This window comes from Phragmites australis, chromosome 6 (assembly GCF_958298935.1).
Source record: "Phragmites australis chromosome 6, lpPhrAust1.1, whole genome shotgun sequence".
NCBI classification, from domain to species: Eukaryota; Viridiplantae; Streptophyta; class Magnoliopsida; order Poales; family Poaceae; genus Phragmites; species Phragmites australis.
In genome coordinates this window covers 1,495,560-1,608,379 of record NC_084926.1, presented here as the reverse complement: position 1 = coordinate 1,608,379, position 112,820 = coordinate 1,495,560, and the positions used below count along the sequence as shown (strand labels likewise).

At 48.0% G+C, this 112,820-nt stretch overlaps 7 protein-coding genes and 1 non-coding gene across 11 annotated transcripts; 3 read left to right on the top strand and 5 right to left on the bottom strand.

The window, feature by feature from the left end:
* The first annotated feature begins 3,308 nt into the window (after positions 1-3,308).
* Positions 3,309-7,875, top strand: LOC133920977 (GCN5-related N-acetyltransferase 4, chloroplastic-like). Its single transcript, XM_062365652.1, has 3 exons — positions 3,309-3,522; positions 4,045-4,438; positions 7,359-7,875. The coding sequence occupies exons 1-3, from the start codon at positions 3,390-3,392 to the stop codon at positions 7,636-7,638; spliced, it is 807 nt and encodes a 268-aa protein (XP_062221636.1). The 5' UTR covers positions 3,309-3,389; the 3' UTR covers positions 7,639-7,875.
* Positions 7,876-25,075: 17,200 nt separating this feature from the next.
* Positions 25,076-30,675, top strand: LOC133920976 (GATA transcription factor 8-like). 4 transcript variants are annotated; one of them, XM_062365650.1, is made up of 3 exons: positions 25,076-25,389; positions 27,827-28,188; positions 29,006-30,675. In XM_062365650.1, exons 2-3 carry the CDS (start codon positions 27,847-27,849, stop codon positions 29,915-29,917), a joined length of 1,254 nt encoding a protein of 417 aa, XP_062221634.1. In that variant the 5' UTR covers positions 25,076-25,389; positions 27,827-27,846; the 3' UTR covers positions 29,918-30,675. The 4 variants fall into 4 exon arrangements, with proteins under 4 accessions (XP_062221634.1, XP_062221633.1, XP_062221632.1 ...); XM_062365649.1 differs by having other exon boundaries at positions 27,823-28,188; XM_062365648.1 differs by having other exon boundaries at positions 25,076-25,714; positions 27,823-28,188.
* A 1,374-nt stretch (positions 30,676-32,049) lies between these two features.
* LOC133923335 (small nucleolar RNA Z247) lies at positions 32,050-32,188 on the top strand. Its single transcript, XR_009910592.1, has one exon. It is a non-coding gene; the product is annotated as a small nucleolar RNA Z247 (small nucleolar RNA).
* Positions 32,189-46,817: 14,629 nt separating this feature from the next.
* On the bottom strand, positions 46,818-51,082 carry LOC133920329 (uncharacterized). The gene is made up of 2 exons (XM_062364938.1): positions 48,289-51,082; positions 46,818-48,199 (listed from the first exon to the last, which is right to left on the bottom strand). Exons 1-2 carry the CDS (start codon positions 50,027-50,029, stop codon positions 47,181-47,183), a joined length of 2,760 nt encoding a protein of 919 aa, XP_062220922.1. The 5' UTR covers positions 50,030-51,082; the 3' UTR covers positions 46,818-47,180.
* Positions 51,083-54,001: 2,919 nt separating this feature from the next.
* LOC133920975 (clathrin interactor EPSIN 2-like) lies at positions 54,002-59,818 on the bottom strand. Its single transcript, XM_062365647.1, has 14 exons — positions 59,566-59,818; positions 59,054-59,145; positions 58,889-58,940; positions 58,651-58,730; positions 58,479-58,557; positions 58,256-58,339; positions 57,987-58,132; positions 57,551-57,898; positions 57,341-57,382; positions 57,155-57,253; positions 56,899-57,083; positions 56,517-56,716; positions 54,886-55,858; positions 54,002-54,799 (listed from the first exon to the last, which is right to left on the bottom strand). The coding sequence occupies exons 2-14, from the start codon at positions 59,086-59,088 to the stop codon at positions 54,342-54,344; spliced, it is 2,781 nt and encodes a 926-aa protein (XP_062221631.1). The 5' UTR covers positions 59,089-59,145; positions 59,566-59,818; the 3' UTR covers positions 54,002-54,341.
* A 1,935-nt stretch (positions 59,819-61,753) lies between these two features.
* On the bottom strand, positions 61,754-62,618 carry LOC133920974 (uncharacterized). The gene is made up of 3 exons (XM_062365646.1): positions 62,288-62,618; positions 62,124-62,160; positions 61,754-62,025 (listed from the first exon to the last, which is right to left on the bottom strand). Exons 1-3 carry the CDS (start codon positions 62,616-62,618, stop codon positions 61,836-61,838), a joined length of 558 nt encoding a protein of 185 aa, XP_062221630.1. The 3' UTR covers positions 61,754-61,835.
* On the bottom strand, positions 62,390-67,126 carry LOC133920973 (E3 ubiquitin-protein ligase WAV3-like). The gene is made up of 2 exons (XM_062365644.1): positions 66,218-67,126; positions 62,390-64,691 (listed from the first exon to the last, which is right to left on the bottom strand). Exons 1-2 carry the CDS (start codon positions 66,518-66,520, stop codon positions 62,793-62,795), a joined length of 2,202 nt encoding a protein of 733 aa, XP_062221628.1. The 5' UTR covers positions 66,521-67,126; the 3' UTR covers positions 62,390-62,792.
* Positions 67,127-82,004: 14,878 nt separating this feature from the next.
* On the bottom strand, positions 82,005-83,359 carry LOC133920972 (phosphoenolpyruvate carboxylase kinase 2-like). The gene is made up of 2 exons (XM_062365643.1): positions 82,469-83,359; positions 82,005-82,327 (listed from the first exon to the last, which is right to left on the bottom strand). Exons 1-2 carry the CDS (start codon positions 83,274-83,276, stop codon positions 82,284-82,286), a joined length of 852 nt encoding a protein of 283 aa, XP_062221627.1. The 5' UTR covers positions 83,277-83,359; the 3' UTR covers positions 82,005-82,283.
* Between the last annotated feature and the right edge of the window lie 29,461 nt (positions 83,360-112,820).

The window sequence follows — 112,820 nt, the reverse complement described above, 5'->3', positions numbered from 1 at the left end:
ATTAGGGGGACTAGGGGCTCCAACTGCGCTTGGGGTAGGTTGGATGGGCATATAGATGAGGATAGCCCTGACACCAATAGAAGCACTATGGAGCAGTGGTGATTTGCAACTTGTTTGGTTTGCGTCGTTGGGCCTTTCGGAATCATGCAACTAGGGTTGAAAATGGGCTGAAAAAATATCGTCTTGTCCCGTCCCATCCTATTTTCTACTTTTATTCTGATTTGGATTTTCGGGATTTATACGAAAATGTGATGAAAATAGGAAATTTGATGCGAGAATGGGTTTGAAAACGGTTTTGTTATTTTCCCAATCGTATTTTCAAAATCCCATTTTTCATCAGAATATTCCCGCGGGAATCCCGTTTTCATATGAGCCCACCACATATGTGACATGCCAGGCCATCAATATCCCAGCCCACCTAACTGATTGGCCTCACCTCAAACCTAGCCACCACCACCACGGCTGCTCGGGGCACCTCCAATCCGACGCACACCCTAGCCGCCCTGCCTCGCCCTTGAACCCTAGCTGTCGGGTGCCGACTGTCGCTCGCCTAGTCTTGGCCTGTGCGCCACTCCCAACCAACGCGCTGCTGCCCTCAGCCCCAGCCTGCACACTGTCGCCCTCAGGCCCACCTTGTGTGCCGGCCCCAGCCTACGCATTGTTGCCCTTTCCATCGCCTCCCACGCTCTCATCTCCTTCCCAACCCCAACGAGGAGGAGTATGCTCCTCTTCACCACCATTGCCGCCACCATGTCCGTCGCCTCTGGCTCCACGAATGAGGGCTCCGCCTCGGCTTCCTCTTGCAAGGTCATCGACTCCCACCTCCATGTTTGGGCCTTGCCCCAGCAGGCGAGCATACGGCATGCTTGCCCCTAGTTCTGGTTTCCTGATGGGGTAGTGTTGGGTGATTCTTCAGTGCGTGGTGTGACTGGTATTTTTGCGAGTCTGTCTGCTCATGCGAAGGAGGGGTACCTAGACTTCCTCGACCAGGAGACGACGCTTCGAGCTGACGCCGACTTCCTGCTCGAGGTTAGTCAGGAAAATTCCCTTAGAATTGGTGTCTAATGGTGTTGTTTGGTTGTCCCTCTTATGGGTCTTTTAAGTTTAAAGTGCTATGAGATTGAATTACCGGTTCTGACCGATACTGATGTGTTTCTATTTAGATTGATTTGTTTTTGATATCTCGATATTTCTAAGGTCATAACTACTTTCTGGCTTTCCTGTTTTACTGGCGGCGTCCGTTTTCCCCTGCATGCAACCCAAAAACCGTTCGTCACCGAGTAGTCTCTCGCATGCTGACCAGCAAGTCTCGCATGCCTGTGACCCACTCGCTCCTGAGAAATCAACGGACAATGCTGTCCTCGTCTCCGAACGCATCTAAGAAATTAAGAAGAAAAACTTATAGCGCGGGATTGTGCTCGTGCTCTCACGAGCGCTAATCCATCATCCTCTGATATCTTCTCCCTGTTGCTTCTGCACTCACCTCCTAGTAAGGACAGGAGAGTCATGAGACCTTTTTTTTTGGATTATGATGTGTGAAGCTTCTTGCAAAAGATTGGGATAGTTTCGTGAGTTTCTGCTGATCTCATCTAGACATTCTTCACTGATCCATGAATTGATTGTCAACACATGTTTTTAAAAGATTAGAGGTAATGCATTCAGATCTGGATCTGATTTGTGAAATATCAGTGGTAATACTTTGGGATTTGGGTTCCTCCCCTTCTGCAAGACTGGAATCTCTTATCTGGCAAGTACAAACTTGTGTTTTGGCTCTTGACTTCTTGTTGAATTCAAGCAAGGGCTCTATTTGGTTACGGCTACACAATTTCAGATTCGTGATTCCCTTCAGTTCATTTGGTGTGTTTGGGGGTCAGATCATGGTAATTTTTTCTTTGGAGCTCTTCACAATCCGCTCGGCGATCACTCTAAGTGGTCAAGAACAACAACGGCTTGAGCTTCTTGGATATTTCATTTGTTGTTTTCGTGAGATCGATGGCCGGAGCTTGCTTTGATAATCGGATTGTCTTGTTAAGATCATCTAGAGGAATTCTTTCGCAGATGAGAATTTCTTCACGAAAGGATTTTTATTCGCTTCAGCGTTCTAACAGTTTTTCTTTACGGTTCCTGTCATGAAGGGATTCTCAACGTCATTCCCTCTGGAACGGTACTCTCTCTATTTTCTCTTCACGAATCACTTCGAAGCAAATCTGTTGAAGATGAGAGAAAAAAATAAATGAGAATGAAGAGAAAAGATACGAAATGAAAGAAATGTAGTTAAGGATGGTCTAAAGTATAAGGGCTTTTGTTTGTGAGAGATCACAATTTATATTACCATTGTGTACAATTTTTGTGTGTAAAATGATCATGAGATCACTGTATTTCTCATTCTTCAAACCAAACAAGGCACACCATCCTTCCATTCTTCAAATCAAACAAGATGCTAGTCCAAGGATCATCCCATCCAACAAAGGATGATACCATGAAGAACCAATTAATTATAGATAGGACCCCGCCTCAAACCAAACATATTGTTGATGTCCGTCGTCACGGTGGTCAATAAGCTTTTTATCTGCACACTGGCCAATGTCATTTGTCTTGGCATGGCACACGCCACCATCACGTCCACCTGTCCCACGTATGACGATAGCATAGGCAGCATGCCCGCCTTTATCTGCTACATCTGACCACGATGAAGACCACCGTTGCCAAGCGAATGTCGTCGAGCTTCTCTGCCTCGCCATAGCAACTGTCGTCATCATCCTTCATATGTGTTGCTCTGATCACATCCCTGCCACAACTGTGACCTCCTAGTTTCTCCGATGCTCAAGTGACTAACACTCTCCGTGAAGCATCATCCTTTCCGTTGGCATTGAGTTTTCTTCACGTCACCACTGATATCTTTACGATACCATCAGTGCCACAATTAACCACATGTGTGCTCAATGCCTTCATAAGAGTTTGCTACTAGAGGAAATATCGTGCGAGCACCGTTTCCTTCATTAGCATCGCACTAGCTTTCCATCATGGAGTACAACGATCCTAATGGAGCTTTCTGCAAAATGTCGGATCGCAATCGCGATTAATAATCACGATCCAAATTAGACATCTCTTTTCAAAATATTAGATCGGGTTATAAACGCGGTCCAAATTAGGTGTCTTTTGCAAGAATATAGATCGCAATTAATAGTCGTAATCCTAATCAGGGAGCTTTTTGGAAAATATGCAGGCACGCAAACGCGTGGATAACGCGTATTTTTCAAACGTAACCAAGCTCCTGCTGCTTACTCTAACGACTTGAGAAGACGTAAAATACGCTGTGAACAGTATATTAAAAATCGGTGGGGACAGACAGCGGAGGAGCGGAGCGGAGGAGCCGAGGGGGAGGAGGGATGATGCCGCCGGCGATAAGCCTGTCTCGCTCCCCATCGCCCTCCGTCTCCTCGTCGCCTATCGATCGCGGCCGCCGATCTGCCGCCGCCGTCCGGCGCCACGGTCCGTCCTTCGCCTACAAACCTGCCGCAGGTTCCCCCGCACACTCGCACCCATTCCAACTCTGTAATTCTTGTCATTTAGTCACTGGTTGCAGTTACACCTCTAATCCTATGTACGATTAATGGATTGAGTTAGCCCGGAACAAGATACTATTTTGGCTATATATATATTTCGGCATCCTTTGCATGTGCCTCCTGATCGACAATGTAGTGGTTTAGACGTTTAGTGATACCCCACAGAATTGTGTTTGATCTTTGATGAATACATTGATAATCCTTCTGATGTATCCTACGAGCTCATGGGCTCAAATCTGTTTCATTTTACAACGGTATGAGCGCCAATTGGGTAATTTGGCTTATAACATGGTCGATACCTGTCTCCTGTACCACCGTGAAATGCACCTTATTTGGCAAATTGAACCCAACATTAATGCAACCACAATTTTATTTTGTTGGGGACATCCTTTGTTTCTGAACATCATCTTTACTATTGGCTATCTCACCTTGCTGGTATGTGGCCATTTGCCTTGACATTTGTCGGTTTCATTTACAGGAATTTGCTATGCTAGCCAGGCGGTTGAATTGTTGCCTTCTTTGTACCCGGACATTGTTGTCCGAGATGCACGGCTGGAGGACTGCTGGGAAGTAGCAGACACTCATTGCAGCTCTTTCTTTCCTGATTACAAGTTCCCGTTGGACCTTGTTCTACGGATTGATCGTTACATTGCTCTCCTATCTGGATTTTCAGTTCCACCTGGGTGCATGAGGACTTGCCTTGTCGTGGCCAGTTCTAATTCTGTAAATAATTGTTTCAACATCGAGTATGGAGATCCTAAAGATGCCGGATTTCAGAAATACAATCTCAGTAGAGGCTCCATAGCTGGCATTCTTACAGTTGACACGGTGGCAGACTATCTTCCGAGAAGGGGATCTCTCAAGCAGAGAAGGTACATCTTTAATTAATTGAAGCATACAAAAACAAGTTTTCTCTAGTCTATATGTGTTCAGATTGTTAAGACAGAAGGGTGCAGGCTATAATTTGCCCTTAAGACCCTTGTTTGTCAATAATGATACTTACTTTTCCAAAACTTCCTATTTTATCCTTGCCGGTTATATGCATTTCCCTTGTTTGACTCGCTCAACAAAATTTATTACTCATCCATTTTGGCTTTCAAAATGTATAATGAGCAATTAATGAAGTTCAACAGGACATGTAATGCTTATAAATGACATACTGTCATAACTCATAATACTGCAACACCTTTCCTTATCTGGAGGGCACATAGAGAAGGAAATGTGTTGCTCGATCTGTCAAGGAAGAGATCAACAGTATGTGCTAGCCAAGAACTTAATTTTATAGTTAAATTGAAGGCATTAACTAAGATCGCCTGCTACTCTTGATCTGTGGGGAAGGCCAGAAAGCATAAATGGTTATGTTCAACTCATTGCAAAATTGGGGAACGCTTAAATTCATCTTGGGATTTTCCAGAAGGTGAAAAGACTAAATTTGTCAGCGCAAATACATTTAGCAAGACAAAGACACAATAGTTTTAATACTGAAACCTTTATATTTGCAAATGTCAAAATGTAAATTATGCTTTATCAAACCAGTTTAAGACAACGTAAGGGTTTTTCCTAACTAGAAAAGGGCTGAGTGCCTCTTCTGTCTTATTAAAGATAGAGTGCTCTTTGCCTTGAAATAAATGGTTGAAGGCTGAAGGCACTTTTCTTAACCCACTAGAGGCAAGGAAAATCAAGGCCTGTTGCAATTCCATCCACAATGCAAGTTCTACAAATGGTGCAACCCTTTTTGACAAATTGGACTACTAGAATCAAGATATAAAATCTTTCTTGATTCTAATCTAACGGTGACTGCAAGCTCCACCATTCTTAATGATGTGCAACACCAAATTTGCGTATAACTTGTTGGCTCAATCTTTGTATAAGAGACCTATCCATAGAACAAAAATGTAGCGCTGCATATCAACAGCATTGGATGGAGAAACTTGGCATGGCCACATTGTTTGTGCATGTTACAACTTTGCCTTCCGGTAGCCTATCTGGTGAACTCCCAGATGACACAGGCCTATATTGCTAGACACACCATATATTAGATAGTTAGGTCGCCAACTACAAATGGTGAAATTGTGATCTTAAGCATAATTACCTAGTCCAGTGTCCTATGTGTTTCTTTGCTGGATCGTGGTAGTCAGTTATGTCAATGCTGCAAGATAACATTATTAACACTCAATACTCTAAAGCTTGGCATGATTCCTGCTAACTATGTTACTTTGTAATTGAGCGTCAATCTTTCTGTCATTTCAGTGTTTGAAAAACTTGTTGATATGCTTATACTTGGCTCCTCCTTTTTATGGATGGGCCAGTGTAGGGTAGACAAAGGCATCTTGACTCAGAACGAAAAGATGATCTAGGGGGCAGACAAAGCCAACTTTGTGCTCTTTTCTTGGCAGTACAGTGTAGCTGCCAAGTATACAAATTTCCAGACAGAGTGGTATACCTGCAGATGACGCCCTTCCTTTATTGGAAATAAATGGCTTGGTTCAATTACAATTCAAACCAGTGGGTCATTCTTAGTTGTACATGTAAAATATGAGAAAAACTCGACCTATCTACAGCTTCTAAAGAAAATGCAATACCCAACCATTTCAGGTTCATCACTGCTTATCTCAATAAAGTCCTAGTGAATGGTGAATGGATCTCAATTTCCATTTGATTAGGATATGGGGCAAAAGTGTGTGTTCACCTAGACACTAGACGTAGACAGACAATCGCCCAGTGACTAGCTTCTAGTCCAGATGATCACTAGACAGTCTAGACGCTTTTGTACTGTAGCAGCAAAAATGCAAACAAATATCTATTGTGGATGAGGAATGAATGAAATCGATTTGGGGTCTGTGCGGATGATTAAGCCCTAAAGCATGTGCAATGGGCGCGGACGAAAAGTTTCCTCTCATGTGGTCGAAAACTTTCCTCCCACGTGGTCGAAAACTTTCCTCCCGTGCAGCCGCGCCAAGAAGCTCCATCGCTGGGACGGTCGACTAGTTGCTCATCTGGCCGCGTCCAAGTATCATCTAGCGCCGTGGACTAGACCGTCTTTGACCAACGTTGACCGTCTAGATGGTCTAGCCTTCTAGAGGTGCAACTAGTCATCATCTAGACGCGCTAGACGCCCGTCTACGCGAAAACTACTAGTGGAAACAAAAAGGAACATTTGATTTGATTAATGAAATCTAACATAGTTTGAGCAAACACTGCTTAACTGAAGTTGGAAGGTAATAACTCTTGTGTGTAAAATATTTGAACTGTATTCTTTGGTCTCTCTGTGGGTCTATTCAACACAATGAATATTTTAGTTCTTTTGACAGTTTGTTGTTTCTTTTCAATGTTACCCTAATGAAATCATACTTTGACTTTTTTTTCCCTTCCCATTCATGTACTGTCTAGCTTTACTTGAGTAATCAGGTTTGTTTCATATTTCAATTTCCGCACATTTACTGGAGGAAGTATAAGCTCCTTTCCAACATTAAACTTGAGTGTATGAAACTTCGCATCTTCTAGGAATTTCAAGGGCATGAATCCTCTTCTGACATCTTCAAACACAATTACTTGAGTCACTTCACATTCTGAAACAATTGTTAGACAAATTTTGGCTATATTATGTAGTGAATAAGTTATATTTAGTCGCGTACCAATCAGTATGTGCCATTGGTTGTGCTATGCTTCTGTCTGTATGGAATATCTAAGATTAATATTTTCCTCTTTGCATTTCAAAGATATTTTTTAAATGTGCAGTCACAAGTATTTTTCCACTTAAAAGACACTCAAAGTTAATTCCAAATTGTGCAGAACAGGTATTGCATATATAGCAAATGTTGCAGTCCGAAAGGAGGAACGTCGAAAAGGAATTGCTAAAATGCTGGTCCAAGAAGCAGAGGCACGAGCAAGGAGCTGGGGATGCCGGTCCATGGCATTGCATTGTGATGTAAACAACCTAGCTGCGCTGCGCCTGTACGAAAAGCAAGGTTTCAAATGCATCCGTGTACCAGAAGGAGCTAAATGGCCAGAACCTAAGATAGCTAAAGGAGTGCAATACAACTTCATGATGAAGCTAGTGCCCAGGATTTAAGCTGTATAAGATCTGATCGGACAGAAGCTTTAAGTATGTAGATACCACACAAATGCTGCAGTTGCTCCATTCATATGTACAGCGGTTGGTATATAGTAGAGGCTACTTTGTAAATGGTATATAACAGCTACGCATTATTCCAAAGTGGTAAGGGTGTTATCACTTCTTCACATGAACTGACCCAGAGCTCCTGACAGATAGCCTGGAGAACTAAAGAAAATTCAAACAATTTGGACAGTTAATCTCTTTTTGCGTCATATATTCTTTCAGTTATGCTCAATTGTCATTTACTAAGAATCTTATGAAGGATGTATACACAAAGAGAATAAGAGATTCAGACTGCAATGTGTGGTCTCCCTGGTGATCGTTCAAATTTATTTGACTGGTCTGTGTCATGGAACCACACTGTAATGTAATTTTGACTTGGCGTCACTTTCAGGTAATGCGTTCTACAGAATTTTCAGTTGGATCCAAGGCTCTTTGGAACTGGAATTTCATCAGGCATTTTCTGCTCCTATTTCCTGACCATCTGCTTAACTAATTGCTCGTACATGCTAAACAATGAGAGGCTGGTGCATGCTAACAGGAGGGTGGTAGCCAGGCCAGGGTTGTGTGTGTGGTCTTGATGCTGGTTGACACCAACCTGGTAACGCCCTTTCTGAACTGTATGGTTGTTGGAGCGTTGAGGGTAACGTTTTCTGTAGAGCCCGCTGATTTCATTGAGGAAATGGAGAGATTTTGCTGTTGAGTGGGTGGGGTGGAGGAGACTGGGTGGAGATGAAGCTGAAGAACATCTCACATGGGATGCATACATGCAGTGTCCTGGAACCCCTCCCCTCCCTCATCATCTCCACGCCACACATGGTAGATGGATCTGTGCTTAATGCATGTGACTCAACAAATTTTATCATCATTTTTGTCTCCTTTTTGCAGCTAGCATTATGCGCTCGCTAGGCACATACATTGCCTTTGAGATTCAGATCGGCTAAATTTGTTTTTAATAGAGAATACTCCACAGTCCACATGCATACTGCTAACTGCTAATGCAAGAACAGCAGACGAGATCGATTGTGAGAAAAATGTTACTCGATCAATTGTGCAAACCTGTTACTCGATCAATTTTGAAACTCTCTTGCTACTTGATTTATTGTCTGATTGGACAGAATTTTAAAAAAATTGGATTGAAGTCATCGCACTTTGTCAGTAACTTCATCTTGACTTCTCATGCGGTACAACATAGTAGCTTGAGAAATGAGCAGATATACTCACATTTGTCAAGCATTCGTATAGTACGAACAAAACAGTGAGTATTTATTTTTGTTTAAGATCCGGCAGCAGCTAAAAAATAATTCCGCTGCTAATGTGGTTGGGTGGGGTGATTTGACCGGGACCATTTGACGTCTCTGCTTCGGTGGAAATCCCGAGGCTGAATACGAATACATCTATTCAGTAGAACATGAAGGCTCGCCGGCGACCGCCGGTGGTGGGTACGGGCTGCAGCCGGTGAAGTCGCCGTGTCGGCGGCCGACGCTCCCTGTCGCTGGCGCATGGACCGGTGCTTGGAATGGAACATACAGTACATAGGTATCATCACCAGCGCATGATTCATTGTGCTACAGTCTAAATTTTGTAGTATTATTGTACTCCCTGCGTTCTTTTTTATTTTTACTTTTAGGATGGGTGCGGTTAAATTTTTAAATATTTTATTATTAATATGTCTAAAGTTGTTAAGATTGAGTGTATGAAAATTATATCACTAGATTTCTCCTTACAAATGCTTCAATAAAAATATCAATTTATTAGTGTATATTGATATAAAATTATAGCCAAAATTACATTTCGAACATCGCAAAAGTCAATAAAGACAAATAAAAAACGGAGGTAGTATAATTCTAAGAGTAATTAATTAGTGATGTGTTTAGAATATACTATCCCCACATGACCGACGCTCCCCTCTTTTCCTTTCCTCCGCTTTGCTTTCATGGTACTTTTCTCATTTCGTGGTTGATAGTATTTAGACGAATCTTCAGTTCGAGAAAATGAATCCTCAAAGAAAATACCTTGAGAAATACTTCAAAAAGTTCGCAAGCGGGGATATAACAGATACAAAGATCTCATTTGAAACAAAGAAATTTTGTAGCATTTCTTCCGGAGTCGCACAATTCGTATGGATTGAACATGTTTACAAGGTAGACATGCTGATTAGTGATTATTTGTAACGATTTGGTAAAAGTAGTGTCGAATTGTATTGTATTTGTAATAGTGCCCGAATGTTGCAAAGGGATGGTCAACCTTATAGTACATAGTGCTCGAATGTTGCTAAGGGATGGTCAACATTACAGTATTATTCCCTTTTTTCATTTTTTTGAAGTTACGAAAGAAATTTAAAGGCTAAAGTTTGCTCTTAAAGTTATTTATACGCTCAACAAACCTTATCTTAGTAGTTAGTGGCTCGGTGTAGAGCAGGAGTCTTTCCGCACATGCAGCCATCGTGATCCCGTGTTTTCTGTTCCTTTTTTCTTTTCCGTTTATCTTTTCATTTTAAAATCGTTAATTCCTCTGATGGTTGAGCATGCAATTTCAGTATCCCGTTACAATTGCATCACCTAATACTCCTGACTGACTGAAATAGTAGAAGTATTTGACAATGATGAGGCAGCCGTATCTTAGAAGCAATACCAACCTTTTCAGTAGCCACAGAACACAGGTACATGCATAAAGGTACTTGCGTACATGCATCATTACTTAATACCTACCTTATAAATTATTTGGGTGTTGCTATTTACATATGCATGTGTTTTTTATTATGTTTATACAACGAATCGTGGGGTTAAATGGAGATCTAAATGTTAGACCGTTTCTTCAATCTTCAGACAGACAGATGAGATCTCCACAAAGCGGACCTCGCGCACCCTCGCCCCACCCACCCCTTCTCTCACCATCTCCGACAATGCCTCACCACCAGATCCGCGCTCGTAGCCCACCATTGCATTAACATCTTATTTTAGAGCTTCTCCGTCCAAGCACCAAACCTTCTGTCGAGCTGACCTCACTTCTTATGAGCTCTTATAAAACTGACCATGAAGGAAACCCTCTACAGATCAAACCACTCTCCTAACCCCTACCGGCGATCGGCGTTCTTCGTTGCCTCCTGAGACATCAATCTCATTTTCAAGTGCCTGATCACGAGGAGGCGTGAAATTATTTCTAGTTTTTTTAATGCACGCAGACGACAGTTTGTTTATACCTAAATAGGCTCTTGGTGGTTTGTATATGTGTATGATAATGAAGTCGCAACAACGGCAGGAGCAGTGACTAAAGAAACGCAACGCTCCATGCTTGCTCCGGTGGTGCATCGGTCCTACGTGGCGATGGCAACAGCTTGTCAGCTTGCGCGGTACCATTGCCGCCAACTGGAAGGCTGTCACCGCGGGTGGTTGCAAGTGGCACGTCGGATTCAGGGGCGATGCCAGGTCAGTGTTACAGGAGCGTCGCAGGCTCACAGCTGGCAAAGCATGCGTGCGTCCCATCCCATTCGCGATACCAGTCACAAATACATGGCCTTTTAAACAAAGCTTGCTAAACTTTTGAAAATTTGATAGTCGATAGCTTCAGAATTATTTAGATTGAAAACATGAAAACCGAATGTGTAACCATATTTAAAACATTAAGTATTTTTTACCGGATAGAGTAGTACGTAGTACAATACATTATGGACGGAACGGAGCCGAAATGGGCAGGCAGGCTTGAGCTTTTTTGTATATTTCTAGTGTATTTGTATTTTGTACGCGTCGCCATCGGCAGCCGTCGGAGGAAGCGTCCAAAAGGCCCTACCTAATTGCCACGACCTTGTGCTGATTAAGCCCATAGTCTGGTTATTAATTTTCAGACAATTCAGTTCAGGTCTCTGCACCTAACTTGCAATAATCCACCGTGAGAGCGACGGATCAATAAGATGGCTGCACGACAGACGCCCGTCTCCAAACACGTACGCGACACCAATTTCCCCTCTGTATTTTACTACATTTCCCGCGTCGATCTCCATACCAAATTTCATGGCTTAGATATCGCATGCTAATCACCCGTGTAATCTGCCTGACAGAATAAGCAATCGGTGATTAAGACAGAGCATCACGGGTCGGTCCAGCAAGAGAAATCGGCGTTCCGGTTTGTTGATGTGGGCAAATAAACAATCGATCTACTTATCGGTTGCCGTTTCAGTTAAGCTGTTGCTGTGTGCTGAAAGCTGGCCGTCAAGAGTGGCGTGATTGGCAAAGTGCAAGAAAGCATTCTATATGACTAGAAAATGGTCATGAACATATAGAATTTTTGCTGAGGCCGACACCACTATGTAGCGCTACAGGAGTTGATACGGTGTCTGGGTGGCCACAAAGCGTCCACAAAGCACTCTAATGGAGTCGCTATCCTGCGCAAGAGGGAGCTACCATACTATTTATAAGGATAAATGTAGATCTAAAGAAAAGAAAATAATAATAAAAAGTAAAAAATAGGTAACGGTTGGAGATTAAAAAAATAAAAAATATTATAATAATATTAAATAATACTGTAATAATATTTTAAATATAGATTTTTAAAATATCCGCTAGGGACAGTCTGAACAGGAGAGTCAGGAGCGCAATGCTCGAATCATGTCTGTCTTATAAGGCAATGCTTGCTTTGCTTTACTGTCGTGTGGACCACCGGCATGATGGGTGCATGCATGATAGCGCCACCCGTCATTCACTCGCGTTATGCATGTCACGAAAACCTCATCGCCTCAAGAGTCGAGACTGAAAATGAGTTGATACTGCTCGCTCGTGTTGCTGCGTTGCACTCGCCGCAGATTGAACCCTTGTCACATTTGTCGTCCAGTCGAGTCGAGAACGGATTAGTTCCAGTAATTACAAGCCCGAACCGGACTCCAGTACTCTACACGGAATGCTCGATGGTTAATGAGCATCTCATATTCTCACCGCAACGCGTGCTGGGATCGACCGCTGCTGGTCTCCAGAGCCAATCCAAGGTCGAATAAAAAGTCCACTCGCCGACGCGTGATTCCCTTCTCGGTCTCCTTTGATCTCCGCCCGTCGGATCGAGCAGGGAGCGTCGCGGGCACCTGCCGCCGTCACGTGCCGCCGACCGCGTTGCTACCCTGTGTCTGAGCTGTCCCCCGCTACCTCCATCCCCTTCTGTTCGATTCTGCCCCTCCGGCTATCACTCACACTCTCACCTCTATTTTTTTTTATAAATATCAGAACGACTCGGAAACACAAATACACTATTATGCACATATACTTATACAGTATTTATTGAAGTATAAAGATAGAGAGTTTAAAGATTAATAAAGTCACCCATTCTCATCCCACATTCTCACATGTTCTCACTAATCAGCTCAAGCAGCAAGCGTACTAGCCGCATGTGTTGTGTGCATCAGCAAATGCATCTAATATCTTCCATCGCGGGACCCGGCTGCAACCAGAGAAGGGTGCGTGCGTAGATCAGACGCACTCGAAGCTGGAGAGGTGGATGGGATGGATGGACACACACAACTGGAGTACGTAATAGTCCAATAAGTACAGTAGCTGATCCCAAAGCGGAGAGGCAAATTACGGCCACTGCTACATAAAAATTTATCATTGCTTATCTAAAATTAATATTATTACTGGTTTTTGAATCGATGGTGAATAAACGACAATGACAACCTATCACTATCAATTTTTGATCTCATTTCACTCGATTTGTATATTTATCACTATCGTTTTCAGTTACGAACTGACAGTGATACTCAATCCAGAAAAAAAACATTCATATATTAATTTAAATAAGATTAGCATTACTAATAATTAATATAATTTATACTAATTATAGTAAAAAAGCTATCATCATACAAACAACTTCGAAAAAAATCTTAACACGCTTGTTGACTAACTTAGCTAACTAGTAGTGGTCGAGTTGAAACTCAACCCACGAACGAAAGCTTGCGGCCTTTGTCATCATGGTTGTAGTCACTATCATCATCACCGATGTCATCCTCAACGTTGGCGTTATCTTCCTCCTCATCCTACGAGTTTGGCTGGACCTTCTTGGCCCTCAATGATTTGTCAATGAACGCATCTCACACCTTGTCATCCGATGAGGGAGATCTCGATAAAATGCCAGACGAGGACGCGAGTATGGGGGGAATCCTTAGAGAAGGCAGTGGAGGCGACAACGAGTCCATGTGGATTGCGCGGTAGGTGGAGGCAGGGTCAGTGGTGGACCAGAGAGAGAGAGAGCGAGAGTGATAGTGTCATCGAGAGTGAGTAAATATTTAAAGTCGCTAGGAAGATGATCTAGCTGCCAGGCGTGTGAAACCTAGTAGTCGCGCATGTGAAGAAGTACAATTTTTTTAGTATCACTGTTGATTCGTAAAACACAACTGGTAGTGCTGGTTCTTAGCTACAACTGACCATCATAATTTGAATATAACTATTAGTTAGTAAACAAAATCGATAGTGATACTAACTGATAAAGTTAATCATTATTATTATCGATTCTTACTGTATTTACTTTTTATAAAGGTTAAAGCTTACCAACTAACAGTGATATATTATCATAATTGGTTATTTTTAACTGGCAATAAAAAAAGATACAAATGGTTCTTTCTGTGATAATGAGCACGCATGAGGGGTAACATGCATGCATCGGTGAAAGTCAAGTGGGCTCGAGGCTGCTACTTGCAGCCACGTTCTCCTTTCAGTCCCTCTTCTGCTCCTGCAGGCCTCTGGCTGTCCAGGCAGCCAATGGTTGTCTTTTCTCGTTTCACTTGCCTTCTCTTTGTGTTGTGCCGGAGATGTGCGTAGCGATAGCGCATTTGTACGTACTGTATCCATTGCAATGTGGCGACAGATAAGTAGATAGGCCAACCAATTTTCAGTCCATTTTTGTGTAGAATATTTCAACCTTACTAAAGAAGGTTATCTTGCTATGCCAACTTTTATTCTCTCTCTATTGATATATGAGAGTTGCTTGAAACCAGAAGCGCCAAAGACAATTCCAGATTTTAGCTATCTATTTTAGAAATATATCCAGTCAACGTAGATCTATTATTGAGATGTATGGTCAGGTTCGCTTCCTAGAATAACATTGACATGTAGGAACCTAAAAGCAGAAAAAAACGAAGATAGGGAGAAAGGAAAAAGTGACAACGCATGACACACATACTCTCGAAATGAAACGAATAAGGCAGATTCTAATGTACACCATCTTTTATGGGAGCCGTTGGTTTCCTTCCATTCAATGACTAGAATGATGTATTACCTTGTAGGGGGTAAGAGGTTACTTCGATCTTCTAAAGGTTAGTGCAGTAATTGCATCCATTGCTAGGATCACATGGAAACAATCGGTGCCTAAATAGAATACTAGTCATTAGGTCATCTTCAATAAATACTCTAAAAATTCATCCTCTATAATACTATTACAGCATCACTAATACTATTACAGTATCTCTTATTTTTTTTATCTCCAACCGCTACTTATTTCCTACATTCCTTTACTCTCCTTCTTCCCTCGGGCCCACAGCTCAATCTCAGTACACAGTATTGCAGGGTCCTGCATCGTTCGGCAAATTTGCCGCTGAAAAACCCGATCGGCAACCCTGTAGCACTCGATGCCGAGTTTGTTGGAGCGTTCGCCGCACGCTGAATTGGCAAAAAGGTGCTACAGTCTGATGGTACAGTGATACGGAAAAAGATGCCATCTCCGTTGGAGATGGCCTTATAGCTTTCTTTTGAAAGAATTGTCATTATTATTAAATATTGCCCTTTAAGAAACTTCCTTTCCAGTCAAAAATTATACATGAACGACATTAAATCGTGAGACTGGATGTCATACGCCTTGTACAAACAAAAATAAAGAAAAGTACATAATTTCGTTCGAAGTTAACTTAATATGCACACCAAATCATTATTATGCTGGAAAGTTTAAGATACCTCTAAAAATAAATTTGATAGCCCATGTGATCTAAAAGTATATCACTTCCTACTACTTATTTTGTAATTTGAATATATGACTTTGCTCCAACCTATTCCAAAAATTTAATTTAGATATACAGATACTAATTTCGGAATATGTATAATTTCGAAATCCAAATTAGGATGGAAACAAATCCCAAACTTAAAAAAGGTATCTGTTACACACATTTCTTTTGAGAATATTTGAATTGATTTGTGCATGACCTATCTAGATCCAAACTTCAATTTCAACATTTTTTTATCATTGTCGCTATAGAAGATTTACGCCATTACTACTTCACATGTATTTGATTGACTGCTAGTTTTCTTACTACTTGCATTCCGTATGGTTAAAACTACCCTCTATCAATCAACGGTTTAGATTGAAATTTTCTCTTACCTCTTGAGAGGTAAGAGGAGCACCATAAAAGAGCCCAAAGAATAATCATGCACAGGACGTGCATGCATGGGTGCCAACTCAGGAAAGTGCCTTACGACTTGACCGATCCAAACCCATACATGGACCTTACGCACAGGAAGGAGAAGTCGCACTTCCACGCACACCCGCACAGGCTAGCAACGTGTTTGGCTGCTTGAACAGGCTTGCAAGCCAGACCCAGCTAATGCGAAAGAGTCCCTTTAGCTAGGCTCTGTGGCAACGCCCGAATCAAGTGTGCTACGCTGGCCATGCTCCGTAGATGAATTCGTAGACCAGCCAAACAAACACTCACAATGCATCCAACAAATACAGCTTTCTCCATACACAGATAATCAAACACGAACAAACCAAACTAAGCTTAACTTTTACCAAACCAACCAAGGCATTGCCTAGAAGAATCGATCAATCCGGTAATTTGACGAGAACAACACCACGCACGCATCAGCACACCGTATTTTGATGTTACCTCTTCAACATTTGACGGAGTAAAATTAAAACAAAAGCGCGTGCGCGTTTTGACATGGTACTAGAAATCGAAGGTGAAACAGAGGACGAACCAGTCGCGTTTGTTACCTCGGATGGTGACAGTGACGGTAAGATAAATTACACGGTGACCGGGGCATGCAATTCACAGTCACAAATAAACTAAATTGATTACATTTTCTAGCGTTAGTAACTAGTTAAGCCCAAGGCAGGCAACAAAGATCGATCGAGCAACCAAGAGCAACATGGCATCAACTACTATCACCAGCACCGTGCGGAGTAGAATATAATAGAGGCGACGCACATGAGATGATACTGGAGTAGCTTTGAATCGGACCGTATCAATGTTGTGAGATGGTACTGGAGTTGTGAGATGGATAAGCATCCATGCACGCAGGATGCAGCAGGCAGCGCCCAGGTGAGCTTGCAGGCACATGCTCCTCTCGTTCGGTGGGGGGCGTCGTCAGCTCGCATCTCATCGCATCGCATCGCATGGGTGGATCGATCACACACGCGTGGCTCGGCTCGATCAGTAAGTAGTGGAGTATAATTTTATTCAAACTTAATTTTTAGTGTAGTTGTACCCATTGGTTGTTTAGGAACCATCCATCCATCAGTGTCAAAGTGATTAGTGTTACCCGACCGGACACTGGGGATTGATCCACCTGCTCTCATTGTTTTTTTTTTCTGTCTACTGTCTCTAGTCATCCAAAAGCACAATTGGGCGATCTAACCATAAATTTAGGGTGATCTGTTTTTTTTAAAAAAAAAACTTCAGCCATGTGCTTGCTTTCTCTGGCCCTTTCTTATCTAAGAGTACTATCTTTTAACCTCAAAATTGTGAGCAAGATTTCTGTGGCATGTAGTAACGTTTGTTAGTGAATTAGGGTGTATCTTTGCACCAGTAGTACAGCTCGCTGCAGGTTAATATCTCTGTTTTTTTCCATTATAAACACTGATGTTACACCGACCTCCAAGTAATTCCTACCTTTTGCTGGCTGAGATACATCTTGAAAGCGTATATATTTTGTGGTGGAGAGTAGTCATTGATGCAGTCGTAAACTAATCTGCGATCGAGTCTCTTTGCAGTAAGCACAGGGTGCAAGATGATTCGGTGTTCGTCCGGATCGTACAGTAAGCGAAATTTCCACTAGTCGTTCCACACACCTGACCTATTAGTACTATTTATTTGTATCGATATTCATGCTAAAGGGATAGTGAAAAGAATCACAGAGCAATAAATAAAATTAATAGATTAGTGAATATCAAGTAGCATAGATAAACAATTAAGATAAATCATACTCTATCCGTTTATATGGACTTGCATTTCCGGACTGTACACATTATAGCTAGTCACACGCCAACAGGACATGATGCTACATGTTACTAAGCAGCTAATCCCATGTTACCCCAGCTCGATCTATCAGCGAATGAACGCTCCTCACCTAGTCTGACCTGGTGGTTGGATGGATCATGGCTGAGCGTCCATCGCCACACCGGGCCATGGTATTATATGTACGGCACACATGGCTCTGTCCTGCTCATCATACTCCCGTTTCTACCTAAAATGCTTTAACGTAGACGGGAGAATCTTCTGCTGATTCACCACTATAATTAAAATAGTGCCACTGTAGTTGTACATTTGAATTATTGAGCTGCAGTAACTATGCCTCCCTCCGTTGACTTTGTTTACAAATGCACACACAAATCATTCTAAGTATATAACATCCTTAAACTACTTTTGATGGCAAATGTAACAATACTATTTTCACTTTACTTGCTTAAATATTTAATAATTATTATTGATCAAATTGTAACAATACTGTCAACGGTGTCAATTATTTGAAAAATGCAGGCAGTAGTACACTAGGAGTAGTTTGTTTATTAAACGTTCAGATCGAGCACAAGACTACAAGAGGCTTGTTCGGCAATCATATATAATTCTCTGGCCTCGGGATCGATGCGGGGAGTTCGTTCTATATGCCAGAACTGTCAGACATCGGGTGCTCCTTGTCGTTTGCCATTCTGATAATTACTGCGCCACAGCACCTTGCCAATGCAATCATGCAGACCCAGTCTACCTGGCTAAACAAGTGAAAAGCTGACCCAATCTACCCGAGCATGTGCCCTCTATCTCCGTGAGAGAAGCGTCCGTGTTTGCATTGGCTCGCGGCCAACAGCATGCACCAAACAGGCAGTTAACGATTCATAGCTGGTCTCATGATGAGCGAGCTGGTGCATCGATCTAATAATAGGCTCGCCCGCAACCAACTAATAGTACCAATGGTACCCCGTGTCCATGCCCTCATCGGCTGATCGCACGCACGGATGCCTGGCCTCGTGAGGCCATCGAGGCCGCAACCTGCCGATGGATCACTGGTGCCGCTAATAATGTACTAGTTCCGTTCTTAAATAAATATCATCGTAAAATACGTACAATCAAATTTTAATTTTTTTAACTATTAATATACATAAAAATAATGATATTGGATATATAAAAATAATAGTAATGATTTTGTCATGAAAAATACTTTAACATCATCTATTTTTTATCAACTTTTATCAAGAGTTAGTTGTAAAAAATAATGGTTAAATATACTTATTGGAGATCGTGCTGATGTCCTGAATAACGAGTAAAAGAGAATGGAAATAGTAATGCAGTAGTAGCTGTGTACACAGTGATGAAGATTGATCAAAATTTTAAGGGTCCACAGAACAAAATAAAATTCAAGTGGTAAACCGTAATACTGACATATGATGCAATTTATAGCTATCAAAGAGCAGTTCATTTGATATTTCTCATATTTAGGTTCAAAATACATATTCAAATGAGATTAATATACCATAATAGAAATCACTCTAAAATAGAGTACTATGCATACCAGTCCATTCGGCATAAATGTGTGTGTGGCGTGGGTTTGGGGGGCCTACGGCAAGGTTTACAAATTCGTTTGAGATTTGAAAATCGAGACCTGGTGATTTTTTGAAATTTGCAAATATCGAAAAGTTCAGTCGAATTTCAGCGAGTATTCGACTAAATTCATTCGGTCAAATTTATAAATTGGAGATAAAATTCCAGTGAATCAACCATTTGGTAACCAACCAAATTCAACCGAAAACCAACCACATTTCTCGTATTTTATTTGTGATCGAAAACCGTTCGGTTTTATCGAATTTCAGTAAAGTTAAAAAAAATCAAAAAATAGCTCAACCTTGTAAAATTGATAACTAATTCATCTAAGCTTAAAATGAAATTAATTGTTTTCGTTGGTTTCCTTGTAACATGACCTACATGATAAAAATATTTATACTCATGAAAAAGTTGTATATTTTCTGTGAAAAAATATACTTGCTAAACCTAGTTAAATGCATAGTTAATTCTTTGCTAATCCAAAAATTATGAAACTAATTTTTTTAGTCTTCTTACATGATCTTATATCTTTTAAAAATACATGAACTTATGAAATAGTTATTGTAACATGCAGGATTGAGTAAATATGTTGCAACTAGATTAATTCATAACTAACTCATCACATCTCCAAAATTTGTGAAACCAGTTTTATTAGTTCAATTATACTATGTTTTATGTAGAAAAAATAATGGTAGACATTAAAAAAGTTAATTATAGTGTTATTTCTTACCATGTTCACTTTGTGCTTATGAACTTTGTAAAAATCATGGAGAAATTAATATAACTCGAAATAAAGTGAAACCAAATTTATATTTCCTCTTAAGGTACACTTTACAAAAAAAAACATACTAAGCTTTTCTTTAATATGAGTTAATAAATGAGATGCACACTTCAACTTTTTTTCTTTGTTCTCAAACTTTCTTCCTATAAAAAGTGATGCAAACGATATTATTTTTGAATTTGTTTACATAAGGTCTTAAAATTATCTCTAATAATTTTAGATTTTTTTTATTATTAATAATATATTTTTATTTTAGTTTATGAATTTTTTGAATTCAAATTCAGAAGCTGATCGATTTTAGAATTCGGTGCGGACTAAATTGGCCGAATATCGCGAATTTCGACCAAATATTGACAAATTTACGGGCCAGGTTGGCCGAGCTCAACCTCCGTCACTGTGTGTACAACCAGCTTCATTGCAACACTGTTTGGGAGTACAAGAATTATATTGAGGAGAAATAGTTTTGTTTTTCCTTAATTGTGTTGCTTGCTGGGAGTGCAAGCGATGGATGTGTGAGATGAGGTCGCATGCAGCGGCAGTTGGACGAGCTGCTGCTCAGCTCAGAGAGGTAGGCGGCGGGCATGTACAGACGAGTGATCCGACACCAACAAATTGAGGCATCATAAACACGTAGCCAGCCAGCAGGGATGAGCGAACAGCATAAACACGTCCGCGCCCCCACTGCTCTGCTGCCCCACCGCCCGATCGATCGCTGCGTCGACGGGTCGGTGGCTGACGCTTGGTGATGTTTACCTCGCTCTGGTGTTCCGTCTTGTTGCCTAGCGCGATCACGACCCAATCGGGCACACAGCTGCTGTGCAAGGGTCGGCTCAGCAGAGCCCCGTCGGTGGCCAACATCTCACGCATGCGTTTTCTGCTGCTTCGGTTGAGCAGCGAAAAGGCCGGCCATGATTTTATTGGGACGCATCAGTTGAGGTTGAGCGAGCCTGCAGGCGGTACATCGAAAACGGCAGCGGCAACCGCAACTACTGAAAAGAAGTAAAAAAGACACACAGTGCAATGGTGTTGTAAAAAAAAAAAAGGAGGTGGTGAGCGAGAGAGAGAGTGAGAGGGGGAGTAAAGCTCAAGTCATGGATGCAAGGAGTGCAACCCAAGTTAGTTGTGCTGCTGCAAAGGAGGGTGGGTCCGTCATATGATTTGCGCCGGGGCAGTGAGGCCCGAACAACCATCGGTTGTGCGGTCACTTCACTCCTCTTCCCTCTTTCTTTTCCAAACATTCAATCACTATTTCTCATGCGATCTCATCTCCTGCAGCTCCTCCGCTAACCGCAGCTACTACTCCTTAACCGCATGGGCAGGACGACAAGATTTATTAGCACGGATGCCCCTGCGCGCGCGGCTGCACGCATTGTATACTGTCCTGCACAGATCGACTCGGCCCGGATCACTCGATGCGATCGACTGGCTCTAGCCGGAAACCGTCATATATTACTTCGGTTCTTTTTTTTCTTGTCATTTGGAATATTGATATGGTCTCTCATGTGTGACTTTGACTATTATTTTTTATAAATATTTATTATCAAAAAATATTGAAAATATAATAATTTAAAATATTTTTATGACAAATTTACTAATATTATTTTTATGTGGCAAATCTTAGGGCCGCTTTAGAATACATGATTATCAAAAAGTAGGAATAAGGAAAATGCAAAATTGAAGTTGTCTGGCACTTTCAATCTAACAAAAATTTAGAAAAGAGGAAAGTTTGCAATAGAGCTTTTGGATGCAATACAAGAAAAATACAGGAATTTGAAGAGACACAAAGAAAAGTTTCGAGAGGTCCAACTGATGTAATTTGTGCGATAGTAAGAGCATATATATCCATATTCTATAAAGAACATAACAAGAGCTCAACAGAACATATAATATATACATGAACCACAAATGCATCAACAACAAGATCATTTATCATGTATATAAAAGATAGTACTGAACAACACGTTGATATATTGTAATACTGTGATATCAGTGCCGAAACAAAAACAAAAACCACCATATATGGATAACAGTAGTACTTGACAGCAAGAAAAATATAAATTTGAGATTGCTCTCATATGTTTTGCTATAGTTGGCCTCATAACATTAAGTTATGCTCTCTAATTTATCACTGAACACATAAAAAACTAGACAAAAATCTTGAGATCACACCTAGACATAGAACATGACACTTATTCTCTGGAATTCAACATGTATTCCTGGACAAGGCTACAGAATAAACAAACTGATAGAAAGAAACAAGGTTCGTGTAAATTGAGCTACATACCTACAAACAAAATGAGCACAAGCTATCATAATCTGCAGAGATCACAACTCTATAGCCCTAATCCAGGAATTCAGCCTACTAGGCAGTGCTCAGAGAATGCAACAAATTCTCAAAGCTCGAAATGAAGAATCAGATCAAAGACTTTCATGTCACACGCATTAGCCATTGCCTAGCAAGATAACTAGAGAAATACTTCAAATTTGTCTATTGTACTCAACAATCTAGCCCCATTTCAGACCAATACATCATCATCAAGCATATTACTCTATACTATCCAGAACCATAGAGAGAAGAAAGAGAGTAAAATGAAATACTCACAGTGAGAGTTACTTAAAAGCAAGTGGACCGGCCTCTCCAAAGGAAAAATGAGCCCAAAGTAACATTGAAATTCAAGAATTTCTCAACACCAACCACATGTTATATTTCTGTCAAAATTCCTATAAATTCACACATCCCATACGAATATATATATAGGAACTTCATATGATGCATTCTTTTGTTCAAAGAGGCATATAGAAAACTTTCCTATAAGATTGAAATCCTAAAAAAAAATTATATTTTTTCTTTGTTTCAAAGGAGGTCTTAATATTTTTTTCTTATATTACTGATCAAAGTTTATAAAATTCGATTACACACGTTAATTCCTAAATGGCATATGTTTGACAACGGAGGTAGCACTTTAGGATAGGTCAGGCCTAAAACTAACTAGCTTCAGTTCAGGGGCACGCAGCCGTAAGTTCGGTAAACGTCGACTTATCACTTAATCGAGATGAACCACGATCATACATGGGTTGGGTCACATACCAGAACTGAAGTAATACGGTTAGGCCAGCAAGCACACTGACTAATGGAGCACTAGGATCCACTACGGACGTGGACAAAGAACCGGGACCGAGTTAGATAAGTTTTGAACCCATTGTCCACGCATCGTCTTTGGACCGGAGAAAATGAGCCCGGAAAACGGGTTCGAGTCCTTCTCAATCGAGGAGACAATTCTGCAGCGTCTCAAGCTGCTAGCCAATTGATTTTTTTTTTGTCACAGCTAAAAAATGACTTCACTTATTTACTACCTATCAGTTTTTACTATCGAATTTTTGACTTTATATTTTTTTTACAATTTTTTATAAATACTTAAAAGTATACAATATTAATAAAGTATATTTCACGATGAATATAATAATATCAAAGTTTTAAGTACCTATAAATTTTCTAGAAAAACATAATATCAAAATCGCTACAGTAAAAAACTGATGATAAATAAATATAAATAAAAATAGTATCATTTTAGGCTACAGTTATGGATACAGATGATCTATGTTCTATTGAGCGCACCGGCAGGCAGGCAGGCTGGCTGTGGCCGAGACGCAGGCCGCCTCGGCCTTCGCGTCGCTCGCTGTCGCGCAACTTGTATGTACACCGCGCGCGGGATGTGTACAGAATACGAGTCACGGAGTCCGCACACGCGACGTGCCACGGCCGACGGGGTCAATGAGGCGGGCGCGGCGGACGCGGTGTTCCGCGAATTTTAGGCAGGGCGGGCGGGCGGATGGTTCCGTGGAGCTGCCACACTAACCGCGACGCGCGTGGACGCTAGCGCGATCGTTCGACCGAGGTTGGCCGCAGAGGATCCGAGAGCGAGCGGTGGCTGTCGGTTACTCCAGCTAGCAACAGTGTGAAGCAGCGGCAGGCGGCGAAAAGTTGTGAGAGAAGCGTGGTGGAGCAGTAGGAGCATCTCTCTCATGTGCGTGTGAAATGCCATGTGTACAGGGAAATCTGAGGTGTTTTCCTTCTCATTCTTGATTTTATTTTGTGTGTCGAGGAAGAGAGAGAAAAAAGAGAGGGGGAAGAGCGAAACGGAGAGGAAACTTCAACGTCACGACAGGAAAGGAAGGGGAGGACAGCTAGCAGTGAGAGAGGAAGGCTCACCGACCGTGTGTCCTCTCCTCTCTCTCTCTATTTTGAGTTTCTCTCTCCCTCTCCTGTAGCACTGGCTCGTTAGTCGTTAGTGGTGCAACAACTGTGGTTGCTTGCTTCCTGCTGCTAATTTACCACCACCACCACTAATTTTACCCCCCGTGGTAATTTGGTGGATCGATTAACGTTAGTACTCAGGGTGAGCGACCGAGTGATTGACGGGTGCACCGAGCGGCGCGCCAAGTAGACCGAGTAAATATATTAATTATAAAAAATAAATACTTAGTCATTTGTAGGGATAGATATAATAATTATATGAAGATATTTAGTTGACTATATAAATAGATACATTAAACATATACGTGAGACTAACAAGTGAGTTTGTTGCAGTAATATAGCAGATACAATGTATTTAACGAGTCACGCTCCGTAGAGAAGCTCGATTCGAATGTATGCACCAGATCACATTTTAACTATATAATTACATTCACATATACAAGAAAAAACAATACATAAAAAAATTAAATAATCTCTCCACAAAAATATATAAACAAATAAAATCAAGATACCTCTAATACTAACGACCAAACACGTACATAGTGTAAAAGGAAGAGGAGTGGATCGCCACTTCCATCGCTTCAACCTGCCTGGCTGGCCTCCAACGTTCAAAACCCAAGAGCCCAGCCACATTTTTTTCCCTCTTCACGTTCTTGTTCTCTTTCTCTCTCCATCTGCTTCTCTCTCTTAAGACCAGGAAGAAGCCAGGGAACACACAGACACAGGGAAGGGAGAAGAGCGGAGGCTGGAATTGAAACCCACCGATCCACGCACCTCTCAGTCACCCCCTTTCGATTTACCCCCACCTATATAGCTCCCCACACTTCCCCCACCCTCCTCTCTCTCTCTTAGGAATACAGTTCTCCATATAATTGGAGTTGTACAAGGCAGGTATCAACTTTCTTCTTCTTCCTAACTCTCTCTCTCTATCTCCATCGACACAAACACACAGCTAGCCATGCAGGAGGAGTACAACTAGAGAGAGAGAGTAAGCTCGCATCTGCTGCTTCTTGATTCCAACCACCGCTGTCCCTTATTTACATGCGTTCGTGATCAGCAACACATAGTCGTCAGCTATAGAGTGCAAGCAGAGATAGCTTAGCTAGAAAAGGAGCTCTTGTTGTGCACCAAGCAAGCCAGGGAGAAACCACCGGCCAGCTGAGAGCTTTGCTTTGGTTTGGGCCGATCGTTTTCCGAGGAACAGAGCAATTCACAGGTGAGTCAATCGACGACGGTGCATATCATTCATGTGTTCCGATTCCCGTTCCCATTCTCCGCAAGTTAGCCATTTTTTTGCATCCAAAATAGCAAGAACTGATCACAATCAGGAGCACCGCTGCATATTCTTCCATTTTGTGTGGCCATTTTTGGCTCTCTCTTTTTCTTGTTTCCATCGTCGAGTTGCCATTTTTGATAGCCGCCCTTGCTGCCGGCCATGTTTGCCGCCAGTTTCATTGCCATATCCGATTTCATCCAATTCATTCATTCGTCTTCCTGGGAAAGAAAAACACAAGGGAAAACAAAAGGAGGGCCTCCAATTCGGACTTTCGTCATTGTTAAAAAAATTGGACTGTTTCTGAATTTGAAGGCTGCAAATTGCTTGAGAAGGGAGGGAAGGGAAGCTTCCAATTACAAGGACACGTATTGCTACTAGTAAATGGATAGCCACGCATGAATTGAATTGACTGGGTGAACGGAGGATGGGATGCTCAGGGTCACACGGTATTCCAAGTCTTTTCCACAGCGTCCTTGTCATGTACTCTTGCACCCCCTTGCTTTTACAGATATATATACACACTCTTCCAGTCTGGATTCTCTGGAAGCAGAGGGGGGAGAGAGAGAATGCGCAAATTCGAACAGTTGCATTTCTGACTGGACTGCAGGGGTAAAACTGCGTAGCTAGTTGTACTTTTTTAGATAATAAAAAAATTCTATTCTTTTACATACAGTCGCTTCGGATCAACGCAAATGGTGAATTGGGAAGATATAAAATAAAATTGTGTCCTTGTCCTCACCCCTTGCTTTTACAGATATACTCCTCGTTATCACTTTTGACCATTTTATTTATTTTTAAATATTTGTCACTTTACGTTTTTTAGTTTTTAATTTTATTTTTACAAAATAGTATCTCTTATCACCCATTTAGAATATTTGAATTAGTTATTAAAGATATTTTTGTTATTTTCTATTTAAAATTAGCAGTATGCGTGTTGGATTAAAAATTTCAGTCTGGCTTCTCTCGAAGGAGGAGAGAGAGAATGCGCAAATTTGAACAGTTGCATTTCTGAATGGACTGCAGGGTAAAACTGCGTAGCTAGTTGTAGTTTTTTAGATAATAAAAGAATTCTAGTCTTTTACACCGTGTGATACATACATACAGTCGCTAGTTGTAGTAAAAGACAAGATTCCTTCCGATCGGATCAACGCAAATGGCGAATTGGGAAGATATAAAATAAAAACGGTCGACTAGAATTCCTCGGAGTTTTCACCGAGGACTTGGCAATAATTAGCTGCTTTACCGAGGGGGGTGGGTGCTTCGATTCGAAGCACCCAGGTGGCAACGCAATGACGCGTCCGGGCCAATGGCGCGCCTCCACGTCACCGCATCTTTTTTGACAAACTCCTTGTGCTGGCCGCTTTGACTTTTACACAACTTGGTTGTGAATCGATCAAACGCTCTGATTTTTCTCCCTCCTTTTTTTACTGGTATTTAAAAATGTTTACTGCTATTTAAAATTCCCATCTGAGCAGCGCATGTACTGTACTCCATCTGGTGGCCTACGCTTGCTTCCGAATAAAGAAAAATCGACCCGCCCCGCGGGCCGTCACATGCGCTGCTCAGATGGTGTGCGGGCCCCGCACCGGCCCGGATCATCATGCGCCGCGCACACATGGGAATGGAGCCCGCCTGGCGTCACTTTGAAAAGAAAAGAAAAATTATCTCCTTTCTTTCTCTCCCTCCCTCCCACCATTGTTTGCTTACAGCTCGTAGCCAAGATCACATTTTGATTACCGCTCTAGGGGTAGATTAGCAAAGCTATCCCATCATCCATCCATTCTCCAACGCGTCTTTTTCAAAAGGGCAGGGATTTGTGCAACGTCTCTGCCAAAAATTCAAATTCGTCCGCCCATTTTTGTAGGCGTATCTTTGGAATCAATAAATAGTTGGTGAATAATCCGTGTTGTCTTAATTTTCTTCCATTTTTTGCCATGGGTGCTGATTAATGCATGCATATCCAATTCGATTTGATTTCACATGAGGTTTCATTCATCCATTGTCCGGTCTTGCTGGTATTTATATGTGCGCGTCGTTTGGGAACGCAGGCAGGCGATCGATTGTTGAGACAGATGGCGAGCGGCGGATTCGTGGAGGAGATGATGAGGGAGCAGAGCCTCCTGGAGGCGACGTGCGGCGACCTCTTCGACCACATCGACGACCTGCTCCACTTCCCCAAGGAGGACTCCGCCGCCGACGTGCTCCTCCTCGACGCGCCCGCGCCCGGCAGCCCGCTCTCGGCGCGCATCATCGACGTGGGCATGTGCCGCGGCAATGCGTCGCCGCGGGGCCCGTCCCCGCCCGCGATGGAGCCGCTGATGGCGCTGCCCCCTCCCGCGACGGACGACGTCTTCTTCGACGCCGCCGCGGGGGCGCAGGTGTTCGACGCCAAGGACGGCGGCCACATTGGCTCGGTGAGTCCCCCCACGTCTTCCCTGTGTCGCGCCGGCTCATCGGGTGGTTGCGCGTACGGCTTGCTTTTACGATGAATTCGGCCGAATCCTGCGTACGAATCGCCCGGCCGGGCGCGGTGCGAGTGACCACCAGCTCCCATTGCCCTTGTCGGTCGTGCAACGCAGAGCCGGTTTTTTTAGAAAAAAAAAATCAAATCCTCTTATTTCCTCGTGAAAGTTGAAAGCAGCTGGGCGCCTGGGCCTGGGCGCCAATAAAGCAGCAGCGTCGCCCCCACACCGCGCGCATCGGTCACAGCCTCACAGGTCACAGGGCGACTTCACTTGGCTCGCCTGTGCCGCGCGATGATTTCTTGTCCGTGCGCGGTGGATGGTTGGGGTGGAGGAGCGGGCGGTGTCGGCGTTTGGTTGTCTGGTTGGATATTACGGGCCCTGGTGGTGTGGGGTGGGGGCCCATCCACGTTACGTAGGAAGGGTAGGGTACCAGTCGGGCTCGTCGCTTTCGGTGGCTCGCCACCCCAACAACTAAACCTACTACTCTAGTCCTGCCTGGCACTGCTTTAAGCAACCAAAATTAAGCCTGGGGCCCGCCCAGCCCGTTCGTTCGCTCCGCCCTCACATCCTAGTCAGGGTTTAGACAGTAACAAATGGACAAAAATGATGTCATGGCAGTAGCTGACGACGACGAAGCATGCAGATAGCTGCAGCAAAGATGAACTGAATCTTGCAGTCGCGGCCTCGCAGTGTGGTGATTGTACTGGGAAGGAGTGGCGTCTGGTTCTGATCCTGTTCTGACGTGGCAATGATTCTTGCTTTGCAGTGCGATGAACTGGACATGGACATGGCGCAGCTGGAGTGGCTGTCGGGCCTCTTCGACGACGCCTCCATCCCGAACGAGCCGGCCTTCCCGGGGGCCAACTGTGCCGCGCCCATCAAGAGCTCCGCGCTGGCGGCCAACGCCGGCGTCGCCATGCTGCCGGACAAGCTGGAGGACGCGCTCTTCCGGAGCTCCAGCCCCATCTCGGTGCTCGAGCACAACAGCTTCAACGCTAATAACAATGTGGGCTCCGCGTCCTCGTCCTCGTCCTCGGCGTCATCCTCCTCGGAGTCCTCCTCCGGGAGCGGCGGCCACGCGTGGTCGGTGCCCGTGTCACCGCGACCGGAACCGCCGGTGCTCCTCATACCGGCGCGCGCGCGGAGCAAGCGCTCCCGCCCGTCCGCGTTCACCGGGGGGCGCGCCGTGGAAACCCCCACCATCCTTGTGCCGACACCCATGTACTCCTCCACCTCCTCCCACTCGGATCCCGAAAGCATTGCCGAATCCAACTCTCAAACCGCGCCGCCCATGAAAAAAAAGAAGGCCAGGAAGCTGGCACCCCCTGCCCCGGCCGCCTCCGACGCCGACGCTGACAACGACGGCGACGCCGACTATGAGGAAGGCGGCGGTAGCGCCCTGCCGCAGGGCGCCGTGAGGAGGTGCACACATTGCCAGATCGAGAAGACGCCGCAGTGGCGCGCGGGGCCTCTGGGGCCCAAGACGCTCTGCAACGCCTGCGGCGTGCGCTACAAGTCCGGGCGCCTGTTCCCAGAGTACCGCCCCGCGGCCAGCCCCACCTTCGTGCCGTCCATCCACTCCAATTCCCACAAGAAGGTGGTGGAGATGCGCCAGAAGGCTGTCCGGACCGGCGACCCGTCCTGCGACCTCCTGCAGTTCATCCGCCGCCGGGATTGACGTCCCGGCGTCGTCAGACGCTCGGTCGGTCTCGTCCCCCTTAGCTATATATGTATACATGTTAGTATGCCATGGTTGCTTCAGTCGTCAGTCGTCGTCGTCTTCATCGTCATCATCATCACCATGGACATGGGACAGTACTCAGCATTCCATCAATCATCGCCTGCATTGGTTTCTGTCAGCATCGATCCATCGCCGGTGATCCTGGCGTTAGTTCATTAGGGCTTTTCTCCGGGGGTTTGTTTTATCTTTCTTTTTTGTCTATTGATTAATTGGTTCCCCTGAATATTTTTTTGTTTGTATAGAGAGAGAGGAGGGTGAGGAGGGCAGGAGAAATAGAGGAATCAGAGGTGGTTGTTGCATTGCAGTTGCAGTTGCTTGCAAGTTAGGTAGGTGAGAAGGAGAGCTAAACCAGCAGCAGAGAGAGACAGATTTAGTAGTGAGGAAACTTTGCAGCTAGTCAGTCAGTCAATTAGTAAAAAGGGGGTGTTTGAAGCAAGTGAAGGGGGATTTGTTGGTTTGCTGATTAGAAGAAGATTCTGTCAGGTAGTAGCTATCAGTCAGGAATTGAAAGATAAAGAGGGGGACATCCATCCATCCATCAGAGTCAGTCTGTATTGGAGCTTTTGGTGTACTGAACTCTGAAATTCTTTTTGCAGTTCATCTATGTTTAGGGATTGATAAGTGTTGTTTGGTTTCTATACTAGTAGTACTACCTACCTTTAGTCATATAATTATATTCCCTTTTGTTTCTCTCCTGCCTTGTTACCTCCATACAAGTTATGATCATCTAACCTGAGGAAGTTTAAGCTCTTCACTTGTGTGGGCTACCTCTGATACAACTGCAGTTCAGTTTCTGACCGGTGACAAAGCACTTACCGGATTCCTGCAAGAAGCCAAACAAGTAGCCTGAACATTGCAATGCAATTTCTGTCCTGAAGAATGTGAATATTTATCTACTAATGTGTTTGATCAATAAAGTATGCATTTGGAACTCAAAAGGCAGTTTAAAGATGACAAGTAACCTGAATATATAGAAATCAACCTTTTCTGTTGCAAGGTGTGAGTTTCATTCGACTCCACTGATTCAAGCCGTTCTTATGTGAAGACTGGGATGCGTATGCGGGGGATCAAAGTGACAGTGGGCTGCGGCCTGCATTTTGGAAGCTTAACATAGCAATCGTGAATGACAAAGGATAAATATTTGAGCCGGACGATGGGGCCGAGCAGAATGGGACCCGAGTCTGACAAGTTCATCGAAGAAATAGATGTGCAGCGCCCATGCATTTTGTGGGGACACATGGCAAATATCACTCCCATGTTTACAAACAAAATTCAAATAATCTCTTCAAACAAAAAAGGGCCTGAAATTTGCACATGTTGAAATATAGATTATAGATAGATTGTTTGAATGATCAATTAGTTGTAATCCAGTTGTACAAAATCTAAACCGAATATGACTTGATCCTTTCGGTTATTGTAACATATCTGGAATCAGTCTGACAAAATAAAAGCAGAGCGCTGCCGCACGATTGAGGTGTGCGAAAGCTCTCCCAATTAATCTCAAGTTTCTTCATGGTATCTAGAGCCTAGTAGATCCAACAGCCCACCATGACCAACTCTTCCTCCGATCTCACCAACTCTGGCGCCCTGCCATTCTCGAGTTTGGCGAGTTCGTCTGGTGCAACAATCCCTTCCTTTTCCCACCTCATAACCATCAAGATAATTACCTACTTTGGACAGCCCAATTTCTGCCATACCTTCGAAGCAACAATCTCATGGGCATCGTTGATGGCACAGTCAAGGCACCGGCCAAGTTTGTCACCAAAACAATGACCAACGGCGCAACTCAGGAGTTGAACCCGAAGTACTTGACCTGGTTTCACTAGGATCAGACAATTATGGGTGCTCTGCTGTCCTCTCTCTTAGAGGGCGTTCTCAGCCATGTGCTCCTTCTCAACACCTCCCACGAGGTCTGGAGTGCATTGGCTACGAGCTACGCTGGAGCGTCAAGAGTGCGATCTATGAAACTTCGTGCTCAACTCACCAGCCTCAAGAAAGGCAACATGTTTGCGATGGAATACTTCAACAAGATGAAGATCATTGTTGACACGTTGGCCATGATCAGCCAACCCCTTGGCAATGAAGAATTCGTCTCCTATGTGCTCACCGGGCTAGATGAGTCCTATGACTCGCTAGTCAATTCCATGACTACTCGTGTTGAGTCAATCACCATCAACGACTCCTTTGCACATCTTCTAAGTCATGAGATGCGCATTGAGTCTCGCCAGTCCAGTTTCATGACTGAGGGACACTCAGCCAACTACATGAGCAGCCGTGGTCGTGGTCACAGCAACAAAGGTGGTGGCCGTGATCGCGGCAAGGGATGTCAACCACAGCATGGTGGCAAGAGTACCAACTCGAGTGGCTCCAGTGTCGATCGTGTCAAGTGCTAGATCTGCGACAAACTAGGGCATGAGGCATACATATGCCGGTATCGCTTCAATCAAGGGTACAATATGGAAGAAGAGCATGTCTCCAAGCTACCCCATCTACCGATCCTGTTATGCTGACCCCAGAGCAACAAATCATCTTACCAATGATATGAAGAAGGTCTCAATAAAGGAGAAATACCAAGGTAAAGATCAGGTCACATCGACAAGTGGAGCAGGTATGCGGATTCATCATCTTGGCCATTCAAAACTCCACACTTCATCTCATCTATTGCATCTAAATGATATCCTCCATGTGCCAACAGTAAAGAAGAACCTTTTATCTGTACACAAGTTTGCCTGTGACAATAATGTGTTTTTTTAATTTCACCCCAATTTTTTCCTTGTTAAGGATCGGGTCACGAAGGCAACAATCGTTAGAGGGCAGTGCCAATGGGGGTCTCTACTCAAATAATTTAGCGCGCCATTAGTCGCTTTGATCTTCCTTGTTCATCTAGTTTTAATAATCATGTTTGTGACGCTTGTTAGCAAGCGAAAAGTCATCAATTACCATATTCTTTATCGAATAATATAGCATCGAGTCCCCTTGAGCTCATCTTTTCTGTTGTTTGGGGTCCCACTTGCACATTAGTAGGTGGTGAAAAATGCTATGTGAGTTTCATCGATGCTTACAACCGCTTCACTTGGCTTTTCCTTCTCAAGCAAAAATCTAATGTGTTTCGTACCTTTCTTCAATTTCACAAATATGAAGAACGATTATTGAACAAAAAGATCGTTATAGTCCAAACAGATTAGGGAGGTGAATACCAGAAACTTCATTGTTTCTTTCAAGATCTTGGCATTGTGCATAGGGTCTCATGTCCCCATAAACACTAGCAGAACGACTTAGTTGAGCGAAAGCACAGACATGTAGTCGAAACCGGCCTAGCTTTGCTCGCGCATTTAGTTGTTCCTCTTCATTTCTAGGGAGATGCTTTCACTACTGCCTATTTCATCATCAATCGATTACTAAGTCAAGTCATCAATTTTGATACTCCACTTGAGCATCTTACTAACTCTAAGCCAGATTTTTTTTCCTCCTCAAGACGTTTGGATGCGCATGCTGGCCACATCTTCGCCCATACAATTCACATAAACTTAATTTTTGATCAAAATGATTTGTTTTCATTGGTTATAGTAGCTTGTATAAAGGCTACAAATGCTTGCACATTCCCACTGGTCATGTTTACATTTAACAGGATTTCATTTTTGATGAAGATGTATTTTCCTTTTCTGCACATACAAATGGTTCCTCCACTGCTCAAGCTATTGATGAATTGTCTCTTCTTCTTCCATCTGTCCTATCTCCTTTCCATGGCCAACTTGATAATTCTACACATCATCCTACTGTCGTGACTAACATTGTTGCAGATACTCTTGACAATGGAGCCAACATCGACATAGGGGAGCCTTATGAGGACAACACGACCGACATGGCTATTGATCATGCTCCTCCAAATCATGCTGCGACTACCCTTGTTGGTCTTGTACACGACATAAGGACTCGGCTCAAAGACAATATTCGTCAACCGAAGAAGAGGAGTGGTGGCACTGTAGCGTATCTAGCCATGACCTTAGATACTGAACCAGCTGATCACCATGATGCTCTTAGTCAACCAAGATGGAAACAAGTAATGGATGAAAAATATAATGCTATCATGCAGACAAGACATGGAAACTTGTTTCACCGCAACCCAGTGCTAATGTTGTTGATTGCAGGTGGATCTTCAAGGTAAAGAAGCGAGCAGATGAAACTGTGGAAAGATACAAGGCACGTCTTGTGGCAAAAGGATTTAAGCAGAGGTATGGGTATGATTATGAGGACATATTTAGTCTAGTCATTAAGTCAACCACAATTCATTTAACCCTTTCATAAGTCTAGTCATTAAGCCAACCACAATTCATTTGACCCTTTCATTAGCTGTCACACAAGGTTGGCAACTGAAACAACTTGACATTCAGAATGCCTTCTTACATGGTTTTCTAGAGAAGACACTATTTATGAGACATCCACTAGGCTATGAAGATTCAAGACTTCTAGAATATTTGTGCAAATTGGAGAAAGCTCTTTACGGGTTAAAACAAGCACCTCGTGCTTGGTACTCAAGGATAAGTACAAAATAGGAAGAAATTGGATTTTCAGCGTCGAAAGTAGATACATCACTCTCTGTGTCTAAGAACAGAGGTGTCGCCATTTATGTTCTTGTTTATGTAGATTACATCATTGTTGCTAGTTCTTCTCCTCAAACAACTGCAATACTGGTTGAATGTTGGAGGAATTCGCTCAATTCGCACACCTCTCGCTAGCTCTGAACTCTCAGCTCGAAACTCAGCCTGTGTTTCGGACGTGAACAGGCTGGTCATCGCAGACGGTGTCCACGTTGAGGCTCGATTGAGCGCTCATCAACACGAGTGCCTTTGCACTGCACCGTGCCCACCTCTGTCGCCTTCTACTCCGTTGGCATCGGAACGCGCTACACGTCAAGGGCGTGCGCCATGAGCAAGGTTGGTTGGTCATCCTCAGCCCATGTTAGTAGCGCCTTCTTTATGCGCCTGGGTTGCCGGCACTCTCGGGCCCAGTGGCCAAGCTTGCTGCAATTCTTATATTTATCCTAAGACAGGTCCTTACTTGTGTGACCGCCATTGTCACCTCGAGCACCGGTGTCTGCGTGCCGATCGCGGCCACGGTGCTGACTACTAGAACCACCTCTCGGTTCCAGGGATGACTCAACCCTGTGCTGATGTTCCTTGAGTCTAGCCATCCACTCATCTTCTGTGAGAAGGAGCCTCCCTTTAGAGCTGGTGTGAGTGTTGCCACCATCACCGACCCGGTCTTCGATGGCTTTCAGTCGCTCGGCCACCTCCTCCAATGCCAGTGCATCCAGATCAAGTAATGTTTCTATGGACAGAGCGATCTGTTGCAGCTGTGGAAGCACGACACGTAGCATCTTCTGGACAACACGTTCATCATCGATATCCACACCAAGAACCTTCAGGTAACTCATTAGACTAGAGAGCAGCATGGTGAAGTCATTGACGGTCTCACCATCACGGAACGTGACGTCTTCAAATTCTCTAAGCATATGTTGCACCTTGGCCTTCCGAACTTGATCCACACTGTCGGAGGATAAACTCCTGTCGCAGGGATCCCGAGAGACCCTTTTTAAAGATTCGGCCGGGGGGATGATCCTGAACGAGCTTGTCTGGGAAATAAATGGGAACGGAAATAAATGCAGTAGTTGGTGGTGGGAGATGATCGACCTAGTGCAAGAAAGATGGGTGCACCGGGATTTAGACAGGTTCGGGCCGCACGGGGGCGTAACACCCTACTCCTGTGTGAATGTTATACCTCTCCTTGAAGGGAATTCTTCAAGGATGTATCTGGTTACAGGGGTGAGCTGTCTACAGAGAGCTTGAGGCTCTCGTGTTCTAGCTTGGCTTGAGCTTGTTTTTTCGGTCTCCTCTCTTGATCTCGTCCTGTCTAGCTTCGTTATTTCTTGGCTTCGCTCTCTTTCCTTTTATAGGCGCGCCGACCTCGACTTATCCAGAATGGGAAAGAGGGGGCGCGAATGTCAAGGCGCCACGGAGAAAGGTGTCATCATTCCGTTTTGGCGAAGTGACAGGGGCGGTGGAAAAATACGGCGTGCATCTGACCACCCGCCATTGCGGATGTCCTCCGGCGCCATTAAGAGGGCTCACCGGGCGGCCACAGAGGTGCCCGGTGCGCCCACCCTGTCTTGTTCTTCTGCCAGGGCAGGGTGGCAGGCGGAGCGCTTCGATTTTGGCAACGCTATCCCGAGGCACCCGGGTGAAACCGGACGGGACCTGTGCATTTAATGGACCCACGCCCCCCTGCCAGAGCATGGCAGGATCTGACACTAGGGCGTGGGCAGATGAGAATGTCAGGATATCAGGATGTCAGACCGCGCGTGCCTATTAAATGCGGTATTGGGCCTTTGACTGGCTGACACCTCGACGATGGGACCCCTTGGGTCGTCGGACGATCTTGCGCGAACCTTCGGGGAACCGAGTCCTCGGGGGCTGCCACGTGCAGCCCCGAGCACTCTCTCCCGAGTACTTGGGGGAGACCTTCGGGGAACCGAGTCCTCGGGGGCTGCCACGTGCAGCCCCGAGCACTCTCTCCCGAGCACTTGGCTGTTTGGATCATCGGGGGACTACAGTACTCGGGGGTAGGCGAGAACCCTTTCGAGCACTTCCTTCCCGGTACTTGGACTCTGCGGATCATCGGGGAACTGGGGTGCTTGGGAACCAGAGGCGGCGGCCCCGAGCACCTTCTCCCGGGACTTAGCTTCTTCTTATCTCGCAGGGTGGACCTCGCGGGATGGTGATGCGTGGCGGATGGCCGGCCCGGTCTCGGGACTCAGGGACCCCTGGTTCCTGATACACCGACAGTAGCCCCCGGGCCCATTGGTAGGTGATGGGACGGAGACGGCGGATGGGCCCTTCGTCGCGGCCGAGGCCGAGGCTGGCGCAGACGCCATGCGGCAGGCTTTCGAGAGGTGGCCCTTACGGATCCAGACCTCAAGTACGCCCCAACGGAAAAATGAGTGGACGCGTGTCCACACAACTTCCGAAGGGTAGGATGACCGTACGGGCGGCACGCGCGGTCGCCGCGCAGATCGAGGAAAATACGCCTGGCAGCCGCTGACATTGCGCGATCGGCAGGAGATTTGCCTGGCGGTTGCGCTGATCGAGGCGACGCTTCGCCGAGCGAACCGTTTGGGCGGCAGTTTTTGAACTTTCGAGATATAAAAAGGGGGATAGGATCGGTCCGTCCCCCTCTTTACGCTTTCTTGCTCTTGCGCTCTTTGTGCTTTGAAGCCCTTAGGAAATTCTCAGGCGACCGGAGCATTCTTCCTTCTCTCTCTCTTTCCACCGCCAAAACACCTTTCATTCTTGTCGAGATGACGAGGGTTGGAGGAGGACGCCGGGACAAGGCTACGGACAGCATCTTGCCGGAGTCTCGTCTGAGGAACGAGGAGGTGGCGGACAAGATCAGAAAGCTGTTCGTGCCGGAGGGGCAAGCAGGTGCTGTGGTGGTGACGCCGGCGAGCCTGACGCCGGCGACGACCGTCCCTGGGCGGATCGTCCTCTTCACCTCTTTTGTGGCGGCGGGGTTGGTGCCGCCGTTCTCCACCTTCTTCCTGCAAGTGCTGGAGACGTACGGCATTCAACTGGTGCACCTAAGCCCCAACTCCGTGGTGGTGTTGGCGGTCTTCGCGCATTTCTACGAAATGTTCGTGGGGGTGGCGCCGTTGGCGACGCTGCTTCGCCATTTCTTCGTCCTTCGGCCGGTGGGGAAGAAGAGGGGGCACTCCACAGCGGACGTCGCGGGGTGCTGCAACCTTCGGCTCCGGGACGGCCTGGGGGATCATTACATTCCCCAGGTGCTGCGCAGCAAGTGGGAGGAGTGGCGACGGGACTGGTTCTTCGTCGACGTCGACCCCCATGAGCGCCTTGAACTGCCAGAGGTGGCAGCGGAACCTCGGCGATCGACGTGGGAGGCGCCGCCGCCAGTAGACGCGAGGCTGGAGGCGGTGTTGGAGCGCATCCTGGAACTGCGCGAGGCCGGGCTGACCTCCGTCATGGTGGTCGTGGACTTCCTGCGCCGTCGGCTGGCGCCTCTGCGAGAGCGGGCCCGGCCGAGCTGGTTCTACACCGGGCCGGAGGACATCACCAGGACCCAGATCGGCGTGAGCTAGGATCTGGGGCCGGCGGAACTGCGGGGGATGACAAGGGTGATCACCGGAACGGAGGACATGGGCCAGGTGGAAATCCCGTGGCCGGAGATGGCACTCTGCGCCAACCCCGACCGGGTGGCCATCATGGCGAGGCTGCCGGAGTTCGACGCCCAGGGGCCCGTGGACCAGCCGAGGAGCCGGAGTCCCGAAGCCTCCGAACTCCCCGGATTGGAGGAGCTGCTCGGCGAGGAGGCAACAAACAGCTCGGCGGGGGCTGGCGACGGGGCCGCCGCATGCAGCAGCCGCCGTGCCAGAGAGGAGGGCGCCTCTGAAATTGCCGTGGAGGTGGCGCCGGGAGACCGGGGAAAGCGTCCCCGGGCCCTGATTCTAGTGCCGGACTCTCCGCCGTCGCCAACGGCAGCGGCGGCATTCCCGGTGCTGGAGCCACGGCTGGTGCGGATGAGGCCTGCGCCGGCGCCCGCGACCCGCGCGGCGGTACCTGAGACCCGCGCAGTGGCACCCGAGGCCCGCGCAGCGGCCCCGCCGAGCCCCCAGTGGAAGAGGCGGCGGGAGGAATCCGGACCGACGGCGCCGGACCCGGACTTCAGGCTCCCAGCGGCCAAGTGGCAGTATCGGTGAGTCTCCTTTCTTGCTTTTTCCTGGGCATTTCTGGCCCGAACTATGCTTTGACATTTTTCATCTGTCTCCCGTAGGCCGGCCGCGGGCGCCACTGCGACGGAGAAGGCGCAGGTGCCAAGGCTAGGGCCGAGCCCGCCGGCTGCGTCGACGGAGGCGGGCACAGGAACGGCGGAGGCGCCAATTGTCGTGGCGGCCACTGGGAGAGAGGCGGAGGCGGTGGCCGAGAGGAGGACGGAGCAACCGTCCGAATCCTTGGCGCCGGCGGAACCTACCCCGGGCGCGGAGAGCCCGGGGCGGAGGACGGTGGAGGTGGATGTTTTGCCGGGGCCGGCGGACAGGGCGGCCGATGCGGGAACGCGGCCGCCGTCCGAGTCTTCGGCGCCGGCGGAGCCTACCCCGGGCGCGGAGAGCCCGGGGCGGATGACGGTAGAGGGCCCTACAGAGAGCTCGAACCCCCCGGAGGCACTCTGCGGGGAGGCCTGGGCCCCACCGGTGTCCGGCCAACCCGCCGACCCCTTCCTGGCCGCCATCGAAGGCGTCCAGGTAGCGGTTGGGCGGCTGGGCGCAGCGGTGAATGCCAAGGAGGGGGAGCTCGAGGCCGAGCGCGCCCGCCTGGCATCGGAGAAGGCGCAGCTGGCGGGCGCCCAGGAGGAGGCCCGCGCGGCGGCCACGCGGGAGCAGAAGCTCCTAGAAGACATCCTCGCGGAAGCCGCGCGGGAACAAGAAATTTTGAAGACCGCGCGGGCAGAAGCCGCGCGGGAACGAGAAGACGCCGCCCGCCTGGCTGAGGCGTCGAAGCAGCAAGCTGCCGAGGCCCTTGCCAGGATGGGGCAGGCGCAGGAGAGGGAGGTGGCAGTCGCAGCTCAGGAGCAGGCGGCGGAGGAGCGACAAGCCGAGCTGACCCGCCGGGAGGGCGCGGCCGAGAAGACACGCGCCGACCTCCAGCGTTGGGAAGACGACCTCCGGAAAATCAGAGAAGAGATCTGCCGCTGGGAGGAGGACGTCTCCTTTCGGGAGGTGGACAATGAGTTGTCGGCGTCGGATCTTGGTGCTCGGGAGGATTCGGTGGCCCAGCAGGAGGAGGTGCTGGCCCGGCGGGAGGGCGAGCTGAGTCGCCGAGAAGACGAACTGAGTCGTCGAGAGGGCGAGGCTGCTGCGGCGGCAGCGGCCACTGCTACCAGGGCGGAGGAGAACGCGAAGCACGAGGCGGAACTGACCGCCCGTGAACGCGCCTTATCCGAGATGATGGCCAAGACGAAGCAGGCTGCCGGCCCCGCAGCAGTCGGCGGTTCTTCCGGTCCGGTCGGGGACCAGGGACTTGAGGCGCAGCTGCGGGCTGCCAAGGAGAAGCTCGAGACCGCCTTTGTCTCGCGGGTCAACCTGCAGCATATGCTGGAAGACATACTCCGGCGGATGCGGCGGGCCGTAGAGAAGGGTGGTCTTGGGCGGCTCGTTGAAGATCAGAAGAGCGACAACCCCGCACGACAAGTGTTGGGGCTTCAGCAGGTCTGCGAGCGCCTTGAGGCCCTGTCTTGGGCGGTCCAGGAACTCGCCGTCCGGGAGGGACGTGGCTTGGCACATGCAGTGGCCGAGCACGTCCTGGCCTGTTACCGAAGCAGGGACCCGAACTTCCCGCTGGAGCCGGCGCGGGAGGGAGTGGTCGAGGCTGAGGGAGAGGCCGCCCGGGAAGCGGTCCGGAGCACCACCGCCGTGGTGGCGGCTGGCTTCAGGCGAGAGGTGCCGCCGCCGCCAGCCCCCGGGGACGACTCAGAGGATTCAGCCGACGCCTCCGCCGCCGACTAAATCTTTTGTAGCTTTTTTCTTTCTTTTGTCGTCTTGATGATTGTAAATATAGGAGTGAAACCTAAGAAAATGCCTTGTATACGCCTTGTGAATATAATGGCAGCTTTTCCTTGGGCTCGCAACTCCAATTCCTCTGTGTGTTTGATGTTTTTTCTGATGTTTTCCCTGGAAGTTCCGGGGAGTACTCAGTCGGGCCGTTCCCAACCTTTCCATCCCCGAGAACGAAGTTGTCCCGATCGCTGTTGCCGGCGTAGTCGGCCCTCGAGTTCTCGCGAGTCCGCACTGTCTAAGTCAAGAAACAAAAACATAGACTTCCTTGCCCGGGAGATAGATCGATCCAGCACGGAACACGCCGTGCCCGGTGAACACTTTTTCACTTCGCGACCACTCAGTTGGTAGACGGGAGACGCGTGCGGGCGAGAATGTGACCAAGAGTCCTCGTGATCCGGTGGTGCCCGGGCTTAAAACGGGCCGGACCGAGCACTGACAGCCCGCCCCCGAGGCTTGAGCTTCGGACTACTCGAGCAGCTCGAGCGATAGGATTACCCAGGGCACCCGAGGACTCGGTAGTGCTCGGGGTCCTTAAAAGCGGACCGAACACCACGACCACCACGAAGGGCTTCGGTCAGACATTACCGTACGCGCGGTACTCCTTTCTACAAACCGCTCTGTCGTTCTGGGAAAGAGTAGACACGCGGCAGGGTTTTGCGTGCGAGGAGACCACCTCGCCGAACAGATTAAAGCGCGAGAGCCCCCGAGAATGACTCGGGAACATAAACTTACTGAAAACAGACTTGTCTGAATATAACTACTCACCAGACAGCTGTTGGCCTTCTGGCCAACTGATCCAGGAGGGGTGTGCTTCCGAGCTCGGGTGCCCGGGGACTTGGTTCTTTCAACGGAGCGCCCGAGTGCCCAGAGGTATACGAGGCTCCCGGGGTCGGGTGATCTCGACCACCCATGCCTAAGTGGTAGGACCACCCGAGGACCCTTGGGGTCGACCAGAGACCGGGGCATTGAAACCCTCGCGGCCGAACTGCTCGCGATTGCCAGCCTATGACTTAAGAGAAAATATAGAATTTCAATGTCTGGTGCGCTCTGTTAGTGCGGTACTTGCTATAGAATGCTCTCGTTTTCGACCCGAGACCTCTTGAACACCCAAACCGGTGGACAAGAGCGGTCAGAGGCATAACCCAGAGGTCCTATGGTTCGGTGGCGCCCGGGTATGACAGACCAGACCGAGCACCGACAGCCCGCTCCGGGGGCCTGAGCTCCGGACTACTCAAGCAGCTCGAGTGATGGGATTACCCAGAGCACCCCGAAGCTCGGTAGTGCCCGGGAGCCTGCCACGACACCGAACACCACAGCCTACCATGCCGGACGTAAGTCAGCGGCGACTGCTTGCATGCATACCGATTGGGATTCTTTTATCAGCGGGGAAAATGAGAGAGCGAACTTTTTCTCGCACAACCGAGCACCTCACCAGATAGATTAAACATACGGAATCCAGGAAAATACTTCGACATAGCGATTGCTTATTGAAATACTGAATGTGCAATATTTACAAGGTTGGGTGACAGCGACTTACCCAAGGGGCGGAGCCCTCGGACTGTTTTGGGCGGGGAGAAGCCCCCGGCCTTGCTGACCTGAGCCGCGAGCACAACCATCTATGGGTAGAAGCGTCGGAGATGCTCGATGTTCCACGGATTCAGGAGTGGCTGTCCTTCCTCCGTCGCCAACCTGAAAGAACCTGCCCGCGGGACCGCGATCACGGTGAAGGGACCTTCCCACACAGGGGACAGCTTATTCATTCCTTCGCGCGACTGGACGCGTCGGAGAACTAGGTCCCCCACCTCGAGAGACCGGGCCCGGACATGGCGCAGATGATAACACCGCAAACTCTGCTGATACCGAGCCTAACGGACGGCGGCACGCCGCCGGCGCTCTTCCAGGTAGTCCACGTCGTCACGCCTTTGCTGCTCCTGCTCACCCTCAGAGTATGCATGCACTTGAGGGGAGCCCAGAGTGAGCTCGGAGGGGAGGACTGCCTCGGCGCCATAGACGAGGAAGAACGGAGTCTCCTCGGTGGCGCGGCTTGGCGTAGTCCGGTTAGCCCACAGCACGGCTGGCAGCTCGTCCACCCATCCCTTCCAATGCTTAGCGAGCACGTTATAGGTCCGGGTTTTGAGGCCCCTCAGTATCTCCGCGTTGGCGCGCTCGACCTGCCCGTTACTCCGAGGATGAGCGACGGAGGCGAAGCAGAGCTTGATGCTGAGGTCCTCGCAATAGTCCCCGAACAGGGCACTTGTGAATTGGGTGCCGTTGTCGGTGATGATCCGGTTCGGGACGCCAAAGCGGCTGGTGATACCGCGGATAAACTGGAGCGCCGTGTTTTTGGTCACCTTGATGACTGGGACCGCCTCCGGCCACTTGGTGAACTTGTCGATGGCGACATATAGGTATGCATAGCCCCCGATTGCTCGGGAGAATGGACCCAGAATGTCCAAACCCCAGACCGCGAAAGGCCATGACAGGGGAATGGTATGAAGAGCCTGAGCTGGCTGGTGAATCTGCTTTGCGTGGAACTGGCACGCCCTGCAGCGCCGAACCAGCTCGGAAGCATCCTGGAGAGCTGTAGGCCAGTAGAAACCTTGCCGGAAGGCCTTCCCGACCAGCGTGCGGAACGATGAATGGCCACCGCACTCGCCCTCGTGGACCTCAGCGAGAAGATCGCCGCCTTCTGCCCGGGAGATGCATTTCAGGAGGACACCTCCTGCGCCACGCCGGTAGAGATCCCCATCTACTATGGCATAGCATCTGGACTGCTGAGCAACTCTTTCGGCAGACGCCTCATCCCCGGGTAGGAACTTTTCTTTCAAGTACCCTCGGATGTCGGACATCCACGAGGCATCTTGAGAACATTCGGCGAGCGCAGCACACTCGCCGGACGGTGGCGCCCTGACGGGGCCGTAGGTTCGACCCCTACCTGGCGCGCCAGCTGTCGGAGGATGAACTCCTGTCGCAGGGATCCCGAGAGACCCCTTTTTAAAGATTCGGCCGGGGGGATGATCCTGAACGAGCTTGTCTGGGAAATAAATGGGAACGGAAATAAATGCAGTAGCTGGTGGTGGGAGATGATCGATCTAGTGCAAGAAAGATGGGTGCACCGGGATTTAGACAGGTTCGGGCCGCACGGGGGCGTAACACCCTACTCCTGTGTGAGTGTTATACCTCTCCTTGAAGGGAATTCTTCAAGGATGTATCTGGTTACAGGGGTGAGCTGTCTACAGAGAGCTTGAGGCTCTCGTGTTCTAGCTTGGCTTGAGCTTGTTTTTTCGGTCTCCTATCTTGATCTCGTCCTGTCTAGCTTCGTTGTTTCTTGGCTTCGCTCTCTTTCCTTTTATAGGCGCGCCGACCTCGACTTATCCAGAATGGGAAAGAGGGGGCGCGAATGTCAAGGCGTCACGGAGAAAGGCGTCATCATTCCGTTTTGACGAAGTGACAGGGGCGGTGGAAAAATGCGGCGTGCATCCGACCACCCGCCATTGCGGATGTCCTACGGCGCCATTAAGAGGGCTCACCGGGCGGCCACAGAGGTGCCCGGTGCGCCCACCCTGTCTTGTTCTTCTGCCAGGGCAGGGTGGCAGGCGGAGCGCTTCGATTTTGGCAACGCTATCCCGAGGCACCCGGGTGAAACCGGACGGGACCTGTGCATTTAATGGACCCACGCCCCCCTGCCAGAGCATGGCAGGATCTGACACTAGGGCGTGGGCAGCTGAGAATGTCAGGATATCAGGATGCCAGGCCGCGCGTGTCTATTAAATGCGGTATTGGGCCTTTGACTGGCTGACACCTCGACGATGGGACCCCTTGGGTCGTCGGACGATCTTGCGCGAACCTTCGGGGAACCGAGTCCTCGGGGGCTGCCACGTGCAGCCCCGAGCACTCTCTCCCGAGTACTTGGGGGAGACCTTCGGGGAACCGAGTCCTCGGGGGCTGCCACGTGCAGCCCCGAGCACTCTCTCCCGAGTACTTGGGGGAGACCTTCGGGGAACCGAGTCCTCGGGGGCTGCCACGTGCAGCCCCGAGCACTCTCTCCCGAGCACTTGGCTGTTTGGATCATCGGGGGACTACAGTACTCGGGGGTAGGCGAGAACCCTTCCGAGCACTTCCTTCCCGGTACTTGGACTCTGCGGATCATTGGGGAACTGGGGTGCTTGGGAACCAGAGGCGGCGGCCCCGAGCACCTTCTCCCGGGACTTAGCTTCTTCTTATCTCGCAGGGTGGACCTCGCGGGATGGTGACGCGTGGCGGATGGCCGGCCCGGTCTCGGGACTCAGGGACCCCTGGTTCCTGATACACCGACACACACCCACTCGCATGGTCTTGATGGAATCCTACGCTTCCTTGGCGCTAGGCTTGTTGGCGATGGTTGAGATCATATCGGCGTGCACCGCACGCAGAATTGCCTCTAGGGCCTTTCTGTCCTCCTATAGCTCGACATCGCTGTGGTCAACCATATCCCATAGCCCTCTCGCCTGGAGCATCACCTTCATCATCACGGACCAGTCGACGTAGTTGGTGCAATTCAGTATTAGGTATGCCACGGCTCCATTGACCTCCTTCACCATGCACTGAACGACGTGTTGTGGCCACCATTGCCACGGGTGTGCGGCTGTCGTGGGACAAGAGTTGGCAATTGGGGCCTACTGCGACGTGGAGGAGTCAGGGACCTCGATGTCGACATTCCGTCACCTGGTTGTAATCAGACTATGATACCAATTGTTGGAGGAACTCGTTCAATTCTCACACAAACACTGAGCTCTAACTCTGAACATTATACTGTTTCCACAGTTCACGTCCGAAACACTGGCTGAGTTTCGAGCTGAGAGTTCAGAGCTAGCGAGAGGTGTGAGAATTGAGCGAATTCCTCTAACATTGAACAGCTTCGAGAAGAATTTGCTGTCAAGGATCTCAGTGATCTCCACTACTTTCTTGGTATTGAGGTAAATTAGAGAAGAGAGGGACTGATCTTGACTCAACAAAAATACACAATCGAGTTACTGAAGAGAGCTAACATGCTGAACTGCAAACTGATCACTACTCCTATGCCTACCACTAACAAACTACCAAAAGAGAATGGAGAGCATCTCAGTGCAGAAGATGCAACTAGATACCGAAGCATAGTAGGTGTCTTCAGTACCTTACTATTACTCGCCCTGATATCTCATTCTCTGTCAACAAAGTCTGTCAGTACATGCAATCACCCACGAATATTCATTGGACTACAGTTAAAAGAATACTAGGGTATCTCAAGTCCACCTTGGCTTTTTGTTTGGAGATACACAACTCAACTTCAAGGCTTATAAGTGCCTTTTCAGACGCAGACTAGGCAGGTTCACTTGATGACAGGGGTCAATCGAAGGATATGCCATATTCTTTGGATCAAATTTGATTTCATGGAGCTCCAGGAATCAACCTTTAGTGTCTAGATCGAATACGGAGTCAGAATATAAAGCCTTGACGAATGCCATAGCTGAAATTGTATGGCTTCAGTCACTCCTACAAGAACTAGGAATTTTTCAGGATCGATCTCCAACACTTTGGTGTGACAACCTCGGAGCTACATATCTATCGGCAATTCCGATTTTCCATGCATGAACTAAACACATTGAAATTGATTTTCATTTTGTAATAGAGAGGGTAGCTCGAAAGATGCTCAACATTCAGTATATCTCATCGCAAGAACAGGTTGCTGACATCGATCATTCTGATCTCTACGGATCAATCTCAATCGCTTATCGAGAGGTTGAGATTGAGAGAGGCTGTTGAAATATAGATTATAAATAGATTGTTTGAATGACCAATTCGTTGTAATTCAGCTGTACAAAATCTAAACTGAATAGGACTTGATTCTTTCGGTTATTGTAACATATTTGGAATCAGTCCGCCAATATAAGAGCAGAGCGCCGCCGCCCGATTGAGGTATGCGAAACCTCTCCCAATTGATCTCGAGTTTCTTCAGCACATACATTCAGGCACATTCTGCATGACAGCATGTTTGTAAAACTCTGTTCTCTATCCATGAAACAGGCACAATCTCGTGCTTGTTCGTTTAAATAAAAAACAAAAGAAAGAGAAGAGCAGCATCACGTTGCTGATGATCACATTTGTGTTTGGCAGACAGATACACATGGAAGATCATTTGTTTGGACTACATTAGCTTAGCACCATCAATCCATGACACCATGGTTCTCTAATCAATCATACAACTAACAGCTCGAACATGCCTTATTGTAATATTCATTTATGAATTGATTCTCCAAAGACGATTGACCGTAAAGAGAAGCCACTTCTGGTCTCATCTTTACAAATCACCCCTCCCCACCAAGCGCAAAAACACTATCTCTGCCCCTTTGAAGAGTTTCAGACAGTGCTAAATGGTACAAAAGAAATCGAAATTACAAATTCAAAACTAAGTACAATATATTGTAGAGCTCATGAAACAAAGAATAGATCGCGTGCAGACCGAATAGTAAGTTGATCGTCGTGGGAATCAATATGCACGCAATGCAATGCAACCTGCGTGTTGAAGTGAGCTAGCTAGCCGTGTGACAGAAATCAATCTCAGAAGGCGGTGCAGTTTGTGGGCAATCCGGTGATGTGATCGACGGTGACGAGCTCCTTGGCCTCGCAGCTGATGACGTCCTGTCCGAGCTTGGCGCCTGCGGCCTTGAGTCCCTTCATGGACACGGCCTGGTTGAAGAGGTTGAGCACGGGCAGCTTGGACGCCGGCGGCATCTTTCCCATGGGCAGCAGCAGCGAGAAGTCGCCTTGGACGAGCGGCACCTCGAAGTCCGTCTTGTCGTGCTTAAGGACGTTGTCCTTGGCGCTGATGTGCGCGCCGGGCTCCATGTGGTTGGTGGAGAAGCTGGTCTGGTTGGGGAAGTTGGGGTACAGGCTCAGGTACCCGCGCAGGTACATCATGTCGATCAGGAACTTCTTCCACGACGCCTGCCAGCCGTTGGTGCGCGACCGCGGGATCTGCACGGGGTTCTTCTTCGCGTCCTCGGTGAAGCGCGCCGCCATGTACGCGTAGAACTCGCGCCAGTGCTTGGGGAAGAAGACGGCGCCCCAGCTGCAGGGCAGCTGGTGCAGGTACGGCGTGTTGGGGTGCACCTTCTTGAAGAACTCGGTGGCGTTCCACTTGGGCCGCTCCTTCACCACCTCCACCAGGCGCGGCGTGTAGAGCGAGATGGACGACAACTCCGGCAGCGACACGGAGGGGTCGTAGCGGTAGGCGAGCAGCGCGTACTTCACCCACAGGTAGTAGTAGGGGGACACCTCGATGTCGTCCTCCAGGAGGAGGCCGTAGTCGTCGTCGGACGACGGGTACCAGCTCTCGCTCACGGCGCGGATCAGGCCGCCCTGGATGATGCGCCGGCGGAGCGTCTTGGGCCCGTGCGGCCAGTCAAAGGAGCTCACCACCTTGAGCGTCGCCGCGTCCACGCGGCTGTCCATGTTGAAGCTGATGGGCACCTCGTCGCCCAGGTAGAAGGCGTTACGCAGCGAGGTCAGCAGCCGCAGCAGCGATTTAGCGCGGTTCTGCGTGATGATGTTCACCGAGATCCGCATCCGGTTCCAGTCTGCAGCAAATCCAACCGAAGATTAATCAATCACAATTCACAACAAATGCATGCAGACGATGACGAGTTGCGACGACAATGATGCTTACTTGGCAGTGAGGCGGGCTTGAGGGTGGCCATCCAGAGCACCTTGGATACGGAGCTCCTCGGGAGGAGGACGAGCGCGGTGCGGTTCACGGCAGCGTCGGCGGCCATGCGGAGCGCGTCCTTCACCTTGCCGTCGACGTCAGCCAGGGTGACGATCACGCTGGGGTTGTGCATCCGGACGAGGCCACGCATGCTGGCGTACACGGCCTGCAGCACGGGGACCTCAGAGCGCGACGGCCCGGACAGCGAACCGATTCCGAGGTCGAAGATCTTGAACCTCCTCTCCTTGCACACCACCTTGGGCCACTTGAGCACCGTCGCGGCCTCCTCGCAGGGGCAGTGCCCACCGCCGGACACGACGAGGAACGCCTTGCGGCCGGGCGTGGTGCGGAACTTCTCGAGCAGCGGCGCCAGTGCCCTGACCTCGCCGAGCGAGTGCGCGTAGAAGAGCGCGTCCACCTTCTGCGGGTTCATGGCCGCCCACTGCGTGACGTAGCCGGAGGTGAGCGCGCGCCACCACTGCTCATCCCGCACCTGCACGATATCCTTGAAGATGACGGTCGTCTCGGAGACGTAGGCGAGGCGATGCTCGCTGTCCCCCCACGTTTCTTTGTCGGCGGGGTCGACGGGAAGCACGAAGGAGCCGGCGCCCATGTACTTCTGCAGCTGGTAACTGAGGTGCAGGTCCTCGCCGGTCATGAAGGTGAATGGCGTCTCGATGAAGAGCGACTTGACGAGGTCGGCGGGGAGGAACCATGAGCTGGAAAGGAAGTCCACCTGCACGATTCGGTCAACGGTGATGTCGTAGGCCGGGTCGGGGAGGTAGAGGCCGGCCTCCCTGGACCGGAACTTGCGGTAGCTCGGGAAGGTGAAGTCCTTCTGCCGGAAGGGCAGGATGCGGCCGATGCTGCCGAGCACGGCGTTACCGTACTTGTCGGTGCCGCCGACGTGGCAGAGAATCTCCAGCATCCGGGTGCCCGGGATCATGTCGTCGTCGAGGACGTAGACGAAGTCGGACTCGGACTGCAGCGCCATCTGGAAGCGGCCGTAGTATTTGAAGTCGTAGCCGGAGGAGACGAAGCTGACGCGCGAGTCGTTGTAGCTCTCGACGATGCGGCGGAGCGACGCCTCGTTGGGGCTTCCGAAGGAGAGCACCCACGCGCGGTGGAACGGCAGCGTCTGCCGCCGCAGCTGGTCCAGCTGCGCGCACAGCGTGCGCCGCTTGAAGTGGTTGAGGATCACGGTGACGCGCGGCACGTTGGGGCCCGACGCGCTCCACCGCGACCGCATCCGGAGCAACTCTGGGAGCGTCTCGGCGCCGAAGCTGCGCTGCTGGAACGCGAGCACCTCGTCGTAGAGCTCCCGCTTGAGGCGGATCATGACCTCGTCCGTCGACTTCTTCTGCTCGAAGTCGATGCTCTCGTGCTCGCACACCTCCTGTGGGGACAACGGCGGCGAGTCCCCCCCGGGTTGCGTGGCGATGAGCTGCTTCCAGTGCTGCGCGATGCGGGTCGCCCACGCCAGGTCCGGCTTGACGCGGAGGTCCACGGCGGGGCTCATGTAGTAGAGGAGGAAGGTGGCGTAGATGGCGAAACCGAACTGGACGCACGTCAGCGCGCCCACCAGCCGTGTAGAGTGCTTCGCCCCGCGCGTGGACCTTCCACCGCCCTTGCCGCCGACGTAGTCGCCGAGAATGCCCTCGAGGGAGTCATTCTTGACGATGTGCGCGCGGGTGATGCCCATGGCGGGAATTCCTCGCGGGCACCTTCAGGCCTGATTTGAAAAGGAGAACAAAAAAGTTTCAGAGGATGTGTGCGTTTCAGTTTCAGACTTGCAGAGAGGAGGCAATAGAAAATCAGTTATCCTGCAACTCTACATGACTGTTGAGTACAAAAATCTTCAGTGTACTAAAGAAAGATTATAGTATAAGCTATGAATGACGAGTTGCTTAATTAGTCAGAATCCAGTGATGAAGTGGGAACTCAGTAAAGCGAACCACCAAGAACAAGCAGCACACATACGCCTTTCTTAGATCGTTGATGCAATCATGCAGCAACTTGCAGATTGATGACTGGTACTGCAAGGCAAACCGAACAAATTTAATTCAAAGGGGAAATGTTACCTTGGTAGAAATGAAAAGTCAGCAAGAAACACTTCTCAGTTTTCAGGAGGAGAAACTGCAGGTGATCTGGTATGCAAAGGGCTGCAGTTATTCAGAAGCAGAATGCAGGTACGGTTGAATCTGCAGTTTTTTTAGGTGATCTGGTATGCAAAGAGCTGTAATATGGAATCGAGGATTCCAAGAGCATTAATGAATCACAGGGAAACGAAAGGGAGATACAGGAGAGTCCAGAGAGGAAGCTTGGCTAGTGATCATACAGGGACCCTAGGTTGCAGTGAGCCAGGAGCCCTGCCATTTATAAGGCGATGCAATGGAGCCGTGGAGAATCAAGTGTCAATGTGGCACGTGACGCCATTGGACAGTATCAATCAACGAGCAAATCACTTGGCGTTGCGGCCAAAAACTGAAGCTTAGAGGAAGAGGAACAGGCACGACGACCATGAGTGCGCGAGAAGCGAGGTCGATCAAAGCGAGCGCTGCACTGCACAAACGGGATGGCTCTCGCCTCCTCACATGGAACAGAAAGACGAGTGGTGGTGACCGCGGAGCTAAGCTAACACGCTCCGCCTCGCATGCATGATTGCAACGCGTTACCTTCGCATCTCGTCGTGCAGAACAGCACGGACCGAGGAAAAAAACTATAGCTTTAAGGCTTAAAGCCAGCTCTCTGCTCCCGTAATTTCTGACGAGCTCTTGCTCGTCGTGCAATGCGCTACGGTCTCATTAACTTGCTCTTTCTGTAATCTCCTTAATTTGATGCCAAGAGAGGCTAGCGTTGCCAAGAAGCTAGAGTTTAATGACATGGAGGAAACAAACAACTGCAATAGCCAATAGGTTTCGTCTCCTCCTAGACCTGAAAAACTATGGGAGTAGGGACAGAAAGCACAGAATTTCTTTTTCCAGTATATATGCTGGGGAATATTAGCTCGTTTCTAGGTCACCTCACCACAGGATCAAAATCTATTGTTACAAACTGGGTGAGACAGAAATGGCATTTGACGAATTTCCGAGTAATCAGCGTTTATCTATATAAAAGAACTGTGCTTCAGTGATTCATTCAGTTGAGCAAGCCTGTACTGACAGAGTAACAATGCATTTTTGTTGCTGTCCGAGTTGTTAAGTTTCAGGTTACCAAAAAACAAGTTTGACAGAATACTAGTACTAAAAATCACAGAAAGTTTGAAGCCACGAGTGAGAACGTGTTCGACCTTGCATGAGCCCTAATTCATACAGCGTTAATAATTACTTAACCGCACCCAGTTCCCGAGAAGATAATTAAAAGATCTGCACAATGTCAAACACGTAGCGTGAATCCTAGGTAAACCAAGGTGCAAGGTGCCAGATACGAGTTAAAACTTCAAAGGGAGGAGATGAGATGAGATGATCGCACAAGAGACTGAGGCGAAGGAACGAATGAAAGGGGAAAAGGGTATGCAGGATGCAGCTAATCCAAGCGAGATGAACATTACAGTACGTAGACCACCGGGGTTCACGGATCGTGCGGCATCTAGAGATTAGGGCCAATGTCGGTGCTCCAAACTAGACTGGAATGTACGCGAAGATCGCAATCGAGTTTGCTGCAAACAGAGGGCAAAGATGCTAGTGTCAGTTAAAACATCAACCAACATTTATTTGTGTTTCCCTGTACTTAGCCAAAGAACATCGGTTCTTTCCTCTGGAGATTATGCGTTGTGTTGATCTTGAGGCCGGAAATGCATAATTTGACATGCTCAGTGCGTCCTGCAGGCAGGATGGGGTTCCAAACATGACATTTTGGAGTCCCTTACCTGTGGGCACAGCACCTAAGAGGTTCAGTTACTCTGCTCTGATGGCTTCAGTCCACAAACAGTCTGCAATCAGCTTGCGTCCTTCTCCAGGTGAAGCTTGCGATCAGAACTCACATGTATGGTTTCTTCAGAGCTCAATCAGAGCCATTTCTGCATATGGGTATGTAGGATCGATTACTGAGAGGCAGTTGTGCCACGAGCGACTAAGGCAGGCGATTAAGCAATTGTGCCTCCGGGATGCAGGGGCCAGACTTTGGCTGGAGTAGGTGTCAGTGACCTGTGCTCTTCAACTTTTGGCAGGCTCTGCCAAGTCCGTACGTATATGCTGTATGCTAGTACTGCTACTGTATATGCACCGACGTAGAAGCATAAGCCTAGTTACTTTAGCTCCTAGTTGACTTGAGGCGGCGTCGACTAGTGGCGACCGTGGGATTCTCAAAAGGAGATAGCCGTGGCCACGAGATTCGGTAGCTAGTACGACGCTAGTGCTGTAAAATGCAGCAAGCCAAACGGGCTTCCAAGGGACGCGACTAATTCGCGCGCGCGCCGAGCGCTGCTAGGGCATCTCCCCGACAGCCCACTTCTTTCCTTTTTTTGAAAACTTTTTTCTCTGTTTCTTTCATTTTTTTAGAAACTAACTTTTCTAGCTCAAAAGTTTTGATTAAAAAGTTACCCTAAAAAAGTTACCAAGGAAATGTCTTGAGAAAAAATTACTAAGAAAAGTTTTTTTAAAAAAAATTATCGAGAAAAAGTTACGGAGACACTGGCTCCTTATAGGCTGCGACTTGAACTGTCGAGTGGTGCGCGAGCGGGCTCGGATCAGGAATTTCCCTTTCAAGGACAGGACCGTCATCACAAAACAACCTGGGTGGTAAATGGGCCGAGGGATCGGTGGCTGGACGTGCGAAGACGAGTGATGAAGGACGGCATGGAATTTAACTTTTTACAAATATATCCTTCAGAAAACTTTGTCAAAAAATGAACCCTTTGCACGACGCCACCACCTCTGGCGCCGTGCAATGAAACTACGACGCAAGGGGCATCGATCAAATGAACCTTCCTCCTATAGATTCCCCATTCATGTATGTCTACCATCTCTAGAGCTTCCTGCGCTTCTGCTCCTTCTATCTCCTAAACTCTTGCTCCTCTACCTCTGCTCACAAATTCTCTTAAACTCTTGGCATTGATCAAATGGAGTGGGGTTGTTAAGAATCATCCATCAGCTTCCAATCTCGCTCACTTGTAACATCACGACATCATTCCTTATAAACTAACAGAAAAATGAGGAATGAAATGGCGGACCACTCCACCGTGAGAGTGTGACCATCTTGATCCATGCTAAGATTGTGAGAAAGGTCCCCCGCGTCTAATGGCTCAGAAGCAACCCACACACCATGGAAGGCAGCCCCGGCCTCAAGGCGCAAGTCCGGGCGCTTGTCAGCTGCTTTATTTTTCGCAGGAACTCCACACAAAGCAGCACAACCACACTCAAACCACTCAAATTCCTACCGAAATTCTCCATCCAGAACGAAACTTCCGGCTCAATTGGCTTATTAGCTTGATCCACCAAAGGGAACAAGTAGGATGGCTGAGCACGTGAAACACCAGCCGTTCAGTTAAATTCAGACAATATACACAACACAGTATTTGCGCATATCGGCGACAGCAAAACGTTAAAACATTGTGCATCCTTGCTTAGTTGTTGATATAATGACTGGATCTGCACAACACCGCAGACAGGGAATTCTGAGTCAAATTGGAGAGCCGAGCAATATCAAGTGGACGTCAACGGAAAATGAGACAAAATCAACCAAATGCTACAGCTTTTTATTGTACATCCAGCAAGAATGCTGAAACAAATAACATATGTTTACTGAAAAAGCAGCCTATAGCAAATTATACAACTACATCCGAGATTGTAATAACACAACACGGTAGTTGCCTTCCTTCACATTTCTGGTATTTAGTAGGTACAGTATCCAACATGGATTGTAAAAGAATAGTGACGAAAATTATACCCACCCTCCCCACCCCTCAAAAGGAAAGAAAGAAATCATACACAAAGCAAAACCAGGTGAGCAAAATACACATGCCTTCTAAACTGTTTCTCAGCCCCTTGCTGCATAATCTGTGGTACAGTATGATCTCACCTGTACCCACCATATGGCTGCTGACCACCGTATGCGGTACCCATTGGATTGTAGCCACCACCGGGCATTCCACCAGGACCCATCCCCATAGGAGGCCGCATCGGCATCCCCTGGTTCATCCCCATCGGTTGTTGTTGGATCATCCCCATTCCCATTCCCATCGGTTGTTGTTGGATCATCCCCATTCCCATTCCCATCCCCATTGGCCGGTTCATTCCCATTCCGCCACCATAACCGGCACCCATACCCATGCCCCTGCCTGCACCCATTGGGTTGGAAGGAGGTGCCACGACACCCGCACCAGCCCGCCCAATGCCGGAACCAGCTCCCATGGCTTTGCCCATGGTGACTGTAGACACCAAAGGCGGTTGATTGGTTTTCTTTTCTTGCCGTTTTTCCTTGCGATTGATTGAATCAAAGTCAACTCCAATATCAGCATGTGGATTTGCTTTTGCTGTAAAACACATACAATTAGGTCAGACAACAAAAAGGTAGGCTGTTGGCATTGCAGAAAAAGAGAAACCACAACAAGGTCCTTACGTCCAGAAATATTCAGATCGACTAGACCTCGGCTCAATGTATCTGCCCAAACTGTAGATCTGGGCTCGAATTTCTTCACTGGCTCAGTCTGACTAACTTGCAAAGCCGAGATGATTGTTTCTGGGGGAGATGCTGAACTTAACTGCAATGAAAAGTTGGCACCAGAAGGCATTGAATTTGGCACACCAAGAGGCTGAGATGACCCCCGAGAAATCAAAGCTGGCTGTGGAGCTGATGTCCCAGTTTGTGGGAGGAAGTTTGGCTGAGATAGTTGTTGATTTGCCAGGGCTGTGAGTTGAGAAGGCTGTGAAGGAAAGTAGGATGGCGCTCCATTCTGTGTAGGAACCCCAGACAAGCTATCAATACCAGCCCCTGATGCCGGTTGCATAAAAAAGTTCGACTGGCCTGATGGCAGATTGGGTGCTGCTGCCGGTTGAGGAACCTGTGAAGGAGCAAATGATGTGGGAACAGCCTGAGGAATTGGAGACGAGTTGGCGGGTGCAGAATGAGGTGCTTGCAAATAAGTAAACGTGCGAACAGCCTGAGGAATTGCATGTGGATTTGGTGCCATTGCTTGAGGTGCTTGAGGAGAAAATGTTGTGGGAGCAGCGTGAGTAACAGGTGATGGGCCAGCAACTGCAGGCTGAGGTGCCTGAGAGGGAACATAAGTTTGAACTGACTGTTGAGGAACCGCAGATGGATTTGCAGGTGATACTTCTGAAGGCAAGGAGGTTGTGTTTGCAAAAATATCTTGCTGTTCAGATGCAACACTAGACGCAAAAGTGGGATCACCAAGAGTATCTCCAAAACCAAAGCTTGCGACTGAAGCAGGCTGGAAAGGGTTTGCATCTGCACCAGGTCTGGTGGCCTGGAAAGAACCAGCAGGTGCAGCATTTGTCTGAGAAACTGCCGGACTTTCTTCATGAACTGCCTTGAAAGGAGTAGGATCCCCAAAAGGATTTGAAGCATCAATCTGTTGCAAGGTTAAAAGACAAAAAGATAAGATGAAAGAACACTAAGATTTGCTACCTCCGGTCACAAATATGTCCATTTGGACATAAACATGGTCTCCAAAACTTAGCTTTAACCACATATTTCTATTGCGATATATTTATAAAACACAAGAAATATATGTCCATTTATGAAAGTACTTTTCTAGACAATCCTACACATGATTTTCATATTTTTAATCTCTTTTTTTCCAGAAATGTCTGATCTAAATATTTAAAAAGAAAGTTACAGTAAAAATTTCGAAAAGTTTCGCTTCATGTATGTCCAAAGCAACAAGTAGCTATTATAAATAGATAGATTACAGAAGAGCACAACAGTCACTCCCCTCACCAAATGAAGAAGATTGATGTTTCAAAACATTTCTACTGGCCGTAATTCTGCCATCACTGCTACAAATGCTTCAAGACAAAATACAGTTTTAACATAAAAATGACTATGTCGCTAAGGTATTTTCCTTTGTAGTGCATAGCTCATACAATCTGTCAAAGACCGAAAAATTATAGGATTGCGTAGATTGTTTTCAGTAGAACAGCTACAGGCAAATTTAAGAACCCATGCAGAAATCGCATCACAATCCCCATTAGAACAGATTTACGGATGGATGTAAGTTATGAATATACCTCGCCGAATCCAGTGGAAGTCGGTGGCATGCCCATGAAACTATTCGTCTCAAAACCTGAATTTGTTGGTGGCTCAACATTTGCTGTGGTAGTCGGTTGAGGCACAGATACCAAAGCTAGCGAACTCATAGGATCAGATCCAAATAAATCCATCTCCAAGCTATTCACCACTGGTGAGGGGTTCACTGCAGGGGAAGAATCTGAAAAGGGATTCAGATCAGCAGCCAAAAACATCAGTACTAATTCCAGGCTAGGTACCATTCCTCCATACAGTTGTTCTTGTATATGGAAAAACCACAAAACAATCCTACCATACCGATGCTCCCCATTACTCCAATTTGCTCAAGCGATGTGTTAATTACCTAAAAAGAAGGAACTATACCTGGTATTGATCCACGTGGGTCAAACTCATCAAATCCATTAGGTTCAGCATGAGCAGCTGGTGGTGCAGGTACATCTTCGACAGCATTATCATGAACACAATTCACCTGTCCTGCAGGAACAGTTGTTCTAGAAACAGAAGGAGATGACACCTTTGGTACAGCAGCTGGCACACTTGCTCCATTTCTGAAATTGACAGCTTATTTAGGGGTTATTGTTCTGCCACGAAATTAAAACATCTAAAATAGATTAGTAACCTATCATCATGAAGCTTATCCTGGCCATCTCTTGTAACATCTTCGTAGTTTGGTGGTGGTGAAGCAATCTGCTGGTTAGAAAGCTTTCGTTCTATAGGCCTGTCGAAGCAGGTAATTAAACTTATAAAGCTTACTCCAACAGGACAAGCTAAAAAGTTATGTAAGCGACTAGTCTCCATTATTTACCTCTCATCCTGAGTAGTCCCATCAGCGTTGTTGCCACGGCCACTGCAAGGGGGGGAAGGGGGGGGAGGGTGTTAAGATCCACTAAGAGCCCTAAAAACCCGAAGAGATATATTACTGATTTAAAGGAAATAACTATTCAGTAAATTCGTTGTGAACACAACTATGACAAGAAAGTACGAATTTTGAGTTGATACAAGAAAGAAAACAGACCGGGATGAATAAGCTTCGTCATCCCCATATGAATCCCTCTCTCGACCATAGCTCCTGCGACCTGATCCTTCAGCATATTCATGGTTGCTACCACTTCCTTTAAATTCATCTTCTCTATAATCTCTACCATAGCGTTCATTAGAATCCCTGGAATAACGATCTCCTTCCCGATTGGGTGTATCTCCAGGACCACCATATCTGTCATCGTCCCTATATCCATATTCTCTTTCCCTTCCATATCCATTTCTGTTATCGTATCTACCACCTTCATAGCGATCATTGTCATAACCACCACCGTATCCACCTGGGCTCCTGTGTGTTCCACTAGTGGCAAATGCACTCCGGTACCTACAGATGAACAGAGAAAGGTAACCATAAAAACAATAAGCACCGATCAATATAAAGCAAGCGTAAAAATAAGTTAGACTAAACTCACTTATCCCTGGTAGCAAGTGCTTTCTGCCTTACTTCCTGTATTCTTTCCTTATCATTAACTAAACTAACAAGGCTCTGGGATTTCCGTCGTACATTGCTACCTTGATCTCTCCCAGCAGAATCAATATACTGGAAGTCAGCAAGTGCCTGCAGTTTTAAGCATAGTGTTAGAACATCAAGCGAGCAAGATACAGAAAACTACCAGTGCCAACACCAAACTTTAAGCAGCTACTAAACATTTCGTGCAGAAAAGAGTGTGATTAACATTACCGATATCTGATAAGCATGCTCTCTAATGTCATCAATAACTCGCTCAGTACCATGAGCCACCAGGTAATCCAAGACAATCAAACCCTACAACACAGGGGAAAAAAGAAGAAAACATCAGTTTCAGTTCTTCAACGTATCGCTGTAATTATTTACACTATTCGCATATATCCCCCAAAAAAGTTCAAACTGTGTTTAATTTTCATAACTGCAAGCAATTTTTTACCTTGTAAACATGCCGCCAATTTTTACCAGTGTCATTGATCCTCTTCCACACAATATTCATGATCATCTGATACTCATGACTGCCAGACAACATGCAAAGCATATTAGCAACATGAAAACTGATTTCCGTTAGGCGAAAAGCCAATTAAATAACAAAAGCCTAAAAGACATACTAGTTCTGCGTGGCTTGAGCAATGTCAGCCAGGAGAGATCCATGTGGGCCCCATGGCTCGTTGCTTGTGGCATCAAGAATCTGTTCCAAACCATTGCATAAATTATATCAACATGACAGCAATACGATACTAACGCTATTTTTTCATAACAGCTAAAAGGGGAAGTATTAAAATAATGAATTTTCACCCAAGAACATGTTTTTTTGTATGAAACGGCGCCAGAGCAGGTATCTCTCACCTTTTGTTCTATTCCAGGCACCTTGAGGACCTTCTTATTCACCTCTCTTTTTCTGCAAAAGGCGAGAGCCGAACAGATTACGAAGCCAATCCATGCGGCTAGCAAACAAAGAACGCTCGAATTGCACACGGTACACGACAGGAATATATCATGGAAACCACGTACAAGTCCCGGACCGTTTGATCGAACACTTTCTTCATGGCTTCCTTTCAAATCTAGCTTCTTATGCTCAGCTCCCCTCCTCCTCGGTTGGAGACCTGCACAATCCATTCATCCATAAGATCCAAGCAAGATCCCGGCACAAGCATGCCCATTCCCATTTCAACATCGAACTTTAAGCACAACTACGAGACATCAAATCCTCGCGCTCAAAACCAATTTGAAACAGCGGGGCAGAGGAATCCGGCACCAAGATCGAAACAACTCCAACAACCAAAAAAAGGGACGCTAGATCTACGCAAAACACGTCGATGCCAAATTCGCAGCCGCGTCCGTACAACACGCCCCAGATCTAGCAGCACCAACAACACCCGGACCCCGGAGAGATCCCCGGCCCGGCCATTGCCCGCCCGTTTCCAAAACCAAGCGAAAGCGCGGATCCGCCGGCGCCGCGGGGAGGAGCAGCAGCAGCACGGCGGCAGCGGCAGCGGCCGCAGCAAAAAGAATCCGAAGCGCACCTGAGGAGGCAGGTCGGCCGGTGGAGCAGTTCGGCAAGGCGCGCCGCGGCGACGCGCGGGGTCGGGGGCGGGAGTCCAAGGGATTCCACTCGACGGGAGGCGAGGAATGGGGGCGAGGCGGTGGTCGTCGTGCGCAGGTCGCGCCCGCTTCCCTCGGGTTTCCTTTTTCTTCTTCCTGAGTTGTCGCTCGCTTGCCGCGACGCGCTGCGGATGGGCTGTGTCGGGTTGGCGAGCAGGGGAGGAAAGAGAAGGCGCAGGTGCGAATAATTACTTTTTCCGCTCCGGTTTGTTGCTCGAATAATTAAATTAATTAATCGACACGTTAAGGCCGTAGTTAGTCGCAAACCATAAAATTTTCCTTTTTTACATTCTTGTATAAAAATTGTGAACAAGGTTAAGTTTTTTTTAAGAAAATCCCAATATAACTGGACGTACAAACACATTTACTTCACCATATACATTGTAACACTTCATGTTAGTGAGACACTGGAAACTAAACCTAAGTTCGTACAAACACATTTACTTCACCATATACACACAACACTTCATGTTAGTGAGACACTGGAAACTAAACCTAAGTTTTTACATTCTTGTATAAAAATTATGAATGAGGTTAAGTTTTTTTCAGAAAAAAAAGTACAACTCATGCGCAGAAACAAGTTTACCTCACCGTATGCACACAACACTCCATGTTAATGAGACGTATAGAAACTAAACCTAAGTTTTAAGATCTGATTGAGTTTTGACACTCACTAACTAGTCAAGCTAAGACTTGGATCCTCGATTAGTTGGAGTTAGCAAAAGTGAATGCACAGTTAGGGATGACGATGAAACACAGAGGATGATTAGATTTCGTTTGTTTGATTGGGGTTCATAGACTTTTCGTCGCGTGATTAGTTGCGTTTTTTAGTTTTCTTTCCTTCACATGTTGAGTTATTCCTGGCTGGCTGGCTGGCTGAAGCCTGATGGCCCTCGTTTTACGACGGTGTCAACCGTCAAACACTCGTTTCTTCCAGAGAAACCTCGCACCGTTTTTGGATTCTTCGTTGAAAAGACATGCGTGTTGTCTTCCGGAAATTTAGAAGAGTACTGGAGTTCTAGTCTTTCTTGCGACTCACGCACGGATGAAAAACTGAACTGAAATTTGATTGGCGATAGAAGAGTGGCATGCTGACGGTGAATGCTGACTGAATCTTGTGTGAGCTTTCCCCCTCATTTCTATTTTCTTTTCTTTTTTTGAATTAGCAAAAATACGATGATCATTCACCTCCAATAATGCGATTACCCGCATAAAATGCCGAAAGCAATGTTCTTTCTTTGCCTTCCAGAATAAGAAACGGGAAGAAACATGGATGCCAAGTGACAACCGACAGGCGACCATCTTTTCTTTTCCTCATGTCTCATAAATTATGTATAGTCAGTCTTTAGAAAAAGTAGATTTTTTAGATGGAGGATAAGATGTTTATTTAAGAATCGTTGTTTATATAGTGCTAATTGTACTCGCAGAAGATATCAAGTAGTGTACAGGGAGAGAAGAACACGAATGGGAATATGACAACCAGAGTAGATTCTGTGTGTCAGTGCTTGCGTATGGTATGGGTGAGCGTACGTACGAATCGCTTTCGGAGTTTGGCGGCACGAACCAGTCAGTCTACTGTCTAGACTCCAGGCCGCTGTGGTTGAAGCATCGACGCCAGGCAACCAAGTCACCAACCCATCCGACCGTCCCTATCGATCCATCCAAGCGGGGCTATATGGGCTGGGAAAATAGAAAAGCCCACGAAACGAAATGTCCTGCCGGGCTGGTTTGCAAGATCCTCTTCTCTGAGATTCATGCCGCCTTCCAGCCTGCTACCGCACCGGCCCACGCCAGGGATTAAAATTGGGGTGAGATAATTCCACATGTGCGTGCCACGGAAGGTTAACGAAATTCTCAATTTACCATAAAAAATCATAATTTCTTTCATACTACACTTATTTTTTCCTTCCTCTATATGATCATAACAAATGTGACGACAGTGATGAAAATTTAAATATTTTCATCCCCAACGTGCTTCTGCCGTCACCTCTATTACAATAACGATGGTATTTGAGGAATTAAAAAAACTAAATTGGTAGCATGAAAGGATCATAGTTTTTCAGTGGCACGGGAATTATCATTTCGGTGAAATTTGAGAATTTTGAAGGGAAATCAAATATCTAATTCTCGAATTTTATTTTATTGATATATGAGATCTACCGAGCAAAAGATAAAAAATGAGCAAAGTTTTCTAAAATTTGGTCTTTTCACTGATCAATGAAAAAATTGTAAAACCAAAATGAAATGCATGGTGGTGACGGGCGCCGGCGACTCCTCCGACGCTTATGTATTTCCCCACCGCCTTGGCACCGCGCCCACCCTGCCTGATCGTGGTTACAAGCAGGTTAGGTCGCTCCAATTTCTTGACACGGCGCCGGGATCTGTATTTGCGTCAATTCTAACATGCTGAACGTCCTTCTGTTCCACCGAACTGACTTTAGGGATTGTTTCATCTATCTACCAAGGAGAAGTGGTGTACCTTGTGGATTCAGCAGCTACGCGTGGATGACACCGATCTGCTGATGCGGAAACCTGAGGTATATCATTCACTACTACAATGTTCATCTAGAAAAATATTCACTATATCATGCAAGGACCAACATAGATTGTAAAAGCAGCAACTGAGTTATTAAGTAGCAATACCTGCAATATTTCTCTGCAACATGGAACACAAGGATTGCCCAACCAATTTCCAAGCACATGGAAAATAGCCAGGCACAGCAGAGACCAGGATCAGAATCCCAATTTTCAGGAAGAGGCAAACCTTGCAAGGATCAGGTATCCATCCATCCTCAAAGAGTTCACAAATGTATACCCTTCTCTCATGTACATCACCACACAAAGAAGCTGGTACAATACTGGAGTATACCGAGTCACCGCCAAGGAAGAAAAAAATAGCCCACCCTCTAACCCATTTTCCCCAGGACGTATACCATCGCCTACCCCCAATTACAAAACACCTTGCTCTCGCCATTTACCCCCCACAACCCCAAACTAAATTTACACCATTACATCTCCTTATACCACACAAACTATACCCCCCGTCCCATCCTCCCACCACAAAACTAAGAATTTAAACGACACTGTTACGTCCACTACCAAATGATTAGGCTTCAGGCAAATCCTTCTTGGCAACACCAGAATGCAGTTACCTTGGCTGCGGGCGTGCTGGGAATGATTTCGCGTGCCTCATCTGTGGAGTTTGGCGAGGGGTTGACGAGCGGCTCATTGTCTGCGAGCGCAGAAGCATGTCGACCATGGATGAAGTTTGATAGGCCTGGATAAGGCTCTCACTGTCTGTTGAATCACCACGTGCGGTTGCTCTCTGCCATGAGTGGGAGCTCAAGCCTGAGAGGACGTATGCCCGACCGGATGCCTCATACCTTTGGCGATTGGCCATCCTATCTTGCATCTCCTTCAGCTCAGCATCCAAAGCTTGGCACAGACGATCACCGGACTGTCCCGAAGCCGATCCCATGATCATTCTCCGGCAGTCTTCTAATAAAGAAACAGCATTTGTCAGGTCACCACGCTCTGCAGAAAACCTTGCTTCAGCCATGACCTCAGCTGCATGAAGACGGTTCTTTTGGCGGTCCACCTCTATTGACACGCTTTGTACTGAGACGAATGCTGGCCTGGAGATGTTCACTTGCACATCAGCCATATTCACAGCCTCCTTCATCAATGGATCTTTGTAGACACAGCCAACTTTGAGAAGTGCCGTTTCCCCATGGCCAGGGGGAACGTTTACAGACACAAGAAAATCCCTTTCCTCTTCGGCATACAAGTCTCCTACATCTATGGACCCATTCCTCTTATCATCTGCAATACTGCTAGAGTAGCTGCCTGATCTGATGGAGCCAAAGTGCACGTCAGGGTGGAGGCTCTCTACTTTTAAATGCAGACCCTGTGCAACTACGCTCAAAAGCCCACCAATGCATTGTGCAAATGCATCCTGGATAGCAGCCTCCGTCTCAATGAACGAAAAGGTCCCACCAGATGCTTGTGAGATGGAGTGCAGCGAGACTGAGTCATGGTCAGCACCAAATCCAAAGACATGAACAGGTACCTGCTGGTTACCATTAGTGGACGGCAAGAGCGCACAATACTCTAGTGCTGCTGCTTTATGTACACCAGCAGTTGGTGAGACGTTATAAGTATCTTGACCATCTGATAAAAGGATGATGCTGCAGACTGGATTCTTGGCCTGCCGATCTTCGATCACCTTGGAGCCTTTCCTGAGCCCCTCTGCAATATTGGTCCCACCATTTGACGTCAATGAATTAACAGCCAGCAAGCTTTGCTGCCGACCAGACTCGGTCATCCTACGAAGTGGGAAGAGCCTGCGTGCGGATGATGAGAAGGCGATGACGGAAAGCCGATCTGAGGAGCCAAGGTTCTGAATGACAAACCCCATAGCCCTCTTCAACAAAGCCAGTTTGGTACCAGCCATGCTTCCGCTGACATCAAGAACTGTGATGAGATCAACAGGGGCTCGATTTGTGTTCGGCCCATTGCCATCTCCAAGATTGCTGGGTGTCTGCAGATGCTGAGCAAGTGGTGCCTTAAGATGAATTAGAACAGTGAAGCTTCTTTCTGACATATTTTCAGGTACTTCGGTGAACTCAGGATATGTCTTTATCTCCACTGTTCTCAAACAGCCCTGCTGAGGGTCTTCAGTTGCTTCACACAACAAGTCCAAGGGTTCATCATCGTTGAAAGTACTTGGGTCAGTGTCAGGCAGCAAAGTAGTCAGATGATGAAGTCGACCAGAAGATCGGGCACGAGGAAGCGGTCGCAATATGGTCATCTGGCCTCCATTTTGGTGCCCATTAACTGGACTTGCATTTCCTAGAGGCAATTTAGCAGGCAAGGGACCTCGAAATGGAAGCTCCTTCCATTTGATACGGCAAACTGGGCAACTGCTGCTTCCATGCTTAACATTTGCAGAAATACAATGGAAGTGGAAGGTATGTGAGCACTCTGCTGTGAAGAGCGCATGGCCCTGACCAGGCTTCATTGTGGTCAAGCATATGGCACATGTTTTCTGAAACAAAAAATGTATAAGAATAAGCATCGAACGATGGTCAAAACATGTAACTAGAAAAGTTAGTACGCATGTTCCTATGGCATGTACAACGCATGCTGCAACTTTGAAGTAACAGGCTAGTGACATCTAAAATGCACAAAAAGTAAAACTTTGACAGAAATTTGTAGGCACAAAGTCAGGTAGCCCTTAAGCCCTTCTCCATCAGATAAATTTACAGTGATGAATAAAGTCAAGAGATTGTTTGGTAGTTTGATCCATAAAGAAATATATTAGTACCATCAATCGTTCATCCCAAATTGTGGTCAGATGCCACAGTTTTTGATTTTCAGTCAAAAGAGCAACACTCTGAAAGTAATATAGTAGTAACTTGGCTTGAGGAGAAAAACTACATCTACAATTAGTCGTGTTGCAAGAAGCAACACATGGTCAAACTAATCTTTAAGATTATCCAGTGCCGATGCCTGAATCTGAATTAGTCATTGCTGACAAACTAATACGCCTCTCACCAGATGAAAACAAGAATAAAGGGATGACCTCAGGCAAGCAGTTTGAAAAACCAAGAATAACAGCGTGTCCAAAATGAATAGCTACAAATGTTGCAAATTAACAATTACAAATGCCAATGATCAGAATACTTTCTTTTGCAATTCTGGCATTTGGGTGTCCTAAAGCGAGACGGTGGTGGGCTCTCGGGAATCCGTACCCTCCTGTGTTACAAGTTGGAGCACCATGCAAGAGTGCAGAAGGGGTCTGAGAACAGTGCCAAGCTGTTCTGAAAAGGATGCTATGGCTATGCCCCTGCTCTCTTTATGCCTCCACAAAAAGAAGTGAACTCAGAGGCTAGGCACGGAGGGAAGAAAAAAAAGTGAGTGATGAAGGGAGAGGGCCAGAGGGGTGTGGAGTGGGATAATACAGATGAACAGTAATTTGTATTAGAATCCGTTTACAGCCGTCGGATCGTAGCAGACGCTACAGTACAAGGGCCAGTAGAAAAGAGTTGATACAGTAACGAATAAATGTTCTACAGTGCCGTTCTACAGTATCATTTCATTGCTGTTCAACTCCTCACCAATACAGAGGATCCGGGTCCGTGGAGTATGGGGGCGCTATGGAGTCAGAGCAAGAGGGGAAGAGAAAGGGAGGACCCCCATCCTTAAAGAAAGACAAAACACCCCCACTTCATGATTATATTCCTCCACCATTGCCACCTCTTCCTGCATCCCCTTTTTCTACTAGTGTTGTTCTTTTTGGTGTGTGAACGTGTGATGAAAGCTACTAGCACTGTTGCATGCATCATTTGAAGCAAAATAACATCAGCAGGTGTACAACCTGAATGAAGACTTGCTACTGTAATTTTATTTTATTTTTAGCTGGCTTGCTACTGCAATTGAAGAAACTGAAGTAGCTGAGCAAGTAGAAATCAAGAAAGGCATAGCACATGGATGGATCCTTCAGAGTTTTACATGGATGAATCTTGGCAAGTTGCAACCTTTAGTAGATGGAGACGTGTGGATGGACGGTACCTTGAAGGATTTGCTGCCGGATTTGGAGAGGCGGAGTCCGGCGGAGGTCGGCGTCGGGGTGGTCGGCATCAGCGCGCCGGCGCCGCCTTTTACTTTGCCGTTGCTCTGCTCCGCCAAAGCAGCCGTAGGTGTGGTCTCCGCGCTCGTCGCAGCAGATGACGAGGACGCCACCGGCGACACCAGCGCCGCCGTGGAGGACCCGGTGTTCGGCGAGCTGGCATCGTCGCCTTCCAGCGTCCGGGGCACGTAGACGCAGAGGTTGAGCCCCAGGGACATCTTGGCCTTCCTCCATCTGCTCTCCATTCGTGCACCCAACTGCAGATGCAGCTCCTACTAAACTGCTACTGCTACTAGCTGAGCTGACTGAGCTGAGCTACTTGTAGTAGGCGGGTGGCTGGGTGTTGGCGGGGAGGTCAGAGGCGGATTTGGCGGCGCTTTTGCTCGGTTTGGTCGCTAGCAGGAGCCGCCGTGGAAGCCATGAGAAGCAGCACCCAGAAATCGGAGCTAGCTTGGTAAAACAAGAGAGGAGGTAAAGAAGAAAGAGAGAGGTGTGTGGATGGCTATTTGACCTTAGCAAGGGGCAGTAGTGCGCGCGAGACTGTGATGAGAGAGAAAGGGAGAGCGAGCAGCCTTTTAACAAAGAGGAAAGCAGCAAAGCAAGCGGGGGCACAGGCCACCTATGGGGGAAAGCTTGGAAAGAGGTGAATGATGGCGAAGAGTGGAGGAGAGCTCAGCTCAACTCAGCTCAGCTTGGTACCTGGGAGTGATAACCAGTCGCCTCTGTGGCTGTGTGTATGTGTAAGGTGGCGCTGAACTGACCATCTCGGCAGAAAGGAAAAAGCACTGCATTCTCTTCGTATTTTCGTCTACGCCGTGCGTTAGTCCCGATACGCCGAGCTGGATCCCGTTTTCTTCGGCACTCGGCAGCAGCTGCTGTCTGCCTCTTCCTCTGCCTTGCTCCGTAATTTATCAGAAGAGTACAAGTTTTTTTTTTCTCATCTGCTCTGTTCGCTTCTATTTTATTCTCCCAACGAGAAACAGAGAAAAGAAAAAGAAAAGGCCGGGTCGAATTCTTTTCTCCTTTCCAGTATAACTCCTAGTGCCTCTTTCTTGTCACGGGTTTCCTCGTGCCGCCATTGATGGGCACAGCCATTACCATCGGCAAGTTGCTGTTACGTGTGTACCATTAGTATTAGACCATCTTCAATCGTTTTTTTATAAATTATATTTCTTTTATGAAAAGATTTTTATTCATTACGGCGCTTGAACGGTTTTTTTCCATTCCTTGATGAAGAGATTCTCTCCTATTCTTTTCGTCTTGAAATTCTTTCTCATTTTATTTCACAAAATTCTTCTAAGTGAAGCTATTAAAGATGAGAAAAAATAAAAGTTATGAAAACAAAAATAAAAATAAGAAGAAAATAAAATAAAGAAAATATAGTTGAAGATGATCTTATTATGCCAATAAAAGTGTTATATATATATATATATGTGGATGTTTCCTTGCTACATTAGTGGTGTAGCTTTCTTTGCTCTCTCCAATTCGTGTCACATATTCAATTCTTGATGATTCCCCGTGGCCACTGCAGTCTGCACATATTTCATCCAGGGAAGCAGAGTGACACCTTTCCGGAGCTCAACCTAAAAAACATGTCCCGAAATAGGAACCCCAGCTAAGCAACCACGAAATAGCAACCAGTGGGGCGAAAAGCAAGGGTGAAGGTGAGAAAAATAGTTCAAAACAATGGCCGTAGAAAAGCAGCAGGCTCCCTGCTCCCCCGTGACTTTATAAAGCAGGGAATGAGAGCAAACGCATGGAGTAATGTATGTGGCCGGCCGGACACCTTTGCCCTGGTGTGATGTCGGTCCTTGTGCAGTGATGAGGTCAACTGCAACTTTGGTGGTACGAACTTGGGCAAAAAAGTTTCACAAGTTTAAGGCCATTACATCATTCAAATTAAATGGTGGCTTAGATTAACCAGGAGACCAAAGGTACGTGATGTATCTGCCATGAGCTCATATTTTGTATAGGAGTTGTTGGATGTCAGTCACACTTTGTCACACCTGGCTTTTTAAGGACGATAAGAAATATAGTTTACTGAGACTACATCAAAGAATATTTCCATGACAAAGAGTCACATTGCCCTTTTTCCATGACAAAGAGTCACATTAATCCCGAACCATGTTTGAGTATGATTGCATTTTTTTTCCAGTCCGAAAATGTCCTAGATCTGTCTATCCTCAGAGCCGCGGCCGAGCAAAGAACCATTGTTCCACTAGATGTAACCAGCATCAAAATGGAGAGAATTTTGTATGGAACAATCGAAATGAAGAGCAATCATCCTTCATCATAGGATGGGGGCACGCACAGAGCGCGCGGCAGTGGGGGAGCGGTACGGCTGCCTCCCCGGGGCGGCGGTGAGAAATGGACAAGCGGTAGAGTCAAAACCAACGCCCGTGTTGTCAATTCCCTGCACCACCCCAGGCACTGATCGATTCTACCTCCTCCTACTGTTCAGTGCGCGCAACCACGCTGCACGGTGCAGCGAATGGTCCAGTCCATCTCTGCGCTGGGGCATCACCACGACCATCCGCTGCACGCGCCGGCCGGCCTCGCAAATCGCAATCACCTTCTCGGCGTCTCGCTCTCCCCTCCTCTCCGCAGCCGGGCCGGCCCGGCTGCCGTGTGGCCGGCCGTGGTCATGCTCGCCGTGTCCCCGAGGCAACGAACCACCGGCACACGCGCGCGCCGCCAAGAGCCCGAGCAGGACCTGGCAAAAGAACCGGCACGTTGATGAGGAGGTAAGCCGGCGGCCGGCCGGCCATGTGTGGTCAGCCACACGCTTGCCGGCCGTCCTGCGCCGCGCTTGTGTGGAGGGCACGGTCACGGAATGGGTCGCGCGATGCGGACAGGGGCGCAGGGGCTAGTGACTGCAACTGCGCCAGTTGGTTGGTTGCTCGTTGATGGCAGTTGCAATCAGCCCTTTGCGGCCCTGTGGTGAAAAATGGCGCCCTTTGGGAGGTGAAAACGATTTTTTACAGCAAACGACCGAGAGCGAGTGAGTGAGAGGTCAGCTGAGTGACGTGTGAGTCACTGAGTCGGATTGGATGGGGCCGGCAAGCTGTGGTGGGAGGCTGCCGAACCGATAGAGTGCAACACTGCAACGCAACTACGACCGTGCCGGGAGACTCCGTCCCAAGTAGGAGTACTCACTCCAGCGACAATTGCTTACGTTGTGAACATGATATGGTTTTTAATATGCAAGTTTGGTCATTATTTCTACTATTAGAACATATTTTATAAAACTAATAATTTTATAAGATTATGGAAGTGTTTTGCAAAAGCTATCTACACGTATGATTTTTATTTTTAAAACTAAATATTTTTAAATGTTAATGTATTTAAGCCATATTTGGTTCGGGGCAGCTCTGGCCAGACAGCAACGTCAGCCCTAGTCGATCAAAATTGGACGCCCTCCGCCGAGGACTCAATCCAAACGAGCCCTTAAAGTTTTAAAATTTTAACTGAGCCCATTCAAAATGTGAAATATTTGTAAATGGTAATGTATTTAAGTCATGTTTGTTTCAGACCCTGACGCAGAAAACTTCGGCCAAGCAACAGAGTCAGCTCTAGATGATCAAAATTGGACACCCTCTATCCAGGACTCGATCTAAACGAGTCCTTAAAGTTTTAAAAGTTTAACCGAATCTCATTCAAAAGGCGGAATATATGTGACCGAAGAGGTAGGATTAAGCTGGCTGGACTGTAGCAACGATGTTAGATTTGTTGTTTAACTGCATATCTCTAGAGGTCTGGATCTACGGCCTGGGAGTAATATCGTATCATATAGGAGTATTGTGGTTTTGAAACCTCATGTTTGAATCTAGTATAATAGGGCACAGCTAGAAGTAGAACCCCTGGTTGTTTATTCACGGGCGGCTTGATGGTGTAGAATTGCCTGTGCACGTCCACCGCATTCTTTGACCGGCGAGAGAAGACGACGAAGCTTTTCGGTGCATTATTTGTAGTACCCCCGAGAAGCAGGCGCCGGGAAATCTGATGATTCTTGGAGGCAAGAGATGGAAACGACGTTTGCAGTGGGCGGCATGTGGAGTGAAATGGAGGAGCGAAGCGGGGTCCAGAGCTGAATCCACATGACCAATCCCGGTCCGTCCTACAGCGCCGAGTGCTGTTTCGCTTGGTGTGTTGCTCCTGTGCTTGAGATGCCTGCCTGCCTGCCTGCCCGAGGCGTCCACTCCATGCGCTTTTCTTTGACCTCGCCATCAATCCGTGATGCCAACACTCACCCACTCCGACAGCATCACAGCACGCACGTTGTGCCGCGTCATCCATGCACTCATTCGTTCGCTTCGCTCATCAGTTTTTTTGGGTACAATATATATTAGGGTTAGCACTGCAGCAGCATTTTCTAACATATCAATCTTTCAAATGGGATCGTGTTATGCAGAAATAAATCTCTTTCTTGTGCAGATTTTATCTGGTCGATCCAAATAGTAGCAGTCCTAGTAGACAAGCAGATGCGGTCTTCTAGGCTGGATTAAGCCAAGAAACGAATAATCCCATCTTCCAAGGAGCGATTGCGACTCCGGAGCCGGGTCAAGGTTTCTGGGCATCCACATGCAGAATCAGTCCCTTTACTGTTCAAACCGGCACATGCATGCCTCTGGCTGCTGAAGTGCTGAACCCATCCCGGCTTCGGTAGACCGTCTCGCCCCCTACCTCTTTACACTCTTTTCCTTTACTGTGTGCCTGTCCTTGGAACCTGCAGCCAACACTGGTCTTCGTCTTCTCATCTCAGCTCGGATCGAAAGAAAAGGTCAGTTGTTGTGCCTTCAAATTGTGTAAACAAAGCGGACTCTGAAAGAAACAAACGATGAGCATGTGAAGGTCTTGTTTCGTCGTCCCTACCGTTCATTGCAGATGCATTTGCGGTGGCATAGAAAGGCGGAAGTTTCTTCAGGCGGTGGATTGGATGAGCCGTCCCTTTCGTTTCACCGCGCCAATCCAATCCCCCACTTCAGCACCTGCCCCTAGTTTAAGCGGACCAAGCGGAAGTTAATCCTAATCTGCGAATAGATCAACTACCTTAAACTTGCGGAACATTGAGCGATGTCCACTCCGAGTTCTTTGTGTCTGGCTTTTCGGTGGTAGAAGATGTATCGGATGACAGTGAGATACGTTAAGTGACTTTGTTAATTTTAGCCTTTACATCTTTGATTTTTAATAGGTGTTATATAAATGTGTGTGTGTGATGATACGAGTGTGTATATGCGTCTAAAGTTGTTGTAGTGTTTTAAAAAATACTACAAACGCTTTGCTAAGTAAAAATTAAAGGAGTCCGCACTGCGAGATCTAATTTCACGATTGGCCGTGACACCATGCAATTAAGCTCCATCGCTATTGCATTGCATCCCGTGAAAGGAGGCGCCTTTCGCAATGCCTTTCTACCCTTGTTCCCTCTCATTTTGAGAAATGAGTGAATAAGTGTGTTGGTTAATATGTGTTATGAGTCATTGATAATGTTTGAGTTGAGGTTGATTTGGTTAGCATGTGTTTGTTGATGTCTTTTCTGGTTCATGACTAACCTGAGTTAAAGGAGAATTGAATTGGAACGATTTTCTCTGAGTCCAGATGATTTGTTCTTACCAAATTATCCGGTGTCTGGAAATTGGCTTCACGGATGATCCGGTGTGGTGCTGATGCTGACACCAGAGGTTTTCAGCTTAGTGGCAAAATTTGAAATGGACACCGGATGATACGGTGTTGGCTATTTGTGTGCACTAGACTATTTTCAGCAGAGCAGAAAATAAAGTGGGTTCTGGTGAGTGATACTCACAGGACAGTCCGATGATAGGTTGTATGAGCACCAAAGAGTACACCGGAGCTTTTCTTGCAGAGATGGTGAAATTGTGAAGTGGTTCTCACCGAATGTCCTGTGTCTGCATGGTTCAACACCGGACTAATCTCCGGACCATTTCTGGCAGAGGGGATGGAACAATGTGTTCTGATAGAGATGAAGGCACCGGATATTCTGGTAACTAGATAAAAGGATAATGATGTCGCTTAGAGGAGGGTGAATATGCGTTTTTGCACAAATTCGTTTTTTTTTTACTGTTGGTCTAAACTTGTAGCGGAAAATAAACTAACGAATTTTTTACAAGTAAAAATCCTAAATATGCTATGCTCAACTAGTGCACAATCACCCTAAATAAGTGTGAAAGTTGCAATCATGTGACAAAAATTATTCAATTCTAGCAAAAGATATGCAAGAGAATATTAAATAAAAAATCCTAAAAACATTGTTCACCGGAGTATCCGGGTTAATCCGGATACTCCGGGTTGTAAAGTACCAGAATCTTCGAGGTCTGTACAGAAACTAGCCCGAACTGAAATTAAACAGCGCCTAAAGAGTTCTAGCTCAAATCAAATGAAGTCGTGTGTTTCAAGTGATGATTTCAAGTAGATCCATGGAGAACATACAATCAAATTCATACGAGCAAGTAGATTGAGCAATATGTATAAATATTGAGCAAGAACACAAGAACGAGGAAACAAAAGAGGAGACATAATGTTTGTTTCCCGAAGTTCAGACACCTCCTCTAGAGGTTCCTACGTCTCCGTTGAGGAGCTCGGTCACACTTGAGCCGGGCCTCTCTCAACCCTTTTTCTCTCCAAGCTCGATCACACTTGAGCTTGGGTTTCACTCTTGATTTCTTTCCTTGCGGAGGTGAAATTGAAGCCTTCAAAAACTTCCCGCGGTACACCACAAACTTGGGTGCTCACCGGCGACGCCTAGGAGCTCAAAGCTCCAAGAGTAACAAACGCGACGATGAACTTCTTGCCGATGAACTCGAGTGCTCAAGAATGAATTTTATCTCACTTGCACTTAATCTTCCAATCTCTCAATCCAACTCACTTTTCTTCTCAAATCTCACACTAAAATAGAGTGGGAGGGATTTCTTTTGGCTCTGAAAATGTTTCATTTCGTGCCCTTGCCGCAGCCCCAAAGGATGGAGTTGAGGGGCTATTTATAGCCCACCGTAAAAAACTGCCTTTACAGGCTTTTTTTACTAACCCAGAGTACCCGGGTTGATACAACAAAACTAAACCGAGAACCCCTGGCCTGAACTCAACCCAGAGACTCCTAAACCCGAAGTATCCGGTTACACCCGAGGACTCCGGGTGAACTAAACAACCCCAAATCGACACCTCCCCTCGGAGCCTCACCTGGAGACTCCGGATAACCTAGATAATCCGAGTCAACCCGGAGTATCCAGGTTCAGCACAGCTGACCCTCTAAAAACGACGACAACTTTTGATCCCGAAGTCCGATTTCGACGATTTTGGACTCTATGGAAAGCTTATTCAGAAGGCTACACATACCAACTAAATTCATGATCTCAAACACATTGGATTAAATTAGGAACACTCCGAAACCTAATTCGGATACTTCCACACTTTCCACACCGGAATTTCTAAAAAGAACTCTCACTTAGGTTTGGTTAGAAACTCTTGAGCACTGAGACACGACAATTAGCTCTATATTGCATCCCTCTCAATAGTGCGGTATACCTACACTCAAGTTCAAAGATAAAACTCGTTTAAACCACTTTGAGCATTTGAATAACTTTCAAGTACCGCTTCTTTTATTCAAACCTTGAGGGTTACCAACTTTCATATATTTCTCACTCCATCTTTTCTTGATTCTTCATATGATTGATGTGAAATCACTCATAGCTTCCCATGGCCTCACACGGTCCATTGGCACAAAGCCTTCACTCGCTCACCACCACCACCTTGGTCCTTCGGCGCCTAGCCATTTGCTTGCCCTTCACCATCGGATGGTTCATCGCAGTCGTGTCTTGCTTGCCCTTCACCGTCTTATCATAGAAAACCACTTTGTATTCGGGAGTCAGGAGAGATTTACCAGCAGTCAAGATTGCAAAATGAAGTATAAGCATCGACATCGAAGCACTTACTTAAGGTAAAATAAGTGGTACCTAATCATATTTTGAGAAGCGTGCTAGGGTTTCGTGGGTTGACCACAAAACAACGACAAAACTGGAGGGTTATATAGCATCATCGCGAAGCTTGTGTCAAGGTAAAGCTAAGTTATGAAGAAGCCGTGACCGTTCGATGGAAAGAGCGAAATCTGGATCAAAATGCTCCGGTGGTAGATAAGTGTGCACTGCCAGTGAAGGGTACTTTGAGAACAAAGAAACATAAAGGCTAAGAAAGCTCCCAAGGGTTATAGATAGAGAGATAGAGATGTGAAAGAGTGTTGAGCCATCCATTTGAAAGTCTAGTGATAGGTTTTAGATAAAAGGAGAAGATAGGCTTAATTTTTGTAATAGCCTAGAGTTTTGTGAGAGAAACAACTTTATAATCCGTTGAAAATAGGATTGACTTCTGTGCTTAATGAAGTTTATTTTCTCGCATGAGCTTTTGTTTATCTCTTTCTTTTGGTTCTCTTGTTTTCAGTGCAAGTTTTTTGATTTTTTTGTTGATTTTTGTTTTTGCCTTTGAGCTGCGTTTTTTCAACATTGAGAAGTTATTCTTCTTGTTGCTAGAGGTATAAACATTCATATACTCATGTATTTTTGAGAATCTTGAATTCCCTTGTCTCTAGACCATTAACTTGTAAAGTTGCTTTTTTCAGTATCTGTCGTTTTGTTTTGTTTTTCGTTCAAGTTTTAAGCTTTTATGCTAAAAAACACATGAAATGGTCTTGACTAGAGCATATAGTTCATATTCTATTTGTGGAGTCATGTTGTCTTAAAAATTTCTTTCTCGCATTGTTTCTCTAAAGTTTATGCTTCTATGTGTGCGTTTCTGATAAGCGTTGGTGAACAAGTAATATATTATCTATTTCATAAAAAACTTTATAAGACACAAATTCACCTCTCTAGTAGTCTATCTCGATCCTACACCTTTAGAATCGTCAGTTGCAGTCAACGACGCGACGACGGTGGCCATGAAAAAACATGTGTCGTGTGCCTGTCCCTTGCCTTTGGACTAGACTGAATAGATTTTTATCTGATGTGCACGCAACGAATATAGTTTAGCCATCACAAAATTTTTAAGGTCAACAGTAGGCTAAAGACTTGTCAATCTACCGAAAGGGGACAATGTAGACACACCCCTTATCTCATGCATTCATCCTTGATCATTTTATTCATTTTATGATTTTTTTCTCTTATTTTTTTAATATAAATCTTAATGTAAATGAACGATTATGATAACCCGAGTGCGTTCATAGGGGCTAGTGAAAATTTCACTTCCGAGGAGGCAAGGACAATGGGCTAACAGCACTAGGGGTCAAATTGAAGGTAGTTTTGGATTGACTTGCATGTGCCAAGTTGGATGAATTTACCTCTAGCAGAATATTATTACCTTCCATGCATCATCTACTGAGACAAAACGATGTGAAAATTACTGCCGGTGAGCTTGCAATGCCAACCGGGTAAATTAAGACTGATGACGATCGGTTACCTTGCCTCTTGATTAGTCCGTTCAGCTGTTGATGGGTTTCGTTTTGACAGGATTAAAGGGTGATTACTTGACTGGATCAGACTAGACCAGACGTCCCTTTAGTAATTCGACCACTAGGTGTGTGGTCAAGCACTCAGGTCAGGTCAAGTAGCCTTCAGAAAAAGTGTGCTCAAGGATTTTAGAGTCTGTCCTTTGGGCAAGGAGTCTGTATAACAGATTAAAAGTTCTCATGGCGAGGGATCATATAGTTGTCGTCCTCCTCGTCCTTGGACGATTGCACAGTTGCTTTCTACGCACAAATATTCGCTTCTGAATTTGTCGCTGCACGGGCATGCATGTGATTACGAACACCTTGTACGCTTATGCAGCTTTGCATTCTACTGTCACAGGCAAGAACACACGTACAGATGTACTACTATCTCCTCCACAATTATTATTCACCAAGGAATACGATGATCGATCCCCCTTTGTGATGGCATCTTTTGGGGTAGCGTACCTTGTCAGCTAATGGGCAGTTGCTGTTGCTCGTCCTTTGCAAGAAGAACAGGCCAGCAATTGGTTGCCAACCACTCCAGTGTCTGATCCACTAGAATCCAGAGATTGCATGCATTGCGCCCTTGTTCTAATGTTCTGCATAGTACCATGCTGAATTTCGGATGGAGCCACATTAGCAAGTGTAGTGTGTAGGCAGCCTCAGCCTACCTTTGGTCGTTCCTTCTCTGCAAAATGGGAGAGCAAAAGGAATTTGCAGACTGCAGTGATCCTCCAGATCAGTGACAGCCGCAAAATAAAACATGCCCACCAAATCCTCGAATGCATGCAAATATGATTCCCAGTTCCGATGGACGCTTCCATCACATCATCTTTTGATCTCTGTTGCTTTTGTGCTATTCTGTTCCTCTATCTATCCCGAGGAATTATGCCCATATACCAACAAAATATCATGAGAATCCTATGGTGGCTGCTTTGAGGAGTATCTGATTGCCATGTGCTTTTTCAGGTGTGATGTTGGGGTGTTAGTGCTGCTCCTTTTACAAATGCAGGTTTTATTTACGTTAAAGTATACCTTTTTAACATAAAGAGGAGTAAAATTTTACTACTGAAATACTAAAAACACAGCACATCATATCGCTTCCTTGTACTAGAAGAGTACAGAATTACTACTCCACTTTCCAGTTTCCACTAGCACACACTGATCTTTTGTAAGCTTCAAGTGGAGCTCTTCAGTAGTGGAGTACCATTAGCGGTGGATGCTGCAACTGTCTGAGCAGAGCTTAGCCTTTACTCAATTATAATGGCTACTGAATAAATTACTAGGTACTGGTCTGAATAGAGAATAAATAATGTGATGTGGAGGGCAATGTGGTTTGTTGGACATTAGCAAAATATAAATACCAGTCCTTATACTGATCCCATGGTCATCATAGGACAACCATAAAGTTCAAAACAATTCAAAAGCGTTATTAGTTGTTGTTTTTTTAGAGAGAAGTTGCATTGGAAGCTTAAACTGAAAGATCTTCGCATAATCCTTTTTTTTCTTTTCAGAACCAGAATATGAAATGCTCGGTCATATTAATTTTGAATCATCCAGTGTGCGGTGGGCTATTGGAGTTGGGGACCAACCACGTACGCTAGCTGAACGGAGATGGGATCGGCAGATCAGCGAAGCCAGCGAAGAGAGACAATGATGCCTGTCGTTTTGCCATTTGCCTACTCAAAGGAGGATTAAGTGTCGATGCGATATGACGCTGATCACCGATCAGGTACACCGCCGATATTTTTTAAACATCAGTATAACTAATAGATATATATACACACTCATATTATCATACGTGCACACTCACATAATAACTACTAAAGATCAAAGATGTAAAACTTAAAAGATTAACGAAGTTACCTGTGCGTCTCGCTAGAAAAAATCCATCTTAACAAGAAACACACAGAATTAAACTTAGGATTTAATTTTTGATGGACAACAAGTGCGACCACCCATCCAAGTAAGTCTTGTTCTTGGCAGGGGCGAGGCCTAGCCTAGAAAGCCCAGAGTAATAAAGTGGAAAATTCAGGAAAAAATACATCATATATTTATTTGATACTCTCGTATAGCACCCGTAGCATGGGCTGGATCCACCACTGGTTCTCGGTACGCCGCCGATTCTGATGACATGAGTGTCTGTGTTTGCATGCGTAAAAAACCACTAAGACACAGGTAAATAGTTTTACTTGGGCGCAGTAAGAAAGGTAATGGCAGTGGTCACTTTCTGTATGAGGACATAGATACTGCAGCTAGGAAAATTCACTTTCTTCAGTGGTCGTTTCAGCCCATCTGATCCACGATTCAACCAAAGAGGACAGGACCTAGCCTTTGCAGCCAGGTAATCTTATCTTAGGCCCATGCTGAAATTCTCCGATGTGCCCTACTAACTACGAAGCATGGCAAACGGCCCCACTGTAAACGGGAGAGTTTTTTTTTTATATATATATTTTCAATTAAAAAATTAAATAAATAGATTCCTGATTGAACAAATTACAAAAGTAACCCTCTCAGCGGCGGTAGCGGTAAGCATTCCTCTTACCGCTGAACAGTAATTCGCGATGAACAGTACTCTAAAATTCAATTTCCTCTAATACCTTCTTTATTCAAAACAATGATGTTCTGTTACTTCAAAAATTCTAATTTTTTTTGTATATGTTCCATAATTCATGTATAACCCATTTTAATTGAATTCACCAAAAAATCCTGTGTAAATTTAAAATAAAATTCTCCAAAAAAAAGCTACTTTTATAACTTCTAGCAATTGTTAGTGCCTCAAATAAATTTATAAAAAACTGGTAAAATTCACTAATATTCTTTTTATGTGATGAGATAATTTCTAAAATTATTTTTAGTAGTAGGTTTATATATGTTTTAATTCAAATTAAGTTAAAAGAAGAATATCACATGAAATTATAAAAATACATATAAATGATGCATTAGAAAGGAATCCACTTTTTTACCATATAATATAGGGCTGAAAACAATTTTATAAATTATCAAATCATCCAAGAAGAATATTAGTGAATTTTACCAGATTTTTAAAAATTTATTTGAGCCCTAACAATTGCTAGAAGTTATAAAAGTAGTCTTTTTTTGGAGAATTTTAGTTTAAATTCTATACAGGATTTTTTGGTGAATTCAATTAAAATGGGTTGCACATGAATTATGGAACACGTACAAAAAATTTTAGAAATTTTGGAGCAACAGAACATCATTATTTTGAATAGAGAAGATAGGAGAGGAAATTGTATTTCAGAGTACTGAAAGCTAGTTTTGTAATTTGTTCAATCAGGAATCTATTTATTTAATTTTTTAATGAAAAAAATATAAAAATAAAAAAAGCTCCTGTAAACGGCGCAGCAAAATTCTGGGAAGCTTTCTTCAGTTAAGCGTGTTTTCCTCGTCAAATGGGCCGAAAACTTCACCTGCAGACGCAGCACGATACATGCCGTCCGGTCCAAGCCGGAGAGTGGACCGAGCCTTTCATCTGAGTTCGTGCGCCTGACACAGCTCGTTAGGGCGACCCAGCACACATCGCCTGGTCCGTTTGGGCGTTCTTCTCCCTCCCTCCCTCCCTCCCTCCCTCTCTTCTCAAATGCAGCAGGACTGCAGGGGCTCTGCCATTCATTGAAGAAGAGAAGAAGAGCTTACAGCACACTGATTAACAGCGAACAGAACAACAATGAGCAGGGGTTTAGCCTTATTACATGGTTGGCTAAACACCCCTACAAACAACGAAAGGTATTACACTGTGTGACCAACTCGAGAGCACCAATTTTTGCAACGACCTACTCTCTTGCCAAAAAAGGAGACTTTATGCGGTTGGAGGCTTGGCTTTTGAAAAGCCTCTCTCTCTCGATCTCTGAAAAGAACTGAATCTATCAGGAGGCACCAGGCAGTGTATCTATACACTAGACAATCCAAGGGAGTAGGGACGGCAATAAGCTGTGACCACTCAGGTTAGCAGATTTTAAAGCTGACAATATGTGGTCCACGAAAATGGCGTCTGATGGGTCCTGTCCAATATTTAAATATGAGTATATACTTATAACGAGTACACTGTATATGAATAGAGTATATCGGAAATCTGTATAACAACTCTGGATATTACGGAACTGAATCTATGGCTTCTGGTACACTCGAAAATCAAGAAGACATATACCAAAAAGGTCTCATACCAACTTAAGAATGACTAGTATTCAAGTCGGATCCATCTACTTTATCTTAGTAAACAAGATGGAAGATTCTTTATCAACTACAGTTGGATAGGAGAGTCCTATATAAAACGGGGATCCAAACTCTCAAAGAAAAAGGAGGAAGGAGAGGAAGAGAGAAAACTCACGCATCTGCAACTTAATGTAAGCATTAAGATCATAGAAAATACTCGACGACTTCAATTCTAAATTAGCTTAAATCTAATCCACTCTTTATAATAGATCTAGCCATATTACTTATACTAGAGAGAATACATATACATCATCATCTATACATAAAAGTATGATATTACTTCAATTGTGATCCGAATCTATCTACATCGTGTGTCTTACTTCGTATTTAATCTCCAATTCTGAAGGTTTCCAATCAACTACAGATATATTGTTAGAAACTGTACATTTTGGTAGAAAGTGGCAGCAAGAGCGGCAGAAAATGTGAGGGTAGATGGCAGGCTACCGAGCCCTCCACCCTTCACAACTTCTCAGCATCAACTGTGCCAAAAGCCAATGGTGAATGCATGACACTTTCTGCAACTTGCCACACATGGTTTTGATCTGAGCGGTTGGCTTTGCAATCATATAAGCGGGAGACGAAACTAGGAAAGTGCCGATTCTAGATGTGCCCACGGGACAGCGAGTTTTTGGCTGCTGCTGCAGACGGTTGAGAGCAGTTGCTTCACGAGCAGGGTGCAGAACGTGATGGCCGAGGGAGGGGGCTGCAGCTGAATCTCGAGCATGCTGTATGTACTAGGGGCGTGTTTGGTTCACGGCCCTGACGAGCAAGTTAAAATTTGGTTGTGCCTGAGTGATTTGGCATGCGTTTAGTTTACAGACAAATTTTGGCTCCGTCTCAAAAAATTTTGGCTCTTTCATCTACCGTAAACAGAAGAACGGACGAATTCCTTGGCCGTCGTTTTGCTCGCCCGGGATTTGGCTAGGCTACACGGCGGCACAGCGCTGATGTGTCCGCGTGTGAGTGGCTACATTAAAGAAGTTCCATTTGAAATTAGCAAGTTTAAAATCATATTATTTGCTAAACTGTATATTCAATTTTTAATCCGTTTGAACTGTTGTGTTCCTCGTAATCAAATCTACAAATTAGACCCTGTCGAATATATTTTGACACTTAAAAAAATTAGTTACATGTGGGCGTTACATGTCATACTCACGGCTTCCAGAAATTTTGTTATGTCTTCGATCCAAACGCTCATTTCTAGACTCAATTTTGGCACTACCCTGTCACGAATCAAACACTTTTTTTTCTTCTAAATTTTGATATTGCCCTGACTTTAGCCATGACTATATTTAATTAGGCTTTTTTGGGGTATGCAAATAAACACACCCTAGAAGCTAGAAATTGCAGTGGACAAAATAAGAGTGCAGGGAAGATATAAACTCACCGCGTACATGATCTTGTTTTTTGTCTTCAGTTTAGTACTAGGGAAAGTTTCGCCAACGAGGCTAATCAGCATCCACAAGTTATATGAAGTTCAGAACCAGTAGACACAAGTACAACTCACGGTTCCAGGATTGCAACTTGCGAATAATAAACAGGGAAGAAATACCAGCATCTGAATCTAACCTCTATCAGCAGAACAGCCGCCTAATTTCAATTCAAGCCTGTGAGCGTGGCACCAAAGGTTTGTGTGCGACTGAAACTATCAGCACTGCAGATGGTGTCCCAACTATTCCCTTCTTACCGGCAAATCACACGAAATTACTACCAGAAGCAACAATCACGGAGTTATACGAAGAGAAATTTCGGGGTCAAAACTTCCTAGCAGCCTAGTAGGGAATCAAACAACAGAACAGCTTGCTGAAATTTCACGAATTTTAAAACAGAACGAAATATCTAATTTCGGAATTTTCTTCCAATAACATACGGAGCATAGAACAGAGGAAGAAAAATGGCAGAGGAGCGGCAGCTTATAATTCTCAACACGCAGCAGGATATTCATTCAGTTCGAGGTTAAAAGATGGGAATCGCATAACATGATCGGGAAAATGGAAGAAACACACAACTGAACTGTACATAATTTTTTATGATTTCTTGGTTCCATTTCCTTCTCTTCTTCTGCTAGAAGAAGACTACACATGGATTACAAAGAGCAAACAAGACGAACAGACTCAGGAAGCCCCCAAATTCTAGCTCCACGAGTGATTACTGCTAGTTACTACAAACTACGGCACTACTGTCCATTGACGATTGCCAGAAAGAAAGCAAAAATTAACTGCAAAAGGGTCCTCGATCCACTCTTCTCGGAAGAACGCCGCTATCTACAGCAGATGGGGTGGAGCATCTCAACGCGCCGCACTTCCCCCGCGAGTCACAATCCAAGGATGCCCTAAAAGAAACACAACGCCAAACGTCAACAAGCATTTCAAGAAACAAAACCTTCAAGGAATCGAGAACTGCATGTGCTGTTCGAGGCGGCAATGGAGTATGTAGAAAGGAGGACAAGAAGGTGTTTTGTTAATTTGCTTACTTAGGACTTGCTCGGCGGAGAACCTTCTGGAGACGTCCTTGCAGAGCATGCGGCGAATAAGGTCCTTGGCCTCCGGCGAGGTGGACGCGAAGGCGCGCGGCGGGAAACGCAGGTTGCCGCGGAGCACGGACTCGAAGATCTCCCCCGCAGTGGCGCCGTAGAAGGGCACCGTCCCCGACAGCATCATGTAGAGCACAACCCCGGCGCTCCACACGTCCACCTTCTCGCTGTACTCCCTCCCGGCCACGACCTCCGGCGCCACGTAGTACGGCGTCCCGACCAGCCCCGTCATCGGCCGGCCGTCCCCGAACCACTCCGCGGACCCGAAGTCGCCGAGCTTGAGCACGCCGCTGGCGTCGAAGAAGACGTTGTCCGGCTTGACGTCGCGGTGCGCGACCCCGCGGCGGTGGCACCCGGCGAGCCCGTCGGCGAGCTGCGCCATCAGGTCGGCCGCCTCGGGCTCCGGTAGCGGGCCACGGGCGGAGAGGAGGGCGAAGAGATCCCCTCCTGCGCAGAGGTCGAGCACGAGGTGGACGGCGTCGGCGTCCTCGAAGGCGGCGTGGAGCGCGACGACGTGGCGGCTGGCCGGCGGGGCCGCGGACACGAGCAGGTGGACCTTGGGCTCCTGCTCGGCGAGCGCAAGGTCGAACGGGTCCGCCTCCCGCAGCGGCGCCTTGTCCGTGGACTTGACGGCGAAGGCCTCCCCCGTGGAGGCGGCGTAGCAGCGGCGGACGGTGCCGAAGCGGCCGCGGCCGATCTCGTCGCCGATGACGTACGCCTGCCTCAACGCCTCCTCGCCGGCACTCATGCTACTCCTCCCTCAGTCCCTCTCCTTGGTAGTTGGTTGGGTTGGGTGGGTTGTGTGCTGGTCTGCGCCCTGACAACGGCGAGGGTGCCTATAAATGCCGGGCTCAGGTGGGGGAGAGAATCGGAGGCGGAAAGCGAATATTCCTCACTGCCTTTTTCTGCTGCCGCTCTATCAAAATAGATGAAGTTTTTTTAGAATTAAATATAAGTATTAAAATAAAAAATAAAATTATCATCATGTTTTTTAATAACATTAATTGTATGGAAAATATAATTTGTATTGAAAAAAGTTATTTACTGGAAAGATAAGATTAAAAAATTGAGACTAAAATTATCTTGAAATTGTAGAACATAATATATTTTGAACATTATAGAAGATGCTTAAATGACATCTATTTTGAGACGGATGGATTAGTTAGCTAGGACTCAAGCATTTGGTTAGTTTTTCTTAAACTTGCACTATCACTCGCGGAAGCCGCATTTAGTTAGGTAATTAAGGATTTAATTGCCAATAAATATGAGCCAAAAGAATCAAGATAACGCATTCCTTGTCCAATGATTCTGCATTTCTTAATCGGCAGGTCCCTTCTTCTAATGTTTGTTAATGTATGGGATTAATCAATTAATGATTGTTGGGAAGGTTTAGAATGGTGGTTTCCGGCTAATGGATGGTTTTGATACATTAATCTATATTCTAATAAAATATATAAGTTATAGTAGAATTGGATGATTTTTATTATATATTTTACATGATCAAATAATGCACAATTAAATATTCTCTCCAATCCATTGCCCTCACCTTCCTTCCCCGCTTCTTACGTTAATTTGAAAATCACGCACACCTCATCAGCGCCGCCTCTCCCCGATCAGTCGTTGATCCCCACCCTAGCTTCTCATTATCCAACAAACTCGATTGCCCTACCCGCATGATCTAATAGACACCGTCGCAATCTGCCTCCCCTCGCTCGGCGTCTCGATCCCTTCAACCTCCCCTCCTTTGTGCCGTCGCGGCCCCTGTCCCTATCCTCCCTAGTGCTGTCATCCCCAATCCACTCGCCTCAGCCATGCAATCTCCTACAGGACGGTCACGACGAGCAAAGATCCCTGCCCCAGGTGCCGATCCGCCCCCTAGCCCATTGATCCAGTGTAGCAGTAACACGCGTGATTCGCGTCAGTGTCCAGATCGAGCTCCACGGTCTGGCACCCCACCATGGATGAGCACCCCGCCGCAGTCGCCACCCTCTGCGCGCGCTGTTGTCGCGCCACCATCTGCCACGCCTTCTTCCCGTTGTCCCTCAACTCCTTGATCACCGATTGATGGTCCCTCAACTCCTCAACTGCACTTCCTTCCATGCTGGCCCTCCCACTCGGCACACTATCTTGTCGGGTTGTCCTAACACTGCCTCCCATCGGGGCTCATCAGCTGTAGTTGGGAGAACAAATCGGCAAAGATAGCCATCAGGATCAACACAGGAGCATTAGGCACCATCCTCGGCTCCGACCGCCACCCTTGTGCTGTGGGCCTGAGCCACGACATCTTTATCTGCACCTCCACATATGCAGAAACCTCCACTACTTCCATTCGACGAATACGTATGGTGTTCTGCCTAGGTACTGCCTACGTCGCTGGCCCATCTGCCGCGCCTTCCTCCAATCTCCTCTGCCTCTCGCTCGCCTACCTCCTCCTCACGCGATGAGGCCAGCCCGCGCCTCCATCCACGTGCCATCGTCCTTCTACCATGGCGTGCCCTCTTCTATGCTGCTCTCTCTGTGCAGGCCAACCTCTGCTTATGTTCGTTCCCCTGTTAGCAACAAATTATATGTGCCTTACAATAGCATGAATGTTCTAGATTAATTGTTGTTTCTTCTGAGTTAGCTATGAGTTCTACGCCATGTAAACACTAATGATGTTCCTAATTGGCCTGCTTACTGATGATCAGGCATCTCAATTGGTTTTATTCCAATCTAATTTGTATGGCAATCCCAAAAGAAAATGACTTTGGGCTTCAAAGATTTGTCGGTCCTTTTGGGTGTCAGCTGCACATGTCCTCCATTGATCCAAGGTTACTTCTCACTTTATGTGCCTTTCCATTTTATTTTTTTGCACATTTTTGGTTCTTTTACATATTGTTCCTTGGTTCTTCTCCATCCACACTACCGGAAACGATGTGTATGCCGAGTGCCTACGTGTATACCGAGTGCCTACGTGTATGCCGAGTGTATTATATCGGGCACTTGGCAAACAACCACCTACGCCGAGTGCCCGACTAACGCACTCGGCAAACAACTAAGCACTCGGTAAATACCTCAACAAACACTCGGCAAACAACAGCACTTGGCAAAATAGAGAAAAAAACACTCGGCGAATTCGGGCACTCGGCAAACAACGCGCCACGTGCCCCTCCGTTCGGCGGCTGACGGCGAGTCGCCCCTTTGCCGAGTGTCGTCTAACGGACACTCGGTGCCCGATATGAAGCACTCGGCAAAAGATTTTTTTTCTTTGTTTTCTTTTTGGTTTCATTTTGTTCTCTTTTCTTTCTCGTAATAACAACCAACCAAAGGCCGCCACACATCGATTCCGGTACTACTACAGTATGGTTTAAGGATGATATTGTTATGAACTTGGAGTTAGAATTCAGTCGTGCTTCAAGATTGAGATGCAGCAGATGTGGACTCGTAGGAGCGGCCCTTGGAATCAGTTGTGCTATGAAGGAGAATGACAATTCTTCTTCCTTGCCTTAAAAAAGGAATTTCTCTGCTATATACTATCATTCCAGCTGTCATCCAGACAAAGAAGGAATTTTCAATGCTTGCCAAGTGGAAGAAGCAAAAGCAGATCAGCCTGACACACCAAGCTGCCCTTCTGATCTATGAGTTTTGCTTGGTTCATCGTTAAGTGCATTAGAGAAGGTAGCTGGTAGCATAGTGAGAAGTGGTGGAACAAAAAAGCGACTTCATTTGGCGATTCTTGGATGGATAACATGTTTGCTATGTTCCATAGAAATCTAAATTTATGGACAACTCTTTTTCATAAGAAATTAATTGATGGATATAAGTCAAATTTGATCTGCAAGTACATAAAATAACGAACAAAAATGGGTAGAAAAATATGAGACTTGCTATAGTGTCATGATATGATATGTAGAGGCTGAGATAAAAAATTGAGAAGGTTTCGCAAAAGTTGTCACGTACGATGCTTAGAAACCAAAGCATCTTCGAGGAAGAATCGTGGTTTCGAGAGGGAACAGATCAGGTTTGAATCTGAAGTGACGTTTGAATCGTTGTTTGACCTTGAAACGTTTTCTACACTCAACATACAACATAGCATATTCGATGTTAAAATTTGGCATTTTTCTGGGTCCGTTTTCTATTTTTAATTCATTAAGAGCATTTCTAGGCTTTTAATGGATATAAGTCAAATTTGATCTGCAAGTACATGAAATAATGAACAAAAATAGGTAGAAAAATCATATTCATGTTGTTGAGTCTATTTTTAGGCCTTACCCAAGAAATGAAAAGAAATTTGAAACATCTGGGCGGCAACACTCGACCAGCAACATGTAGCTTATTGGTTTTTTAATTAAAAAAAAGCAAACAAAGTCAGAAAAACATGAGACTTGCCATAGTGTCATGATATGATACGTCAAGGCTGTGATAAAAAATTGAGAAGGTTTTGCAAAAGTTGTCACGTACGATGCTTAGAAACTGAAGCATCTCCGAGGAAGAATCATGGTTTTGAGAGGGAACGGATCAGGTTTGAACCCGAAGTGATGTTTGAATTATCGTTTGACCTTGAAACTTTTTCTACACTCAACATACAATATAGCACATTCGATGTTAAAATTTGGTATTTTTCTGGGTCCGTTTGCTATTTCTAATTCATTAAGTGCATTTCTAGGCTTTTAATGGATATAAGTCAAATTTGATATGCAAGTACATGAAATAATGAACAAAAATGGGTAGAAAAATCATATTCATGTTGTTGAGTCTATTTTTAGGCCTTACCCAAGAAATGAAAATAAATTTGAAACATCTAGGCGGCAACACTCGACCAGCAACATGTAGCTTATTGGTTTTTTAATTCTAAAAAAAACAAACGTAGTCTGAAAACCATGAGACTTGCCATAGTGTCATGATATGATACGTAGAGGCTGTGATAAAAAATTGAGAAGGTTTCGCAAAAGTTGTCATGTACTGTCGGTGTATTAGGAACCAGGGGTCCCTGAATCCCGAGACCGGGCCGGCCATCCGCCACATGTCACCATCCCGCGAGGTCCACCCTGCAGGATAAGAAAAAACTAAGTCCCTTCCCCAGTTCCCCGATGATCCACAGAGTCCAAGTACCGGGAAGGAAGTGCTCGAAAGGTTTCTCACTTATCCCCGAGTACTGTAGTCCCCTGATGATCCAAACACCAAAGTACTCGGGAGAGAGTGCTCGGGGCTGCACGTGGCAGCCCCCGAGGACTCGGTTCCCCGAAGGTCTCACCCAAGTACTCGGGAGAGAGTGCTCGGGGCTGCACGTGGCAGCCCCTGAGGACTCGGTTCCCCGAAGGTCTCACCCAAGTGCTCGGGAGAGAGTGCTCGGGGCTGCACGTGGCAGCCCCCGAGGACTCGGTTCCTCGAAGGTCCCACCAAAGTGATCGGGAGAGAGTGCTCGGGGCTGCACGTGGCAGCCCCCGAGGACTCGGTTCCTCGAAGGTCTCACCGAAGTACTCGGGAGAGAGTGCTCGGGGCTGCATGTGGCAGCCCCCGAGGACTCGGTTCCCCGAAGGTCTCACCGAAGTGCTCGGGAGAGAGGGTTCGGGGCTGCACGTGGCAGCCCCCGAGGACTCGGTTCCCCGAAGGTTCGCGCAAGATCGTCCGACGACCCGAAGGGTCCCATCGTCGGGGTGTCAGCCAGTCAAAGGCCCAATGCCGCATTTAATAGGCACGCGTGGCCTGGCATCCTGACATTCTCAGTTGCCCACGCCCCAGTGTCAGACCCTGCTATGCACTGGCGGGGGGGCGTGGGTCCATTAAATGCACGGGTCCCGTCCCGTTTTATCCGGGTGCCTCGGGATAACGTTACCAGAATCGAAGCGCTCCGCCTGCCACCCTGCCCTGGCAGAAGAACAAGACAGGGTGGGCGCACCGGGCACCTCTGAGGCTGCCCGGTGGGCCCCCTTAATGGCGCCCGAGGGCATCCACAGTGGCGGGTGGTCGGATGCGCGCCGCATTTTTCCACCGCCCCTGTCACTTCGCCAAGACGGAATGATGACGCCTTTCTCCGTGGCACCTTGGCACTCGCACCCCCTCTTTCCCATTCAGGATATATCGAGGTCGGCGCGCCTATAAAAGGAAAGGATGGAGAACACGTAAAAGGTAAGAAAAAAAGAAAGAGGACGCAGACGCTCGAACCAGCTCAAGCCAAGCTAGAACACGAGAGCCTCAAGCTCTCCGTAAGTGGCTCTCTCTTGTAACCAGATACATCCTTGAAGAATTCCCTTCAAGGATAGATATAGCACTCACACAGGAGTAGGGTGTTACGCCCCCGTGCGGCCCGAACCTGTCTAAACCCCGGTGCACCCATCTTTCTCGCACTAGGACGATCATCTCCCACCAGCCACTGCATTTATTTCCATTTCCCGCTTATTTCCCAAACAAGCTTGTTCAGGATCATCCCCCCGGCCGAATCTCTAAAAAGGGGTCTCTCGGGATCCCTGCGACAGGAGTTCACCCTCCGACAGCTGGCGCGCCAGGTAGGGGGGAATATCCCTGGATTGTTTGTTTCACTTTTTTTCCCACAGGAAAAGATGGCCAGTGGGCATCGCCTCCAGCGTTCCGGCTCCACTTCCAGTGACGGGGCGCTGCCCGACGCCAGAGGAGGCCCAGTCGCTGCTGCGTACCAGCAACAGCCACCATCCACGTGCGCGGTTTTTCCCGCTCAAGGGGATCAAGGCGCTGGGCCCATCAGGGCCGCCGCCGCCGCTGACGACGCACTTTCCGACCCCCAGCAGGTGGTCGGGACCCCGGCCGGCAGATCCGCCTCTGGACCGCGTCGGGTGCCACCACGACGCGGGCTCGCTTTGAGCGAGGCCAGCCCAGGGAGCGCGCTGCTTGCAGCGCATGCTCTCCTTAGGCACCCGCCCGTTCAGGCCACGCCGAACACTCCAGAAGGCCGGTGGATACAAGATGTCGTCGCTTTGGTCGGCACTGCTCATCGCCAGGTGCAGGCCGGGAGTCCTCGCACCACTTCCCGGCATGGTGCCGCCAGAGCCGGCTCCTCAACAGGCAACACCCGCACGGGCCGAGGGGTCTCCAGGCGGAGTGCCGTCCCCCTGGTCGTATATGAAGCCCAGGACCTTCGTTTGCGCCTTGACGAACGGAGGGGCCACGAAGATGCCCGAGTTACTCTCGAGCGTCAGCGGGAGACCCGGCAGGGGGTCGGGGCAGAGGACCAGGCTTCCTCTCTCCCGGCCCAAGGCCACCGGGGATCCCCGGCTCGCCTCCACTCGCCACCGAGGACCCCCGCTCGCGCTGCGGGGTACGGCACCGGCTGCCGTGCTTTCACCGTCGAGCTCCGCCGGGTCAGGTGGCCTTCCAAGTTCCGCCCCGAGCTGCCGGAGAAGTACGACGGGTCCATCGACCCCGTCGAGTTCCTCCAGATCTACACAACGGCCATCCAAGCGGCCGGAGGCAGCGAAAAGGTGATGGCAAACTACTTTCATGTTGCCCTGAGGGGCTCCGCCCGCTCTTGGCTTATGAACTTACCCCCAGGGTCTATCGGCTCCTGGGATGATCTGTGCCACCAGTTCGTGGCCAACTTTCAGGGCACGTTTACGCGTCCCGGTTTGGAGTGCGACCTCCACGCCATCCAACAGCAGGAAGGGGAGACGCTACGGCGCTTTATACAGTGTTTCAGCCAGGTTCGCAACACCATTCCACGAGTGGCCCCCCACGCTGTTATTGTTGCTTTCCGGCAGGGCGTCCGCGATGAGCGGATGCTCGAAAAGCTAGGTACGCACGAGATTGATACCACTGCGGAACTCTTCGCACTGGTCGATAAGTGCGCCATGGCTGCGGAGGCCAGGGCGTGGCATGCTCCTCGCCCCGCCTCCGACCAGCCAAGTTCTTCCCGCTCCGACAAGCGGGAAAAGAAGAAGAGAAGGAAGCGCGAGGCCGCTCCCGTTGAGCCAACCCAGGTCCCCGCTCACAGGGTGCCGCAAGAGCCCGATCACCGGCAAGAGCGCCGGCCGGGTGTCGATCGACGCCCCGTCAGGGCCCCTGCTCGGGCTCCTCCTCGGGCCTCCGTGCCTACGAGGGCCCTGGCTCCAGCAAGGGCACCAGCTCCAGCGAGAGCCCCGGCCCCTGGCCGAGCTCCCGCTCCAGCGAGGGCCCCCGCTCCCGCGGGGCCCGAGCCAGGTAAATGGTGTCCCATACACCAGACCAGATGGCACGACCTCACGGAGTGTCGTACGGTCAAAGGACTCGTGGAGCAGCGCCAGAGGGAACGCGACGAGTCCCTTGGAGGAGGCGATACTGAGGTCGCCCCCGACAACGCCGAGCTCGGCTTCCAGGAGCCCGAGCACACCGTCGCCTTCATCGACGGGGGCGTGTATACGCCTTCCTCGCGCCGTGGCATCAAGGTCATGCGACGCGAGGTGTGCTCGGCAACCCCGAGCGAAGAGGCCGCAAGGCCCCTAAGGTGGTCGGATACTTCGATCACGTTCAGCATGGCTGATCAGCCCGCCAGTACTGCAGCCGTGGGGCGACTACCTTTGGTAGTGTCCCCCACTGTCTGCAATGCCAAGGTCGGCAGGGTGCTGATCGACGGTGGTGCTGGCCTCAACCTCCTTTCTAAGGAGGCTTTTGAGAAGCTGCAGGTGTCTTCCCGACGCCTAAAGCCGTCGCTCCCTTTCTGTGGAGTGACCCCTGGGCACTCCCTGCCCCTCGGGCAGGTTGAGTTGCCTGTCACGTTCGGGAGCCGGGACAACTTCCGCACGGAGTGCGTCCTCTTCGATGTCGCGGAGCTCCCTCTCCCCTACAACGCCATCCTCGGGCGTCCGGTGCTCGCCAAGTTTATGATGGCCGTGCATTATGCATACCTTACGGTTAAGATGCCCGGCCCCGCAGGCTCCATCTCTGTGCTCGCCGATTCCTGCGGCGCCGTCTCCTGCGCTGAACAGTCATACATGGCTCTGGTCTCAGCGCAGGCCGAGGTCGATGGCTCTACAGGGGGCCTGGGACCCTTTTCATCCAAACCCCGACTCGCCGCCGACATCTCTGTTCCAACGAAGGAGGTTGTGGTGGGCGAAGACGCTACCCAGGTTGTCCGTATCGGCAGCAACCTGGGCAGCAAATAGGAAAGCGCGCTCGTCGCCTTCCTCCGGGCTAACGTAGACGTGTTTGCCTGCCAACCGTCCGACATGCCCGGGATCCCTAGGGAGGTGATCGAGCATCACTTGGCGGTGCGTCCGGACGCCCGCCCGGTGAAGCAGAAGGTCCGGCGGCAGGCGCCTGAGCGCCAGGAGTTTATCCGCGAGCAGGTCAGCAAGCTCCTCAACGCCGGATTCATCCGAGAAGTCCTCCACCCCGACTGGCTAGCAAACCTAGTCATCGTCCCAAAGGCCAATGGCAAGCTCCGCATGTGCGTGGACTACACCGACCTAAATAAGGCTTGCCCTAAAGATCCCTTCCCCTTACCTCGCATTGATCAAATTATAGATTCAACTGCGGGATGCGATCTTTTATGCTTTCTAGATGCAAACTCTGGGTATTACCAGATTCGCATGGCCGTAGGGGACGAGGAAAAAACTGCTTTTACCACTCCGGTGGGGACTTATTGCTACATGTCAATGCCTTTCGGCCTGCGCAACGCTGGGTCATCCTTCCAGCGCGCTATTCGTATTACTCTTGACTCGCAGGTTGGCCGTAACGTCGAGGCTTACATCGACGACCTCGTGGTCAAAACCCGAGACCGTGCCACCCTGCTCGAGGACCTTGCCGAGACTTTCAACAGTCTCCGTTCTACCCGCCTCAAGCTCAACCCGGAGAAGTGTGTCTTCGGGGTGCCGGCGGGCAAGCTCCTTGGTTTCTTGGTCTCTGGCCGAGGGATCGAGGTCAATCCAGAAAAGATCCGGGCCATCGAGCAGATGCGACCCCCGGTTCGACTCAAGGAGGTCCAGCGCCTCACCGGATGCATGGCAGCCCTCGGGCGCTTCATCTCCAAGCTCGGGGAGCGAGGGCTCCCCCTCTTCAAGCTTTTGAAGAAATCCGGTCGTTTTGACTGGACGCCGGAGGCCGAGCAGGCCTTCTGTGACTTAAAGAAGTACCTTACTTCGCCACCCGTGTTGGTGGCTCCCTCTCAAGGTGAGCCCCTGCTGCTCTACGTTTCGGCCACTCCTCAGGTTGTGAGCGTAGTGCTGGTGGTGGAGCGCGACGAGTGTTTGGGGCCGGGTGCTGGGTCCCAGCTCCCAGAGGCCCCCGACCACTCACTTGTCCTCGCGGCTCCCCCTGGGCAAGGGGTCGAGCCCGAGCACACTGCTCTTCCCAGCCAAGGAGTCGAGCCTGAGTGCCCGGCCAGCCCCGACCGTGCCGCCAACCCTGGGGTCTGCAGTAGCCCCCCGGGTGGAGCCGCCGTCCGGGCTCGCCGGGTGCAGCGACCGGTGTACTTCGTCAGCGAAGTCCTCCGGGAAGCCAAGACAAGATATCCCCAGGCGCAAAAGCTACTCTATGCCGTGCTCGTCACCTCCCGGAAGCTGCGCCATTACTTCCAGGTGCACAAGGTCTCGGTGGTTACCACTTATCCACTGGGACCCATTCTCCGGAACCGGGAAGGCACCGGGCGCGTTGTCAAATGGGCAGTAGAGCTGGCGGAGTTCGACCTACACTTCGTCAGTCGCCAGGCAATCAAAAGCCAGGCGCTCTCCGACTTCTTGGCAGAGTGGACGCCCGTCCCCTGCGTCGTCCCAGAAGAGGTCTCTGCCTATCCCGGGCACGACGCGCCCGGGTACTGGGTCATGCACTTCGACGGCTCCCTCTCGCTGAAAGGCGCAGGGGCTGGAGTGGTTCTCACCTCCCCAACAGGTGAAGAGCTCCGGTACGTCGTACAGTTGCAGTTCCGCGCATCCAACAACATGGCGGAGTATGAAGGTCTCATCGCCGGCCTCCGGGCTGCGGTGGGGCTCGGGATTCGTCGCCTCCTGGTTAAAGGGGACTCCCAACTCGTCGTCAACCAGGTATCCAAGGAGTACCAGTGCACGGATCCTCAAATGGCGGCGTACGTGGCTGCAGTCAGGAAGCTCGAGAGACGCTTCGACGGCCTCGAATTGCGGCACATCCCTCGCCGCGACAATGCTCCGGCCGACGAGCTCTCTCGCCTGGCCTCCTCACGTGCGCGCGTCCCTGCCGGAGTCTTTGAAGAAAGACTCGCAAGGCCTTCCGTCCTGCCTGCCGAACAGGATGAAGGGGAAACCTCGAACTCAATTCAGGGGACCCCGGCGGTGCCCTCAGTGGGAAGCCCCGTCAGAGCGCCGCCGTCCGGCGAGTGCGCTGTGCTCGCCGAATGTTCTCAAGATGCCTCGTGGATGTCTGACATCCGAGGGTACTTGAAAGAAAAGTTCCTACCCGAGGATGAGGCGTCTGCCGAAAGAGTTGCTCGGCAGTCCAGACGCTATGCCATAGTAGATGGGGATCTCTACCGGCGTAGCGCAGGAGGTGTCCTCCTGAAATGCATCTCCCGGGCAGAAGGCGGCGATCTTCTCGCTGAGGTCCACGAGGGCGAGTGCGGTGGCCATTCATCGTTTTGCATGCTGGTCGGGAAGGCCTTCCGGCAAGGTTTCTACTGGCCTACAGCTCTCCAGGATGCTTCCGAGCTGGTTCGGCGCTGCAGGGCGTGCCAGTTCCATGCAAAGCAGATTCACCAGCCAGCTCAGGCTCTTCATACCATTCCCCTGTCGTGGCCTTTCGCGGTCTGGGGTTTGGACATTCTGGGTCCATTCCCCCGAGCAGTCGGGGGCTATGCATACCTATATGTCGCTATCGACAAATTCACCAAATGGCCGGAGGCGGTCCCAGTCATCAAGGTGACCAAAAACACGGCGCTCCAGTTTATCCGCGGCATCACCAGTCGCTTTGGCGTCCCGAACCGGATCATCACCGACAACGGCACCCAGTTCACAAGTGCCTTGTTCGGGGACTATTGCGAAGATCTCGGCATCAAGCTCTGCTTCGCTTCCGTCGCTCATCCTCGGAGTAACGGGCAGGTCGAGCGCGCCAACGCGGAGATACTAAAGGGCCTCAAAACCCGGACCTATAACGTGCTCGCTAAGCACGGGAAGGGATGGGTGGACGAGCTGCCAGCCGTGCTGTGGGCCAATCGGACTACGCCAAGCCGCGCCACCGGGGAGACTCCGTTCTTCCTCGTCTATGGCGCCGAAGCAGTCCTCCCCTCCGAGCTCACTCTGGGCTCCCCTCGAGTGCATGCATACTCTGAGGGTGAGCAGGAGCGGCAAAGACGCGACGACGTGGACTACCTGGAAGAGCACCGGCGACGTGCCGCTGTCCGGGCGGCTCGGTATCAGCAGAGTCTACGGCGGTATCATCTGCGCCATGTCCGGGCCCGGTCTCTCGAGGTGGGGGACCTAGTTCTCCGACGCGTCCAGTCGCGCGAAGGAATGAATAAGCTATCCCCTGTGTGGGAAGGTCCTTTCACCGTGATCGCGGTCCCGTGGGCAGGTTCTTTCAGGTTGGCGACGGAGGAAGGACAGCCACTCCCGAATCCGTGGAACATCGAGCATCTCCGACGCTTCTACCCGTAGATGGTCGTGCTCGCGGCTCAGGTCAGCAAGGCCGGGGGCTTCTCCCCGCCCAAGCAGTCCGAGGGCTTCGCCCCTTGGGTAAGTCGCTGTCGCCCAACCTTGTAAATATTGCACATTCAGTATTTCGATAAGTAATCACTATGTCAACATATTTTTTCTGGATTCCGTATGTTTAATCTGTCTGGTGAGGTGCTCGGTTGTGCGAGAAAAAGTTCGCTCTCTCATTTTCCCCGCTGATAAAAGAATCCCAATCGGTATGCATGCGAGCAGTCGCCGCTGACTTACGTCCGGCATGGTAGGCTGTGGTGTTCGGTGTCGTGGCAGGCTCCCGGGCACTACCGAGTTTCGGGGTGCTCTGGGTAATCCCATCGCTCGAGCTGCTCGAGTAGTCCGAAGCCCAGGCCCCCGGAGCGGGCTGTTGGTGCTCGGTCTGGTCTGTCATACCCGGGCGCCATCGAACCATAGGACCTCTAGGTTATGCCTCTGCCCGCTCTTGTCCATCGGTTTGGGTGTTCGAGAGGTTTCGGGTCGAAAATGAGAGCAGTCTATAACAAGTACCGCACTAACAGAGCGCACTAGACAAAGAAATTCTATATTCTCTCTTAAGTCACAGGCTGGCAATCGCGAGCAGTTCAGCCGCGAGGGCTTCGATGCCCCGGTCTCTGGTCGGCCCCAAGGGTCCTCGGGTGATCCTACCACTTATGCATGGGTGATCGAGATCACCCGACCCCAGGAGCCTCGTATGCCTCTGGGCACTCGGGCGCTCCGTTGAAAGAATCAAGTCCCCGGGCACCCGAGCTCGGAAGCACACCCCTCCTGGATCGGTTGGCCGGAAGGCCGACAGCTGTCCGGTGAGTGGTTATATTCAGACAAGTCTGCTTTAAGTAAATTTATGTCCTCGAGTCACTCTCGGGGGCTCTCGCGCTTTAATCTGTTCGGCGAGGTGGTCTCCTCGCACGCAAAAACCCTACCACGTGTCTACTTTTTTCCAGAACGACAGAGTGGTTTGTTGAAAGGAGTAGCGCGCGTGCGGTAATGTCTGACCGAAGCCCTTCGTGGTGGTCGTGGTGTTCGGTCCGCTTTTAAGGACCCCGAGCACTACCGAGTCCTCGGGTACCCTGGGTAATCCTATCACTCGAGCTGCCCGAGTAGTCCGGAGCTCAGGCCTCGGGGGCGGGCTGTCAGTGCTCGGTCCGGCCCGTTTTAAAGCCCAGGCACCACCGGACCACGAGGACTCTTGGTCATATTCTCGCCCGCACGCGTCTCCCTTCTACTAACTGAGTGGTCGCAAGGTGAAAAAGTGTTCACTAGGTATGGCATGTTCCGAGCAGGATCGATCTATCTCCCGGGCAAGGAAGTCTGTGTCTTTGTTTCTTAACTTAGGCAAATGCGGACTCGCGAGAGCTCGAAGGCCGACTACGCCAGCAGCAGCGATCCGGATAACTTCATTCTCGGGGATGGGAAGGTCGGGAACGGCCCGACTGAGTACTCCCCGGGACTTCCGGACAAAACTTCAGAAGAAGCATCAAACACTCAGAGAAATTGGAGTTGCGAGCTCAAGGAAAAATTGCCATTAATATTCACAGGATAGATACAAGGCATTTTCTAAGAGTTCACTCCTACATCTACATTCATCAAGACAACAAAAGAAAAAAGACTACAAAAGATCTAGTCGGCAGCAGAGGCGTCGGCGGCACCTCTCGCCTGAAGCCGGCCGCCACCACGGCGGCGGTACTCCGGACCGCTACCCGGGCGGCCTCTCCCTCAGCCTTGACCACTCCCTCCCGCGCCGGCTCCAGCGGGAAGTTTGGGTCCCTGCTTCGGTAGCAGGCCAGAACGTGCTCGGCCACTGCATGTGCCAAGCCACGTCCCTCCCGGGCGGCGAGTTCCTGGACTGCCCAAGGCAGGGCCTCGAGGCGCTCGCAGACCTGCTGCAGCCCCAACACTTGTCGTGCGGGGCCGTCGCCCTTCTCGCCTCCAACGAGCCGTCCGAAACCACCCTTCTCTACGGCCCGTCGCATCCGCCGGAGTACGTCTTCCAGCATATGCTCGAGGTTGACCCGCGAGACAAAGGCGGTCTCGAGCTTCTCCTTGGCGGCCCGCAGCTGTGCCTCAAGTCCCTGGTCCCCGACCGGACCGGAAGAACCGCCAACTGCTGCGGGGGCGGCAGCCTGCTTCGCCTTGGCCACCATCTCGGATAAAGCACGTTCACGGGCGGTCAGTTCTGCCTCGTGCTTCGCATTCTGCTCCGCCCTGGTCGCCATGGCTGCCGCCGCCGCGTCAGCCTCGCCCTCTCGACGACTCAATTCGCCTTCTCGGCGACTCAGCTCGCCCTCCTGCCGGGCCAGTGCGTCCTCCTTCTGGGCCACCGAATCCTCCCGAGCACCGAGATCCGACGCCGACAACTCATTGTCCACCTCCCGGATGGAGACGTTCTCCTCCCAGCGGTGGATCTCTTCTCTGATCTTCCGGAGGTCGTCTTCCCAGCGCTGGAGGTCGGCGCGCGTCTTCTCAGCCGCGCCCTCCCGGCGGGTCAGCTCGGCTTGCCGCTCCTCCGCCGCTTGCTCCCGGGCAGCGACTGCCATCTCCCTCTCCTGCGCCTGCCCCATCCTGGCAAGGGCCTCGGCAGCTTGCTGCTTCGACGCCTCAGCCAGGCGGGCGGCGTCTTCTCGTTCCCGCGCGGCCTCTGCCCGCACGGTCTTCAAAATTTCTTGTTCCCGCGCGGCTTCTGCGCGGATATCTTCTAGGAGCTTCTGCTCCTGCGCAGCCGCCGCACGGGCCTCCTCCTGGGCGCCCGCCAGCTGCGCCTTCTCCAACGCCAGGCGGGCGCGCTCAGCTTCAAGCTTCCCCTCTTTAGCATCCACCGCTGCGCCCAGCCGCCCGAGCGCTACTTTGACGCCTTCAATGGCGGCCAGGAAAGGGTCGGCGGGCAGGCCGGGCGCCGGTTGGGCCCAGGCTTCTCCGCAGAGTGCCTCCAGGGGGGCCGAGCTCTCTGCAGGGCCCTGCGCTGCCATCTGCCCCGGGCTCTGCCTGCCCGGGGTAGGCTCTGCCGGCGCCAAAGATTCGGACGGCGGCCGCATTCCCGCATCGGCCGCCCTGTCCGCCGGCCCCGGCAAAGCGTCCGCCTCCACCATCATCCCCCCGGGCTCTCCACGCCCGGGGTAGGTTCCGCCAGCGCCAAGGATCCGGACGTTTGCTCCGTCCTCCTCTCGGCCGCCGCCTCCGTCTCTCTCCCGCTGGCCGCCACGACGATTGGCGCCTCCGCCGTTCCGGTGCCCGCCTCCGTCGGAGCTGCAGGCGGGCTCGTTTCTGGTCTCGGCGCCCGCTCTTTCTCCGTCGCAGTAGCACCTGCGGCCGGCCTACGGGAGACAGATGAAAAATGCCGAAGCTTAGTTCGGGCCAGAAATGCCCATGGAAAAGCAAGAAAGGAGACTCACCGATATCGCCATTTGGCCGCTGGGAGCCTGATGTCTGGGTCCGGTGCCGTCGGTCCGGACTCCTCCCGCTACCTCTTCCGCTGGGGGCTCGGCTGAACCGCTGCGCGGGCCTCGGGCGCCGCCGTGCGGGCCTCGTGTGCCGCCACGTGGGTCTCGGTTTCCGCCATGCGGATCGCGGGCGCTGGTGCAGGCCCCATCCGCACCAGGCGCGGCTCCAGCACCGGAAATGCCGCCGCTGCCGTTGGCGACGGCGGAGAGTCCGGCACCAGGATCAGGGCCCGGGGACGCTTTCCCCGATCTCCCGGCGCCACCTCCTCGACGACTTCAGTGGCGCCCTCCTCTCTGGCACGGCGGCTGCTGCTTGCGGCGGCCCCGTCGCCAGCCCGCGCCGAGCTAGCAGTAGTCTCCTCGCCAAGTAGCTCCTCTAGCCCGGGAGTTCGGAGGCCTCGGGACTCCGGCTTCTTGGCCGGTCCACAGGCCCCTGGGCGTCGAACTTCGGCAGCCCCGCCATAATGGCCACCCGGTTGGGGTTGGCGCAGAGCGCCATCTCCGGCCACGGGAGCTCCGTCCGGCCCATGTCCTCCGTTCCGGTGATCACCCTTGTCATCCCCCGCAGTTCCGCCTGCCCCAGATCCCAGCTCGCGCCGATCTGGGTCCTGGTGATGTCCTCCGGCCCGGTATAGAACCAGCTCGGCCGGGCCCGCTCTCGCAAGGGCGCCAGCCGACGGCGCAGGAAGTCCACGACCACCATGACGGAGGTCAGCCCGGACTCGCGTAATTCCAGGATGCGCTCCAGCACCGGCTTCAGCCTCGCGTCTTCCGGTGGTGGCGCCTCCCACGTCGATCGCCGAGGCTCCGCCGCCGCCTCCGGCAGCTCGAGGCGCTCATGGGGGTCGACGTCGACGAAGAACCAGTCTCGTCGCCACTCCTCCCACTTACTGCGCAGCACCTGGGGAATGTAACGATCCCCCAGGCCGTCCCGGAGCCGAAGGTTGCAGCACCCCGCGACGTCCGCCGTGGAGTGCCCCCGCTTCTTCCCCACCGGCCGAAGGACGAAAAAATGACGAAGCAGCGTCGCCGACGGCATCACCCCCACGAACATTTCGCAGAGATGCGCGAAAGTCGCCAACACCACCACAGAGTTGGGGCTTAGGTGCACCAGCTGAATGCCGTACGTCTCCAGCACTTGCAGGAAGAAGGCGAAGAACGGCGGCACCAACCCCGCCGCCACAAAGGAGGTGAAGAGGACGGTCCGCCCAGGGACGGTCGTCGCCGGCGTCAGGCTCGCCGGCCTCACCACCACAGCACCTTCTTGCCCCTCCGGTACCAGCAGTTTCCTGATTTTGTCCGCCGCCTCCTCGTTCCTCAGACGAGACTCCGGCAAGATGCTATCCGAAGCCTTGTCCCGGCGTCCTCCTCCAACCCTCGTCATCTCGGCAAAGATGGAAGGTGTTTTGGTGGTGGAGAGAGAGAGAAGGAAGAATGCTCCGGTCGCCTGAGAATTTCCTAAGGGCTTCGGAGCACAAAGAAGGCAAGAGCACAAGTGCGAGAGAGCGTAAAGAGGGGAATGGACCGATCCATTCCCCCTTTTATATCTCAAAGTTCAAAAACTGCCGCCCAAACGGTTCGCTCGGCGAAGCGTCGCCTCGATCGACGCAACTGCCAGGCGAATCTCCCGCCGATCGCGCGATGTCAGCGGCTGCCAGGCGTATTTTCCTCGATCTGCGCGGTGACCGCGCGTGCCGCCCGTATGGTCATCATACCCTTCGGAAGTTGTGTGGACACGCGTCCACTCATTTTCCCGTTGGGGCATACTTGAGGTCTGGGTCCGCAAGGGCCACCTCTCGAAAGCTTGCCACATGGCGTTTGCGCCAGCCTCGGCCTCGGCCACGACGAAGGGCCCATTTGCAGTCTCCGTCCCGTCGCCTACCAATGGACCCGGGGGCTACTGTCGGTGTATTAGGAACCAGGGGTCCCTGAATTCCGAGACCGGGCCGGCCATCCGCCACATGTCACCATCCCGCGAGGTCCACCCTGCAGGATAAGAAAAAACTAAGTCCCTTCCCCAGTTCCCCGATGATCCACAGAGTCCAAGTACCGGGAAGGAAGTGCTCGAAAGGTTTCTCACTTATCCCCGAGTACTGTAGTCCCCTGATGATCCAAACACCAAAGTACTCGGGAGAGAGTGCTCGGGGCTGCACGTGGCAGCCCCCGAGGACTCGGTTCCCCGAAGGTCTCACCCAAGTACTCGGGAGAGAGTGCTCGGGGCTGCACGTGGCAGCCCCCGAGGACTCGGTTCCCCGAAGGTCTCACCCAAGTGCTCGGGAGAGAGTGCTCGGGGCTGCACGTGGCAGCCCCCGAGGACTCGGTTCCTCGAAGGTCCCACCAAAGTGCTCGGGAGAGAGTGCTCGGGGCTGCACGTGGCAGCCCCCGATGACTCGGTTCCTCGAAGGTCTCACCGAAGTACTCGGGAGAGAGTGCTCGGGGCTGCACGTGGCAGCTCCCGAGGACTCGGTTCCCCGAAGGTCTCACCGAAGTGCTCGGGAGAGAGGGCTCGGGGCTGCACGTGGCAGCCCCCGAGGACTCGGTTCCCCGAAGGTTCGCGCAAGATCGTCCGACGACCCGAAGGGTCCCATCGTCGGGGTGTCAGCCAGTCAAAGGCCCAATGCCGCATTTAATAGGCACGCGCGGCCTGGCATCCTGACATTCTCAGCTGCCAACGCCCCAGTGTCAGACCCTGCCATGCACTGGCGGGGGGCGTGGGTCCATTAAATGCACGGGTCCCGTCCCGTTTCATCCAGGTGCCTCGGGATAACGTTGCCAGAATCGAAGCGCTCCGCCTGCCACCCTGCCCTGGCAGAAGAACAAGACAGGGTGGGCGCACCGGGCACCTCTGAGGCTGCCCGGTGGGCCCCCTTAATGGCGCCCGAGGGCATCCACAGTGGCGGGTGGTCGGATGCGCGCCGCATTTTTCCACCGCCCCTGTCACTTCGCCAAGACGGAATGATGACACCTTTCTCCGTGGCACCTTGGCACTCGCACCCCCTCTTTCCCATTCAGGATATATCGAGGTCGGCGCGCCTATAAAAGGAAAGGATGGAGAACACGTAAAAGGTAAGAAAAAAAGAAAGAGGATGCAGACGCTCGAACCAGCTCAAGCCAAGCTAGAACACGAGAGCCTCAAGCTCTCCGTAAGTGGCTCTCTCTTGTAACCAGATACATCCTTGAAGAATTCCCTTCAAGGATAGATATAGCACTCACACAGGAGTAGGGTGTTACGCCCCCGTGCGGCCCGAACCTGTCTAAACCCCGGTGCACCCATCTTTCTCGCACTAGGACGATCATCTCCCACCCGCCACTGCATTTATTTCCGTTTCCCGCTTATTTCCCAAACAAGCTCGTTCAGGATCATCCCCCCGGCCGAATCTCTAAAAAGGGGTCTCTCGGGATCCCTGCGACAGGAGTTCACCCTCCGACATGTACGATGCTTAGAAACCAAAGCATCTCCGAGGAAGAATCATGGTTTCGAGAGGGAACGGATCAGGTTTGAAGCCGAAGTGACGTTTGAATCGTCGTTTGACCTTGAAACTTTTTCTACACTCAACATACAACATAGCATATTCGATGATAAAATTTGGCATTTTTTTGGGTCTGTTTGCTATTTTTAATTCATTAAGTGTATATGTAGCCAAAAAAAAAATTTCAGGTGTTTGCCGAGTGTTTTTGCTTTCACACTCGGCAAAGTCGACACTCGGCAATTTACCGAATATAGGGTTTCCCCACCCCGCGCGCGGGGACAGATCGAAAACTATCCCGCGCGCGACTCCCCTCCTGCCGCCGCCGCCGCCTCGGCCCGCCCCCGGCCCCCCCTCCGCTGCCGCCTCGGCCCGCCCCCGTCCCCCCTCCGACGCCTAGGTACAAGGTACCGCAACACGCCATGCGCCGTTGAAGCCATGTGCTCCTCCCTCCTCCGGCCACCCCACTCCTCCGGACAGTATTGCCATGAGGACTTCATATGTGACTCATGTCATTGTGAGCATGTGTTGCTGGTAGCACATGAAGTAGATCATATGGAGTCCTCGTGGCAATACTATCTGGGGAATGGGTTATGAAAGTTGATTCATATTTCAGTCTGGGTTGTCCTCTAATTAGTCTTTAGATGGTTGTATCATCCATATTTGTCATGCCTGTTGTTGTGTTGTTATGCCTGTGTTGTTATGCCAGTTTTGCTATTTATTACAAAGGAGGTGCCGCCAAAATTTTCAATTTTGGCTAATTTAGGCTTTAGGATGTGCATGTCGCGTAACCTATGCGTCTCCTGTTTGAAAGAGTTATGGTTATAAATATGCAAGTCTTTCCATATCTATAACCGTAACTGTTCCGAATTGTCCACATTTTTTGGACAGCCCGAGGATGTGTAGATTGGGTTCGTTTCAATGCTCTACTCCGATCCGAGACAGAGTTTCGGCAGCGTCTCCCCGTTGTTCTCCGGATACACATTCTCTTGGCTTGTTGCCGATATGTGTATTTGGAGAACAGCGGGGAGGTGCTGCCGAAATTCTGTCTCGGATCGGTGTAGAGCATGGAAACGGCCCAATCTACACATCGTCGGGTGGGATTAGGACCTATCTTTACCTATTAGATAGTTTGATGCATGCCGATTCCCTCTTATGGTAAAACACAAATATTTGATGGAAATAATTAATTGTATAGGTAGATGAAATTGATTTTTATATTACTTGCTGAATAAAAAATATTATATGTGTATGTTTCCCAATACATTAGAGGATGGATGATCGTGAGTGGATGTACACTGGCCGCTCTAGTCAGGGTTTTTTGACCGATGAATGGATCCAGAAGACCGATGCATTCTTGGAATTAGAATTTGCTAGGCCTAAGAGACCTCGTGGAACTTGGTGCCCTGCAGTATTTGTGCAAACGCGCGTCAACAATCAAAGGAGTTCATGGGTCAACACCTTTTTAAGAATGAGTTTATGCCACACTATACCCGGTGGACCTACCATGGTGAGTCCGAACGTGCCAGAAAGGAGGTGGTGCGTCAACGCACCAACGACTATGATGTCGGGGTCGGAGACATGCTAGATGACTTTCATGACACACATTTTAATGAAGCACGTATGGAGGAAGTGCCGGAGTCAACCGCAAAGGCCTTTTATGATATGTTGTCTACGAAGACAGTTTTGAATCTGGTATGGATCAATTGTCGATCTGGTAAATAACAGTTTGCTGAGTGTAACACTCGGCAAACACGGCTATGCTGAGTGTTACACTCGGCAAACCGGACACGTGTCGCAAGGCTGTTCAATCTGGCATTTTGGATGCCAGTTTGCCGAGTGTGCTCCAATACACTCGGCAAAGAGTGCCACGTGTCGCCAAACTGTGCTATCTGTGCGCTATTCTATGCTCACTTTGCCAAGTGCCCTCCAATACACTCGGCAAACATGCCGTGATTTGCCGAGTGTATTCGACGGACACTCGGTAAAGTCGACAAATTGCCCAAAAAAAGGGACGATGTGCGAGCGCCATGTGTCCTCTTTTTGCCGAGTGTATCCCTTAGACACTCGGCAAAGAGACCGTTAAAGCCCTGCAGCCGTTATGTCGCTTTTTTTGCCGAGTGTCGTATTTGGCTCTCGGCAAATATGTTTGCCGAGTGCGCGATATAAAACACTCGGCAAACATCTGTTTGCCGGCACTGTGTATGCCGACAGTGCTTTGTCGAGTGTTACACTCGGCAAACATGTTGCCGAGTGTTTTTAGTCTCGAAATCCGGTAGTGCCAGTGGATGCCATTTTTAGTTCACCAATGGCACTCACCTTTAATATCTGAAGAGTTACATTAGTATGATTGATTTTGTATTTTTAAACCCATTGTAGGTTAGTGAAGGACTGATGGTTACTACTCTTTAGATATAAGTCACATTTTTTCTAGAGGGGGTTGAGCCGAGTTGGTTCCTAGAACCCCCTTCCACGCCGGCGACCCGGGTTTGAGCCCCGGCGCTGGCACTGGAAGGGGCCTCTGTTCCCCTTCTATTTGGAAAAAAAAAGGTCACATTTTTTCATTACAAGTCAGTGAAATGCTAATTTCTTGCCTCTTTCTCCAATTATGCTTGCATAGCATTGTTTCGTTCTTTGCTTTTCAATATTCAATTTATTTGGTTATTTATAATGTCAATTCTTATCTTCTTGTAGGTTATGCACAACTATCGTGATTTTCTCTTCCTGAAACACAAGAGATCCTAATTGAGTATGAACCAAGCTTGGCCTAAATATTATGTTCTTTTCTGTTTTTTACCGTCCTGGGTCTTCTTTTCTCATAATGGACATTTTCCTTTTTCTTTGCTATTATAGTGGGATTGCAGTTCAGAATCACTTGGCATGTCAAATGTTTATATTGATGATACTTTTGGTAACATGGCGCTAACCATTTTAGTTTCTGAAGGGTTGCTATGGTACCTTCAGTAATTTTTATGGTTTGTTTTGCTAGACTGGTTGGGAAGCTGAAAACTAAAATCTACTCAGAATTGTATCTGCTTTTTCTTTGCAGTGAATCAATAGAATTTAGCTGTTGTCTATTTCCCCACTATTTGTTATTGTATGTACGTATCTTCTTTTAGGGGAAGCACTTGCGATGAGTATATATTTAAATATTACGTAGTACGTCGGCTGAGCTGCATGATGATAAACGAAATGCATCCGCAAACTGCAGATGGATTCAGACAGATTGTGTCTTCGTGAGGCAACTGAATCTAAGTTCCAACGCATTGCTTTTCTAGGGAAACATTCATTTTTAGGTACTGGCCGGTTTGAAACTTTTTTTCTTCCAATAATATATTCCTTTCCAGTACAACAAGTCAATTGTATGCCTTTTGAATAATTCAGCTATTGTTGTTTCATCAGCTCAATTTTTATTTATTTTTTGTTGCCAGCTGAATGAACAAAAATGCCCATGCCCCAGTGCTAATCTGGCACTTGATGCTTTGAGAACGTCCTAAGATTTGTGTCATGTTAGGTATGACTTCCTCATGTCAAAGCTGCCACAATAATCCAAGACTTGATGCTCATTATTATCAAGGAATTGTACTAAGTTCTGAAACATTCTGGTCTTTAACATATGTTGTCGATTTGTTGGATTGAAACTTCTAGTTTATCAATCTGAAGCTGGAGAGAGACCTTTTCTCTTGGACTACGATGTCATGGAATCTTGCGAGGATCGGTAGACCCCAATAAGTCGAGGCACTATTCTTTGATAAGTCCTACCTAATGAAACAGTATGCTCGGATCACGGTTCAGGATATCTTCGCTTTAGTGCTCCCTAATTTGGATCCATTAAATATAAGCTGATCCATGAAATTGTTATTTCTCTTATTTAGATGTTTCCTACCCATGCAATTGAGTTTGTTGGATTGCGATAGTTCTGACTGGATGTGTGCAGCTTAAGGAATTGGCTAGATTGGCCAAAATATGCAGAACAGCTTACGAATCTTGGACCTGTTACGTAAAATATAATGAAATATGGACAATTTGGCATCCAATCAGCATATAAAGTAGCTATTGTACTTCCTGGTTCTTAACTGGATGTATGTTTGTGAAGCTAATATTTTGTGCCCACCAGGAAGGAAGACATAGTGAGATTGTGAGGATTGATAGAGAACTAAGTTCTGTGTAGACTGCTTGTTGGAGGAGACAACAGAATGGATGCCAATCTCATCTGATTGAAGAAGGAAAGCAAAAAACAGTTTGTTTGAATTAGAAGGCCAGACCCAAGCATGACAATGAGAGATCTATAGGCAGAATTTACCAAGCTATAAAACACAATATCGCTTGGTCTAACTAGAAAAGGGACTGATGTATATATGCATTACTCCCATATTTTTAGAAGTATCTTATCCGATCAAATCTTCAAGAAGGGGATTTTTTGTCGGCTCCCTTGACTGAGTTCTGTTATGGCAGATGGGAGGATGGTTTAGTCGACCAATTTCAATATATATGATGCTGAGTTGCTGACATTAATGTCAAAACCGAGATTGTCAAAACATCTTTTTGTGCGTAGATAATATGGTCAAGTGATGTGGCTATTGTCGTGCTTTGAATTATTTTGACATATATCTTTCTTCAACTATGATAAAATGATAATGTTATTATTCAACTATGGACTATGGGGCATATGTTATCTTTCTTATAGATCATATGCGGTTAAAAGTGAATATTATGTAATATAGTCATGTGGCATCACTGAGTCTTGTGTACATGCAAATTATACAAAAGCTTGCTCTATTTTCTTCTAGGTATCTGCATTGTGTAAGTGTAAAATATGTTCTAAATCAAAGCTGATGGTCAACATGATAACACTAGGATCTAATTTTCATTAGTCTTATTTGACTCCGGTTTAGTTTAATTTGTATTATTGGTTCAACATGAAAGAGCATGTGGTCAGTTTCTATTTATATTTGAAATTATTGTATCTTTAAGACGTGCAATTCACTGAACTATTGCTTGTTTTACCTTATTGTCATGTATCATTGAGTGCAGTTTGAAACATATATTAGTGAGGTCATATTGTTCATAGTGGTTGGACGGCAAAATATTCGCTTTAAGAATCATGCAACATTATCCTTTTTTTTTTACTCACATGAATTTCAGGTGTACACTTACTGGTTGCAAACAAGTATAAAAGTGGTCAATGGGGTCCTGAAACATTTAAAGTGGCGGTCTATCTTTTATTCTTTTTTTTCTTCTTCTTTTTTATTTTTTAAAAAGTGGCATCTACTTTTGTTCTTTTAAGCTTAAACCCCTCTGCGTTAAGCCACTGGTCGATCACATAAATCCCTTGTTTGATATATAGATTATCACCTATACACCTGATCTCATCGTCGCATGACCTGCACCGGCAGGACCGAGGCAAGAGAAGCTGCATGCACTGTGGCTGGTTTCAGATGTTTATATGTTCTTTTGTATTATATTGCATATGTCGATGGCTTCTAGGTAACGAAATGATGTCCTTATGCCGGGCGATTACGACCAAACTACAACTAAAATCCACAATATTTCATGACGAGGGTCTGTTGGATTACCTGCCTCGTGAACGTCTACGTGCTGCCAAATTTGCCGTTATCAGCTATTTTCGTTCTTTTCTACACACTAGATCGGCATACAGAGACAACCTAAAAACTGATTGAAGAACAAAACAAAATCAGGATCAGGATAGTACCATGACATGCAAGCATGCATGACTTATCTATCTATTATATTATTATTTAAGAAGAAAAAGGAGTCATCACTTTCGCTTTCAAGGCTACGAGATTATCACATTAATCGAAAAAAGAAAAGATCTAGATCACTCATTGTTATAAATATATAGCGGTCTAGATTAAACTAAAGAGTTCATATCAAATATGATTAATAATTAGCTAAATTCGAAAACCAATGAATCCATATCAAATATACGATTAATAAATACCTAGATTTGGAATTAAAAATTAGAGAAATTAGCAGTTGAATTTCCAAACGGAAGCAAAATATCTAAATAAAGAGTCCAAATAAAATAAATAATAATTAAAATTAAGGTTAGAATAGAAAAAAGTAAGAATCCATATCAAATATCCTTATAAACAATCAAATACCTAAATTAATAGTCCATGTAAAATATAATTAACCAACAGCTAAAATTCATAATAAAAAAATTCAAAATTCTTACTAAGATAATAGATTAAGAAGCACAATATAGCTTAACTACTCAAGGTCGTCACATCAAGCAGGCAACAGCCAGGGCACAACACGCAGGCAAGATAAACGAATGGAACAAATACTTGTGCACGATTCAGATACAAGTTTGAAGTATAAATAATTTTCTTTTTCACTAATATAATTTTTCTTTCTTCTTCTAATTTTTACGTTTTGTAACTAAATGACACTAACTTCATAAAAAACTAAAGATACTAATTTTTAACCAAAGATTATCATGATAAAAAATAATGCAGCGAAGTTAGCCACGCTATTAACATGTGCCAACTTGCTAGTTATCTTAATATTTCATGAAAAAAAAGGAGCCACTACTTCGCTCTCAAGGTCACGAAATTATCATGTTAATCTAAAAAAGAAAATGGTCTAGACCACTTATAATTATGAACATCTAACAGTCTAGATTTAACTAAATAACTCATATCAAATACAATTAATAATTAGGTAATTTTGAAATTATCGTTCGATTTCCATACAGATTGAAAATCAAAATATCAAACAAAAGAGTTCAAATAAAATAAATAATAAAAATAGTTAATTTCTAATTAAATATTATCGTGATAAAATATTAAAAAATTAGCCACGTTATTAACGTTTGACATTTCTAGTTTATACTGTATAGAGAGAGAACGGAACAGAGAATCTCCGGTCCGAGCCGCCCGGTGAATCGAACGTTCCCGGGCGCTTCGCTTGCAGATGCAGGCCGCAGAACCGAAGCTGCGGAACAGAGTCGCTGCAGTAGAATTCCACGCGCGGCGGCGCTGCGAAACGCGGGAACGAAAGACACCATCGAGTCGAGAGCGCACGCACGTCGGTCGGGGTCAGCCGCAACACCAAAAACGTCGTGCGGTTCCGTTGACCACGTGGGCGCCGGCCGGCCGGCCGACCGGCCGGTTGCTTCTCGCCGCGCGCTTTGGTACCCGGCCGCCCATCAGGACTGACGGAGACCGCGCGGCGCATAGGAATCCGGCCGTTCCAGACCACGTTTCGGAAACCGGACGCGCGGGACTTCGCTAGTGGCAGCGACCATCCTTCGATTCCTCGTCCGCGCGCGCTGTAGCCGCATACGTATATTCTTGTGCCGTACGCAGCTCTGGAATCTCGGGGTGTTTCAGGACCGGCGCCCAACTGATCCAGTCACTCAGAGGTCACATCACTGAGAACGACACAGGTAACGAAAATGTGTAGTGATAAAGTAGCAGATGGAAATGGACCAATATAGAAAGAGTGTGTGTATATATATATGCAAATTGCGCATGGTACCTTTGCTGGCGAGTTGTCACCATATATTATGATATGATATGAAATTTTTATTCCTAGTTGCATGCTAAAAAGAAAAGATCCATCTCCACTCTCCTCCGGATTAAACGACAGGTGCTATCTAGCACGACCCAGCCCCTCCAATCCTCCATGCATGCCATCTTTATTTGCTGGAGGGATATACTTATTTTCTTCTGGCCTTCTGGGTGCGATGGAGACCTCGCACCAAAGATGAGTTTTTTAGGCCACTAATGGGAGGAGTTTAATTGGATTTCTGTCAAGGGTGATGCGGAAGCGATGTTTGCGTCCTCGTTTGTTGTGCCTGATGGAAGCAAACTCCAATGAAATGTTTTCATTTGTGCTGACAAACTGCATGCTGCGTCTTCTTAATTCTTGCATGGCGTTCCAGATCTCCATACCTCACTGTCACCTGTTCTGATGAGGTGAGCCACCTTGGTCATTGATGGGGTGTGTTTAGAATCTATATATCGACGCCGGCTCTTGATAAAAAAATTCTAGCTTGGAGCAAATACGAATCCGTAGACTGCGGGAAGATGACGATCGACACTAATATGTAGCAGTATGTCACGATCAGCAGGTCAGTACGAACCATTTCCACAAGTCAGGAACGAGCAATGATCTGTTTTTGCCGCGGGTTATACATAAATTTATAGCCCGAGAACGACGTTTTGAGTAGTAACTGGTGAAAAACTTTTACGCTCCAAATGAATGATTAATATAACATGAGCTGTGAGAGCATGGTGTGCGATGGCACACATTTGTGTTCACTCGATTGGATGAACGGTGATGTTGTTGTGTCACGGATGATGCTTAATTTCTTATCAGAAGTACATAGCACTCACGCATGCTTGCTGATGCTTTCAGTATCTATCCGTGGTTATATTCGTTTGATTCAACTTTGTTCTCTCTTCCTATCTTTTAAAAAAAAAAAAATCAGCAACAATTTCTCGCTTCTCATTTTCCAAGCTGGTACGTACGTTGTCGTGCTACTGTTCTCCTTCATCGTTTGGAGCTCAATTATTGCAAAACGATCGACGATGTAGCGCTGTAGGATATGACTCATTAGCTGTTATTTTGTAGTCTGTACATCTGCAAAGTGCAAAAGTAATTTGAGACTTGCAGATGGCAGCATTGGCAGAGCCAGGAATTAGACATAAGAGGGGTTTACAAACACTATGGACAACTTAGAGTCTATTTGGTAAAGCTCTCATAGTAGTTTTTTTGGCTAGAATTAGTGGGCTCTGCCAAATAGCAGTTTTCAGTTTTTAGTTCCCTGTGTGGAATCCGTAGAAATGATTCTCTGAAATGAACTAGAAACTGAGAGGCTGAAAAAAGTAGCTTTCACTGATTAACTTCTCGCACAGAATCACTTCCTACATATATTTTATTTTAAAGAATCATTAGAGAATCATTTTCAGCTATAGAATCACTTTCTTCAGAAGATCACTCATCGTAAAGAATTTGGTTCAGAGATAACTCTACCAAACAGACCCTTATACTATAGACAGTCAATAAGTATAGAGATCGCACTCTTCCTTTTGTTCTCATCATCAATTTAGGTCTTTGTTTTCAAATAGATATCATCTTATGTTTTTCAAGTAGTATTTTCCCAAACCACCCATTTTAAAAGCAATTGAAAACTGGAACATTAATTGATGAGTGTACTGGACACTGATATTGTATTGCGTCTTCTTAATTTGTGCATGGCGCTCCAGATCTCCATATATAACTCGCTGTCACCTGTGTCTGATGAGTTGAACCACCTTGGTCATCGGGTGTGTTTAGAATCGACGCTGGCTCTTGATAAATAATTTAAATTTCTAGCTTGGAGCAAATACGAGTCCGTAGACTGAGAGGAAATGACGACAGAACTGCGAAATATTAGTGTATGATCACAATCAAGTCAGTGCGTGATCCATTTCCACAAGTCAGGAAAATGCCTAATACTAATATGTTTTTGCCGCTGTTTAATAATGATAAGACAACGACGTTTTAGGTGGTAACTGCCAACTGGTGACTACATTTTTATAACTCCAATATGAACGAGTCACGCGGATGAGCTGTGAGAGCACGGGAAATCCAACTTCACATCTTTTATGCACACATATATAATTTCTTTCGTCAATTCTTCACATTTGAAATTTATCCATCCTTGGATTCTCTTAATTTTTTTACCTATCACTCGAATTTCAATATAAATAAACGATCATGATACATCATATGTCCGAATACATATGTAAAAAATTCCCTTCCGAGCACGCAGTGGGATAGAACGCACTTGGGTTCGCTCAATTGGATGAACGGTGATGTTGCTATGTCATGGATGATGACGCTTGGTTTCTTATCAAGCTAGGAGATAGCACCCAAGCATGCTTCGTATTGTCACCAGTAGCTACCTGTAGTTACATACATATATAGTTTTCAGTTTGATTCAAACTTTGTTTGCTATTCTTTTTTTTAATTATTTCACATACGGTTTCTTACTTTAATTTTCTTTTTGCTACCATGTAGTCGTGCCACTGTTTTCCTCCGCCATCGTTTGTAGCGAAATTCTTCCAAACCCGATCAACCGCGTAGCGGGAGGATAACAGATTCAAGTGAGTTTGTAGTTTCTACGCGTGGCTGCACGAGCACTACATGCTCCTCTGCATCGCGTAGAACTAGGAAGAGACATGCAAACGGTTAACTTGTCGTGAACAAAATTTAGAGGAGCCTACAAGGAATTGTACGGTGGATCGAGCTCTATACGTTGGACAAGTCAGGGGACAGGCATGACTTTTGGAAGTCCGGCCGTGTCGGACCGTTCAAGTTTGACCCTGGCCAGCGATCCTTGCCGGGAACGCGAACATGATACAGTCATTTGTTCCAACAACACAGGGAATCAACTCCGGGACGACAACGCCGGCGTGATTGACCTCTCCTTTTTCTGTGGAGACTAATTCGATGACTTTTGACTGACCGGAGGAATTCCTGAACAAACCCGCACGATCATCAGCTAACCTGTGTATAACTTTGAACAATGATCAGCAGTAGCGGATCCACATCTACAAAGTAGGAGGTTCTCTTTTTTCTTTTTTTCTCTTTCATACTAAAAAACTAAAAGAGAGGGTTTGAGGAGCCCCAAAAGTACTACCGGGCCAGCGGGCTTGAGCCCTCTCCCCCGTTGATCCGCTACTGTAACAAGGACAAGTCAATATTGGCAACGCTGCAGCAGCTTATTTCAGCTCAGCCCACATCATCTCAGCAACTGAACCCGCGTGAGACGTGCCTC

Coding starts and splice junctions, on each gene's coding strand:
- LOC133920973 (XM_062365644.1), bottom strand. CDS start 66,520: ATGGAGAGCAGATGGAGGAAGGCCAAGATGTCCCTGGGGCTCAACCTC. Junction 64,692..66,217: donor CCGGCAGCAAATCCTTCAAG/GTACCGTCCATC, acceptor TTTTTGTTTCAG/AAAACATGTGCCATATGCTT.
- LOC133920975 (XM_062365647.1), bottom strand. CDS start 59,088: ATGAAGAAAGTGTTCGATCAAACGGTCCGGGACTT. Junction 58,941..59,053: donor GATCAAACGGTCCGGGACTT/GTACGTGGTTTC, acceptor CGCCTTTTGCAG/AAAAAGAGAGGTGAATAAGA. Junction 57,899..57,986: donor GCACTTGCTACCAGGGATAA/GTGAGTTTAGTC, acceptor GTTCATCTGTAG/GTACCGGAGTGCATTTGCCA.
- LOC133920974 (XM_062365646.1), bottom strand. CDS start 62,618: ATGGCGAGAGCAAGGTGTTTTGTAATTGGGGGTAGGCGATGGTATACG. Junction 62,161..62,287: donor GTTGCAGAGAAATATTGCAG/GTATTGCTACTT, acceptor CCGCATCAGCAG/ATCGGTGTCATCCACGCGTA. Junction 62,026..62,123: donor GTAGCTGCTGAATCCACAAG/GTACACCACTTC, acceptor ACGCAAATACAG/ATCCCGGCGCCGTGTCAAGA.
- LOC133920977 (XM_062365652.1), top strand. CDS start 3,390: ATGATGCCGCCGGCGATAAGCCTGTCTCGCTCCCCATCGCCCTCCGTC. Junction 3,523..4,044: donor CGCCTACAAACCTGCCGCAG/GTTCCCCCGCAC, acceptor TTTCATTTACAG/GAATTTGCTATGCTAGCCAG. Junction 4,439..7,358: donor GGATCTCTCAAGCAGAGAAG/GTACATCTTTAA, acceptor CAAATTGTGCAG/AACAGGTATTGCATATATAG.
- LOC133920972 (XM_062365643.1), bottom strand. CDS start 83,276: ATGAGTGCCGGCGAGGAGGCGTTGAGGCAGGCGTACGTCATCGGCGAC. Junction 82,328..82,468: donor CTCCGCCGAGCAAGTCCTAA/GTAAGCAAATTA, acceptor TGTTTCTTTTAG/GGCATCCTTGGATTGTGACT.
- LOC133920976 (XM_062365650.1), top strand. CDS start 27,847: ATGGCGAGCGGCGGATTCGTGGAGGAGATGATGAGGGAGCAGAGCCTC. Junction 28,189..29,005: donor ACGGCGGCCACATTGGCTCG/GTGAGTCCCCCC, acceptor CTTGCTTTGCAG/TGCGATGAACTGGACATGGA.
- LOC133920329 (XM_062364938.1), bottom strand. CDS start 50,029: ATGGGCATCACCCGCGCGCACATCGTCAAGAATGACTCCCTCGAGGGC. Junction 48,200..48,288: donor CAAGCCCGCCTCACTGCCAA/GTAAGCATCATT, acceptor GATTTGCTGCAG/ACTGGAACCGGATGCGGATC.